Here is a 127,774-nt window from a genome sequence, read left to right on the forward strand (position 1 = left end):
ACTGTGTATCCTGTGCTTGAATGGCTGCCCCCATGGCTACACAGCAGCTTGTTTATATAAACTATAGTAGTACTTATCTGTTATCTACTGTGTATCCGGTGCTTGAATGGCTGCCCCCATGGCTACACAGCAGCTTTGTTTATATAAACTATAGTAGTACTTATCTGTTATCTACTGTGTATCCTGTGCTTGAATGACTGCCCCCATGACTACACAGCAGCTTGTTTATATAAACTATAGTAGTACTTATCTGTTATCTACTGTGTATCCTGTGCTTGAATGGCTGCTCTCATGGCTACACAGCAGCTTGTTTATATAAACTATAGTAGTACTTATCTGTTATCTACTGTGTATCTGTGCTTGAATGTCTGCCCCATGGCTACACAGCAGCTTGTTTATATAAACTATAGCAGTACTTATCTGTTATCTACTGTGTATCCTGTGCTTGAATGGCTGCCCCCATGGCTACACAGCAGCTTTTTTATATAAACTATAGTAGTACTTATCTGTTATCTACTGTGTATCCTGTGCTTGAATGACTGCCCCCATGACTACACAGCAGCTTGTTTATATAAACTATAGTAGTACTTATCTGTTATCTACTGTGTATCCTGTGCTTGAATGGCTGCTCTCATGGCTACACAGCAGCTTGTTTATATAAACTATAGTAGTACTTATCTGTTATCTACTGTGTATCCTGTGCTTGAATGGCTGCTCTCATGGCTACACAGCAGCTTGTTTATATAAACTATAGTAGTACTTATCTGTTATCTACTGTGTATCCTGTGCTTGAATGGCTGCTCTCATGGCTACACAGCAGCTTTTTTATATAAACTATAGTAGTACTTATCTGTTATCTACTGTGTATCCTGTGCTTGAATGACTGCCCCCATGACTACACAGCAGCTTGTTTATATAAACTATAGTAGTACTTATCTGTTATCTACTGTGTATCCTGTGCTTGAATGGCTGCTCTCATGGCTACACAGCAGCTTGTTTATATAAACTATAGTAGTACTTATCTGTTATCTACTGTGTATCCTGTGCTTGAATGGCTGCACTCATGGCTACACAGCAGCTTGTTAATATAAAATATAGTTGTATTTCTGAAGCAAACACACCAGTTATATTTTTACAAATATTCATTTATTTTTTTAGACTTTTTTTACTCCACATATTGTGCTATTTTTGGGCTACGTTTGAAGTGCCTCTTGGCTAGTTTTGGGCTGATTTTGTAGCCAACTTAGAAATTTAGATCTAGCAACCCTGGGTCAGTGGTAGTAAAAATGATGGTTGATCCCAATGTTATTAATAGGGAAAAAAGATATATTGGAAGGCCAGTATTTATTTCCAGAAAAGGTGGCAACCCTAGGGGCAAGAGAATGGATCCCATGAGTTTATAGGGCCCAGTGTACTTCAAAGCATATACAAGAATCTTGAATTTAAGAGCCCCAGTAACTTCTTGACACTTGAAGCAAAGGCCCTGGTTAATGACACTCAGGTATCAGCTACTGAGACTAGTGCGTCTGCTGAAGAGAATGCGTCGCTGAGGAAGCACAAAACTGCAGCTACAAATAACAACTGTGTCACCACATAGAATAAGCTCAAACCACTTTTTTTTCCCTTTGTCTGTTGTTTTTCAGCTGAAGGGGGCGGGAGCATTTGCCGCTCTCCTCCCTCTGTACTCATGATTGGTCGGTACTTTTTTTTTCTCTTTTTTGCCTCGTGATTGGCTCTATGGAGAAGTTGCCGGGGGGCGCGTCTTCTCAGAACTATGTCCCAATCAGTGAAGAGTAGAATGGAAAATAGGCGGAACATAAGGTACCTCACGCCTCCAAAGGCTTCTCTGGGAAGGGACTGGGCGTGGCGAGCAGCTCATGGTATATAGGCGCTCTGAGGGCGGGGCTCTTGGTGCTAGTGGGGGCGTGGCCCGGGAGTCATGTTGCTGGAGAGCGGACATGTCGGTCCTCCCCTCATCGTTCTGTCGGTGTTGGGTCTACCCGCAGTCAGGCTGCGCTCCCCTCTTTTCTGAAGCCGCAGCCGGAGAGGGAACCGGTAAGGGGTTAAAGAACCATCTGAGACAAAATGAACCGGCGCAACAGCCAGACCCTGTGTGACAGCAGCGACTTTCTCATCTGTGGGAACTGCCAGAGAGCGCTGAGGAAGGTGAGTGGTGTCTCTCTTCTGTCTGATACACTGATACTGTCACATATGTGCCCTATGGACTGGAGTCTCTCACTCTCCAGCTCTTGTTGCACTACAACTCCCAGCATGCTTAGCTTTTCCTTCAGGGAAGTTGAATAAGTAAAGCTACAGGCTGAGACACTTACAGCCGCATTAATGTCCCTTTTCATTTTAAATAGGACCAGTTAGAAATAAAAAGGGGCCCCTTGCAAGGCAGGAGGAATCCAGGGCCCCCCAGATTTTTAGTGAATGATGATAACAGTCCTCCCTACAGCCCTGCAGTTGTTTTGCTGATTGCAACTCCCAACACCCCAGCCGTATAACTCCCAACATCCCAGCCCTACAACTCCCAACATCCCAGCCCTACAACTCCCAACATCCCAGCCGTACAACTCCCAACATCCCAGCCGTACAACTCCAACATCCCAGCCGTACAACTCCCAACATCCCAGCCGTACAACTCCCAACATCCCAGCCGTACAACTCCCAACATCCCAGCCGTACAACTCCCAACATCCCAGCCCTACAACTCCCAACATCCCAGCCCTACAACTCCCAAACATCCCAGCCCTACAACTCCCAACATCCCAGCCCTACAACTCCCAACATCCCAGCCCTACAACTCCCAACATCCCAGCCCTACAACTCCCAACATCCCAGCCCTACAACTCCCAACATCCCAGCCCTACAACTCCCAACATCCCAGCCCTACAACTCCCAACATCCCAGCCGTACAACTCCCAACATCCCAGCCGTACAACTCCCAACATCCCAGCCGTACAACTCCCAACATCCCAGCCGTACAACTCCCAACATCCCAGCTGTACAACTCCCAACATCCCAGCTGTACAACTCCCAACATCCCAGCTGTACAACTCCCAACATCCCAGCTGTACAACTCCCAACATCCCAGCCGTACAACTCCCAACATCCCAGCCGTACAACTCCCAACAATCCTTGTTGCCATACAACTCCCAACAATCCCAGCCGTACAACTCCCAACAATCCCAACATCCCAGCCCTACAACTCCCAACATCCCAGCCCTACAACTCCCAACATCCCAGCCCTACAACTCCCAACATCCCAGCCCTACAACTCCCAACATCCCAGCCGTACAACTCCCAACATCCCAGCTGTACAACTCCCAACATCCCAGCCGTACAACTCCCAACAATCCTTGTTGCCATACAACAGCCATACAACTCCCAACAATCCCAGCCATACAACTCCCAACAATCCCAGCCATCCAGCCGTACAACTCCCAACAATCCCAACATCCCATCCGTACAACTCCCAACATCCCATCCGTACAACTCCCAACATCCCAGCTGTACAACTCCCAACAATCCCAACATCCCAGCCGTACAACTCCCAACAATCCTTGTTGCCATACAACAGCCATACAACTCCCAACATTCCAGCCATACAACTAAAAACTCTTACACAATATCCCTTGTACTTTTATTTCAATTAGATTCCTGCAGATATTGTTGGTGGCTTAGCCCTTTAAGAGCTCCTATTGATATTGCTAGATGTAATGCTCGCTGCCGACTGCAACGTGACAGACATGTCCTGTGATATGATTGGTCTGTTCTGGAGAAAACCTTTTAAAAGTCTCTAAAAATTATTTTTTGTTTTCTTAAGCCATTGATGGGGTTTCTGGTTGAATCAGTCTGAAACTTTTAAATGCTCTCACCCCAAATGTCCCTTTGAAAAGTAAAAAATAAGACGTATAAGTGTTGGTTTATCTCTATACACCAGCACTGTGCCAAGGAGTTAATTCTTTATTCACATTGAGCTTTCTGATCTCTGTCGCTCTGCCAGTAATTCCTGTTGAGGTGAATGGCTCGCAGGGTATCCTGATTGTGATTTCATCAGGTGGAAAATGGCGATGGTCTGAACGCCCCTCTTTGCCTGTCGCCCCTCTCTGGTTCAGAAATGCCCTGCTCGCTTTTATTCTGACAACTGGGAATCTTTCTGTAATCTATCCTTCAGACAGGATTCCTGACCAATGTGCTCTGCATGCTCGGTTATAAAGATAGGTAGAATGTCAGCCGTAAAGCGGGGCAGGACTGCTGCAATGTAAATGAAAGGAAGGAGGCTTTTTGATAGCACTCCCCTGACCATGAATGTAAACGAAATCTTAAAGGGCACCTGTTTTCCTTCTTCTTCTGACTCTTTACAACTTTCAAATGGGGGTCACTGACCCCATCTAAAAAAAACAAATGCTCTGTAATGCTACAAATGTGTTGCTATTGCTGTTTTGTTTGTATTACTCACCTTTCTATCCTATTTATGTGCCAGTCTCTTATTCAAATCAACGCATGGTTGCTAGGGGGAATTTTGATCCTAGAAACCAAATTGCTGAAATTGCAAACTGGAGAGCTGCTGAATACAAAGCTAAATAACTCAAAAACCTTTAATAAATGGGCCCTGCTGTCTCTTGCAGCTTTGCACGAAGGGTTGAATTCATTCTCATAGACCCTGCTCACACACGGCTTGCCTTATTATTTGGAGCCCTTCCCAAGCCAAATATCTCTGTTACATGATTGGTACAAGAACCTCCAATGGGAGAGGCTGTTTGTGTGCAAGTTGTTTATCTTGCATAAGGAGCAGCAGTATAATGTATTACAGGCATGTCAGCTTTTAACACCCATTTGTTATACCTGTATTTGTACTCACCTACCTGACTCACACATGCCATGTTAGGAGAAGAAAAGGCTAAAATTAAGTAAGTTTTATCAAAAAAGGTCTATATAAATACACCAGTAAATGCTCACAGTAATGCTGCTCTGAGTCCTCTGTCAAAATAAACACACCATTTATTTCCTTCTATTGTGTACTCATGGGCTTCTGTATCAGACTTCCTGTTTTCAGCTTAAAGCTCCAGGGCTTTGGCTTGAGCATGCTCAGTTTGCTCCTCTCTCCCACACCCCCTTCATTTTCCCCTCTTCCCCTCAATGCTGTAATCTGAGCCCAGAGCTGTGTGTGAACAGGGAGAGACTCAGGCAGGAAGTGATGTCATACTAAGATAATATGGCAGCTGCTATCCTTCCCCTTTAATGCCAGCTGTTATTTCATGCTGATTTTAGAGTGTAAGCTCTTTTGAGCAGAACCTTCTAACCGTACTCTTTTTCTTTTACCAACCCTTGCTTTTTCATTAATTGTTCCATAAATAATAATGTTGATGAATATGTATGTGTTTGCCAGGCAGTACTTACCATGGAATGTCCCCCTCCTCAAGTTTTTTTGCTTTTGGCACTATTATACTGGAAAACAAACATTATTACAAGTTTCTTTCTTTTTTTAAAAGACAAGGAAAGCTTATATCACTGGGAATGCCAATTTTGTTTGGGACCAGTGACCAACACTGCCCTGGGTTAGTCTACCTCTTCTATAAAAAATACTCTGGCACAGGAACACTGGGGCTCATTTATCAACACTGGGCAAATTTGCCCATGGGCAGTTACCTATAGCAACCTATCAGTATTTAGCATTTTAAAGCCAGCTGCAAGTAAAACAATGAATGCGGCAATTTGATTGGTTGCCATGGGTTACTGCCCAAATTTGCCCAGTGTTGATAAATGAGCCCCAGTGCCACCATTTCTCTCTTAATTTTCCAGTATTCTCTACCCCATTATTATGATAGACAAATGCCCACTATACAGGGGCGTAACTACAGAGGAACGAAGACCCTGGAGCAATTTCAATATATATAAGTAAAACAGGACAATCTTTGGATCTGATGGGGCCTTAAAATTAATTTGCTGTGTCGTCCAGTAGCATCTAGTTACACCTCTGCCAGTATAGCAATTTTACATAGTTCAGTGCCAACTCCACAATCCTGTGCAAGGGATAGTGTGCACATATGATATTATCCGTAATTATTGAATGGCATATAAGTGGGAGCTGCCATATCGTTTGGCGGTCAACACAGAGCTTAGTTACACATGACTGTACCTGCAGTGTTAATGACGTGACAGGAGAATCGTATACTTACATTGGATATAGGAGTATTTTATTGATAATTTAGTGAACATTGTTCTCATTTGGATAAATTGAGCCTCATACTCCCCCTCCTGAGTGTAAATACAAAAGAATGTGCTTAGCAGAAAAGCAGCTTTGCCCTCATACGTTACCCTTAATCCAAAGGAAAATAAACAACACAAAGCTAAGTATAGAGTCTCAACTTACCCTTTTTGCCAGAGCCACACAGGCAGCTAGTCCCCATCGTTGCCTTTTCTAAGGTTAGGACTACACGGAGGTTTTTGGAGCGATCCGACGTGCTGCGATGAATGGAAATAAGGTAAGAGATAGAAATGTCGGATGAAGTCGGAGCGTTGATCCGCCGTAACACGACTGCATCTGACAGTCGTGTCACGTCGGATCAATGCTGCAGCTTCATCAGATATTTCTATCTCTTACCTTATTTCCGTCGCATGCGTTTTGTCGCGGCTCTTCGGATCGCGCCAAAAACGTCTGTGTAGACCTACCCTAATGCACCTGGTTTTGGCTGCTGCTGCCAGTATGGGATTTGAAGTTCGGCAACATCTGGGTGGTGGGTGGGGAGCAGGTTGCCAGTTGCTGATCTAAATCGTAATAACATTTTTTGCCAAGATGTAATTGCATCTACAATATGGAAAGCAACTAGGAAACTACAACTCATGGGCAGCCATGTGACGTTAGCCTCCACTGTGATAGAAGGCTGCTTGTTTTAAGCTTGTGTCGCCTTAATGCATTCATGTCAAACTCCAGCTGCTGTGAAGTACAACTCCCAGCCCCCCCAACAGCCTTAGTCTGCTTCTTAACCAAGGAAATAGTAACTCAAAACAGCTGCAAGCTCCATATCCCTGTTCCATCCTGTGAGTGCTCTTATTTCGAGACTTGACTCACTTCTGGTCAGACGGCCAATCAGAATGAGCCTACTCAGATTCCCTTAGAGATGCCCCCAGGGATTGTTTCTCAGCACCAACTTCTCATGTTGACGTCACAATACCAGTATTGCCCATTGTGGCATTATCTATAGCATACCTCCCAACTGTCCCTTTTTCGGAGGAACAGTCCCTCTTTTGACAGCTCAACCCACAGTCCCTCATTTATACTGGAAAGTCCCTCTTTTCTCTGCACTGAACAGCCAGAAAAAGAAACAAAGTTTCTCACTTAATTGGCTTTTAGCAGAGAGCCCAGAACAGGTAACAGGTGCAAATAAGATACTTTGTAACAATTTTGAGACACAAAAACACAGTTTAGATAAGGAGAAATATTTTCAAATTTTGGAAAACAAACATGGTAATTAGGGGGTGTGGCCACAGAAAGGGTCAAAAAATTGCTGCGCTACATGCGGAAAAATTTTTTTTGTTCCTCTATTTACTTCCAAAATGTTGGGAGGTATGCTATAGGATATGTATCAGAATTACCTGAATTGTTTGGATTCTGTCAATCAACTGATCCCCTGTAATTTGTAGTTGCGAGAGACGAGGCTGCAGCTTACAGTTGCAAATAAGGTGACAAGTCATTCAAACTTGTTTCTCCGGAATTCACAATAATAAAGCTGTGCAGTGCTGATGCCGCGAGTCCAGTGATAGGGTCAATGCACTGATTGTCTTTTAGTTAGCATTAGTTACAGTGGAGCCAGTTCATAACATGCAGTTAAAGTTCTGTCATGATTTTTATGATGTTGATTTATTTATAAATTATACTGTTTACACAGCAAATAATTCACTCTACAACGTAAAATGTAATTCCTGAACCAACAAGTACATTTTTTTAGTTGCAATATTGGTGTGTAGGTCATTTTGCCTGGTCATGTGCTTTCAGAAAGAGCCAGCACTTTAGGATGGAACTGCTTTATGGCAGGCTGTTGTTTCTCCTACTCAATGTAACTGAATGTGTCACAGTGGGACCTGGATTTTTCTATTGAGTGCTGTTCTTGGATCTACCAGGCAGCTTTTATCTTGTGTTGGGGAGCTGCTATCTGGCTACCTTCCCATTATTCTGTTGTTTGGCTGCTGGAGTGGAAGGGAAGGGGTGATATCACTCCAACTTGCAGTACAGCAGTAAACAGTGACTGACGTTTATCAGAGCACAAGTCACATGACTGGGGGCAGCTGGGAAACTGACAATATGTCTAGCCCCATGTCAGAATCAAAATTAAAAATAAAAAAAATCTGTTTGCTCTTTTGAGAAATGGATTTTATTGCAGAATTCTGCAGGAGCAGCACTATTAACTGTAGCGTTTTGAAAAAAAACATTTTCCCATGACAGTATCTCTAACTTTTTAATTAAACACAGCCAAAAATTCACACCCTACACACACGCTAATCTTCTGCTAATCACATTCCGTCCCCAGGCTCAGTGGGGCCCTCGCCTCATTGTATGTGGCCACGGTGGGGGGGGGGGCAGTATCACAGGAGCTGCTTCAGGGCTGCTTAGGGGCCCAAATCGCCCCGTATGTAAAAGTATATTCAATTTGCCCTTAGTGGAGAACTCATTGACCAATAGTAACTATGTTTGCTAAAGCTTTGCCTGCAAGTACTGTTCACCAGATAAAGCTTTATGCTCTAAATTCTACAGCTTGGTTATTCTGTTTGAATCCCCTTATCGTGCCCCGAGGGCCCCTGACCCATTTTTGAAAGATTCAGGTGAATTTTCAATGGTGACAAGTATACGGGAGCTGGAGATTCAGAGTACAGCGATTACAGGAAGACTAATGACACGTATTATTTCTGTGAGATTTTCAAATGGAAATATACTGTATCCAGCAGAGGTTTTTTGGAGTACAGGTATGGGATCCGTTATCCGGAAACCAGTTATCCAGAAAGTTCCGAATTATGGAGTAAACATCTCCCATAGGGGGAAATTCACTAAAGGGCGTAGTGAGTAACGTTAGCGATAATTTGTCAGCGTGACGTCATTTTGGCACTTTGCTGATTTGCTAAGGGACGCAGGCGTAAATTCGCTAGCGAAGGAGACTTTAGCGCTACTTCACACTCTAACACCAGGCGAATTTTCGTTCTGTCCAATGGACGTAACTACACAAATTCACTAAGATGCGGGTTTTATTGAACATTCCCTCTTGCGCCAGACTTGCCTTTGCCACCTCAGACCAGGCGAAGTGCAATAGAGTAGATAGGAGTTCCTCAAAAAATAGTTCAAAAATTTTCTAAGTCCCAAAAAACTCTAGCGTCTTTTCCATTTCAGGGTGATAGGCTGCAAAAGATCATAATTTTCTTTAGGGTACCCGGCTTCCCCCCTACATTTCCTAACTGGGCTCATGTGTAGGGCAATATAACAACTTTATTTTCTTTTATTAAGGTTCCCTGGGCTTGTGTAGTGTAATGTATTTGCTGCAACATATACTTCCATTGAAATAGAACTTCCAGCGGTATGCAAATTAGCCTACGCTAGCGCAACTTCGCTTTGCTTGCCGAATTAACACTAGCGAAACTTCGCCCTGGACGCAACTTTGCATTTTAGTGAATTAGCGTTATCCCGGCAAATTTTCGCCTGGCGAAGTGTGGTGATGTGAGCAAAGCCGTCGCTGGCAAATATCCGCAGGTTAGTGAATTTGCCCCATAAACTCCATTATAATCAAATAATCTAAATTTTAAAAATGATTCCCTTTTTCTCTGTAATAATAAAACAGTATCTTGTACTTGATCCCAACTGAGATATAATTAATCCTTATTGGAAGCAAAACCAGCCTATTGGGTTTATTTAATGTTTACATGATTTTCTAGTAGGCTTAAGGTATGAAGATCCAAATTATGGAAAGGTTCGTTTATTGGGAAAATCACAGGTTGTGAGCATTCTGGATAACAGGTCCCATACCTGTAACAGCATTTTTGCTTATGTGAATGTTTGGAGCACAGGTTATAAAGCAAGAGCACAAGACCAGCTGCAGGTCACCAATGACATTTTTCAGCTCTCACGTTATACCACATTAGGCGGGGAGAAAGAAACGCAGGGCTAAATTGTTGCTTTAACCTCTATTAACATTACTTTTCATGGGGGGGTGGGAGTTTTGCAATAAAAGTGTGCCGAGAGCACTGAAATATTATGAGAATTTTTCTATTCGCCGTCACATTCTACATTGTATTTAGTATAATAATGTGGCCATCAGGACCGCCATCAGAAATTGCAGGGCCCCATACGACAAAATTTCCTGGGCCCCCTGGGCTGCGCCCACCGCAAGCCCCACCTACAGGTCCGCTCTCCCCACCACACAGTAAAAAAACAAAAAAAATATTGGTGGCTAGGGTTCCCACATGTTAATAAAAAATAAAAAGATATTGGTGGTCAGGGTCCCCCATAAAAAAACATTTGTGTCCAGGGCCCCCCCATTAAAAAAATATTGGTGGCTAGGACCCCACATGAGAAAAAAAATTGGTGGCCAAAATTGGTGGTCAGGCCCCCCCCCCCATATTATAAGAAAATTGGATCTACAAGAGACAAGCAGATAAGGTACAAGAGGCTGAGTATAAATTAGGGATGAATTAATGGAGTGTAGTATCAAAGGAATTCCATATGATCTCTTAGTCCATATCCAGACATGTTGGTATTTCTGACCTGACCAGTTTTTTATTGGTAATAAAATCGAATCGGTGGTGTGTATTTCTCTTTCTCAGGCTTTGCCTAGTCTCCTCCTATATACAGTCCCCCTGTTATGCATTTAGTGCATTGTTTTAAATACAAAAACTATTGCATAACTGAAAATGTAATATAAGCTGAAATAAGAAACTTTCTAAATCAATCAACTAAAAACTCTGCATAGTTTCCGAAATAATGATGTTTATTTTCACTATCCCTCTCTCGGCATCCCTCTTTCTCTTCGTTCTGTCTTCATGCAGCAGTTGGGTGTCAGATAGTCATTGACAGTTAGATCCAATATATCTTATAGGGGGGCTCTTTTCCTAGCAGATGAATTAGAGCTCACTCATAACAGATTCCAGTACAAACAAAATCTAACAAAATAACTGCCTTTTGCACAAATCCTGCATGTAGAGAGACATAATGGCTGGTGATTTTAATAGAGTGAGCTCTAATACATCTTCTAGGCAAAAGGAGCCCCCCTATAAGATATATTGGATCTAACTGCTGCATGAATATCTGACACCCAACTGCTGCATGAAGACAGAATGAAGAGAAACAGATGCTGATAGAGGGATAGTGAAGATAAACGTGATTATTTCAGAAACAGTACAGAATTTTTGATTGATTGTATTTAGAAAGTTTCGTATTTCAGTATAATGAAGCTTAAATTAAATTTTCATTTTCACGGTAGTTCCCCTTTAATTGTTTGGCTCTAGGGCCAAGCGGGTGGATTAGCCTGATATCAGCAAGCTTAGGTTGGCATATTGGGGGAAAGATCCGCTTGTCTGTCAACCTTGCCATTTCGGGAAAGAAATAAGGAGGTGGCTCAGCAAGAAGAGAAGTGAGTCAGTACAAAATCTTCCTATCACAATGTGTGTCATTGGTTGTGTACTAATACAGAGGTAGCTACAGTCAATCTAGCTTTGGTTTGCACCATCCATTCCTTGAAACATTGATGACTACAGAGAATGGGGGTGGCAGTGCTTCAGTTGTTAGGTTACTGGACTTAAAGGGGTTGTTCACCTTTGAGCTAACTTTTAGTATGATGTAGAGAGTGATATTCTGAGATAATTTGCAGTTGGTTTTCATTTTTTATTATTTGTGGTTTTTGAGATAATTAGCTTTTTATTCAGCAGCACTCCAGATTGCAATTTCCACAATCTGGTTGCTAGGGTCCAACTTACCCTAGCGACTATGCATTGATCTGAATAAGAGACTGGAATATGAATAAGAGAGGGACTGAACATAAAGTTGAGTGATAAAAAGTAGATAAATGTGGATCCTTACAGAGTATTTGTTTTTTAGTTGGGGTCAGCGGCCCCTATTTGAAAGCCAGAAAGAGCAAGAAGGAGAAGGCATATAATTCAAAAAACTGTAAGAAATAAATAATGAAGACCACTTGAAAAAGTTGCTTAGATTTGTCCATTCTATAACATACTAAACGTTAACTGAAAGGATTTCTGTCCTGTATATGAATTTTCTGGCTGCTTGCCACACACGATCGTACATGTTTTGCCCAGTCAGGCAGGTTTTTATCTAAACCAGCAGCTTACTGTACCAGTAGCAGTGCCAAAATAATGTGCAAGCAAGGGGACTGTTTGTGAGCAGATAAAGTTGGACTGTTTACAAACTGTACTGGTGCAACCCGTGTTTTAGACTTTTTGAGAGTAGAAGAAAACTTTAAAATACAGGTATGGGACCTGTTATCCAGAAGGCTTGGGACCTGGGGTTTTCTGGATAATGGATCTTTCTGTAATTTGGATCTTCGTACCTTAAGTCTACTAGAAAATCATGTAAACATTAAATAAACCCAATAGGCTGGTTTTGCTTCCAATAAGGATTAATAATATCTTGGTTTGGATCAAGTACAAGGTACTGTTTTATTATCACAGAGAAAAAGGAAATTGATTTTAAAAATGTGTCAACGGAAGACAGCCTTTCCGTAATTCAGAACTTTCTTGATAACGGGTTTCCGGATAATGGATCCCATACCTGTATAGATATGATTGTGTAATATGTTGAAGGCTCTGATGTGTGTTTGTTGTTGTAAGGGGAATTTCTTGTACTTATTGCACCATGTTTATCAGCTCTGCTGCGTTCAGCCATATTTTATCTGTTTTCTGAAAAGCCCGCCCCAGTCAACTAGTTAATGTGGATAATATTTCCTGGTGTTACAGGGTCTTTGGCCTAGGATATTTTCAGAACTACAGCCAAGTAACTTCTATAACAATAATCTGACATGTGTTTTAACCTTACCATGATTTAAGGGGTTCTGAGCAAAATGGCAGATTGCATAGAGGGAGGCTTGAATCCCAAAAAAGTAATTTATAATAGCCCTGCTTTTACTGAAATCATGACATAAAACCGATCTCTTTGCCCAAGGCCTTCATTGAATTTCTGGGCTGATCCGATCGTGAGCCCTAGGGCCCAACGATCGGATCCTAACGATGCCTAACGGGCAGTCGGATCGCGGGACCGCATCACCGAATAGATGCGGCCGCAATCCGACGGGATTTTTTGTCCCATCCAATCGAGATCTGGCCGACTTTCGGCCAGATCTCGATCGGTGAAGCCCGTCGGGGAGCCCCATACACAATTCAGTTAGAAGGGAAAGCTAGGAGAAAGTTGGAATCAACGCAGGGTGCAGGCTGGTTCCCTAGTATCCATGTATGCACTTCCCTGAGACAAAAGTTGCTAGGAGTATCTGTGAGTGAAATTAGTTTTTGTGCAGAGTTGGACTGGGCCCATGGGACACTGTAGAAAAAACCCAGTGGGCTCACTGATGCATGCCTGCTTGGATGTGGGTAGCGGAGCCGCTGGGTTCATTTAGGCCCCAGACACCCAATGGAGCCAGAATTAGGGGTAGAGAGAAGAGGCATGTGCCTAAGGTGCAACAGAGTGGGGGTGCCAAACATGTACCTCTTCTGTCTGCCTACCCTTACTCCAGACCCTTATCCCCCCACTGCCCGCACATCACTGGTACCTGCCCCTCACCATATCACCAAGAGATGGCCAACTGGTGTGCCTAGGGCACCTGGCAGGCTAGACCCAGCACTGCACCCCAATCCGACGCTATTTTTGTGAATAGTATCAATGTACACTCAGTTTTTGCACATTGCGCAAATGTGCATTATTGTATCAATCTGCCCCTTGTCAGTGTCTCTGCTCATCTTTTACGATAGTTTGATTGGCAGTGATTCCCATTCACTTTCGAAAATTTGAAGGTTTCCACCCCCTCCCATGGAGCAACAAAATGCTCGAAATTGCCCTATGTGCCATTACCCTTAAAGATCAGTGTAAAAATAAAAACTGGCTAAATAGATAGGCTGTGCGAAATAAAACATGTTTCTAATATAGTTAGTTAGGCAAAAATGTAATGTATAAAGGCTGGAGTGACTGGATGTGTAACATAATAGCCAGAACACTACTTCCTCCTTTTCAGCTCTCTTGGTTTCCACTGACTAGTTACCAGGCAGTAACCAATCAGTGACTTGAGGGGGGACCACATGGGTCATAACTATTTGCTTTTGAATCTGAGCTGAATGCTGAGGATCAATTACAAACTCACTGAACAGTTATGTCCCATGTGGCCCCCTTATAGTCACAGACTAACTCAGAGTTAGAGAGCTGAAAAGCAGGAAGTAGTGTTCTGGCTATTATGTTACACATCCAGTCACTCCAGCCTTTATACATTACATTTTTGGCTAACTAACTATATTAGAAACATTGTTTATTTTGCACAGCCTATCTATTTACCCAGTTTTTATTTTTACACTGAACAAGCTAGCTTGGAATTGTTACTTCTTGCTATGTGAAAACAAGGAGCAATGTATTTGAACGAGGGAAGCGCAGCAGGCAATGCACGTTTGTTCGGATTCTGCAGCCTCTGTGGACCCTGCCTGCAAATGAATTCAAATTGCTGAGCCGTGTGGAATGAAAGTGCATTAAAATCACTGTGACTTGCCCGGCCCCTTGCTCTCATTCCGTGCCTCGCGCAGGTGACAGTCAGCAGCAAGCTAAACAAAATACTCTCAAACTGTATCCTTTTGCACTTCCCTTTGTTAAGGCAGAAAAAAAAATTGTTTTTCTCTTGCCGGCTTGGCCGGTTGCCAGGCGAGGTTGTTTTTCAGGCCTCTGTCTCTACATTTGGCAGCTGGATCCCATGTAAATGGATCTTCTTGTTAAAGTGAAGGCTTGAGGATAGAATGCTGTGCAGGCGGGTGTGGATTGGTTGCAAAACAAAATTGGACTAAAAAAAAAAATTGCAAATAACGCAAAAAAAAAAAAAGTTGGTGTGCAGTTATTTTTCTCTACAGCTTCTGGAATCAGATTACACAGTGTGCATTCAGCTACCCCATTGGACTCTGGAGAAATGCACTGAAGCCAGAAAGGGGAATGTACAGCTGGGTTAACCCTTCTGTAACTGGCAGCTGACAGCCTATACATTATTATTAACATCTATTTATATAATGGCGAACATATTCTGCAGCGTTGTACAGTAAGTAGACATTAAACACACAAAAACTACCATGAAAATCCCACATCCTGTGCATCCTGGATAACAGGTCTAGGGTTGCAACTGGCCGGTATTTTTCCGGCCTGGCTGGTAAAAATGATGGTTGATCCCAATGTTATTAATAGCGGAAAGAGATAAATATATAGGAAGGCTGTTTTTTGTCCAGAAAAACCCTAAACAGGTCCCATACCTGTATATTCACCAAATACAGGATTGGGTTAGAAATTCAGCTGAATTTGAGCCTTTTTCAACTGGATTTAGATTTGGCCACATCCAAGCCCCTTGCCGAACTGAATTGGAACCCTAAGGGTCAGGGCACACAGGCGGATTCGGGGGGATTAGTCGCCCGACGACAAATCTCCTCTTCTTCGGGGCGACTAATCTCCCCGAACTGCCTTCCTCTGCCTTCTGCTGGCTATAATGAAAATCCCTGGCGGGAAGGCATTCGGAGCATTTGTTTTCCGAAGTTGCCTCACAAAGAAACTTGGGTTACTTCGGAAAACAAATCGCTCCAAGTGCCTTCCCGTCTGCGATTTTCATTATAGCCGGCGGAAGGCAGTTTGGGGAGATAAGTCGACCTGAAGAAGAGGAGATTTGTTGCCGGGCGACTAATCTCCCCGAATCTGCCTGTGTGCCCTGATCCTAAATATCACTTAAATTTAAAACACTTCAAAAATATTTTCCCTTTTGTTTTGTACACTGATTTGCATATACACATGTGGGTTTGGATTTGATTCTGGATTTGGCTGAATCTTGATTCGGGATTTGGTCTAAAGGCACATTGCATAAATAAATCTTATGTGTAAGTGACAGTGCCCACTAATGATGGGTTTGGGTTGACTGCCAAACTATTTTCGCGGGCAGGTGTGGTGCTGAACTTTACATAAGTATATATAGCCCTGAGTAACATACTACTGAGCGCTTACCTAGTTTCCTTTTCTCTTGAAAATATAATTTTATTCAAAGGTGGGGGGATTTCGATGTTGTCAGTTAGTCAACTGCAACAGTCGACTGTCATGAACTTTTTTTTTTGTTTGAGATCATAAACAAGGACTGCTACGCCCCAGGGTTGTTTGAAAACGTGACCTCGGGAATAATAGTTTGTATTTTTGTAATCCCTTGCATTGAGCTTGAAAAGCGAATTACAGAAGTACCGACTCAGCAGGTTTTACAGCTATTACTTACTAGGCATCTTATGCAAATATGCAAGCGCTCATTCCCACACTTCACTCTGCGCCGGCTCTAACAGCTTAACAGGGGCACATACCATTAATTCCCACCTCCACCCCCAGCTTTAAGCAAATGGCCAACACAGAGAGGAATGGGTATGTCTAAATATTATCACTGGACTGAGCTATTCATGGTGACCTTTAACCCGACTTTCCTGCGACCCGTTCACAATGCAAGTAAACAAAGGGGGATTTGGGCAACAGTGACTTTAGCCAATCAGGCAAGTGCTATTGATGCAAAATGAAGTTACACAGAACCCACATTCTGCAGATGAGTAGTGCACCAAATAATATGTCAGTCACTGCTGAGTTCCAAAATATATCCAAATATCAGCAGAAGAGCTGCTTGTAGGGAGAGTGGGTGTTTATGGGTGATCAAAGGCAAACAAACCTAACATCACCATATGCAATACTAAATATCAGCTGGAGTGGTGTAAAACTTATTTGGTATAAAGCTCATTGGACTCATTGAGTAATAAATGGCATTTAACCAATGCTGAGGTGGAGGAGGAATTATGGTCTTGGGTTGTTTCCATGATTTGGGCTAGGACCCCTCACCCTGGTTCCAGTAAAAGCCAACCAAAAAGCCAAAGAGTTCAATGATGTCCTTGACAATAATGACCTTTCTACTTTTGCGGCAGCACAAAGGAATGTTCTTTCCTGTTTTAGCACAATAATGCCTCCATGGACAAAGCAAGAATACGTTTGGTAGATGGCAGTGAATGAACTACCAGTGTTGCAAAATAGAATGGAAACCAGAAGAGCAGCTATGGGAGGGGGGACTTCGTATTAATACCTTTGGTTTGGGAATGAGATGTTGGACAAGCCAGTGTTAAAGTAGAAGGAAATCCTAAAAATGAATAGGACTAAAAATGCCATATTTTATATAGTGAACTTATTGCACGAGGCAAAGTTTGAGCTTGTCAATAGCAGCAATGATCCAGGACTTCAAACTTGTCACAGGGGGTCACCATCTTGGAAAGTGTCTGTGACACTCACATGCTCAGTGGGCTCTGATTGGCTGTTGAGAAGCTAAGCTTAGGGCTCGTCACTAATTATCCAGCAGAAAATGAGCTTCCCTGGCTGATGCTAATTGCACTGGTTTCTGTGCTGCCATGTAGTAATTATCTGTATTAATTACTAATCAGCCTTATATTGTGACATTTCTATTCTATGTGTACTGTATATTGTGAGTGGGTCCCTAAGCTCAGTAAGTGACAGCAGCACAGAGCATGTGCAGTGAATCAGCAGAAAAGAAGATGGGGAGCTACTGGGGCATCTTTGGAGACACCGATCTTTACTGCTAAAGGGCTGTGGTTGCCTTGGGCTGGTACAGAAGTCCAAAACATAATGTACAACATTTCTAGCTACTTCTTCAGTTTAACTTTCCTTAAGGCAATTCAAGAATGTATCAACTGTCCAACTGGATGCCTACAGGCTGGATGTGATCCTCCAATAGATTTTTTTATGACCCATAGACTGCTCACTTTATTGATCTCTTTGGATCATGATTTTAATATAATTTGGCCCCTAAACATGTTGAATAATAAATAAAGTGCCCACTTTATACACAGTAGAACCTGTGTGCTGGTCACATGTGGGGTTTGTAAACTGTTTGGTGTATATCAGTTTATTAAAATAAAAGCTTTCTTAATAGAACAATACCAGATTAAGCATTTTAGTCCTTAAATCCTTCTATGTGGTCCCTTGGGCATTGTCCTCCAGCCCAGAACGCTTCATTAAGGGTAAACATTAGACAAGTCCAACAATAAGGGCTTTGTTAAGTGCACTAGATAATCTCGTAAATGGAGGTAGAAGGCAGACTATTTCTCCCTAGGAGGCAATGACTACCTAGACAAAGGTGGCCAAAGATGTAACAATTATGATCTTTTCGAATTTATCTCATTGCTTTCTAAAAACTACTCCTGACCAAATCCGCAGCAGGTTTTTTTTCACGAATTTTACTGACTTTCTGCACGAAAACTCCATCTTTTTTGGATTTTGCCCGGACACCACAAAATCTTTCGATCATTGCACAAAACCCAGTGCAGATCAAGATATCTTCGGGACTTCTTCCATTGACTTATATGCAACCTTGGCAGTTCTGAGATTGCGGATTTTCAGATTCTGACTTTGTCCATCCTCTGGGTATAATAAGTCCCACAAAATTCAAGGTTTTTTTTCCCACCAAAAATTCAGATTTTATAGTAAAAAAGCACAAATTTTTCAGGTTTTTGGCATTTGGACTTTATTAAATAACCCCCTTATGGGCAGATTTATTAAGGTTGAAATTGTAAATTCCAAATTTTGAGTTAACTTTTTTGTCAAAACTCACAAATTTGAGTTGGAAATATTCCAAACTGGAATCCGAGATTTATCATACCTTGACCCTGGGAACAACTTGAATTCGATAGTACGCCAACTTAAACCTGCCGAGTTCATGTTGAAGTCAATGGCAGAGGTCCAGTGACCCATTTGAAGATGTTAATAGCCTTCCTGACATTCAACTCTTTTTGAGATTAATCGAATCCGATTCGAGTTTTCGATTTCGTTCAAGTTTTAGACGTTCGAGTTTTTTCTTAAATAAGATACTCTTCCAGTTTCGAGATCATTCGAGGTAAAAAAAAACTCCAACATTCAACCTTTGATAAATCAGCCCCTTTGAGCTGAATCGTCAGATATAGAAATAGAATTCTACCTTAATTTAACGATTCAACAGTGACTGATGTTCGGTCGCCATGAAAATTTTCCGACCCGGAGCTGCAATCTACTAGAGTCTCCCACAGACTCCATTTTATCCAAATAAAGGAGAATTCAACCCGTAGTTAAAAAAAACCTCCCCCTCTACCCTGGGTAGACCCCCAGCCTACCTGCCCCCCCAGGCAAATGCCCCTAATTTTTTACTCACCCCAGGAGTTCACGTCAGCCATTTTCTTCTTCTCCGGTAATCTTCGTGTATTGACGGCATTTTCGGGCACATGTGCAGTTGGAGTAAATTTCCGGTCCTGAACAACTGCGAAATTTCTGAAATTTATTTGGAAATTTTTGTGACTTTCGGCGCATGCGCAGTGGTTCGGGACCAGAAATTTACTCCAACTTCACATGCGTCAAAACCTCCGAAAAAGACAGAAGAAAGAAGATGGCTGCCATGAACTCCAAGGCCAGAATCTGCACGGAGGGGTGAGTAAAAATTTAGGGGCATTTGCCGGGGGGGGGCAGGTGGGGGGGTCTACCCAGGGTAGGGGAGGAGGGTTTTTTTTATTACGGGTTGATTTCTCCTTTAAAAATTATTTCCTTTTTCTCTGTGTATTTGACCCAAACAAAGATATAATTAAACCTTATTGGAGACAAAACTACCCTATGTGTTTTTTAATATTCACATGATTTTCTAGTAGACTTAAGGTATGAAGATCCAAATTACGGAAAGATCTGTTATCTGGTAAACCCCAGGTTTTGGATGACCGGTCCCATACCTGTATATTCACTGGTTAAGATGGATTCTTAAAGCTTTCAGTTTGAACGCATTTTTTTTGGCGAAAGTTGCAAATTAACTTTCAGAGCATCATTAACTCCTTAGCTCTGGTTTCCCTTTAAAATGTTTCAATTTCCTCCAACATTTAACAGTACTCAAATAAGGTCACAGCAGAAGGTGGGTTCTGTCCTGTGGTTAATGGGGCTGAGAACCAGACATTAAATCGCCAGAGCCATGTGCGGATGCTCTGCTGTGTGATATATAGTGTGTCTGTAGCTAAACTGTTCAGTCGGTTGGAACGGTTGGAAAAGGTATGAATGTTGTTTGCAACCTGTAGAGGGCCGATATCATTAAAAAAAGTAAAAACCATGTGTAATTGTGTATTAAAGGAGAACTAAAACATAACAATTATAATGACTAGAAATACAAGTATGTTATCCAGAAAGCTTGCAGCCTTGGTCTTTCCGAATAGGGGGGTCTTTCCATAATTGGATCTCCATAATTTGTCTAGAAAAAAAATATTTTAAACCTTAAACAATCCTGATTTGATTGTTTTATGTTCAATAAGGATTAATTAAATTTTAGCTGGGATCAAGTAGAAGGTACAGGTATGGGACCTGTTATAAAGAATGCTCGGGACCTGGGGTTTTCCGTAATTTGGACCTTCATGCCTTAAACCGACTAATCAAAATCATGTAAACATTAAATAAACCCAATAGGCTGGTTCTGCTTCCTATAAAGATTAATTATATCTTGGTTTGGATCAAGTACAAGTTATTGTTTTATTATTACAGAGAAAAGGAAATCATTTTTAAAAATTTGGATTATTTGGATAAAATGGAGTCTATGGGAGACAAACTTTCCGTAAGTCACAGCTTTCTGGACAACGGGTTTCCTGATAACCGATCCTTTATTTGTACTGTTTTATTATTACAGAGAAAAAATAAATCATTTTTAATATTTTGAATTATTTGATTAAAATGAGTGTATGGGAGATGGCCTTCCCGTAGTTCAGAGCTTTCTGGATAATGGATCCTATACCTGTACTGTATTTGATATACTGAACTTATTGTACCAGCCCAAATGTTCAGCAGCCCTATAACAGTAATGATGCAATCCTTTAAATTGTCCGCGTAAGCTCCCAATATTGTATCTTGTGATATCGTCTTTTGGGCGATTGACAGTAATAATCACAATTTCAAGCAACTTTGCAATATACATCAATTGAAAAATATGCAGACTTTTCAGGATTTGTAATGGTTTGGAACAAGTCCCTAAGCCCTAGCCCCTTGCTCTACTTCTGATCTGTCTGACTACTTTGCTGAGCTGTCTGACTACTGTTACTTTGTATCAACAGCCATCTGTCCTCAGCCTGCATCCTCCAACCCCCACAATTCCCTGCACACATGATTTCAATAAGGAAAGGGTCATCACAGTGCAATGCATTGTGGGTTATGTAGTTCCTGCATGCTGTCTGTAAGCTGTGGAGAAGTTGTTACAATTTGTAACATCAGTGTTTTGTCCCTCCTTCCCTGCCAGGATTTCAAATGATGCAGAAAGAGAAGAACTGTTAAACAGCTGGATATCAGCATAGAAAATTACATTTATTCATACTTTTTGAAGAAACAGATAACTGTGTTGGGTATATTAGGGGTTTATGTGTTAATTCGGCCTCTTTATCAAATTTTGGTTTGGAAACTGGAATTAGATCTATAGAGCAATCTGTGGGTCAGAAGGTTGCCCTTACATGCTTTTCATACACCTGGAACCTGTAAAACGAGGAGGTTATTGGTTAAGTTAAATATGAACTACTTGCACGTTGGACCTTGTATCTCCCAGCAGGTTTGTGCACTAAGCCCAAAGGTCTTGTGCGCTGCAAACTGCTTAATTAAAGGACCACTAAACTTCAAATGCAATAAGTTTGTTTCCAGAATTAAAGGATTTCTGTCACAATTTTTATGGTGTAATTTTCATGTCTAATTTAACTGTTTACACTGCAAATAATTCACTCTACAATATAAAATGTTATTCCTGAACCCGCATGTGTATTTTTTTTTTACATTTATAATATTGGTGTGTAGGCAGCCATCTCAGGTCATTTTGCCTGGCAGTTTGGGATGGAACTGCTTTCTGGCAGGCTGTTGTTTCTCCTACTCAATGTAACTGAATATGTCGCAGTGGGACCTGGATTTTTACTATTGAGTGCTGTTCTTATATCTACCAGGCAGCTGTTATCGTGCGTTAGAGAGCTGTTATGGTTACCTTCCAATTGTTCTGCTGCTGGAGGGGGGTGATATCTCTCCAACTTGTAGTGCAGCAGTAAAGCGTTAAGCCCCCATACACGGGCAGATTAATGCTGCCGATATCGGTCCTTGAGACCGATTCGGCAGTTTATCTGCCCATGCATGGGGGCTCCTGATGGGTCCTCCCGATCGATATCAGGCCAAAAATCTGGCAGATATCGATCGCTCAAGTTTGATTTTTTGTACGATCCAGGACCGCATCGGCTAGAGACCCATCTGAGCTCCTTCGTACTATTGTAATTCGATCATTTGGCCCCAGGGCCGAACGTTCGGATTCATCAGAAAAGATCCGATATCAGATATTCATTCACGGATCTTATAGTGCAGGCATGTACAAAGTCATGCCCTGGGGCCAATTGCGACCCGTTTTCAAATTTGCACTGGCCCTCAGTCTCCATCATAAAATTAATAATAATGTGGCCCCCCAGCACTGTGCAATCAGGAATCAGCCTTAGCACTGCAGGTCTGGACTGAGAATTAAAATAGGCCCTGGCATTTCAGGTACAAAGAGGCCCAATCAGCCCCCACCAGCCCACTAATTACTGACTTTCTATGGCACTTTATAGCAGCCCCTCTGGCATTTGCCAGAACCCACAGATTGCCAGTCCAGGCCTGCATAGCAGTAATATTTGGGCACATTAGTGAAATGATCTGCCATTTAGTCTATACTGCTGCCTGTGTGCTGAAGGTGTTAGTAATAGACACGTACTGGCACATAGTGACGCGCTACTCTCACATACTTCTTTAGGGCTGAAGGTGCAATAGACATAATGACGTGCCAGTACTGTAAACTAAAGAAGTATTCGAGAGCGGTGCATCTCTACGTGCCAGTACGTGTCTATTACTAACACCTTCAGCACACAGGCAGCAGTATAGACCAAGTGGCAGGTCATTTCACTAATGTGCCCAAATATTACTGCTACAGCAAAGCAATTCTTGTTGAGGCGACAAAGAATAAGTCCAAACAGACTCTACTTCTTAAACGGCGTGAACGCGTCCATCTCCAGGAGTGAATGATCCTGATCACAAGCTAGCTATATCGGAATGGATGTCAGGCTGAATGGTCGGCCCTCGCACATTTTCACCTCACAAAATGTGGCCCTCATTGCAAAAAGTTTGGACACCCCTGTTATAGTGTATGGCGACTTTAACTGAAGTTTATCAGAGCACAAGTCACATGCCTGGGGGCAGCTGGGAAACTGACAAAATGTCTAGCGCCATGTCAAATTTCAAAATGAAATATAAAAAAATCAGTTTGCTCTTTTGAGAAACTGAGTTCAGTGCAGAATTCTGCTGGAGCAGCACTATTAACAGATGTGTTTTGGAAAAAAAACATGTTTTCCCATGACAGTATCCCTTTAAAGTTTTGAACCTTTGCACCGACACATGTGTCACTGATAAAACTTTTTGTAGTGCAGAACTGTCTTTTTGTTTTGGGTTGTGTTGGATTTAACTTTAGTGTCCCTTTAAGCTTTCTTCTCCCCCATTGAATCAGAATTCTGCCCTCGGGCTGGAAGTCGGAAAAGGGATGGGGCGGGAAGTCCTCTCCCTTTTTGTGTCGGCTTCCCTTGGATAACAAACAAATGAAAGGGAAATGCAATTGATTGGAACACTGCAGCTTTGACAGTTGTTCGAAAATTGTTCACGTCAGCGTTTGCTCACATGCTGACATACTGTATGGATTTTGCCCAAATTTAAGGGGAAATACACCTCCAGAAAGACACGACCTACAGAGGTAGACCCATCTTAATGGCAGGCTCCTTCAGTTCTAGAACTTGTGGTTTGCTGCCAACCGGACAAAATTTATCTTTAAAGTGGCTGTTCATCTTTGAATTAACTTTTAGTATGATGTAGAGATTAATAATCCAAGACAATCTGAAATTGTCCGCTATTTTGGATTCAGCCGAACCCCCGATTCCTTCGCGAAAGATTTAGCCGAATCCCGAACCGAATCGGAATCCTAATTTGCATATGCAAATTAGGGGTGGAAAGGAGAAAACATTTTTACGTCCTTGTTTTTGTGACAAAAAGTTACGCGATTTTCCTCCCCACCTCTAATTTGTATATACAAATTAGGATTCGGGTTCGGCCAGGCTGAAGGATTTGGCCGAATACGAATCCTGCTGAAAAAGGCTGAATCCCGAATCCTGGATTCGGTACATCTCTATTTTTTATTTGGGGTTTTTAAGTTGTTTAGCTTTTTATTCAGCAGCTCCCCAGTTTGCAATTTCAGCCATCTGGTTTCTAGTGTCCAAATTCCCCTAGCAACCATGCTTGATATGAATAAGGGACTGGAATATGAATAGAAGAGGCCTGAATAGAAAGATTAGTCATAAAAAGTATCAAATAACAATAAATGTGTAGTCTTATAGAGCATTTATTTTTAGATGGGGTCACTGACCCCCATTTGAAAGCCGGAAAGAATCAGAAGAAAAAGGCAAATAATTTAAAAAAATTATTAAAAAAATAATAATACAGAATTGGCCATTCTGTAACATACTAAAAGTTAATTTAAAGGTGAACCAACCCTTTAATTGTTTATATAAAGTGCCAAAATATTCTGCATTACTTTGCAGTAGAAATGACAATGTTTGTATAAGGACAAGCAGTGAATACAAGATTACCCCCTTTTTTATCAAGGATTTTTATTATCCCTAGGGCAGATTTTCAATTGCACATGTAATAATATTCCCAGCGGCACTTGACTGTGGAAAGGAAATTGCAACGGAAACAAGACCCTCTCCCCCCGCTGAGCACGGTATAGTCGTGTTATTTGTGCACTTTAATGCTTGAAATCTGTACCGATAAAAGCTCAGATTAAAGAATTTGACTTTGGCAGAGTTTATTGTTCTTTTACAGGGCACATAAAGCCCCAGGTTGACTTGTTTTAATTGTAATATAGGGCCCATGTGTTGCTTCCCACAGCTGGAATTCTTATGAATAATAATCACCTATTTGCCTTCTGGGTCCCTCATATGTGGCCTTCCATCTTACTCCAGAATGAAGGTCATACCCTGTTTTCCCCTCAACTGGTCACCCACCATAACTGCTTGGTCCTCCCTTTCTATCATTGGTCCTGGAATTATTGTCAACCCCATCCATTGAAAAGCACTGAAAAGAATACATCCCTTTATACTTATATGGTGTTGGTTAGGGAAGAATAGTGCAATGCCAAGACTCATCCAAAAAAAAGTATTGGGTAGGTATCTCTATCTGAGGTGTAGATTTGTTGAACTCTGCACCGAAGGTGAAGAGCATGTGGTGTGCCACATATAAAGACACATAGAGGGATACAACCACATAGAGGGACCCCCTTCCTAACGCCCATTACCAAACTGGGAGCTTGCATCCCCAATGAGTGCCTGGACTGCTTGAAGGCCATTTAGCATGATTTTTAAAGGAGATATTCTATTTGTTTGCCTGGACAACTGTGAACATCCAACTTGAAGGCCCATTAAAGGAATAGTAAAATCAAAAAATTAAAGTGACCTAAATTAATGAAAATATAGTGTAGTATTGTGCTGCATTGGTAAAACTGGAGTGTTTACTTCAGAGACTCTAGTATAGTTTATATAAACAAGCTGCTGTGTAGCCATGGGGGCAGCCATTCAAGCACAGGATACACAGTAGATAACAGATAAGTACTACTATAGTTTATATAAACAAGCTGCTGTGTAGCCATGGGGGCAGCCATTCAAGCACAGGATACACAGTAGATAACAGATAAGTACTACTATAGTTTATATAAACAAGCTGCTGTGTAGCCATGGGGGCAGCCATTCAAGCACAGGATACACAGTAGATAACAGATAAGTACTACTATAGTTTATATAAACAAGCTCCTGTGTAGCCATGGGGGCAGCCATTCAAGCACAGGATACACAGTAGATAACAGATTAGTACTACTATAGTTTATATAAACAAGCTGCTGTGTAGACATGGGGGCAGCCATTCAAGCACAGGATACACAGTAGATAACAGATAAGTACTACTATAGTTTGTATAAACAAACTGCTGTGTAGCCATGGGGGCAGCCATTCAAGCACAGGATACACAGTAGATAACAGATAAGTACTACTATAGTTTATATAAACAAACTGCTGTGTAGCCATGGGGGCAGCCATTCAATGCTGAAAAATTAGAAAAGGCACAGGGTACCCAACAGATAACTGACTCTATTGTATACAATGGGATTCATCAGAACTTATCCGAACAACTAGAGCTCCCAGGGTAAATTGGGTTTAAACAGCTTGGCTTTTATGAAGTTTTCTTTCTCTTGCATTTAAAGGGACACTTACACAGATTTGGATAACGTGCATGTTTTATGCTGCTAGTCTTCCTGACTAAAACAAAGGCACAAAGGTGTAAGGCCAATCCTTTGTTAATATGTTATTGCTTGGTAAAGCAAACATTCCGCCCCTTTAAATGGATATTTGCTGTTGATGAGGTTACCTTGACTATTTCAACTCAAATCTGTGATAAATAAGGCTTTATTTGTTGAATATCCATTGGCAAACATTTATCTGGACATAGTGTAATCTCTATTAATAAACAGGCTGTATGCCCCTTTAAGGGTGGTGGCAGACATGGCTACTGGGGGAGATTAGCCCAGCGACAAATCGGCTCTTCTTCGGGCGACTAATCTCCCTTAAATGCCTTCCCGCCGGCTAGAATGTAAATCGCTGACGGGATGGCACTCGGATCACTTTGGCTTTGTAACATTGATGAGGGGGCTATTCTAAGAACTTTTGCAGTTTACATTCATTATTTATTTTCTTTTTATTACAAGATATTAAGGGATACATGTACTGTTAATATGAATGAATTTTGTTCCAACAGCGCTGGTTGGTTTCCCACCAAGTAGTCGAGGAAGTTGTCAGGAGAAAGAAAGAGGCTGCTCTGATGTTCTTCTGCTTAGGGAAATATTAGAAACCTTTCTCACATCTTTCCTAAGCAGAAGAACATCAGAGCAGCCTCTTTCTTTCTCCTGACAACTTCCTTGACTACTTGGTGGTCAGACTGGTGGGAAACTGACCAGCAGGTGGCGTTGTAACAAAATGTATTTAAATTAACAGTACATGTATGCCTTAATATCTTGGGAAACAAAGAAAATAAATGAAGAATGTAAATTACAAAAGTGCTTAGAATAGCACTCTCATCAATTTTACATTTACTTATTTTAGAGGTTCACTTATCCTTTAAGCAGGGGAATGTTTCATGCCCTGACATTTTACGACCTGCCTCGCCTTGAGTGACAGCCCCTATAAGAATATGTTTATCAGAAAGCTGACTACAAAGTTTCAGTCATTGGAGGAAGCGTGACTGCAAAAGACCAATAGGAGCGCAGGATTGCCGTGCCTCCTTGTGTCCGTACACTCGGCTTGTTATTCGTACAGTTTATAATTTATGAGGCAAAAAAGTGCAGCACTTTCAGGGCTGTGTCCTAAGTAACAAAGGCAGTATGTTTTCTATGAATTCTGCACTCCCCCCTGCATAGGAACTTGTGCGTTAAAGCAAACAAAACACAACCCAGTGCTCTTTGCCTTATTCAAGGATCTAGAGCTGTGCAGAGGAATTCACAGCAGCAGATACAGACAGCATACATGCAGCTCTAGGTTTTAACCTGCTCCTTCTCTTTTAAAAGAACAGTACCACCAAAAAAAGTGGTTTAAAATAATGAAAACATCATGCACTGTTGCCCTGCACTGGTAAAACTGATGTGTTTGCTTCAGAAACACTACTGTAGTTCATATAAACAAGCTGCTGTGTAGCAATGGTGGAAATTGAAAACAGTCTATATGGCACAGGTTAAATAGTGGATAACAGATAACACCATTATTTTTTACAGAGCTTATCTGCTATCTGCTGTGTCGGAGGGCCCCACACACAGGCCAATAAGCTTTATAATTTTATCGGCCCGTGTATAGCCAGCTTTAGTATCAGGAGATCTGTGTGGCTCCCATTGACACCCATTGACCCAAAGTGACATCATCCAAGGGTGAACAGCAGGTGGAAAAGGGTGAGAAGCCTATTTTGAGAATGGCTTACACAATACTTCTGTGTACAATTTACCTTGCACAACTTATACCTATACAGTATTTACATAGTAACAGACTAGATGTGGTGGAAAAAGACACACGTCAATCAAGTTCAGTCTTTTATGTCTAAATGAAACCTGCCTAAGTGGGTCCCCAATCTTTTTTTTGCCTGTAAGCCACATTCAAATGTAAAAAGAGTTGGGGAGCAACACAAGCATGAACAAATCCATGGGGATGCTAAATAAGGGCTGTGATTGGCTATTTGGTAGCCCCTATGTGAACTAGCAGTCTACAGGAACCTTTACTTGGAAGTACCCCTGGTTTTTATGCAATTGCAACTTCGTTCAATCCTGGAATTCAAAAAGAAGAACCTGCTTTGAGGCCACTGAAAGCAACATGGTTGGTGAGCAATAGTGATGTGCAGGTTGAGAATTTCTCGACCTGCACCCGACCCTAACCCGTCCCCTCCCGAACCACACCCAGCCCAGGCCTGCTCCTGCCCTCTTTTTATAGACCCACCCCCACCCCTCAGTGACATCACAAAAAGTGCAGAGGCAGTCGGAAGTCTATAAATTCCGGCGCTGGAAGCCGGCAGTACTAGGTTGCTACCCGCCCGCGACCCGAAGATTTTGTGCAGAAGTCGGTCTGAATGATTTCCTTTTTCTCTGTAATAATAAAACAGTATCTTGTACTTGATCCCAACTAAGATATATTTAATCCTTATTGGAGGCAAAACCAGCCTATTGTGTTTATTTAATGTTTACGTGATTTTTGAGTAGACTGTAGGTATGAAGATCCAAATTATGTAAAGATCCATTATCTGGAAAACCCCAGGTCCCAGAATTCTGGCTAATGGGTCCCATACCTGTATTTAGCTTCTCTCTCATTTGTTATTGTTCCTGTAAAGGCAGATATTGCTCATTCCCACGGTCATCCACAGATTCCTAAAAATGATAACTTGATTCTGTGCTTTTCATTGTGTCCCCACTCAAAAATGTTTCCACTGCCATGTAATGCATTGTGCATGAGTGTGTTTTGTATGCACATATCCTCAGCTGTTTGCTGCCTCGCTCTTCGCACGATCATACGACCTTTCTCTGTATTGTATATTTTTACTGCTTAAAGGAGAGCTAAACACTAAAAACAAATATGGTGAAAAATTCCATATTTTATATACTGAACTTATTGCACGAGGCTAAAGTTTCAGCTTGTCAATAGCAGCAATGATCCAGGACTTCAAACTTGTCACAGGGGGTCACCATCTTGGAAAGTGTCTGTGACACTCACATGCTCAGTGGGCTCTGATTGGCTGTTGAGAAGCTAAGCTTAGGGGTCGTCACTAATTATCCAGCAGAAAATGAGCTTCCCCTGTAATATAAGCTGATGCTACAGGTTTGCTGATTATTAAATTCTGATGCTAATTGCACTGGTTTCTGTGCTGCCATGTAGTAATTATCTGTATTAATTACTAATCAGCCTTATAGTGTGACATTTCTATTCTATGTGTACTGTATATTGTGAGTGGGTCCCTAAGCTCAGTAAGTGACAGCAGCACAGAGCATGTGCAGTGAATCAGCAGAAAAGAAGATGGGGAGCTACTGGGGCATCTGTAGAGACACATATCTTAACTGCTAAAGGGCTGCAGTTGCCTTGGGCTGGTACAGAAGCACAAAACATAGTTTACAACATTTCTAGCTACTTCTTTAGTTAGGCTTTAGTTCTCCTTTAATGACTCTGTGACCTGAAGCGCATACTTTGCCTTTGTGCACACACTATGTAATTGCGGCTTACGGCTTCAGAACATTTAAACATACAGTTTTAAGTCTCAGAGACAATTTTTAAATTAGCATGTGTTTCCAAGGAAAACAAATCTCTTCAGTAGTTTGTTGTGGCAAGGAAAAATGTGCCAAAAACCCTAAACGTTGATTCAGATGTAAACTTCCCCTTTATGTCCGTTTAGACAAGCATAAAAGAAAACCGCTACTTATAAACCGGGTATGGACAGCTTGTTTATTTTGCTAAACAGAAGTTGAAAAAATTGATTCCCCCCCACACCCCTTTCCTTTGTTTAATGCACATTGCCAAAACCAAGTGACAGGGCCAAACCCGAGGCCTCCCTGATGGATTGGTTGTGACAATTCCTGTTGTTATTGCTTATTGAGTCTTTACTAGACAGCTTTGCACTACACAGGCCATGGGATTCCTGCCCAATGTAGATTCGGATCAGTGCTGTAATCAGCAGTTTTCAAAATCAGCACAGACTCCCTAACAGGTTAGCCTGACAGTGCTGGGTTCAGATAGCATAATATAGAATCCTCCCTAATATTTACAGCCATCCTTAAAGGGATTCTGTCATGATTTTTATGATGTTTTTATTTCTAAATTACACTGTTTACACTGCAAATAATTCACTCTACCATATAAAATTTAAATTCCTGAACCAATTTGTGTATTATTTTTTAGTTGTAATATTGGTGTGTCTCAGGTCATTGTACCTGGTCATGTGCTTTCAGAAAGAGCCAGCACTTTAGGATGGAAATGCTTTCTGGCAGGCTGTTGTTTCTCCTACTCAATGTAACTGAATGTGTCGCAGTGGGACCTGGATTTTACTACTGAGTGGTGTTCTTAGATCTACCAGGCAGCTGATATCTTGTGTTAGTAAGCTGCTATCTGGTTACCTTCCCATTGTTCACATGGCAGGGGGCACCTGGGAAACTGATAATATGTCTAGCCCCATGTTTGATTTGACAATTAAATATAAAAAAATCTGTTTGCTCTTTTGAGAAATGGATTTCAGTGCAGAATTCTAATGGAGCAGCACTATTAACTGATGCGTTTTGAAAACAAAAAACATATTTCCCATTAATGTTGGCCAGTTTTTTTTTTTAAAGGACTTTTAAAGCTTGCGCTCCTCTTCAGAAAAGGTGTCAGGGCAACGATCCATCGTACAGCGCTCGATTTCTCCTCCCTGGCTATCTCCTATAAGGAAGACAGGGAGGAGAAATCAAGCGCCGCACGATGGATCGGCTTTTCTGAAGCGGAATTTCGGTAAGTTATTTCTTAATAAAGACTTAGCGATTTCAAAGTTTCATTTGTCTGTGTGTTTTTTTTTTTTTCGTTGTATACTAAAGACATTTTTAAAAATAAATTTGATGTTACTGGTCCGTTAAGCAAAGACGTTTCATTTAAGGCTATCCTTGGGGATGTGGATCTGGCTGTAACTGAGGAGATGTTGAGTTCTGAGTAATTTCACTGTCTAAACAGGTTTTATTCCTCTCATTCTTTGTAGTCATAGAGGTGAACTGCTGCTGTGACCCAGAAGCAGAAATTCTAGTGCTTTTAGGCAGAGTTGGATGTTTTTCACAGAAAACTCCGTGTTGCAAATTGATTGCAGATGGACTTGATTTTACTGCAGATTTTCTCTGACTGCTTCTCTATTCCAGCTTCTTTTATTTCAATAGCTTTTATACAATTTTGATGAAAACAGAAATAAACTTTTATTCTATAGAGATATTTCTTTTGGGTTTTATCTTTGCTGCATTTGGCTCCAGCATATTCCCTTGTGATCAGTGACTGGGTAGTAGCAACCGGTGAGTCCTGGTTTGGTAGCTGGGGCACAGTACTAAATATGTGCAACTAGCTAGAACTTGGTATTCCCTGCATCTGTGCAACTAGTTGAGTGAAATAGAACTTGGTATTCCCTGCATCTGTGCAACTAGCTAGAATACCAAGTTCTAGCTAGTTGCACAGATGCAGGGAATACCCAGTTCTAGCTAGTTGCACAGATGCAGGGAATATCAAGTTCTAGCTAGTTGCACAGATGCACGGAATACCAAGTTCTAGCTAGTTGCACAGATGCAGGGAATACCAAGTTCTAGCTAGTTGCACAGATGCAGGGAATACCAAGTTCTAGCTAGTTGCACAGATGCAGGGAATACCAAGTTCTATCTGACTCAGATAGTTGCACAGATGCAGGGAATACCAAGTTCTAGCTAGTTGCACAGATGCAGGGAATACCAAGTTCTAGTTAGTTGCACAGATGCAGGGGAACACCAAGTTCTAGCTAGTTGCACAGATGCAGGGAATACCAAGTTCTATCTGACTCAGCTAGTTGCACAGATGCAGGGAATACCAAGTTCTAGCTAGTTGCACAGATGCAGGGAACACCAAGTTCTATCTGACTCAGCTAGTTGCACAGATGCAGGGAATACCAAGTTCTAGCTAGTTGCACAGATGCAGGGAATACCAAGTTCTAGCTAGTTGCACAGATGCAGGGAATACCAAGTTCTAGCTAGTTGCACAGATGCAGGGAATAGCAAGTTCTATCTGACTCAGCTAGTTGCACAGATGCAGGGAATAGCAAGTTCTAGCTAGTTGCACAGATGCAGGGAATAGCAAGTTCTAGCTAGTTGCACAGATGCAGGGAATAGCAAGTTCTAGCTAGTTGCACAGATGCAGGGAATACCCAGTTCTAGCTAGTTGCACAGATGCAGGGAATACCCAGTTCTAGCTAGTTGCACAGATGCAGGGAATACCAAGTTCTAGCTAGTTGCACAGATGCAGGGAATACCAAGTTCTAGCTAGTTGCACAGATGCAGGGAATACCAAGTTCTAGCTAGTTGCGCAGATGCAGGGAATACCCAGTTCTAGCTAGTTGCACAGATGCAGGGAATACCTAGTTCTAACTAGTTGCACAGATGCAGGGAATACCAAGTTCTAGCTAGTTGCACAGATGCAGGGAATACCAAGTTCTAGCTAGTTGCACAGATGCAGGGAATATCAAGTTCTAGCTAGTTGCACAGATGCACGGAATACCAAGTTCTAGCTAGTTGCACAGATGCAGGGAATACCACGTTCTAGCTAGTTGCACAGATGCAGGTAATACCCAGTTCTAGCTAGTTGCACAGATGCAGGGAATACCAAGTTCTAGCTAATTGCACAGATGCAGGGAATACCAAGTTCTAGCTAGTTGCACAGATGCAGGGAATACCAAGTTCTAGCTAGTTGCACAGAAGCAGGGAATACCAAGTTCTAGCTAGTTGCACAGATGCAGGGAATACCAAGTTCTAGCTAGTTGCGCAGATGCAGGGAATACCTAGTTCTAGCTAGTTGCACAGATGCAGGGAATACCAAGTTCTAGCTAGTTGCACAGATGCAGGGAATACCAAGTTCTAGCTAGTTGCACAGATGCAGGGAATACCAAGTTATAGCTAGTTGCACAGATGCAGGGAATACCCAGTTCTAGCTAGTTGCACAGATGCAGGGAATATCAAGTTCTAGCTAGTTGCACAGATGCAGGGAATACCAAGTTCTAGCTAGTTGCACAGATGCAGGGAATACCAAGTTCTAGCTAGTTGCACAGATGCAGGGAATACCAAGTTCTAGCTAGTTGCACAGATGCAGGGAATACCAAGTTCCCTGCATCTGTGCAACTAGCTGAGTCAGATAGAACTTGGTATTCCCTGTATCTGCGCAACTAGCTACAACTTAGTATTCCCTGCAATTGTGCAACTAGCTGAGTCCGATAGAACTTGGTATTCCCTGCATCTGTACAACTAGCTGAGTCACAGCATGGTATTCCCTGTTATTGCTAATTATTATTACTTATCGTTTTACTAGGGTCCTCTCCTATTCATATTCCAGTCTCCTTTTCAAGTCAGTGCATGGTTGCTAGCGTAATTTGGACCCTAGCAACCAAATTGCTGGAATTACAAACTGGAGAGCTGCTGAATAAAAAGCTAAACAGAAAGCAAAATAATATAAAATGTAGAAAAATTCAAATTGTCTCAGATTATCACTCTCTACATCATACTAAAATTTAATTTTAAGGTGAACAACCCCTTTAAAGGACTTCTATTCAAGAATATCCCCCCATTTATTTACGAAAATCGTGTACCCTAAATAACCCCCCACCCGGGCTCTCTAGAGCTTTAGGGCCCCAGTGCCAGTACAGTGATTGCTCTGTCGATCAGTGAACTCGTGACTTTGCTGTGATGTAGGTTGTTTTTCCATAATCTGCAATCTTTTCAGTATCACGGGGATTTTCTCTCAGCAACATTTCTCATAAAGATATGCTGTGCTTGCTTAGTAGCATGGAAACCATCAGCCTTTTGCTCTGTGTGTGTGTGTGAGCACAAGAACAAGATGTCTATGCTTAACCTCTTGCTGTAAGGAATAGTACACTGGGTCAAGAAACTAGCACTCTATTCTGGGATGGGGCTACAATTCTGGTATAGTGTATTCAGTGAGTCGTGATGCACCAATTACATTTGTCCAAAAACTGAATTCTCCAGAAAAGATACAGCCAAAATACGTTTTATAAAATGTATGTTAATAAAGTAAAATCTCACTTTAGAGGAAGGTGCATCATATCTCCATGTTCAGTATTGAGTTCCATTGGCGCTTGTATAGCCATCTTTGACTTCTTGATTTTTTTGTGATGTAGTTAATCAGATTCCCAGTGCACAGATAATGGACTTCTGCTTATCTGTAAGCCAAAACAGTCACAACAAAGGGGTGAATGGAAGTAAGCATTTAAACAGAGCTCCAAGCATAGGGATTCTGTCTTGCTTTTTATGGTGTAATTTTTATTTCTAAATTACACAGTCTACACTGAAAATAAGTCACTCTTAAATATAATATTTCATTCCTGAACCAAGTGTGTTGTTTTTAGTTGTAATATTGGTGTGTAGGTGCATCTCAGGTCATTTTGCCTGGTCATGTGCTTTCAGAAAGAGCCAGCACTTTAGGATGGAACTGCTTTCTGCTGTTATTTCTCCTATTCAATGTAACTGAATGTGTTTCAGCGGGACCTGGATTTTACTATTGAGTGCTGTTCTTAGATCTACCAGGGAGCTGTTATCTGGTTACCTTCCCATTGTTCTATCACTCCAACTTGCAGTAAAGAGTGACCGAAGTTGATCAGAGCACAAGTCACATGACTGGGGGCAGCTGGAAAACTCACAAATATGCCTAGCCCCATTTCAGATTTCAGAATTGAATATAAAAAAATCTGTTTGCTCTTTTGAGAAATGGATTTCAGTGCAGAAGTCTGCTGGAGCAGCACTATTAACTGATGTGTTTTGGAAAAAAACATTTTTTCCCATGACAGTATCCCTTCAAACTGGATTCCACTATTAAGGTTAAAAGCAATGCAGTTCTCCACTCTACTGCTTTATAGTATACGTCATAAAAAATATGAATTTGGAAATTGTATTTTCAGCATTTGTTCTGTTTGTTTTGTTCATGTTGATAAAGATGGTCTTGGACCTGCATATAGGGTTGCCTCCTTTTTTGGAAAAAAAAATACCGGCCTTCCTGTATATTTAGATTTTTTCCCTGTTAATAACATTGGGGTCAAGCATCATTTTTACTGGTCAGGCCAGTAAAATACTGGCCAGTTTGCAACCCTACCTGCATAGGGTGGAAGCACTGATATGTAATAAACATGCATGAAATAAATACAGATACTTCTTGCCCTTAAGATTCTGCAAGACAAGTGACTCTATTATGTATGGGCTTACTTCCCCTTTGGAGGTTGCACATCTCCTTTTACACTTATTTGTGGCTGCAATTTTTAGCATCTCAGATGTTTGTTGGTGACCGTGGCCACAGCCCTGGAATAACAACTGTGCCCTTGCCAAAATCCAATGACAACAACACTTTCCAAGTAACATCTATGTTTGTAGCCTCTAGAAATAAGTCTTGTATGTGGTTTTTATGTTGCACAGCCAGTGGCCTGTATCACCCAAACCCATCTGTAATGGGGGAAACCACTTTTTATTATACTGGGTCAAAATAGCTAAAAGGTCTAATTTTAAGAATTCGACTTGTTTCATTGGGCAGAGAGCTTTTACGTCCTAGGAAAACACTATGAGGCTTCGTGTTTTTATATGATCGAGAGCAACTGCACCCATTAAAGGGGTTGTTCATCTTCAAACAACTAGTTGTTTTCAGATAGATCACCAGAAATAACGACTTTTTCCAATGACTTTACATTTTCTATGTGTGACCCTTTTTCTAATATTGAAGTGTTTACTTTCTAAAGCAGCTCTGGGGGGGGTTGCGGACCCTGTAAACCAGGGGTCCCCAACCACCGGGCCACGGACAGTCCTGAACGTGGCACGCTGAATTGGACGCCGGCACGCCCAAATTGGATGCCGGCACGCCCAAATTGGATGCTGACCACTCCAACAACCTCCCCGACCCCCCCATCCCCGACCCCCTCCGACCCCTGGCTCTTTTTTGGTCCCCAGGCCAAAAAAGGTTGGGGACTTCTGCTGTAAACTGTTCTAAATGGATACATTTAGTTGATACATTTCTTATGTTTGTTTCTGCTGAGCAGAATCTCTGGGTTTCATTACAGGCAGCTGTTAGAATTGATACAATAGTTGTTCATACTCCAGAGATGCTAATGAGAAATGTATCAACTAAATGTTGCAAAATGGTAACAGTTCAGAGTCTGCACCTGAATTACTGAGCTGCTAGATTGACACCAGAAACAGGGACATTACACTTTAAACTTAGATTTTGGAAAACAGTAAAAAATAAATAATGGAAAGTCTTTATTTCTGGGGAACAATCTAAAAACAACTTAATTGAAAAAAGTGTTTGGAAGGTGAACAACCCCTTTAATGGGAAATATTTCTCATTCCATGTATTTTGGAGTAAAATTAGAGGGAAAAGATTGTTGTGTGCCGTAAACATTAATTTATTATAATGTATATATGTACATAAAGGTGGGCATATTCACATACCTATCAAACATTTAATAAATGATTTGAAAAAAAAGATTTTTTGACCACACACATTTTATGGCCACACTCCCTAAATAACATGTTTGTTTTACAAAATTTTGCAGTTTATAGAAGGTTTAAACACATTTCTGGGAGTTTTAGGGTCATGCTTTATGTGTTATTACAGTTTTGCTAATGAGGGTGAAATTGCCCTTTAAACGGCAAGTGTCGATTCCACCTTATTGGTCACAATTATATCTCATGGAATGTGCGGAGTATTCTGAGCTCTGCCAAAAACCTCTTATTTAATTAAGTTTCAGAAACTTTGTGTCATTTTAGTAATAAACCGGGACTGTGGGCTGGGCTGTGAAAATCGGGAGTGTCCCGCAAAAAACGAGATAGTTGGGAGGTTTGTACTTAGGTGAGTATACCATGCTACCTGATCGATTGATTCAAAAGCAGCCTACATACATGTCCATACAGTCAGGCGGTATGGTTGAAATCGGCCAAACTGCCTGACCAAATCTAGGAATATTTATGACTAGTTCACACTGCATAATAGTCATGTGTGGACCAGCGTGGGACCTGCGGGTTTAACCACTGGTTGGATGGGTTTGGGCCGACTTCTGCACCTCGTGGGTGGGTTCGGGCTGAACTTCCCCATGCCCCTACCCCACCCATGACCATACTGTGCCTCACCTGTGCCTCCAAACATGGCTTTTTATCATTTTGTGCTCACCTAGCCCCTTCTGTGACATCAGAGAGGGGCAGGTGTGGGCCTATAAATACCTGAACTTGCTGGGTTAGGGTCGGGTGCAGGTACAGAATTGCTGGGTTAGGGTCGGGTGCAGGTACAGAATTGCTGGGTTAGGGTCAGGTGCAGAATTGCTGGGTTAGGGTCGGGTGCAGGTACAGAATTGCTGGGTTAGGGTCGGGTGCAGGTACAGAATTGCTGGGTTAGGGTCGGGTGCAGGTACAGAATTGCTGGGTTAGGGTCGGGTGCAGGTACAGAATTGCTGGGTTAGGGTCGGGTGCAGGTACAGAATTGCTGGGTTAGGGTCGGGTGCAGGTACAGAATTGCTGGGTTAGGGTCGGGTGCAGGTACAGAATTGCTGGGTTGGGGTCGGTTGCAGGAACAGAATTGCTGGGTTGGGGTCGGTTGCAGGTACAGAATTGCTGGGTTGGGGTCAGGTGCAGGTACAGAATTGCTGGGTTAGGGTCAGGTGCAGGTATAGAATTTCTGGGTTGGGGTCAGGTGCAGGTACAGAATTGCTGGGTTGGGGTCAGGTGCAGGTATAGAATTGCTGGGTTGGGGTCAGGTGCAGGTACAGAATTGCTGGGTTGGGGTCGGTTGCAGGTACAGAATTGCTGGGTTAGGGTCAGGTGCAGGTACAGAATTGCTGGGTTGGGGTCAGGTGCAGGTATAGAATTGCTGGGTTGGGGTCAGGTGCAGGTACAGAATTTCTGGGTTGGGGTCAGGCAGGGTTCTGTTGATCCACACATCACTAATGCATAAGTGCTTGCCTTGGAAGCGGTAAAATACAGTAGTGGTGCTGTGTGTTGTCTATGATGCTGAGAAAAGTATATGGACAGCACTGATTCACTTATATGGACCTGAACTTTGCATCTATGAAGACCTCATACTATAAAGTAATGGAAAGTAAACAAATAATACAATCTCATGGTATATTTGGACATTATACCTTTGAATCTTTCCTGGTATCATTGTGTAGTTCCTCTCTCTGTACAGCTTGGAAGTTTCCAAGTGATATCTATGGATATAGGTCTGTTTGTGAAACGGCTGTGTTTGAAAAGCTAATCAACGGATGCTCCATATCTGCCAGTGTATAGTCTGTTGGCAGATTAGGAAGTAAAGCTGCGGCTTTTTATTTTTACTTTCTGGTTTTGCAGTCATTTGGACTGAATGGACAAACAGATCAATTGAAAGGGGGACTTTGTAGGTCCCCTTTTTCCGTATGTGATTGTCAGAACATAATGAAAGTGCTTCATTCTCTTATTTGTCTCATCTATAGCATGCTGTCACTCATGTCATGTCAGTTGATCTGCTGAAGGCAGTTACAATGAGTCAGAGCTGACTCATACAGCCTGTTAATTCATATATTAAAGGGGAACTATCGCAAAAATGAAAATGTAATATAAGCTTCATCATGAAATAAGAAACTTTGTAAATATAATCAATTAAATATTCTGCATCGTTTCCGAAATAATCAAGTTTATGTTCACTATTCCTCTCTCAGCATCTGTTTCTTTTCATTCTGTATGCAGCTGTATGCAGCATTTGGGTGTCAGATAATCATCATTGACAGTTATATCCAATATATCTTATAGGGGACTCCTTTCCTATCAGATATATTAGAGCCCACTCAAATAACTGATTCCAGTGCAACAAAATCTAACAAAAGAACTGCCTTTTGCACGAATCCTGCATGTAGAGAGACACAATGTCTGTTGATTTTAATAGAATGAGCTCTAATACATCTTCTAGGCAAAAAATAGTGAACATAAACTTGATTATTTCAGAAATGGTACAGAATTTTTAATTGATTATATTTAAAAAGTTTCTTATTTCAGTATGCTGAAGCTTATATTAATTTTTTTTTACATTTTCACGATAATTTGACAGCTAACTAATGGAATTAAATCATGTGCACATTAGCGTTTTTCCTAAATTTTTTCCCGCAGGTCCAGACGCAGGCGTCCTCATGATGACGCATGTAAGCGCAGAACACAAGTAGAACATAACATGCTGTGTTCCACTTTCGTTCGGTGCTTACATGCGTCATAGAGAACTCGCTAAGGTGTATGAGCCCTAAAGGGAATCCACTTGTTAGGGCTACGGCACATGTTTTATCATGGTTTTATTTCTGCTGTCTGATCAGAATTTAAAACTACCCCTGCCCTTTTGTCGGACTGAAGGTGGGGGACAGGCTCACACTGTGGATTCTGATAAATGACAGAGGGGCTGCTATAAGATGTCATAGACTATTTAGTGCAGGGGTCCCCAACCTTTTTTGGCCCGGGGACCAAAGAAGAGCCAAAGAGCCAGAGGGTCGGTGAGGGGGTTGTAGGGGTTGGCGTCCTATTCGGCGCTCCGCGTTGATTGTTCGGTGGCCCACTTCAGGACTGTCCGCGGCCCGGCGGTTGGGGACCCCAATTTAGCGGGCTGGCGGTACCTCTATGCTTGAAATTCCAAGGCCTGTTTTGATTTCTAACCCCGGCCTGTTGCTGTAAGATGTTGATGGAAAAAACACTTTGCTATAGCACTAAGCAATGCAAAATGATGCCTTTTAAAACAGGCATATCAATCTCTGCTGTGATAGCAGCATGAGGCAGTTGTTCGCAGCAGGAAATTATAAGACTAATTAGTAAAACAGATTTATATCACAGCTGACGCATATTATTGAATTATGTATTTTGACAAGAGTTCTCCTATAAAGGACCAGTAACATAAAAAAAATGTTGGTTAGTGTACCATGGAAAAAAAACACCAACACATATTAAACTTTAAAATCGCAAAGTCTTTATTTAGAAATAGCTTACCGAAACTCCGCTTCCGCTCCTCTTCATAAAAGGTGACAGGGCGACGATCCATCATGCGGCGCTCGATTTCTCCTCTCCTATAGGGAAGGCAGGGAGGAGAAATCGAGCGCCACATGATGGATCACCCGATCGCCTTTTCTGAAGAGGAGCGCAAGTGGAGATTCAGTAAGTTATTTCTATTTAAAGACTTTGCGATTTTAAAGTTTAATATATGTTGGTGTTTTTTTTCCATGGTATATGAACAAATTGTTTTTTAATTTTTTTGTTTTTTTGTGTGTTACTGGTCTTTTAAGTAACTGCATAGAATAGTCTCTGTGCAAGCTGCTTCTTCTTGGCTGATTTCAGCAGTTTTACAAGGTGTAAACAGGTCCATGAACAGCTGCGTCTCCAGCTGCATTATTCTATTTGCATAAATCATTGTGAAACAGTCCCGTTATTTCCATCAGTTCCCCAGTGAGCACCCACTCTTCAGTGCTGAGACTTTTCACTTTCAATTTTGGCTTCACATTGTGGCACGCCATCATGAAGGGGTATCCTCTGGCATTGTTTAATTAAACAATTAAGTGGAGAAATTTCAGAATGGGGGTAATATAATAATGGGCACTAAGTATGTTCCAGGTCTAGTAACCCTTAGAAACCAATCAGCATTGTAGCATTTACTGGCCTGCTGTTATCTAATATCTAATAGGCTGCTATTGGTTACTAGACCTGGAGCACATTTTGCTCCTGTTGTTACATTACCTCTTACCTTAAAGGCAGTGATTCCCAACCAGTAGCTCATGAGCAACATTTTGCTCCCCAACCCCTTGGATGTTGCTCTCAGTGGCCTCAAAGCAGGTGCTTATTTTTGAATTCCAGGATAGTAGGCAAGTTTTGGTTTCATAAAAACCAGTTGACTGCCAGATAGACCCTCCTGTAGGCTGCCAGTCCACATAGGGGCTATCATTAGCCAATCACAGCCCTTATTTGGCACCACCCAGGAACATTTTTAATGCTTGTGTTGCTCCCCAACTCTTTTTACATCTGAGTGTTGCTCATGGATGAAAAAGGTTGGGGACCCCTGCCTTAAAGGGGTTGTTCACCTTTGAGTTAATTTTTAGTATAATACAGAGAGTGATATTCAATTTGCAGTTTTTCATTATTTGTGGTTTTTGAGCTTTTGATTCAGCATTTCTCCAGTTTGCAATTTCAGAAATGTGGTCCAAATGACCCTAGCAACCATGCATTGATTTGAATAAGAAACTGGAATATGAATAGGAGAGGGACTGAATAGAAAGATGAGTAATAAAAAGTAGCAATACAAAGTTGTAGCCTTACAGAGCATTTGTTTTTTAGATGGGGTCAGTGACCCCCATTTGAAAGCTGGAAAGAGTCAGGAAAAAAAAGGCAAATAATTAAAAAACTATAAAAAATAAATAATGAAGACCAGTTGAAAAGTTGTTTAGAATTAGCCATTCTATGGCATACTAAAAGTTAACTTAAAGGTAAACCACCCCTTTAATGTCCTGTTGCTTTGCCAGGCACTGTTAGATATCGGAGCACTGTGCCAGTCCTCTATCCAGCTCTAGAACTAGAGTAAAGAAGTGGCTTTTAGCTTTCTTGAGTATCAATGGGAATTGGAGTATAATAAGGAATTTATTTTTTCTAGGAATGCTTTAATGTTCAAAACATGTGCAAGAGTGTTCTATGCAGAGACATTTGTGTACAGTTCAGAATATATAAAGAAACATGACCTGTATATATGATGGAACATAATCCCTGGCCTAATTTCGTTCTCACCCTTCATCACTAATGGTGCTGTTTATGCATGTTAAAGGAAAACTATACCCCTCAAACAATGTAGTTCTCTTCTCTATAAAAAGATATTGCATAAAACAGCTCATATGTAAAACCCTGATTCGTGTAAATAAACCATTTTCATAATAATATTATACGTTTTTAGTAGTATGTGCCATTTAATCATAAATAGAAAATTGCCATTTTAAAAACTAAGTGCAGCCCCCTGGGATTGTACGATTCACTGTGCACACAAACAAACCAAACAAACCATACTTGTTAGGTCACATGAGACAATTAACAGACAGAGTGAGATCACTGGAGGGAAAGTTAAAGGGATTCTGTCATGATTTTTATGATGTTGTTTTTATTTCTAAATTGCACTGCAGATAATTCACTCTACAATATACAATTTCATTCCTTAACCAGCCATTGTATTTTTTTATTTGTAATATTGGTGTGTAGGTGCATCTCAGGTCATTTTGCCTGGTCATGTGCTTTCAGAAAGAGCCAGCACTTTAGGGTGGAACTGCTTTCTGGCAGGCTGTTGTTTCTCCAACTCAGTGTAACTGAATGTGTCGCAGTTGGACCTGGCAGGGCCGGAACTAGGGGTAGCCATAGTAGGCACGTGCCTAGGGCGCAAAGCTGGAGGGGCGTCAGGCACGTACCTTCCATGCTGCCTGCCTACCCCTAATCCGGTCCCCTCTCTTCAGCAGAGTCGGCTTGCGCGTCCATTTGCGCATGCGCGCCAGCATCCGTTGGCGCATGCACGCCAGCGTCCGTTAGGGCATACACGCTAGCGTCCATTTGCACATGCGCGCCTGCGTCCATTCATGTTTGCACACGTCAGTTCGCGCATGCGCAAACCATGTCGGCGCTGCGGCCAGCCAGGTTGCCTTGGGCGGCTGGCTGGCTGGGCCCGGCTCTTGGACCTGGATTTTACTATTGAGTGCTGTTCTTAGATCTACCATGCAGCTGTTATCTGGTTACCTTCCCATTGTTCTGGGGGGGAAAGGGAGGGGATAATATCACTCCAACTTGCAGTACCGCTGTAAAGAGTGACTGAAGTTTAGTCACATGACTGGGGCAGCTGGGAAACTGACAATATGTCTAGTCCCATGTCAGATTTCAAAATCAAATATAAAAAAATCTGTTTGCTCTTTTGAGAAACGGATTTCAGTCCGGAAGTCTGCTGGAGCAGCACTAATAACTGATGCGTTTTTGATAAAACACATTTTTTTTCCCATGACGGTATCCCTTTAAGATCATGGTTTATTTTTGAAGCCATCATGCCCCTACAAGCACTGGTGTGTGTGCCAAATGAGGCCAATGCTTCAATCAGATGGTATAGCAGCACAGAGCTTTCCTTTATTCTGCTGCCCTTTCTATGGTGTTCTGTATTGGGATGCACAGAAGAGTTCTATGCTTGGCCACTAAAGGGCGCTGTTTCTTTTGACAGTGAGTGTGGAATTAGTTCACTTTGGCAAGATGCTGAGATTAGAAAAGGTGCAAGTCCTTGATAGCAATGTATAAACGCACAGAATGTTCTCTGCCCTTATGCCCTCATGTTTTACTGTGTATTTAGAGGAATGCATCAAAACACAACAGTCTTGTTTGTACCTGCAAACCACATTTATTGTTGCTTTAACAGCGTTGTCTTGGGGAAATCAGTATTTGCTTTCTTTTTTCATTCGCATGAAGTACATTTCCTGGAATGATTGCCAAAATGTTGCTTTAGGCTATTGCTTTTAGAGAAAATTGGAATTACAGGGACTTATGTGTTAGTGTCACCTGAAGAAGCATATGGACAAGTTCCAGCAGAACGGAACTTCTATAATACAGTACAATGCAGCCTGAGATTGCTTTAAAAACTATATTTACTGGGTGGGAAGAAATACTGCTGGTTTATGTATATAATGGTATGATGAATTCTTCATCGCAGTGTTGGGTTTATAGAGTGTGAGGGGGCTGAGTATTTCTTCTGCACTTCCCGTGGCCTTACAGATACAACGATGTTTCACAGCTGCCAGAACTGAGCACCACTAACAGGCCGTATACAAGAGGGGATTGGGCCCATTCACCCTCTGGAGAACACAGAAAAGGAAAACTGCAGGCAAAAATGTAATGGGCGTAATTTAAGGGGCAGATTTATCAAGGGTTAAACTGAAATTTCTGTATGGTCAAAACTGTCAAATTCGACTAGGGAATTATTCAAATTCGATTCAAGTTTTTAAAAAAAATGTAATTCGATTTTCAAGTTTCAGCATACTCTGGCCCTTTCTTTAAAGGACCATTAATATAAAAAAAATTTTAAAAAAATTTGTTAGTATACCACGAAAAAAAACCCACCAAGACCAATTAAATGTTAAAATCACACAGCCTTTATTAAGAAATAACTTACCGAAACTCTGCTTGCGCTCCTCTTCAGAAAAGGCGACACACCGACGATCTATCGTGCGGTGCTCGATTTCTCCTCCCTGGCTATCTCCTATAAGGAAGGCAGGGAGGAGAAATCAAACGCCGCACAATGGCTCGCCGGACTATTCACCACCTAAAATCTGCCGAATTGCTGTTTAAGTCAATGGAAGACGTCCAGGGATCAATTTGGAGTTGTTTGCAGCCTTCCTGGCATTTGAGTTTTTCTCGGAGAAGAAACTCAAATCAAGTTTTTTTAAATTTGATTGAATTCGATTCGAGTTTTCAGGTCAATTCCATTCATCCTAGTTTTAAAAATTAGATTTTTTTTTTAAATACATTTCGGTTGAATATCGAATTTTGGGCAGTTTTAAAAAACTCACATGAATTCGAAATTTGACCTTTGATAAATGGGCCTCTAAGGGGCAGATTTATCCAGGGTCGAATTTCGAATTTGAAAAACGTTGAAATTAGAATTCAAAAAGGCCAGCCGAAATTAAATCAAAGGGTTTTTTTGGCCAAATAGGTCCATTTTCGATCGAATATGAATTAAAGTAATAGCACATTTGATCTGTACGATTAGAAGTTTTTCCCAAAAAAATCCACCAATCCACCAATTGACTCCAAATAGGTTCTAGGAGGTCCCCCATAGGCTCAAACAGCCGGCAGATTTTAGATGGCAAATCGTCAGTCTAAATTTTTAAAGAGACAGCACATGATAAATTTCGAAATGTGAATTTTTGATTTTTTTTCAAATTCAAATCGAATATGGACTATTCCCTAGTTGAAGTACACAAAAATTAGCTTGAAATTTTTAATTTTTTAATTAGAATTTTCACTTCGACCTTTGCTAAATTTGCCACTTAGTGTCATTTTCACTTAAAACCCACCCTGCTTCCAGCCTTCCAGAATCTGCTGATGCCATACTCTGCCCCACTAATGTACCACACTCTAGGAACCATTACTATGTGCACTTCCCGTAGCCTTACAGATACAACGATGTTTCACAGCTGCCAGAACTGAGCACCACTAACAGGCCGTATACAAGAGGGGATTGGGCCCATTCACCCTCTGGAGAACACAGAAAAGGAAAACTGCAGGCAAAAATGTAATGGGCGTAATTTAAGGGGCAGATTTATCAAGGGTTAAACTGAAATTTCTGTATGGTCAAAACTGTCAAATTCGACTAGGGAATTATTCAAATTCGATTCAAGTTTTTAAAAAAAATGTAATTCGATTTTCAAGTTTCAGCATACTCTGGCCCTTTCTTTAAAGGACCATTAATATAAAAAAAATTTAAAAAAAATTTGTTAGTATACCACGAAAAAAAACCCACCAAGACCAATTAAATGTTAAAATCACACAGCCTTTATTAAGAAATAACTTACCGAAACTCTGCTTGCGCTCCTCTTCAGAAAAGGCGACACACCGACGATCTATCGTGCGGTGCTCGATTTCTCCTCCCTGGCTATCTCCTATAAGGAAGGCAGGGAGGAGAAATCAAACGCCGCACAATGGCTCGCCGGACTATTCACCACCTAAAATCTGCCGAATTGCTGTTTAAGTCAATGGAAGACGTCCAGGGATCAATTTGGAGTTGTTTGCAGCCTTCCTGGCATTTGAGTTTTTCTCGGAGAAGAAACTCAAATCAAGTTTTTTTAAATTTGATTGAATTCGATTCGAGTTTTCAGGTCAATTCCATTCATCCTAGTTTTAAAAATTAGATTTTTTTTTTTAAATACATTTCGGTTGAATATCGAATTTTGGGCAGTTTTAAAAAACTCACATGAATTCGAAATTTGACCTTTGATAAATGGGCCTCTAAGGGGCAGATTTATCCAGGGTCGAATTTCGAATTTGAAAAACGTTGAAATTAGAATTCAAAAAGGCCAGCCGAAATTAAATCAAAGGGTTTTTTTGGCCAAATAGGTCAATTTTCGATCGAATATGAATTAAAGTAATAGCACATTTGATCTGTACGATTAGAAGTTTTTCCCAAAAAAATCCACCAATCCACCAATTGACTCCAAATAGGTTCTAGGAGGTCCCCCATAGGCTCAAACAGCCGGCAGATTTTAGATGGCAAATCGTCAGTCTAAATTTTTAAAGAGACAGCACATGATAAATTTCGAAATGTGAATTTTTGATTTTTTTTCAAATTCAAATCGAATATGGACTATTCCCTAGTTGAAGTACACAAAAATTAGCTTGAAATTTTTAATTTTTTAATTAGAATTTTCACTTCGACCTTTGCTAAATTTGCCACTTAGTGTCATTTTCACTTAAAACCCACCCTGCTTCCAGCCTTCCAGAATCTGCTGATGCCATACTCTGCCCCACTAATGTACCACACTCTAGGAACCATTACTATGGGCAGGGTGCTGGTACTCCAGCTTGTCTGCTCCCTTCACCGGCTGCCTGGCACAAATACATGCTTCCACAGTCACCATCACTTTACATTTCCCAATAGCTATGACAATTTTGAACTAAATATTTTGTCGTAAAACAGGGGTCCCCAACTTTTTTTGGCCCTTGGACCAAAAAAGAGCTAATTTTTTCCCAAGGACCTGGGGGGGTTGGGAGGGGCCGGGGAGGGCTGTTGGTCAGACAGGGTCGGCGTCCAATTTGGGTGCGCCTGCGGCAAATTTGGCGCACCGCATTCATTGTTCGGCAGCCCAGTTCAGGACTGTCCGCGGCCGGAGGGAGTTTGGGAGGTTGTTGGAGGGGTCGGCGTCCACTTTGGGTGCGCCTGTGTCAAATTCAGCGCACCGCATTCATTGTTCGGCGGCCCAGGTTCTGGACCGCGGCCCGGTGGTTGGGGACCCCTGTTGTAAAATACTTTTTTTCCTTGTATGCAAGTACACCCATGTTTGCTTCAAGTCAGTAACAATGGAGTTAAATTGTTGCTACTGATATATAGATCCCAGAAGCACTGCATTATCTGCACTCTATGACACGGCCAAGGCCACTGATCCGTTGCTTTAATGACTACCATTTGTCTATTCATATCATTCTGTAAACTGGCAGTCTAGCTCAGTAACAATACAGGATTTATGTTATTAGATCAATGAAGTGTAATGTCTTCAGATGTTGTTAAACTACTAATCTCACATTATAGAGAGAAAGGGAGAGCCAGCAAGAGAGTCAATGACTACATTTTTTTTGCTGCCATGAGATAGTGACATGGCAGCTCTGTCCAGGGCTTTCCCTATTTATCTATAATTTTAAAAAAGCGCAACAACAGGACTTTTTTTCTAAGTGTAGTAGTTTAGTTTTGTTTTTGTACAATCCCCACATAAAAAGTTACACTCACAAGATCAATAAAAACATTTGCTTATATAAAACCCTTATCCGTGTCGCTTGTCCACCACTCCTACTTCCAACTCCTTTCTGTGTGTTTATGGCTCCGATTTATCCCACTCTCACTTCGTCATTACTCAGTTCCTTGAAGGACCAGTAACATAATTTTTTTTTTAAAAAAAAAAATTTGTTAGTATACCTTGAAAAAAAAAACCACGAAGACAAATTAAACTTTCAAATCGTGAAGGCGTTACTAAGAAATAACTTACCGAAATTCTGCTTCCGCTCCTCTTCAGAAAAGGCAACACGGCGACGATCCATCGTGCGGCACTCGATTTCTCCTCCCTGGCTATCTCCTATAAGGAATGTTACTGGTCCTTTAAATGATCCGGAATCTGGACCTCAAATCCACACAAATCCAGGACGGGTTATAGTTCTTAGGGCTCTTACACACGGGCGTTTTTTCCTGCGCTCCCCTGCGTTGCGCTTTCTTCCGTTCAGCCGCAGGGGAGTGCAGGAGTAGATGCACTCAATTATTGTGAAAGGGGCTGTACTCACACAGACGTCTGAATGTAAGCGCCTAACGCAGGTGAAATTCAACAAGCTGCGTCCCACCTGCGTTTTGCGCTTACATGTGTCTGTGTGAGTACAGCCCCCTTTTTATATGATAAAATCTTATTAAAAGGTGGCAAGCCTACCGATATGCCCACCGTGAGGGCCTAGGGCCCAGGTATTGAATCACAACGAGGGGAATACCATCCTTCTATTTCAGTCGGACTCCCTCAAATCCTCATTTATTATAATAACATCAGTAAAAGGCTTCATCTTATACTCCATGTATGCAGGTATAGGACCTATTATCTGTAATGTTTTGGGTCCTAATGTTTTAGGGATAAGAGGAGTGTAATTTAGACAGGGTCGGACTTGGGGGCTTGGGGCCCACGGGGCTACTGCCCCAGGGCCCCCTCCGGCCCCGCTGCTGCTCTAGTGCACCGAGTCTCTGCGTGTGCGCATGGCACCACGTCTGTACGAGCGCCGGCCCAGCATATGTGCGCACGTGAAAAATGTTTATTTTGCCGCGACCCCTGACAAAGAGGGGTCGCACAACACCAAGAAGCAGATCTGGATTGACAGGGCCCACAAGAGCCCCGGGCCCACCAGGTTTTTTCCCGGTGTCCCACCGGCCCAGTCCAACACTGAATTTATAACTTAAAGGGGTGGTCCACTTTTAAGTTAAATGTCAGTAATCTGGTTTCTAGGGTCCAAATTAACTAGCAGGACATTGGTTCTAAATCAGCCGTTTTTGGGGGGGAGGGTAAATTAACTAATATCCAACCATTTATCATGTACAGGAATCCTGTAAATTCCATTGGGTAAATACTGGGCGTTCTGTAATCCAATATTTGGCACCAGGGGTGACTGCTTATGGCGTCATTAAGTTTTAATTGTGCCTATTTTTGCAATCGTTTTGCCTTCACTCAATGCCTCACTCCTTTATAGCTAAAATCCAATTGCCCTGTGAATCCTCTTGCTTATCCGGCAGTTGCTGAAGACATTTAAAGCTGCAGGTGCTGGGAGTTGAAGTTTTGCAGGAGGTGCCAGCAGGACATTATTCCTTGACTTTATCATTTATCATAACCACATTTATTTTTAATCACCTTCCTTTCACACATTCTTGTTTATTTATATGTCATCTTTTCCATTTTATTGTAGGATAAGAAAATGCTAATTCCTCCGCCTTCAAGAGGACCAAGTGCCTTTATCCCACAGAAAGAGGTAAATAAATGTGCGCCCGTCCTTCTATTTCAGTGGGACTCCCTCAAATCCTCATTTATCATAATTAGTTAAAGGCTTCCTCTTATACTTATATATATGGGACCTATTATCTGGAATGTTTTGGGGATAAGAGGAGTGTAATTTGGATCACCATATCTTAAAAGGGTGGTCCTCCTTTATGTTAACTTTTAGTATATTATAGAATGGCTAATTCTAAGTAGGAATGCACCGAATTCACTATTTCGGATTCTGCGGAACCCCTGAATCCTTTGCGAAAGATCCGGCCAAATACCTAACCGAACCCTAATTTGCATATGCAAATTAGGGGTGGGAAGGGGAAAACATTTTTTACTTCCTTGTTTTATGACAAAAAGTCACACGATTTCCCTTGCGCCCCTAATTTGCATATGCAAATTAAGATTCCGATTCGGGTTCGGCCGAATCCTTCTGAAAAAGGCAGAATCGCAAACCGAATCCTGGATTAGGCGCATCCCTAATTCTAAGCAGCTTTTCAGTTGGTCTTTATTAATTTTTTTATAGTTTTTTTTTTCTTCTGATACTTTCCAGCTTTCAAAATGCATTCAAATGCTCTGTAAAGCTACAAATGTATTGTTATTGCTACTTTTTATTACTAGTCTTTCTATTAGGTCCTCGCCTATTCATATGCCAGTCTCTTATTCAGATCAATGCAAGGTTGCTAGGGCAATTTGGACCATGGCAACCAGATTGCTGAAATGGCAAACTGAACAGCTGCTGAATAAAAAGCTAAATAACTGAAAAAAACACAAGTAATAAACAATATAAACCAATAGCAGAATATAATTTCCTACTATCATACTCAAAGTTAACTCAACACTTTTTTCAGTTCAGTTGGTTTCAGATAGTTCACCAGAAATAAAGACCTTTTCCAATTACTTTCTATTTTCCGACTGTTTTTTTAATATTGGAGTGCAAAGTGCCATTTTTCACCTTCTAAAGCAGCTCAGGGGGGGTCACCGACCCTGTAAACTATTCTAAATTTAAACAGTTAGTTGATACATTTGTTATTGTTGTCCCTGGTGAGCAGAATCCCTGAGTTTCATTACAGGCAGCTGTTAGAATTAAATACTCCGCAGATGTGGCTGAAAATGTATCAATAAATTGTTACAAAATTGTAACAGTTTAGAGTCTGTGCCCGAATTATTGAGCTGCCAGATTGAAACGCCAGAGACAGGAACATTACATTTTAAACTTAGATTTTGGAAAAACGGTAAAAAATAAAAAAGGGGATGGAAAGCAATTGCAAAAAGTCTTTGTTTCAGGGGAACAATCTGAAAACAACTGAACTGAAAAAAGTGTTTGGAAGGTGAACGACCCCTTTAAAGGGCAAGTCAACCCTAAAATAAAAAAAAAGCCTAATACAAGAGAACATAATTCTAGGCTACTTTCCAATATACATTAATTAAACATTTTCAGTGGTTTTAAAGTTATTTGTAAATACGATTGCTATTGAAAGCAGCATTTGCCTAATTCCTGGTTGTTACTTTTTAAATAATGTTGCAAAAGTCTTAGTTCCCCAGCAGAACAAACAGGTCTGTTAATTAGCTGCTTGTCTTACATTGTATCAACACTCTTAGGGCTCTTACACACGGCCGTTTTTGCCTGCGCTCCCCTGTGTTGCACTTTCTTCCATTCAACCGCAGTGGAGCGCAGGAGTGGACGCAGTCAATTATTTTGAAGGGGACTGTACTAGCACAGACGCAGGTAAGCACGTTGCATTACACCTGCGTTCGGCGCATACATGCGTCTGTGTGAGTACAGCCCCCTTCAAAATAATTGACTGTGTCTACTCCTGCGGCTGAACGGAAGAAAGCGTAACACAGGGGAGCGCAGGCAAAAACGGGCGCGTGCAAGAGCCCTTAGAAAGGGACAGACGAGCACTGCTTTCAGTAGCATTACATATACAAATAACTTAAAAACCATAAAAAAAATTGTAATTAATGTAGATAAATTAAGTTTTTAGAATTGTGTTTTCTTTTATTTGGCAATGTTTTATTTTGGGGTTGACTTGCCCTTTAAAGGACCAGTAACATCAATTTTTTTTTTTTTTTAAAAAAAAAATACATTAGTATACATAGAAAAAGAAAAAACATCAAGACAAATGAAACTTTAAAATCGCAAAGCCTTTATTGAGAAATAACTTACCGAAACTCTTCTTGCGCTCCTCTTCAGAAAGAGATCCATCATGCGGCGCTTGATTTCTCCTCCCTGCCTTTCTTATAGGAGATAGCCAGGGAGGAGAAATCGAGCGTCGGACGATGGATGGTGTTTTTTTTTCGATTTTACTGGCAATGTTCTGATCTTGGCTGCTATTTTACTGCTAGGCTGGTGAAAACTTTAGCTCTTGCTCCATAGTATTTCTGTATTATGCCAAAAATGCTACTGTAATCTGCTGTCAGGTGACTTCCATTAAATCAACTGACCCCTCTGTGGCCCATCAACTTCCTCCTGGACTGAACCATCTTTTTCCCTACGCCTCACTTCCTGTTCTTTGGAGCAGGAATCTTTAGCCTCTTTTGGCAGCACAAACCAGCAGAGCTGTGGGGCCCACACTTACATAGCTGGTAATAACAGATAAGGTTATACTATTGGAGATAAACCGAGGTCAGGGTAATTTATGGCTGCTGAAAGCCTGGAAGATTAAACTTTTGTCATACAATCGGGCTGTGGCTGCCAAGAAATATCTTATTTACAAGTAAAGGAAAGCAATTGGCCTCCTATTGCACACCTACTGAATCCCATTACTATGAGTGGAACAAAAAAATCAACTGTTTTGCTACATTCTTCCTTAGCAACTAAATGATTAAATCACCAAGAAAGTCTCTTTGAGCTATGGAGCTGACAGAAGTTGGGATAATCGTAGAGAAGAGTGCATTGCTTTATTTTATTACTTTGGTATTGTTTTTAAATAATCTGCCTTCTTCTGATCGTTTCCAGCTTTCAAATGGGGGTCACTGACCCCATATGCAAAAACAAATGCTCTGTAAAGCGACACATTTATTATTATTATTGCTACTTTTTATTCTAAATCTTTCTATTCAGGCCTCTCTTATTCATATTCCAGTCTCTTATTCTAATCTGTGCATGGTGTCTAGGGTAATTTGGACCAGTTTGCAGTTTCAGCAATCTGGTTGCTAGGGTCCAAATTACTCTAGCAACCAGATTGCCGAAACTGCAAACTGGAGAGCTGCTGAACAAAAAGCTAAACTGAAACCCAATTACAAATTGTCTCCGAATATCACTCTCTACATCATTCTAAAAGCTGATTTAAAGGTCGAAAACCCCCTTTAACACAAATGCAAACAAAAATGTTAAAAAAATAAAAGGTTGTGTGAGTGGGATAAATGGCTCACCATGGTATAAGAACAATATAAATGAGTGTTTATTCAATATTGCATCCTCTATCAAATAAGAGTTTGCAGAAGCTTACTGGGAGTTGCAGTGAAACAACACATGGGTATGCAAGGTTAAGAAACACCAATGTAGACATACAAGCAAAAGCATGCAAAAAATGCTGGATTGTAGGATAGCTAGATTTTAGCAGTATTAGTGTTAACCCAGCAAAAAAAAAAAAAAAGGGCAGCTACAGCAAAACCTCCATTTTAAGTCCCCCGATTTTAAGTTTTCCTGCATTTTACATTTTGTATTTGTGGTCCCACCAATTTATAATACATTTCAATGGGTGCATTTTCCTGATTTTAAGTAATGTTTTACTGGATTTTTTACGCAAAAACTGCTTTTTTCCCTATATGAATATTATTATTAGTGAAATAAAGAGATAAAATATTAACCAGACGTATATTTTGTATACATGTAGCTGCCGGTAAATTTGTAATACTCCTAACAAAAACCCTCTGCCCGCCCCCAACCCCCTCAAAATTTACAGTTTTTGCTGTCTTCTGGCCAATTGCGCATTCCGGCCTGTCCCTTTACATCATGGCACGCCCCTTTCTACGTCACGGCCCGCCCCCACCACCAGCCGGTGAGTATTTTATTAAAAGGTGGAAACCCTAATCTCAGGTCATTTTGCCTGGTCATGTGCTTTCAGAAAGAGCCAGCACTTTAGGATGGAACTGATTTCTGACAGGCTGTTGTTTCTCCTACTCAATGTAACTGAATGTGTCACAGTGGGACCTGGATTTTACTATTGAGTGTTGTTTTTAGATCTATCAGGCAGCTGTTATCTTGTGTTAGGGAGCTGCTATCTGGTTACCTTCCCATTGTTCTGTTGTTATGCTACTGGTGGGGAACGTTAGGGGGTGATATCACTGCAACTTGCAGTAAAGAGTGACTGAAGTTTATCAGAGCACAAGTCACATGACTGAGAGCAGCTGGGAAACTGGCAATTTGTCTAGCCCCATGTCAGATTTCAAAATTAAAAATAAAAATATCTGTTTGCTCTATTGGGAAACGGATTTCAGTGCAGAATTATTAACTTATGCATTTGAATTTTTTTTTTTCCAATGACAGTATCCCTTTAACCCTTGTTATTAACACAGTAAATATTGTATCTCAAAGTAAAATGGACTCCTGTGCTTATATCCTTTCATTCCTTGAAGAAAAAGTTAATTTAACGCTTTTTCCCTGATTTTACATTTTCCCCGATTTTACACCATTTTTTCCTGGTCCCCTGAAAAACATAAAATGGGAGTTCTGCTGTATGGTTTAACTTATTAAAGGGGTTGTTCACCTTTAAGTTAACTTTTAGTATGATGTAGAGTGTAATTTTTTTAAACAATTTGCAGTTGGTTTTCATTTTTTAAATTTTAATGTTTTTGAGTTATTTAGCTTTTTATTCAGCAGCTCTCCAATTTGCATTATAAACAATCTGGTTGCTAGGGTACAAATGACCCTAGTAACCATGCATTGCTTTGAATAAGAGGCTGGAATATGAATAGGGGAGGACCTTACTAGATGAGAAATAAAAAGTAGCAATAACAATACATTTGTAGCCTTACAGAGCATTTGCTTTTTAGATGGGGTCAGCAACGCCCATTTGAAAGCTGGAACGAGTCAAAGGGAAAAGGCAAATAATTATAAAACTATAAAAAATAAATAATGAAAACCAATGGAAAAGTTGCCTAGAATTGGCCGTTCTATTACATGCTAAAAGTTTACTTAAAGGTGAACCACCCCTTTACCACAGCTCCAGACTTGCAGAAGGAAAGAGCAATAGACTGACAGTCTTATTTGTTTACAAGTGAACTGTATATGTAACTGTCTATAGGGGGTGATTCTTCATTGTCTGTATTGGCCGTCTGGTTTAGTGCAAGGCTTTCACCCGCCCCGGCTCCCTGGCTCTGCTTATGTTTCTGTGAGAGCGGGGTCACTGGGTTTGCCTTGTAAAATGAGCCGGCTGCTGACTGTGCAAGTCTGGCATGTAATGTCAGCTCTCCCTGTATTCCCACACATCTCTCTGGGAACATGGATTGTCCTCTGCAAACTCAATACAATCCTAGTACAATTGTAGCATGCAGCCATGGGGGCAAATTCACTTACCTGCGGAAATTCGCCATCGCTCACATCGCAGCACTTCACCAGGCGTAGATTCACCAGGACAACGCTAATTCACTAAAATCCAAAGTTGCGTCTAGGGCGCCGAACTCTGGCGAAGTTGCGCTAGCGTTACTGCGCCAAGCGAAGTTGCGCTAGCGTTGGCTAATTTGCATACGGAGGGAAGTTAAAGTTGAATGGACATATATGTTACATTACACTACACAAGCCCAGGGAACCTTAATAAAATAAAATAAAGTTGCCCTACACATGAGCCCAGTGTATAGTTTATGTGCCATATGTAAGGAAATGTAGGGGGGAAGCCGGCTACCCAAAAAAAAAATTTACGGACTTTTGCAGGATATCTTCCTGAAAAAGGAAAAGACTGCAGCGTTTTTTGGGACTTTTTCAACTAAATATTGAACCCCTATACATTCCATTGCACTTGGCCTGGTCTGAGCTGGCGAAGGCAAGTCTTCAGAACAGGTAACGTTGAGTAAAAGGCGCATCTTAGGGAATTTGCGAAGTAACGCTCTTTCGCAGAGCGAAACTTTGCCTGGCATAAGAGTGCGAAGTAGCGCTAGAGTCTATCTCCTTTGCTAGCGAAGTTACGCCTGCGTCCGTAAAACGGCGAAGTGCCAAAATGACTTCACGCTGGCGAATTTTCGCTAACGTTAGTCACTTCGCCCTTTAGTGAATTTGCCCCATGGGTTCTTATTTAAAGGGAAACTATGATGAAAATGAAAATTTAATATAAGCTTCCTCATACTGAAATAGGAAACTTTCTAAATAAATCAATTAAATATTCTGCATTGTTTCTGAAATAATCAAGTTTATGTTCACTATTCCTCTCTCCGCATCTGTTTCTATTCATTGTGTCTTCATGCAGCAGTTGGGTGTCAGATATTCATTGACAGTTAGATCCAATATATCTTATAGGGGGGCTCCTTTCCTAGCAGATATATTAGAGCTCACTCATATAACTGATTACAGTACAAACAAAATCGAACAAAATAACTGCCTTTTGCACAAATCCTGCATGTAGAGAGACATGATGTCTGGGCATTTTAATAGAATGAGCTTTAACAAATATTCTAGGCAAAAGAAGCTCCCCTATAAGATATATTGGATCTAAAGCTGGCCATAGACGCAAAGATCTGATCGGATTCGTACGATTTTCGGACCGTGTGTGGAGAGTCCTGACATTTTTTTTCGTCCCACCGAGATCGGTCGTTCAGTCGATCGGGCAGGTTAAAAGATTTCTGTCGGCTGCTGATAATTTTTCGGCATTTATTGCCGATCGGACGATTTTCATACGATTGCTGTTAGGGGCAGAACATCGGCTGATCTGTTCTATTACTACTTTATTTAAACTGAAGGTTAGTGGCAGGTCGGGGAAGTCCGATCGTTCAAGGATTGGAACGATCAGATCTTTGCGTCTATGGCCAGCTCAACTGTCAATGAATATCTGACACCCAACTGCTGCATGAAGACAGAATGAAGAGAAACAGATGCTGAGAGAGGAATAGTGAACATAAACTTGATTATTTCAGAAACAATGCAGAATATTTAATTGATTGTATTTAGTTTCTTATTTCAGTATGCTGAAGCTTATATAATAAAGTTACATTTTCGCAATAGTTCCCCTTTAAGTAGAGTCCTGCAGCAGGTCGGGTACCCGCCGATTACCTGCAAAAACCTGCGGGCGGTTCTGCAGGTCGAGCTGCGAGCAGGGGTGGCATCGCCAGCTAGGTTTCCAGGGGCGGCAAAATGCCGCTCCTGGTGCCTTTAAGAGCCGAATTTCCGTTTTTTAAACCGGAAATACGGCTTTACTAGGACGAGAGAGCACAATTGCGCACTCCGCACTAGTGACCATGACCACGTAAAGGCACAGAGCCACAGGGCAAGTCATGGAGCCTCATATCCTCATAGTTTTAAAGTAGGGGGGTTGGTGACAGTGAGTTGCACATCAGTAAGACCCCTTTGTGACTTATGCTTAGAAAGCAGATTATTCTAGAATGCCCTGAACGGGTATCTTGCTTTCTATTTGAAGTAGAAGCTTTATATGTGGAAAAGTTGTGTAAACATCTGGTTGACGATGTCTAAGTATTGATTTTTCTCCATTAGTTTGGCCAAGCAAATGATGTGAATAAGCTCACCAACAGGCTGGCGGAAGAGTACAGCACATCCGGGCGTTTGGATAATATCACCCAAGTTATGAGTTTCCACCCGCAGTATCTGGAATCCTTTCTGCGCACACAGTTTTACTTGCTCCGCGTGGATGGGCCCCTACCGTACCATTACAGACACTACATAGCTATTATGGTAAGTGCTTTCATTTAAGTGCTTTTTATTTAATTAGTGGACCCCCATCATCAAAATTCAGCACAAGTTGCAGCACTATCGGATATACCGTGTTCAGGGCTGTATTTATATATAGGCCCCCGAGGGCCTGTGCATAGGATGGCGCGGTTTTGGGGGTGCCTATTTTTTTCGTTGTTTTTGTTTTTTTTTTTAAAAAAAACCTTCCCCACCCTCTGCCACAGATTTCCATAGGAAATCCGGCGATGGAACTGAGGGGGTGAGGGGTGCGAGGAACATTGTGGAAGTGACGTTACGCGTCGGCACGCTGACGTCACTTCCGCCGAACAAGACGTGTGACTTCAGCGCATGACGTCAGCACGCACAATGTAGGGGCATGTTTAGGTCCGATACAGCCCTGGTCCAGGGAACACTGCGAAAGTGACATCACGTGCACATCAGCACTCCCAATGTGCAGTGTCAATCATAGGAAATCCTGCCCAGTTTTCCTAATTTGAAAAACTGGGCAGGCAGTTTTGACCCGGGCAGCCCTTCAAAAAACCGGACTGTCCAGGTCAAAACCGGGCAGGTGGCAACCCTAATCGGATGCTAGGTTGCCCTTTACATCAGGTAGTAAGTACAGGGCTCCCCAATGCCTTGTCTGCTTTCACTCTCTAGCTTATATATGATTCACCCACAAGCTAGGGGGCATTGCATGGATGCCCTCATACCACTGTGCCCTTATTTATGAATACATTTTCCCGAAATTTTATGTGCAGGAAAAAACACCAAAAAATCTTTAAAAAAAAGGAATCGTACAAATTTGGATTTTCCAGTTTTCTGATTTTTCCCCAAAAATCCCAAAATATTCGGATTATTGCATGAAACCCAGAGCAGATCAAGATATCTTCGGGATTTATCCCATTGACTTATATGTAACCTCAGCAGCACTTTAGGATGGAACTGCTTTCTGGCAGGCTGTTGTTTCTCCTACTCAATGTAACTGAATGTGTCTCAGTGGGACCTAGATTTTACTATTGAGTGGATGCACTGAATCCACTATTTTGGATCAGGCCGAAGCCCCAAATCCTACTGGAAAGATTCGGCCAAATACTGAACTGAATCCAAATCCTAATTTGCATATGCAAATTATGGGTGGGAAGGGGAAAACATTTTCTACTTCCTTGTTTTGTGACAAAAAGTCACATGATTTCCCTCACTGCCCTTAATTTGCATATGTATATGGTCAGGCAGAAGGATTCGGCCGAATCCTGCTGAAATAGGTTGAATCCTTGATTCTGTGCTTCCCTACTATTGGTGCTGTTCTTAGATCTACCAGGGAGCTGTTATCTTGTGTTAGGGAGCTGTTATCTGGTTACCTTCCCATTGTTCTGTTGTTTGGCTGCTGGGAGGGAAAGGGAGGAGGATGATATCACTCCAACTTGCAGTACAGCAGTAAAGAGTGATTGAAGTTTATCAGAGCACAAGTCACATAACTGGGGGCACCTGGGAAACTGGCAATATGTCTAACCCCATGTCAGATTTCAAAATTAAATATAAAAAAATCATTTTGCTCTTTTGAGAAACAGATTTCAGTGCAGAATTCTGCTGGAACAGCCCTATTAACTGATGTGTTTTTTTTTCAAGCTTTGCCCTCAGTACTCTGCTCATGCCCATCTTTTCCCGTACAAGTGTTCCTCATACTAGTGATACATTTGCACCCCATAGGCAGCAGCCAGACACCAGTGTGTGTATCTGATAAACATGCACGTGGAAGAGTTTTTGAGCACTGGAGGTTCAGCGGAATGGCTTAGCGGCTTGGAATACATACCTCAAAAGCTGAAGAATCTCAATGAAATCAATAAACTGCTGGCACACAGACCCTGGCTTATAAAAAAGGAGCACATACAGGTACCACATCCTCATTCTGGTGCAATAACACTTCCCCATACTACTTTTTATACCTACCGTGTGCTCTTGAGTCTCTTCTTTTTCTTACAGAAACTGGTTAGAACAGGAGAGAATAACTGGTCTCTGGCTGAGCTGGTACACGCTGTAGTATTGCTGGCTCATTACCACGCTCTTGCAAGTTTTGTATTCGGCAGCGGTATAAACCCAGAAAGAGATCCAGATACCCAAAATGGCATCCAGACAGCAGTGAGAAACAAGTTTTGTGTGTGCGATCTCGCCAACGACAACAACATAGAAAACATTTCTCAGACAAGTAATGATGCTGAGGTTAGTAAATGATCATTTTTGCTTCCGCCTAACCATTGTTTGTCATTGTGACCAGGTATGGTATCCGGAAACCCATTATCCAGAAAGATCAGAATTATGGAAATGCAGTCTCCCATAGATTCCATTATAATCAAATAATCCAACTTTTTCTGTGTAATAATAAAACAGTACCTTGTACTTGATCCCAACAAAGATATAATTAATCCTTATTGGAAATAAACCCATCCTATTGGGTTTATTTATTGTTTACATGATTTTCTAGTAGACTTAATGTATAAAGATCAAAATTACAGAAAGATTTGTTATCCGGAAAACCCCAGGTCCCAAGCATTCTGGATAGCAGGTCCAATACCTGTGCTACTGTTCACTTGTTCGTATAAGGTTGCTGTGTATCGCTTAAATTGTGCTGCAATGCTTCACAGTGACTGCAACTATGCTACAGCAAGAGTAGTTGTGTAGTAGTTGAGTAGTTGTGTAATGTTGTGTGTAGGAGTTTTGCAGAATTAAAGTTGGATTTTACTGGAAAATGGAAGGTTTGGAATTCTGTAGGAGTGTGGATAGAGTCCAACAGGGTATAGAACAACATGAATATGGGATGTAACTATAATCTCCTACCATTTAGAGTATAGTGGGGGTGGGTAATGCTTTTCACTACTAACAAATTAAATTCTGTTTAGAAACATCAGGTTTTTTTTTATTTTTTAACAGCAAAATGGGGATTATGAAAGTGAATTAGAAGCTCTGATGGAAAGAATGAAGAAACTCCAAGAGGAAAGAGAGGACGAAGAAGCTTCTCAAGAAGAAATGGCGACACGTTTTGAAAAAGAAAAGAAAGAAAGTCTTCTTGTAGTTTCTGGAGGTAATGCCTGGTTTTAATTATTACCATCTCTAGTAACCTGCATGGGACTTAGTATAGCTTCAGTTACTATCAGGGGCGTAACTGCAGAGGAAGCAAACCCTGCAACTGCAGGGGGCCCCAGGAGGTATAGATGGCCCCATGATGTCCTAATTAATGAGCAATTTCAACATATATTGGTAAAACAGGACAACCTCTGGATATGTTGGGGGCCCTAAAATGAATTTGCTGTGGGGCCCAGTATCTTCTAGTTACACAACTGGTTACTATTAGGAGTTGTCAGCAGTCAGTCCCACACCGCCTCAGGTATGGCTGCTTCTATGCTGCACTGCAAGGTTAGGTCCACACGGGAACCAAATCAGCTAGATGAAATCTGCCGACTAGTGATGTGGGGGCCAGCCCCATACCGGAGGGACCCGCGGGTCGGGCGGGTTCGGGCCAACCTCACACTCTTTTCTGTGGGTGGCGGGTGGGTGCGGGTTGAGCTATTCCCCTGCTCCTGCCATGCTTCAGACTTCCGGGTTCTTCTTTTATAGATGCTGCACCTGCTCGCCATGCCTCTTTTGTGAAGTCATGGGTGGACAGGTAGTGGGAGGTCGGTTGCCGGGCGGTTGCGGGTCAGGGAAATTGTGGGTCTATAAAAGGAACCCGGAAGTCTGGGGGGCGGTTGTGGGTCGGGAACATTGCGGGTCTATAAAAGGAACCCGGAAGTCGGGCTCAGTCAGGTGGTGGGAGGTCGGGTGGCGGGTGGTTGCAGGTCAGGGAAATCGCGGGTCTATAAATGGAACCCGGAAGTCGGGCTCAGGCGGGTGGTGGGAGGTCAGGTGGCGGGCAGTTGCGGGTTAGGGAAATCGCGGGTCTATAAAAGGAACCTGGAAGTCGTGCTTGGGCAGGTGGTGGGAGGTCGGGTGGCGGGCGGTTGCGGGTTGTGGAAATCGCAGGTCGATATAAGGAACCTGGATATCGGGCTCGGACGGGAGGTCCGGTGGCGGGTGGGTGCCGGGGAAATCCTGACCCACACATCACTACTGCTGACTGATTTCAGCCTTACCTCGGGCAGTAGCCTCCTTAAACTGAAATCCACTGAAGTGTGTTCGGGATGGAGCCAATTCAGTGTGGAAGATAGGGGAAGCTACTGCCTGCAGTAGGGCTAAAATCAGCCAGCAGTTTTTGGCTAACTGATTTTGACCCGCCTGTGGCTCTAGGCTAAAGGTTTGAACCTGGAAAAAAAAAACACTGCACAAGGGCCAGCCTAAAATAGAGTATAGAATAGAATTTCCTAGGAAGGGTATGAGCTGGGCATGTCCTTTTACATAGTGTAACACAACACATTTTTCCTCAAGGGCTTTGGTTTCCCTTCAGTTTTTGCAGCCTTTGTGGAGAGGTGATCTTTTTATGCAGATACAGGAATTAAGGCATGTCCTAGCATGGGTGTATCCAGAATCCAGAAGTACAGATCACATCACAGTATCTTGCTCTATCGAGAGAGAACTGGTTATTTCTGAACCAGTTAGCTAACACCCTAGTTAAGAGCTCTGTTTACTGATCACACTGCTGATATGCATTAAATAGCAACATTTCACAAAATATAGACCAATATCCAGGGCAGGAGAGACAACATTTTTATACTTCTTTTATATACAGTTGGGGGGTAACTGAGAGCATCTGCAGGCTGATAAGTGAACAGGAAATATTCATAGGGCAATATCGATACAGATGCAAAGTTTGCTCTGGGTCTAGTATACTGAAGAACCCAGTCACATATTTCTTTTTTTAAAGAGCAAACTAGTGTTTGCTTAATGGTTGCTATGGGTTACTAGATAAAAAAAATATTTAGGGTATTATTTTAAGGAGTTCGGTATTTATCTTGGGAGTTCAAAATATAAAATTCTGTGACTTCATCTGTGTTGATTTGTTTTTGCACACAGTAGCAGAATAAGGGCAAAGTCACACTACAGGGCCAGTGGTGTAACTAGATATTACTGGGCTCCACAGCAAACTATTTCTCAGGCCCCCAAAATTTCTACAGGTTGACCTGTTTTACCAGTATTTATTGAAATTATATATTAATTAGGGCCTCGTGGGGCCCCTATACCTCCTGCCCCCCACCCCCGCAAAGTCTGCTTCCTCTATCGTTACCTACAGGGCTAACCTAAGGTTGAAACAAAAACATAGAATTACTTTTGCATAACATTCTTATTGTCTCTAGTTTTTATGATGTTAGCAGTTTTAGGTTGCTAATATTATTTTCAACACAAGTACTACACTTCTGTGCTAGCCACCTCAGGGCAAGTGACTGAAGTAGGAAGAGTCTCCTAAGATCTTAGTTGTATAAATTCAATTGGGCCTTGCATCCAAGGGATGTGTGAATGGTAACCCTCCAACTACTTCACTATAACTCCCAGTGTAATCAACAACAGGAGGGCATTTTTATTGAACACCTTAAAGGGGAACTATCGTGAAAAATAAATATAATGTAATATAAGCTCCATCATACTGAAATAAGAAACTTTCTAAATACAATCCATGAAATATTCTGCATCTTTTCCGAAATAATCAAGTTTATGTTCACTATCCCTCTATCAAACAAGGGAAAGTTGTGCTCACCACTAATTTTTTAAAACCATTAGGCGGGGGTGGAATGAGGCTGTGACTGCAAACTGTGACTGCACTCAACCCATTATCAATATATTTAAGACATTGAGACATTTTGTGCATTCAGCTACTAAAAAATGCCTTACCCTTTAAACAAAACAGGGATTGTTTGTCCATATATTGCAATATATTTAAGATGGTCAACTACGTCAAAGTCATCCCATATCTGGCCAGTCCTATGCTCAATTTTCATCTGATTCATTAAGAATTCTATTGATTCCTAATACATTTTACACTGGGACTTAGTTTTACCTGCAACTTACTAGCTGCTTTCAAAGTAAAACTCCCAAACTTGGTTGCCCTTTTATTAGACACCAGTGGGATCACCTGACTATAGCTGGGAAGGGTGGGAGCTACAACATGGAGCTGGTCACTGCTCCTGTATAACTATAACAAACTACTTAGTGGTGAGCACAACTTTCCCTTGTTTGTTATAGTTCATACAGGAACAGCGACCAGCTCCATGTTGTAGCTCCCACCCTTCCCAGCTATAGTCAGGTGATCCCACTGGTGGCTAATAAAAGGGCAACCACGTTTGGGATTTTTACTTTGAAGTTGCAGGTAAAACTTAGTCCCTGTGTAAAATGTATAATGAAGCAATAGAATTCTTAATGAATCAGATGAAAATTGAGCATAGGACTGGCCAGATATGGGATGACTTTGACGTAGTTGGCCAGCTTAAATATATTGCAATATATGGACAAACAATCCCTGTTTTGTTTAAAGGGTAAGGCATTTTTTAGTAGCAGTATGCACAAAATGTCTCAATGTCTTAAAGGGGTTGTTCACTTTTAGTATGATGTAGAGAGCGATAGGGTCCACATTACCCTAGCAACCATGCACTGATTTGAATAAGAGACTGGAATATGAATAGGAGAAGGCTAAAATAGAAAGATAAGTAATAAAAAGTAGCGATAACTATAAATTTGTATTTAAGATGGGGTCAGTTACCCCCATTTGAAAGCTGGAAAGAGCCAGAAGAAGAAGATAAATAATTAAAAACTATAAATAAGAAATAATGAAGACCAATTGAAAGTTGCTTAGAATTGGCTATTCTATAATATACTAAAAGTTAACTTAAAGGTGAACCACTCCTTTAAATACATTGATTATGGGTTGAGTGCAGAGGACCTCTTGTATTTGTCACTATTCCTCTCTCAGCATCTGTTTTTCTTCATTATGTCTTCATGCAGCAGTTGTTGGGTGTCAGATAGTCATTGACAGTTAGATCCAATATATCTTATAGGGGGGCTCCTTTCCTAGCAGATGAATTAGAGCTCACTCAAATAACTGATTCCAGTACAAACAAAATCTTACAAAATAACTGCCTCTTGCACAAATCCTGCATGTAGAGAGACACGATGTCTGGTGATTTTAATAGAATGAGCTCTAATACATCTTCTAGGCATGAGGATCACCTGACTATAGCTGGGAAGGGTGGGAGCTACAACATGGAGCTGGTCACTGCTCCTGTATAACTATAACAAACTACTTAGTGGTGAGCACAACTTTCCCTTGTTTGTTATAGTTCATACAGGAACAGCGACCAGCTCCATGTTGTAGCTCCCACCCTTCCCAGCTATAGTCAGGTGATCCCACTGGTGGCTAATAAAAGGGCAACCACGTTTGGGATTTTTACTTTGAAGTTGCAGGTAAAACTTAGTCCCTGTGTAAAATGTATAATGAAGCAATAGAATTCTTAATGAATCAGATGAAAATTGAGCATAGGACTGGCCAGATATGGGATGACTTTGACGTAGTTGGCCAGCTTAAATATATTGCAATATATGGACAAACAATCCCTGTTTTGTTTAAAGGGTAAGGCATTTTTTAGTAGCAGTATGCACAAAATGTCTCAATGTCTTAAAGGGGTTGTTCACTTTTAGTATGATGTAGAGAGCGATAGGGTCCACATTACCCTAGCAACCATGCACTGATTTGAATAAGAGACTGGAATATGAATAGGAGAAGGCTAAAATAGAAAGATAAGTAATAAAAAGTAGCGATAACTATAAATTTGTATTTAAGATGGGGTCAGTTACCCCCATTTGAAAGCTGGAAAGAGCCAGAAGAAGAAGATAAATAATTAAAAAACTATAAATAAGAAATAATGAAGACCAATTGAAAGTTGCTTAGAATTGGCTATTCTATAATATACTAAAAGTTAACTTAAAGGTGAACCACTCCTTTAAATACATTGATTATGGGTTGAGTGCAGAGGACCTCTTGTATTTGTCACTATTCCTCTCTCAGCATCTGTTTTTCTTCATTATGTCTTCATGCAGCAGTTGTTGGGTGTCAGATAGTCATTGACAGTTAGATCCAATATATCTTATAGGGGGGCTCCTTTCCTAGCAGATGAATTAGAGCTCACTCAAATAACTGATTCCAGTACAAACAAAATCTTACAAAATAACTGCCTCTTGCACAAATCCTGCATGTAGAGAGACACGATGTCTGGTGATTTTAATAGAATGAGCTCTAATACATCTTCTAGGCATGAGGAACCCCCCTATAAGATATATTGGATGTAAAGGTCCTCATAGACGCAAAGATTTTTCTTGCCGACCAATCCTTTGAAATTATCATGCGTTTAGTGGGATTCGAACGATCGTACATCTTACGATTTTTCGGCCGACATCTGTCAGAAAATTGATCGGCCAGGTTAAAAAATCTTTATCGGTCCCAGTGCAATCTATCTATGTTGGCAGGGCCAAGCAGGCAGCTCCCCTTTGTTTTCCTGGCAAATTGGTATTTTTAGTTGATGGACAAATCGTACGATCATTTCGAGATAATCGTGGTCTCACGATGACGATCGGATCTTTTAAAAAATCTTTACATCTATGGCCAGCTTAACTGTCAATGAATTAGGGATGCACCGAATCCAGGATTCGGTTCGGGATCGGCCTTTTTCAGCAGGATTCGGATTCGGCCGAATCCTTCTGCCTGGCCGAACCGAATCCTAATTTGCATATGCAAATTAGGGGCGGGAAGGAAATTGTGTGAATTTTTGTCAGAAAACAAGGAAGTAGAAAATGTGTTTCCCTTCCCACCCCTAATTTGCATATGCAAATTAGGGTTCGGATTCGGTTCAGTATTCGGCCGAATCTTTCGCGAGGGATTCGGGGGTTCGGCCGAATCCAAAAAAGTGGATTCGGTGCATCCCTACAATGAATATCTGACACCCAACTGCTGCATGAAGACAGAATGAAGAGAAACAGATGCTGATATATAATATAAAATTGTTACCCCTTGGTCCTTTCCTACTGCAGAAAATAAAATGACATTAGACAGGGGCAGATGTCGCAGCACACGCTTCTTTGTTTGCAAAATGATGTTAATGACGCAGAGAATGAATCAAGTGCCGCTCGTGATCGGTTTATTAACATGGACAGTTAGCAGTGAGCGGAGGCCATATGGCTTCTCCTCTGTCCCCACCTGCGTGGAGCTGTCTGAGAACCAGCACCAAGGTCAGATGCAGCGAGTTGAACTGTAATCCCCTCTAGAGCAGGTATTCACCCAGCGTAACCACCTGCTTCTTCAGGAATAAACCGCACTCTATGTAGATAAAGGAACGTTATTTGCTTAGTAACACATTGTTAGAGCCCTATAGAACTGCTTAGCAACAGCAAATACTAACTTTGCTGCTTCCTAGATTTGCCCCAGGCTTAACCAGACACTTATCTGCAAAACTGACATTTGTTGCATCTTAAAATAAGTAGATAACTTATTGCACAAGTATGACTGGGTAAGGGTTACAAAGCACCATGCTAAATGTCGTCCTGGCTAGACTCGGCAGGGGCAATTTAAAGGAACTGTAACACCAACAAATTAGAGTGTTTTAATGGAAAGACAATATACAGTAATGTACCGGTGGCCTGCATTGAAAAAACTGTTGGGTTTGCTTCAGAAACACAAAAATATTTTATATAAACAAGCTGCTGTGTAGCCATGGGGGCAGCCATTCAAGCACAGGATACACAGTAGATAACAGATAAGTACTACTATAGTTTATATAAACAAGCTGCTGTGTAGCCATGGGGGCAGCCATTCAAGTACAGGATACACAGGAGATAACAGATAAGTACTACTATAGTTTATATAAACAAGCTGCTGTGTAGCCATGAGGGCAGCCATTCAAGCACAGGCTACGCAGTAGATAACAGATACGTATTACTATAGTTTATATAAACAAGCTGCTGTGTAGCCATGGGGGCAGACATTCAAGCACAGGCTACACAGTAGATAAAAGATACGTACTACTATAATTTATATAAAAAAGCTGCTGTGTAGCCATGGGGGCAGCCATTCAAGCACAGGATACACAGTAGATAACAGATAAGTACTACTATAGTTTGTATAAACAAGCTGCTGTGTAGCCATGGGGACAGCCATTCAAGCACAGGATACACAGTAGATAACAGATAAGTACTACTATAGTTTATATAAACAAGCTGCTGTGTAGCCATGGGGGCAGCCATTCAAGAACAGGATACACAGTAGATAACAGATAAGTACTACTATAGTTTATATAAACAAGCTGCTGTGTAGCCATGGGGGCAGCCATTCAAGAACAGGATACACAGTAGATAACAAATATGTTCCGAAGAATCCTATTGTATACTACAGATCGTATCTATTATCTGCTGTTTATCCTGTGCCTTTTCTCCTTTTTCAAGCCCCCATGGCTACACATCAGCTTGTTTATATAAACTATAGTAGTGTTTCTGAAGCAAACACACCAGTTTTACTAGTGCAGCACAACACTACATTTTATTTTCATTACTTTAAAACACATTTTGCTGTAATACTTTTGTATAGTATACCAGATACTTGGAATCACCTGTGGGTGCATGTTACTCTTACATGAAACAGGGGGGGTCATTCCTGCTTGTTTTGTTGCATTTGCCCTGAGCAGGGAGAAAATACAACCAAAACGCTTGGCACACTCCATTTGCCCTTAGAGAGAAATTTACATTAAAGTGTTATTTTTACACCATGATGAATCCTGTTTGCTCTCCTCAGCCTTTGATGAAGAGGTAATCTCCACGTCAAATGTCTCTCGTTATATCGAAGACCCCGGCTTTGGTTATAAGGACTTTGCCAGACGAGGAGAGGAGCACTTGCCTACATTCCGAGCTCATGTACGTTCAGTACTAGTTATCCTTTTAATATGCTTAGAATTAGGTGAATTTATTAGATAGTGGTCAGTTCCCCTTAATAAGTATCTGTATAGATTCAAATCATTAACACTTTGTTTTTCTTTTGTTTAACGTTTTCTTGTGGTACCTAGCCTGTTATATTTCCTTAGTTCGGGTATGGGACCTGTTCAGAATGTTCTATATAAACTATCATGATTGTTTTGTCTCCAATAAGGATTAATCATATCTCCGAATCAAGTACAAGGTACTGTTTCATTATTAAGAAAATATTTTTAAATATTGAATTATTTGATTAAAATTGAGTCTATGAGGCAAATTCACTATGCGCCGAAAATGTGCTATCGACGGCTTCGCCACACTTCGCCAAGCGTAGTTTCACCAGGGCTGCGCAAATTCACGAAGATCCGAAGTTGTGCACTGGTTACTGAACGGTTGCGGAATTGCGTTACCGATAATACGATAAGCAGTTCGAAGCCGGGCCGGACTGGGAGTAAAAAGCAGCCCGGGCAAAATAATCAAAGCAGCCCACATGTAAAAACACTATGTTTTGTACTCATCCACTCATACAGTATATTGGGGTAAAACTGCAAAAATGGTTATAGGTGATGTGCATAAAAGGCTGCCTTTCTCGCTTAACTGTAATTAATGTCAAATATTACCGTAATTAATTATTATTACATTATAGTACAGTAAAACATTATTTAACGGCACCACATAAATCTAGTGTGTCTATATTAACCACTTTGTTGATTTGCCATTTATTATAAGCCTTAAACATTTTATTTAAAAATTACAAGGATTCAATAGTTCACCATTATAGTATGGGGTATATTACTTCTTATAATATGCAAGTGATACGTGATATGCAAGTGATACAATCTGGACTGTTGAGGGGGGGGGGTTTGGGGAGTTCTAGTTCAACAAGTGCTTTGTTTTTCAGTTTAACTGTTTATTGCTAATAATGTTTCGTGCAGCACAGGTACCAGCCACAATCTGGACTGTTGAGGGGGGGGGGGGGGTTCGGGAGTTCTAGTTCAACGAGTGCTTTGTTTTTTGGTTTAATGATTATTAAACCAAAAAAGAAAGCACTCGCTGAACTAGAACTCACCAAGTTCCCCCCCCCCCCAACAGTCCAGATTGTGGCTGGTACCTGCGCTGCACGAAACATTATTAGCAATAAACAGTTAAACTGAAAAACAAAGCACTTGTTGAACTAGAGCTCCTCAAACCCCCCCCCCCTCAACAGTCAAGATTGTATCAGATTGTGGCTAGTACCTGCGCAGCACAAAATATTTTTAGCAATAAAGTCAGTGATCCCTCTCCCAGGCTCCCTTCCCATGTCTATAGCTTTAACCTCCCCTACTGAACAGTACCTCTTCCCAGGAGCTCACTTGCCGACGGATTACAATGCAGAGAGGCGACGAGTCACATGACGAGCTGTGACGCTCCTATTCAAGCACACAGTCCAGCCAAGCACACAGTCCAGGGGGAGGGGGGCGTGCTGTCACAGAGAAGAGCAGCAGAGTCTCTCTCTCCTAATTATACAGGCAACCGAGCGGTTCAAGCTGGGCCGCATTTAACTCTATCCTGCCCTATTGGTCTGCCGTTTTTTTTACTCTTGCCTTCATTCAAGGCAACGGAGGGGGAAAAACACAATTTATCTCTCTGTTCAAGAGCGGCCCACTTGAACAGGAAATAGAGCGGCCCCACGGGCAATTGCCCGAGTTCACAGGTTGCCAGTCCGGGCCTGGTTCGAAGTTACGCTAGCGATGCCTAATTAGAATACGGCGTGCAGTTAAAGTACAATGGACGTATATGCTGCAGCAACTACATTACACTACACAAGCCCAGGGAACCTTAATAAACTTTAACAGAGGTCTTATATTGCCCTACACATGTGCCCACTGTATATTTTAGGTGCCAAATGTAAGAGGGAAGGAGGGTACCCCAAAAAAAATTTTTCAGCCAGTAAAAAGTAAAACACGCCAGCATTTTTTGGGACTTTGAACATTTTTCAACTATTTTTTGAGGAATTCCTATCTACTCTATTGCACTTCGTCTGGTCTGAGCTGGCGAAGTCAAGTCTGGCGCAAGAGGTAACGTTCAGTAAAATCCGTAAGTTAGTGAATTTGCGTAGTTACGTTCCTTCGCCAGAGCACAACTTCGCCTGGCGAAGTAGCGCTAGAGTGTCTACTTTGCCATCGAATTTACGTCAGGGACCGTTCGTAAATCGGCGAAGTACCGTTAGTAAATTTGCCCCTATGGGAGATGGCCTACCATATCTGGCCATATAGCAATATGCCTCACAATAGTGATGTGCAGTTCAGGGTTTTCCTGGCCCGCACCCGACCCTAACCCGCCCTGCTGCACCCCGCTTGCCCGCCCGCACCCGCGCTTCCGGGGTCCTTTTATAGACCCCCGCCGATGGTGTCACAATGACGTCACTAAAGGGGCGGGGCGAGCAGACGCGAGACTGTAAAACCGGAAGACGATGCCGGCATTTGAAGGTGGCGAGGAGCAGTGTGAGGTCGACCCGAACGCCCAACCCGTGGGTCCCGCAGGTATCGGGTCGGCTCGCATATCACTACATCACAACCCCCCACTTTCCATTTTTGTCCATGTCACGACATATATGAATAGTCTTTCATATGATATATTGGATTAAAAGTAACACTGTTGGGGCTTTGTTCCCCTTTAAACCTGGTATAGATTTCAAAGCATGCTTTTTTATATATAATATGATTATAGGGAATCATGAAACACACAATACAAGTCCTTAATATAGAGAAATAAGAAGGGGAGTATGTATCTAAATCTGGGGTTATCCAGCCTGCTTTGTTCTTGATCAATATGATAGTTACTGGGAGTTGCAGATCAACAAAAGCAGCCACAGGCTGTATATTTGCTATTGACAGGAGTTACAGTATCTAGGAAATATGATTTTGAAGATTTTCATTCATCCAGGTCATGGTATATCTAGTACAGGTATGGGAGTCGTTATCCAGAAAGCTCGAATTATGGAAGGCCGTCTTCCATAGACTCCATTAAATAATCCACATTTTAAAAAATGATGAAACAGTGCCGTGTACTTGATCCCAACTAAGATATTATTAATCAGCCTATTGGGTTTATTTAATGTTTACATGATTTTCTACTATACTTATGGTATGAAGTTCCAAATTACAAAAAGATGCCTTATCCGTTAAAGCTCAGGTCCCAAGCATTCTGGATGGCAGGTCCCATACCTGTTTAGGTAGTTCTAAAACAACTGGACTTGCTGAGTAATTAAGGCGTTTCACTACTCATCCGAGCAGCTTCTCCAGTTCAAATTCAGTTGAGTTGAAGTGAAGAAGCTGCTCAGATGAGTAGGGAAACGCATTCAACGATTACTCAGCAAGTCCAGTAGTTTTAGAATTACTTATACTAGTTATCTAGGAAATGTTGCACTGCTTAGGATGTGAATGTATTTACACTTTCTCACCTTGTGTTTATTTACTTTATGGAACAGGACTACTCTTGGGAAGATCATGGCTTTTCCCTGGTGAACAGGCTGTACTCTGACATTGGCCATCTTCTAGATGACAAGTTTCGGATGGTGTATAACCTCACGTACAATACCATGGCCACACACGAAGACGTAGATACCACCATGTTAAGAAGAGCCTTATTTAATTACGTGCACTGTATGTTTGGCATCAGGTAGGTGGTGCAGCAGTATTGGTCTACTGGCACCTTGTTAAAGGGATCCTGTCATCGGAAAACATGTTTTTTTCAGTTAAAATCAGTTAATAGTGCTACTCCAGCAGAATTCTGCACTGAAATCCATTTCTCAAAAGAGCAAATAGATTTTTTTATATTCAATTTTGAAATCTGACATGGGGCTAGACATTTTGTCAATTTCCCAGCTGCCCCTGGTCATGTGACTTGTGCCTGCACTTTAGGAGAGAAATGCTTTCTGACAGGCTGCTGTTTTTCCTTCTCAATGTAACTGAATGTGTCTCAGTGGGACATGGGTTTTTACTATTGTGTATTGTTCTTAGATCTACCAGACAGCTGTTATCTTATGTTAGGGAGCTGATATCTGGTTACCTTCCCATTGTTCTTTTGTTTGGCTGCTGGGGGAAAAAGGCAGGGGGGGGTGATATCACTCCAACTTGCAGTACAGCAGTAAAGAGTGATTGAAGTTTATCAGAGCACAAGTCACATGACTTGGGGCAGCTGGGAAATTAACAATATGTCTAGCCCCATGTCAGATTTCAAAATTGAATATAAAAAAATCTGTTTGCTCTTTTGAGAAATGGATTTCGGTGCAGCACTATTAACTGATTCATTTTGAAAAATATTTTTTTTCCCAGGACAGTATCCCTTTAAGGGACCCTGTACTCTCAACTTTTCCCAGCAGAATTGAGCATACAACAGGGAAATACAGTAATCCTTGGACAGAGACAATTTTTTCCTGATTTTGGTTCTGTACATTACCACAATGAATTTTAAATGAAACAACTCAGATGCAGTTGAACTGCAGACTTTCAGCTTTAATTCAGCGGGTTGAACAAAAAGGTTGCATAAAAATGATACGAACTAGAGTCTTTTTTAATACAATCACTTCATTTCAGGGGCTCAAAAGAAATTGGACCATTGACCCAAAGGCTATTTCGTGGGCAGGTGTGGGCAATACCTTTGTTATGTCATTATCAATGAAGCAGATAAAAGCCCTGGAGCTGATTTAAGGGGGGGGGGGTGCTTGTATGTGGAAGATTTTGCTGTGAACAAACAACATGTGGTCAAAGGAGCTCTCCGTGCAGGTGAAACAAGCCATCCTTAAGATGCAAAAACAGAAAAAACCCATCCGAGAAATTGCTAAAATATTAGGAGTGGCAAAATCCACAGTTTGGTACATCCGGAGAAAGAATGAAAGCACTGGTGAACTCAGCAACACAAAAAGACCTGAGAGTCCATGGAAGACAACAGTGGTGGATGATCACAGAATCATTTCCATGGTGAAGAGAAACCCCTTCACAACAGCCAAACAAGTGAACAACACTCTCCAGGAGCTAGAGTATCCATATCAAAGTCTACCATAAAGAGAAGACCGTATGAAAGTAAATACAGAGGGTGCACTGCAAGGTACAAGCCACTCATAAGCATCAAGAATAGAACGACTAGATTGGACTTTGCTAAAAAAACATCTAAAAAAGCCAGCACAGTTCTGGAAAAACATTCTTTGGACAGATGAAACCAAGATCAGCTTCTACCAGAATGATGGCAAGAAAAAAGTATGGAGAAGGCGTGGAACAGCTCATGATCCAAATCATAGCACATGATGTATAAAACATGGCAGAGGCAGTGTGATGGTTTGGGCGTGTATGGCTGCCAGTGGCACTGGGACACTAGTGTTTATCCATCATGTGACACAGGACAGAAGCAGCCAAATTAATTCTCAGGTGTTCAGAGACACTGTCTGCTCAAATCCAGCCAAATGCAGTCAAATTGATTGGGAGTCGTTTCATAATACAGATGGACAATGACCCAAAACATACAGCCAAAGCAACCCAAGAATTTATTAAAGCAAAGAAGTGAAATATTCTTGAATAGCCAAGTCAGTCACCTGATCTGAACCCAACTGAGCTTCATGTCACTTGTTGAAGACTAAACTTTGGCCACGAGTATTAGAAATGAACATTTTATTTTCAGTTTTTTAATTTGTCCAATTACTATTGAGCCCCTGAAATGAAGTGATTGTGTTAAAAAAAGGCTTTAGTTGCTCACATTTTTATGCAATCTTTTTGTTCAACCCATCGAATTAAAGCTGAAAGTCTGCAGTTCAACTGCATTTGAGTTGTTTTATTTAAAATTCATTGTGGTAATGTACAGATCCAAAATTAGAAAAAAAGTTGTTGTCTCTGTCCAAAGATTTATGGGCCTAATACTTTACCTTTAAGACTTTGTAAAGACTTACCTGCTATAAATTTACAACTCTGTTCAGCTGTCCACACGCCACTGATGTCAAGTAATACCCTTAAAGAGACTTGGGCAAATAAAGCAAACGGAAAATGCAATTTAGAGAGTAAATATTACAATATTCTGCCATCTAGTGCTTCATCATGTCTATTACTGGCTTATGGCCATTGAATAACTGGCCTTCTGCAGTATTAGGCAATTAATCATTCTCCAGCTCCAGGTCATTCTTTACAAAGCAGAGTTCTCTGCATTCCCATCCACTCTCTCTTGTCACTGGCAGTCACAATCATATTGACGAGTGACTCACAGCTGACACACAAGAAATTTCTACAACTTTGCTGCTGCTGTTAAATGGCAATTGCAAAAGAAGCAGAACAGACATAGGTCATAAAGAAAACATTCAGCCTAAATTAGTAATGTAATCACTTTACTGGGGCAGAACAGTTTGATGCCCTCTAGTGGTCATATTTCTGACAGATTCAATATTAGGATCATACACTGTTCAATAAATATTGATCTGTATGTTGTGTCACCAATCTGGGCAGGCTCACGTACAGCTAGGGTTGCCACCTTCTCTGGAAAAAATACCGGCCTTTCTATATTTTTTTTCCCTATAAATAACATTGGCATCAAGCAACATTTTTACCGGCCAGACGGCAACCCTACTTACAGCTCTGTTTAAGTGGCCAACTGAGATCACTGTTTACGGCTGCATTCATAGTTTACATTCTTTCTAGACTGTCATTGGCTGGAAGCTGTGAGTTGCTCTCACATCATTAAAGGAACTATACTCCCCGAACAATGTAGATCTCTATAAAAAAGATATTGCATAAAACAGTTCATGTGTAAAACCCTGCTTCATGTAAATAAACCATTTTCATAATATTATATTTTTTTAGTAGTATGTGCCATTGGGTAATAAATAGAAAACTGACATTTTAAAAAATAAGGGATCGTAGGATTCACGGTGCACACAAACAAACCATACACGTTAGGTCACATGAGACAATTAACACACAGAGTTGTGTCTTTTGCTTCCCCACTTCTTCCTGTTGCAGTTAGAGCTGCAGTATTTCTGGTCAGCTGATCTCTGAGGCAGCACACAGACCATCACTAAATGGTGGTTCAAGGCAAGAGATGTAAAAGGTCAATATTTACTTAAATAATTTACCAGTTTAAGATTCGTTAATATGTCACTTATTATGAAAATAAACTATCTGTTGCTTAAATTTTCACTCTCCCCCTGAGAGTCTATGGGGCAAATTCACTAAGCGCCGAAGCGCCGAACGCTAGCGTTAATTCGCTAGCGTTTGGCATTTTTGTTACTTCGCAAATTCACTAACGAACGCTGGCGTAGATTCGCTAGTGTTACTTCGCACCCTTACGCCTGGCGAATTTTCGCTACGGACGTAACTACGCAAATTCACTAACGCGCGCAGTGTACTGAACGCTACCTTTTACGCTAGACGCTGGCGTGTTTTCTACATTATGGGTGATAGGCTGAAAAAGATCGAAAATTTTTTTGGGGCTCCCCTCCTTCCCCCCTACATTTCCTGACTCATGGCAACTTACCTATACAGTGGGCACATGTGTAGGGCAAAATAAAATTTTTATTTGCTGATTTGAAGGTTTTCTAGCCATTTGTAGTGCTGATACATATTCCTCCATTGAAATTTGAATTTGGCGCCGTATGCAAATAAGCCTTCGCTAGCATAACTTCGCTTTACTTAGCGAATCAACGCTAGCGCAACTTCGCAATCTTACGCTACCCCTGTGCGCAACTTCGGATTTTAGTGAATTTGCGGAGCACTGGCGAAACTACGCCTGGCGAAGTTGCGCCTGGCGCAACTACGAATGTTAGTGAATTTGCCCCTATATGTGAATAAGCCATGAATATTGCAACCAATGAATGAAGCTTGAAATACCAGGCTGGCCCATTGGCAAAAATGTGCTTCTGTTTCTTAGTATTATCCGATTAACCCTGGCCCTTGCTATAGGAAAGCTAGAGATTGAATCGCGTGGCCCTTCATGTGACCTTGGGCAGGTGACTGTACCTCCCTGTGCTGCAAGCGCAGAATCAGAATTGCTGGAGGGTGAGAAATCAACATGCATGGAAAATTCTGTGCACACTGTAGTGTAAAATGAGATGTGGGATATAGGGATTAATACAGTTTAGCCTGTCGCTGGGGAAACACTAAGTGCTCTCTCTCTCTATTGCCGGACATTGGCCAGTCAGCGCAGCAAACTGCCAGATGTCACCTACAGCCTTCAGCAGCCACATCTTATCTGCTAGTCTGTGACATGTCCTCTCTAGTCTGTGATGGATACTCTGGTGTCCTTTGGGGTCCTATACCATGAGATATAAGGAAGCATGCTGGGAGTACTACCAGCACTATCTGGGAACCTAAGCTTGACACACCAGAGTTACACCAATTACATTGGGGAAGAAGAGTAATGGTGGCCATACACTTTTAGAGACGCTTGTTTGGCGAGGTCACCAAATGAGCGGATCTTAACCCCATATGCCCACTAACAGCAGGGTGATATCGGGTTAATCTGACCGATGCGAATGGGTGCCGATGGGTCCAATATATATGGACCGATTGGCCTAATATAGATCGGGGGGGCCCATCGGAAGCCCCCACACGGGCAGATAAGCTGCCAAATTGGTTTTAAGGACCTATATCGGCAGCTTTAATCTGCCCGTGTGTGGCCACCTTAAAGGGGAACTATTGTGAAAATGAACATTTAATATAAGCTTCAGCATACTGAAATAACAATCTTTCTAAATACAATCAATTAAATATTCTGTACCGTTTCTGAAATAATCAAGTTTATCTTCACTATCCCTCTCTCAGCATCTGTTTCTCCTCATTCTGTCTTCATTCAGGAGTTGGGTGTCCGATGAATGCTCCAATATATCTTATAGGGGGGCTTCTTTTACCTAGACGATGTATTAGAGCTCACTGTATTAAAATCACCAGAAATCCTGTCTCTCTACATGCAGAATTTGTGCAAAAGGCAGTTATTTTGTTAGATTTTGTCTGTACTGGAATCAGTTATTTGAGTGAGCTCCAATTCATCTGCTAGGAAAGGAAGCCCCCTATAAGATATATTGGATCATTCATCTGACACCCAACTGCTGAATGAAGACAGAATGAAGAGAAACAGATGCTGAGAGAGGAATAGTGAAGATAAGCTTGATTATTTCAGAAACAATGCAGAATATTTAATTGATTGTATTTAGAAAGTTTCTTCAGTATGAGGAAGCTTATATTAGATTTTCATTTTCGCCATAGTTCCCCTTGAACAGTAGCCCTTCAAGTGGCCACAGTATGGAATGGTGCACAGCAGTGACCTTAGTATGACTCTTCACAACATATAGCAGCTCTGTAGGAGAACAAAGGATAAAAGTGAATACGCCCTGAAGGCAGACACGCTAGCTATTCATCATTCATGGTCCCAGAATGTAGTCTCTGCAGGAAATTCCAGTGAAAAATGTTGTGCAGTCACATGGGCAGGATTTGTCACAGTCCAGTAACCCCTAGCAACCAGATACGTCAGAAAACGTTTTTTTCAAAACGCATAAGTTAATAGTGCTGCTCCAGCAGAATTCTGCACTGTAATCTGTTTCTCAAGAGAGCAAGCAGGTTTTTTTTCATATTTAATTTTGAAATCTGACACGAGGCTAGACATATTGTCAGTTTCCCAGGTGTCACGGTCATGTGACTTGTTCTCTTATAAACTTCAGTCACTCTTTACTGCTGAACTGCAACTATGAGTGATATCACCCCTCCCTTGGTTCAGGAATGACATTTTATATTGTAGAGTGAATTATTTGCAGTGTAAACAGTGTAATTTAGAAATAAAAACTACACCATAAAATCATGACAGAATCCCTTAAATTTGTACAACTTTGGGTCAAGTGTTGACCCAACATCCGCCCCTCACATGTGAGGATTTATATCGATTTTAGGAGGGACATAATTACATTTCGGATACCTATCAAATATACAGAATACAAATCCGTTATGGGTGGTTCCTTTGGCTGAAGTTTCCACATGCAAAGAGAAGTGAAGGAGAAATAACTGTAGCAGGAAAGGTGCCATATAGATTTTGCATGTCTGACCTGATTTTTCCCTGTAGGTATGATGACTACGATTATGGGGAAGTGAATCAGTTACTGGAGCGCACTCTGAAGGTTTACATTAAAACAGTCACCTGCTACCCCGAGCGAGCCACCAAGCGCATGTATGATAGCTACTGGCGTCAGTTCAAGCACTCGGAGAAGGTAAGTACATACAGCAGCACTAGAATTATAAATAGAGGCACAGCTTCCTATGTTGTGATTGGCCCAACAGCCTCATTGCTTTGTCTGGCCTTGGACTGCAGTCATGATTTTTTCCTATGCAAAGAACCTAACCTGGTTTGGGTGAGACGGGCTAAAAGAGCCAAAAAGCCCTTTATGTGCAAAACATGCAGCATAAAGCCTTCTGAAAACAGAAAGCATTTACTTGCCTCATGCCATATACTGTACATAGCACTGCCTTGCAGATGTTACATCTCATCAGTGCAATATATGCCCATAATGCCTCATGTGAGAGTTAATCCCTCATTTTTGGTATGAAGGCAGTGCTATGTATATGACACGAGGCAAGTAAATACCTTCTGTTTTCAGAAGGCTTTGTGCTGCATGTTTTACACTTGAAGGTAGACCCCCCCACCCCCCAGGCTAACTACCCCCCCGGAAACTGCTCCATGCTTACCCCTTGGCGCAGATTTTTCCAGCGAAGTTCCACGCGTCCATCTTCCGTGTCCTCTTTAAGCTGACTGCGAGATCTGTATTTCTGTGCATGCGCAGTTGGAGCAGTTTGCCGGTTTGCGCATCTGTGCATGCGCGGCATTACACAGAAATTGCCAAACTCGCAGTCAGCTTACAGAGGACGCAGAAGATGGACGCGTAGAACTTCGCTTGAAGAATCTGCGCTGAGGGGTAAGTATGGAGTATGGGGCATTTCCCTGGGGGGATAGTTAGCCAGGAGGGAGGGGGGTCTACCTGGGGTTGGGGGTAGGGGTTTTTTTCCCCACAGGTTTATTTCTCCTTTAAGGGGGCCACATGGGACATAACTGTTCAGTGAGTTTGCAATTGATCCTCAGCATTCAGCTCCGATTCCAAAGCAACAGTTATGACCCATGTGGTCCCCAATCAAGTCTCTGGTTAGTTGCTGCCTGGTAACCAATCAGTTTAAACCAAGAGAGCTGAAAAGCAGGAAGTAGTGTTCTGGCTATTATGTTAGACATCCAGTCACTCCAGCCTTTATACATTACATTTTTGGCTAACTAATTATATTAGAAACGTTTTTTATTTAGCACAGCCTATTTATTTACCCAGTTTGTATTTTTATACAATTCCTTTAAACCTTGATCTCCCTTTTATGGCAGTAGCGTGATGCATTTTGCACCTCATAGGAAAAAGTAATGGTTTTTTTTTTTACCATGCAGTGCATATTGCCGCCAGTTCTAGTAACCAATAGCAACTTTGTGTTCCTTGGTCTCTTGAGCCCCTAGTATTCACAGCTCCTGCCTCTGTAGCACCAGCATGTGTTCCATTGTTTCCTATGTGCCAGGAATCTGTATATTAACATGTGTTTTTGTTCCCCCTTTCAGGTGCACGTGAATATACTTCTGATGGAAGCCCGTATGCAAGCCGAGCTTCTCTACGCTCTCCGTGCAATAACCCAGCACCTGACCTGAGGGGTCTCTCAGCCCTTACAGAGCACCTGAGACAGTCTGTGATGTAGCACCCAACATATATGCATACCTAGTATCAGAGTTTGCCCATATTCTGTGGGGTAATGTGCAATGATTTCCTATTTGTTTCCCCATCGTATTACTAACGTTAGCAGACATAGCACTACTATTTCCTTTTATTCTCTTTTTCTTTTGTTTTTTTTACTGTTCAGCAGTACCTGGTATACTGACAGCATTTCCATTGCATTTTCCATTAGACTGAGATTTTTTTTTTTAAAGCCTATATGGACTGGCTTGTATTGGTATTTTCTACAACAGAAAAGAATATCCCATCAAACCCGAAAAATAAGCTGTACTGTTTGCACTCAAAGCCTGCAATATGGCTGAAAGGACTGATTTAGTGCCATAAACATCAATGGAATCCCTTGTTCTGCGTATGTTTCGCTAGCAATATGAAGCTGCTTCAGTGCCCGCGGGACTCACTAAAGCGGCCAAAAAATAACTTTTTTTACTAAAGTCTTTACTGATAAATCAAATGTGAAATGGAGCCCTGCATTATAGTTTTGCAGCAGTGCTACTGAATCGCTCCTGTGTTAACCCTTTGACAGCCTGCAACGCCAGGAGGTTTAAACTGAAGATAACAGTGGAATGTTTAAAATCTGTGTATTCCAAGTTTCTGAGATGTGCACTTATTCTAATGAGTGTGGTAAGTTACCCTTGGTAATGGGGTAGGATAGGGCTGTGTTCCTTGGAAGAAAGAAGGGCTCATTTATAAACAGTGGGCAAATTTGCACCGGGGCAAATGACAACCAATCAGATGATTGCTTTCAGTGCTGAACCTGCAGCTGTTCGAAAAAAGCTAATCACTGATTGGTTGCAATGGGTCACTGCCCTGGTGCAAATTTGCCCACTGTTTATAAGGGCTCTTACAGACGGGCGTTTTTACCTGTGTTCCGGTTTCATGCGTTCAGCTGCAGGGGAGCGCAGGAGTAGACGCAATTAATTCTTTTCAATGTGGCTGTACTCACACAGATCCGCACACACCGATTAGTGCAGTCGGGGATTATCCCCTTTTATTCAGCCACCAAACATCATGATGTTTGGTGGCTGAATAAAAGGGGATAATCCCCGACTGCACTAATCGGTGTGTGTGCGGATCCGTTTCTTTTACACATTGGTTGCTAAGGGACCCGGCCGGGTCAACGGAAGGAACGCACCACCAGCTTGCAGGATTGGTGAACTGCAGGTGTGCGGTAGGATAATTACATTGTACTCACACAGAAGCATGTAAGCGCCGAACACAGGTAAAATGCAACATGTTGCGTCCCAACCTATGTTCTGCGCTTACATACGTCTGTGTGAGTACAGCAACATTGAAAAGAATTCAGTGCGTCTACTCCTGCGCTCCCCTGCGGCTGAATGCATGAAATCAGAACGCAGGGGAGCGCAGGTAAAAACGCTCCTCTGTAAGAGTCCTAGGGGTACAACTACAAGATGGATGCGACTGAAAACAAGGTAAACAATATCAATGTAGGATGGTGTCGCAATGTTCATCCGACACGACTGATGGATGCAGACGCTGCATTCTGCAAGAAGATGCGACATTTGTATTTCTTTCCTTATTTTCCATCGCATCCGATTTGGCGCCTGCGTTTTGGATCCGCCAAAAACGTTTTGAAATCGGCCGTGTAGTTCTACCCTTATGAGCCACACAATCTTTTCTCACCACCGATTATTATCTAATAGGAGGTTGAAAGGATATTCAGGATGGAATTTGTGTTGGATTATTATGGCTGGTTTATAAATAACCTGCAGCCAGATGTGTGTGTGTGTGTGCATGTGCGGATGCTGTAAAATCCTACAGTTTCCTTTTGGGTCTCTCTTAGAAAAACTGCATCAGTGCAATAACCCATAGCAACCAATCAGATGTTTGCTTTCGATAGTCAGCCTGCAGCAGGACTGGTCAAAGAGAATTGGTGACTGCAGGTTAATCGCAGTGGCATAAGCAGAAGTTAATGGGCCCCATATCAAATTTATCTTGAACTTTGGGGATACGTTTCTCATACATATACTGAAATTGCTTATTAGTCAGTGCCCCACTGGGCCCCCAAGCAGTTGAAGGGCTCTGCTTCCTCCGTGGGTTACCTCAATGAGGCAGTATTGCCCAGTGCTGGTAAATGAGATGCAATTCTGTCTTACAGATGGCGGGTCCAGTTGCCCGTCAGACCAGAGTCTATTTAGTGGGGAAGAGACCCCAGTAATAAGTAATGTGTGATGGTTGAACTAGTACAGATAAGATTGTTAACGGGGTGGTTCACCTTAAAGTTAACTCTTAGTATGTTTTAGAATAGCCAATTCTGAGCAACTTTTCAATTGGTCCTCATTTTTTATAGTTTTTTTAATTATCAGCCTTTTACTTCTGACTCTTTGCAGCTTTCAAATTGGGGTCACTGACCCCATCTAGAAATCAAATGCTCTGTAAGGCTACACATTTATTGTTATTGCTTTTATTACTCGTCTTTCTATCCAGACCATCTCCTATTCATATTCCAGTCTCTTATTCAAATCAATGCCTGGTTGCTAGGGTAATTTGGACCCTAGCGACGAGATTGCTGAAATTGCAAACTGGAAAGCTGCTGAATAAAAAGCTAAATAACTCAAAAAACACAAATAATAAAAAATGAAAGCCAGTTGCAAATTGTCTCAGAATATCACTCTCTACGTCATACTAAAAGTTAATTTGAAAGTGAACAACCCCTTTAAGGATAGAATAGGTGGCACCCAATGCGCTTAAAGGGGAAGGGTATGGTTGAGAATAAAGAACTTTTATTTTTAGTTGCAGGTTCTCGTTGTCCTTTGGCAGGACTTCTCTTGCTTCAACTGCATACATACAATATTTTACTCAATGATTCCATATTAGTTCCCTCTGAGGCATTGTTGGTGAAAAAATGATTCAGATGAGGCAATTAGTATGGCAGCACCCTCTCATCCAACAGGATTGTTCTATGAAATTATTAGGGAGGTCCTTATGATTAAAGGGTGCTAGTGGGGGAATCTATGCCAGAGTAGCCCCCTGTACTAAGCACAACTCCCCTTGAAAATAGAAGGGCAGTGACCCTTACTGACTAGTCGCTTTCTATGCACTTCCTGTATTCAGTTTTAACCCTTGGGTTGCTGTCTCCCAGCTGAGCCAAAAGCCTGGTATTAACCGCCTAAAAACGCAAATATCTCAGCACCCGCTAAAAATAGAAATGTATATAAATGACGTCAACTAATTGTTTGCCCTTTGATGCCCTTTAATATCAATGTTAAGTGTATGATGAATTTACATGTTGTTTGTGCCATTCTCAATATTTCTAACTGCTACATGGTTGTTAGGGCTTAATTGCCCTAGCAATGTGGAAGCAGTTTGTATGTCAAAATGGAAGTTCATTGGTAGAGAGCCTGAAATGAAAGACAAGCTGTTTATAATAACTTTTCACAGCCCCATACATCATAAATAAATAAGACCAGCTGAAAAGTTGTTCAGACTAAGTGCAGCCATAACATAATAATAGTAAATGTAAATGTGAACTTCCCCTTTAGGGCTGATTGTGCCTGAAACACCTCCCTGGCGCCACCTATTGATTTCATTGGGAAATGCCTGGCAGTACCAGTTCTGTTCTGCATTTGAATGTACATTAAAAGCATTTTGGGAGTAGAAAAGTGATTGTTTCACATTCCCACCAGTAGGAGTGTAGGGCCCATTTCAGCAATCAGTCTATTTCAACAATCATCCTATTTCTTAATAAAAGGGTCACAAAAGTCCTAGTTTTAATATTTCCTCCTTTATTACACAACCTGCCTGATTTAATCTGTTAATCTATTTGCCCTTGTGCCACACGGAGCATTCCTATTGGTCCTTGGGAACCAGAGGAGCATTTGTTTAAGGCCCTTATATTTGTCCTGCACCATCGCAGGAGACCCAATCACAAATCAGCTTTTGCACATTATTTTTATTTTGGGTTCCTCAAAAGAACAGGCTGCCTTTATTTTACACAACCTCTATATAAATATATATATTTTTTTTTATTGAAAACACTTGTATACTCTGAATTGGGGGGGGGCAGCACTCCCAGCATCAGTCAAAAGCCTTGAGTTGCTGGGAGTTGTAGTTCACAAGAGATGCAATTTGTATCTCTGCTCTTAATCTTTTTAACTTCAACCTCCAAACTGTGATGACAAGTCTGCCTTGTTAGTGAGCAAAGGTAAAGTGCAATATATATCCATATACCTATATCCTTTAGCTTAGATTTTTATAGAGGGAATATGGACTCTCTCACTACTCAAATCTTTTTTTTTTAAAGACGTGTTTCGATTCAATTCTACCCAAGGCACAGCATAAATGTTGAATATAATATCAAATATACTTTATTTTTATTTGGGAACGCACCTGAATCCTTTGTGAAAGATTTGGCTGAATCCCAATTTCCATATTCAAATTAGCCCCTAATTTGAATATGGAAATTGGGATTCGGATTCCGGTAAAGGAAAAACATTTTTTTACTTCCTTGTTTCATGACAAAAAGTCACATGATTTCCCTTCCCACTATGCAAATTAGGATTTGGATTCGGTTCGGCCAGGCATAAGGATTCCGGCTGAATCCAAATCCTGCTGAAAAATGCAGATTCCCGAACCTGTGCATCCCTTATTTTTATGCTTGCCCTTTAAATAAGCCTTCTATAAATATAAATACATAGGAAATGGGCAGGACAATGTCCAATAAAACCTTTGAATGATTGGGCTTAACCCTATCTTATCCAGTAACCCACAGATGCAGTACATTGCCATATTATATTGTCATTTTAAATTCCGGCGGCTGAAACCCTGAAACGCTAGTGTCACACAGGCAGCTGGGAAACTGACAATATGTCTAGCCCCATGTCAGATTTCAAAATTAAATATAAAAAAATCTGTTTGCTCTTTTGAGAAATGGATTTCAGTGCAGAATTCTGCTGGAGCAGCACTATTAACTGATGTGTTTTGAAAAAAAATGTTTTCCCATGACAGTATGCCTTTAATAATAGCTTTATTTGGATCAGTGCAGTCAATAGGGGGCGCTGTTCTGTGTAGGAACCCCCGGAGAGCCGAAGGCTTAATATAGAGTTGCCGCCCGAGTCCAGCCATCAATAAGGACTGGCCTGATTCTGATCAGCATTAGTACAAGAAACCAATGACCTATAGATAGAAAGTCTTATACTGTTTGGTACTGTTAGATATAAGCTGTACAGACATGCGTGTCCCGTGTTCCTGCACATATCTGTCAATGTGAAGCACATGCAATTGGTAGAATTTCTGCCCGGTGATGCGCCTCTCCGACTGTAGGTAGTTACAGTCATTTAATCGGATTTAATTCTTGTTTTTTATTTGTTTACTTTTTATATTCACACAGTCACTTTAATGTAGCCGTCTCATCTACTCATTCGTTCCTAAGCAAGCCTGACTGCCAGCTTTTTACTGTGACTGTCAGTGTGTGGGCAGCTGTGATAATGGGCAGGGCAGGAAGCTGAATGTTGTTGGTAACCAATATGTACCTTAAAGTGGTTGTTCACCTTTAAATTAACATCTAGGGTAGAACTACACGAGCGTTTTACCTGGTAATAGCATATGTTCCGATGCGCTGAGTTAAATCGCAGGCGTCACGTCGGATGCGCAGAATCTAAGGTAAGCAATAGGAATGTCAGACGTTGTCGCTGCCTGCATCCAGCACGACACGACTGTCAGATTCGAACGCTGCATGTTGTGTCTTCATCCGACAGTCATGTAGTATCGGATGCACGTAGCGACAACGTCTGGCATTAGTGATGGGTGAATTTATTTGGCAGGCGTTTATTCACACCAAATTTCTGCGTTTTGCCGCCGGCAAATAAATTCGCGAATTTGGAGCGAAAATTCACCGGCACCAAAATGTTTTTTAACGCCAGCGACAGTTCCGACGCCCATTGACTTTTTAACCTGAGTCAAATCTCACTGGCAGCAAAATTTTCGCCAGTGAATTGTCGCCGGCATCAAAATTTTCGTTTCGCAAATGTTTTGTCCGTTTTGCGAATTTCGTGAAAAACGGGAAATTCCTTTTACTTACCTTAGATTTGCAGCATCCAACTTGATGCCTGCAATTCATCTCGGAACGGGTGCTATCGCAGGTAAAAGCACTCGTGTGGTTCTACCCTTAGTGTAGCATAGATATTGGGGTTGCCACCTTTCCCCACTGTGAGCTCCGGGCGGGGGGCGGCCAATGATGTCACGGGGACGAGAGGATGATGATGTGGGCAGGACAGTGACATTGCACAGGCAGGTCAGTGGGCGGAGCTATGACATGGCGATTGGCCGATCGAGCGTCAATGTTAGGGAATCCTGCCCGTTTTTCCAAATTAGGAAAACGGGGCAGGCAGTTTTGACCCGGACAGCCCTTTAGGAAAACCGGGTTAACCGGGTCAAATCCGGACAGGTGGCAACCCCAATAGATATTGATATTCTGAGACAATTTGCAATTAGTTTCATTTTTTTTTTTTTTGTGTTTGGAATTTCAGCAGTTATCTGGTTGCTAGGGTCTTGTTTGCCTTAGCAAATAGGCAGTATTTGAATAAGAGAAGGCCTGAATAGAAAGATAAGGATTAAACAGTAACAATCACAATAAAATTGTAGCCTCGCAGAGCAATTGTTTGTTTTTTTGGCTGCTAGCATCAGTGACCACCATTTGAAAATGTTGAAAAAAGAAGGCAAACCATCCCAAAACTATTGAAAATAAAAACAATAAAGACCAATTGCAAGGTTGCTAAAAATAGGACATTTTATAAGACACTGAAAGGTAATTTAAAGCTCATCCTCCCCTGTAATGGCACAATGACCAGGCCCGGACTTAGGGAAAGGCCGCCTAGGCCCGGGCCTAGGGCGGCAAGATGTTAGGGGCGGCCGCGGCTGCCACTCCTGGCTCCGGCTGCAGAGTCCTGCTGTGTGCGCAGCGGCAGCCGGCAGCGCCTGTCGGCATTCAGCTCTCTACTCTCTCTGGCCGCAGATGATCGCTTCCGGGCAGTCAGACAGTCAGACTCAGTATGCGCACGGCACGCAGCGCACGCTGTGCGCGGTGACGTCATCACGTCACATGACTGCGCATGCGTCACTCGGCGCCAGCGGCCAGCCCAGCCAGCCTCACTCAGCCTGAGCTGAAGGTACTTGAACATCACATAGTCTTTTCAGAAGTTGCAGCCAGCCTCACTCAGCTGAGCTGAGGGTACTAGAACATCACATGGTGCTAGTCTTTTCAGAAGTTGGCCCATCAAGTAAGTTAAAAGGAAAATAAAGACAGAAAAATAATTTGCTGTTCTTTTATTTGATAACCCTGCAGCCTAAAGTTTAGTCCACTAAAATTGGCCAGATATTTATTGAGTAAGGATTGCATTGTGCTGTTAATGTGGTCCTACCCCAATTGGTCTGTTTAGGCTTCCAATGTAAACCTATTTGTTGGCCCAGGCCAAAGCATTGTATCAGCCCAATATAATGTGAATTTGGCTGGCTGCCCGCGGCCTGCCCCTTGCTGCAAGCCTGCAACTGAAATCATTCAGCAGTGGCTGTGGCAGAAGTTATTCCAGAAAATGCGGGGGGGGGGGGGGCGGCGGCGGCACAGTAGCTGGGCCTAGGGGGGCAAGAAGGGTAAATCCGGCCCTGACAATGACTCTATCCATGATAAAGGCAGAGAGTTCTTAATCCGTTTTCAACCCCGCCCCTTTCCCTATAAGCCCCGCCCTGTTTCAGACCTGTCAATCTGGATTGGCCCAGAAGAGCAAGACTGGGCGGGAGCAAGAGGAGTAGATGGCCTGGATGCTTTAAACTTAATTTACATGGAAATATAAGCTTTTTTTCTTGCCTTTAGAGATATCTCCTTTATTTGAGTAACGTTTGTGTTTTTCTTTTTTGTACAGTCTAAAGCGGGGTTTGAACCTGGGGCCCTTTGACAGTCGCTGAACTGTAAACTCCCAGCACCCTTCTTTGGCTGCTTGCTGGCAGTTTAAGGGCCCCTGTTTCCAGTCCTTGTTCTAGAGCAGATAGGAAACTGTTTATCCTTTAGTTTAACATAATGATGGCCTTAAAGGTCTAGTAACCCGTAGCAACAGTCAGAAGTCTGATTTCAGACACGTGACCGGTAACCCCTGCCCGCTGATTGGTTGCTGTGGGTTACAAGACCGTGTTGGCGAGTTTGCGAATTTTATGATGTGACCTGAATGTATAAATGCCTTATTGGTAAGGGTTCTGCGCTAAAGGGGCCATAAGCTTCAAGTAGCCCCTGGCTATGAATCCCTTCCTGTATAGACCCCATACACCAGCATGGTGTGTCTGAAAGGGTCTCTATATATCAACATTTCTTCTGCATTTGCTTATTAGAGGGAAACATGGTGCTTTGGTTAAGGAATGAAAACCTGAGGTCTCACCAGCTGAGGATGCTGGGTATAGTAGTCCATCAGATGTATCTACGTTTGGGGGTGGGGAATATAATCTGCTTCATGAGCAGGTTTTATCTTCCACTGGTTTTTAATTAGGCAGTAAATGGCAATGGGCACAGCACTGCTTCTTTGCATTTATACCTGCGTGGGAGCTTTCCCTATAAATGCAGAAATGCAACAGCGCCCCCTAGTGGCAATAAATACATTGCTGTAGCTTTCCACTATAAATGCAAGTACAGGTCGCTGTGTAGTCCCTGAGCCCAAGCTGAAGTTTAATTATAATGACTTTATACTTTCCCTTTAGCTGAGAGTCATAATTAACTGCTGAGAGTCGTAATTAACCGCTTCATCATGGCTCATGGTTTCCTTCCGCACCGTCTGTTCCCAATCAGTACATCTTTGTACATTGACGTGTAACTACTTTTGAAGGGGTTTTTTTTTTGGCAATAAACTGAAGATTTTGCCTATAAATGTTTTCTTTTTAATAGCAATGTGCAGTAGCAGAACTACAACTCCCAGCACCCTTCTGCCAGCGCTGCTGGGAATTGTAGTTCCCCTTATTTTGTTCTTTAATGAGAATTCAGTGCTCTGAATTGTTTTTCTTCCCTCCCCTGGATTGGGTGGGAGCAGCTGCACGGGATTCAGCAAGTCGCCTCCCATTCACTGGAGGGGGTTAAAGTGTGGTGCCAATTACCCATGAGCCTCAGTGGTGTTTAGCTAGAGAGCTGCAGTGAGAGGTGCCTGGGGTGTGAGTGTATCGCCATTGGCAAATCTGCACTTTTTTGTGAAAGAATATAATTATACTGTAGGTAGCGAGCGTGAGAGCCGCGTCACACTTCTACTTACAGCTTGTTACCATTAGACATCTCTGTTCAATAAAATTGGAATAAATCTAAATTGCTGTGTGACCTGTTTCTTGGGGCTCAAATCATCTTTATGAGTAAATTCTGCCACTAGGTGGAGCTCACACTGCAAATCAGCAGCAGTCAAAACTGTTCCTAAAATCCTTGGAATATGGCATTGCTGTAAAGTCATCTAACCTTTCACTGACTCATGAACAATGGCACCCGGTGCTACTACCTAAAAACAGGCAGTAAAGTCTAAAATAGAATAAGGCTAGAAATGCTGTGTTTTGTATACTAAACATAAACATGAACTTAATGCACCACAAGCCTAATCAAACAAATAATTTATGCTTTCAAAGTTGGCCACAGGGGGTCACCATCTTGTAACTTTGTTATACATCTTTGCAAGACTAAGACTATGCACATGCTCAGTGTGGTCTGAGCTGCTTAGGGATCGTCATAAATTATCAAAACAGCACAAGTCAAATAATATCTGCCAGAAGCCGATACAGCAAGACTGATTAATAATCAGAATATACAGACTGCACTGGGTCCTGTGTTATCATGTAATCTAATGTGGATTTTATAGTTTTGTATTGTTTAATACAAACTTTCTCCAACTCTGCAGAACCAGTGGCTGCAGCAAAATAATCCTCCAAATAGAATCCCAGTTTATGTGTTTAAATCTGGCTCCATGATCTTTGTCCCTGCAGCTGGAGTTGGAAACAGTAAAGGGGATGTAAAGGCAAAAATAAAATCCAATACAAATCTCTATACAGTCGCCGACTGCTCTACAGGGAAACAAACAAAGCTGCTTGAGTTCTGCATGGCTGGGAAGTAAGGTGAGGGCTCCCCCTGCTGTACATAAGTATGATTGTTTCCCTGCAGAGCAGTTAGGGACTGTCTAACAATTCCTATCCACAGCAGTACATGAAGGGAGAATTTCACTGCATACAGTCCGGTTTCTTATAAAAACAGTATACATTTTTTAATTAAAGTATATTGGGGTTTGCAACTGGGGAGGGGGGCCCTTGTGTGGCATTCCTGGTGTGCCCTGACCCCACCCCATATGGCTGCCGATCAGCCGACACGGGATACAACAGACAGACTGGCACAGCTATGTATATACAGTATGTGTATTGTACAGATATTTTACTGATCAGCTTGTGGGCTGATTGGTTGGATAGTGTGTGTCAGGCTATGGCTTTGTCAACATGAGAAAATAGGAAGCAAAAGGAGGGGACAGTAAATGTTGTTAACTTTTAGTATGATGTAGAGAGTGATAGTATGAGACTTATTGCAATTGTTTTTTATTTTTTTTATTCAGCAGCTCTCCAGTTTGCAATTTCAGCATTCTGGTTGCTAGTGACCAAATGACCCTAGCAACCATGCATTGATTTCAATAAGAGACTGGAATATGAATAGGAGAGGCCTGAATATAAAGAGGAGTAATACAATGTATCAATAACAATACATTATTGTCCTTACAGAGCATTTGGGGTTTTTTTTTTAGATGGGTCAGTGACCCCTCTGTGAAAACTGGAAAGAGTCCGAATATGACGGCAGATAATTTAAAAACTATAAATAATGAAAAGCAATTAAAAAAGTCACTTGGAATTAGTCATTCTATAACATACTAAAAGTTAACTCAAAGGTGAACCAACACTTTAATGCTTTACGGCAAAAAAGTGAAGTGGGAAATTGACTGTGAGTAATTCCATAGTAATGCCACTGAGTGATAGAACTGAGCAGAGAAGCATCCGGAGACCCTTCATTTATCAGACATTTAAAGGGGACCTATCACCTTTAAATTCTGTACCATTTCTGAAATAATCAAGTTTATCTTCACTATTCCTCTCTCAGCATCTGTTTCTCTTCATTCTGTCTTCATGCAGCAGTTGGGTGTGAGATATTCATTGACAGTTAGATCAAAATATATATTATAGGGGCTCCTTTTGCCTAGAAGATATATTAGAGCTCACTCGAATAACCGACTCCAGCACAAACGAAATCTAACAAAATAACTGACTTTAGCACAAATCCTGCATGTAGAGAGACAAGATTCCTAAATATTTCAATGGAGTGAGTAAGTGACATTCTAATACAGCAGGGAATGGAAAATGTACAGTATTAACAGTGTCTTTGGCGCCATCTAGTGGCATTTCCTTTAAAATGGAACATTTTTGCTGTCCAAGAGAAAAAGAGGAATAATTAGGTTTTATTCTAGTTCCTGAACTCACTCAGACATATGGCCCAGGACTAACCTCTCCTCCCAATATAGTGTCACTTGATGGCCTGTATGGGGGTTCATGTGTGCGGAAAGTCCAATGTGCCGTATTGCTGGCTGAACTGGGAGTATAAAACTGGCCCTGTCTGCAGGGGGTTCACGGAGCTCATTATTGGCCTATGGATAAATTGTAGTGATGAGCGAAATTCTCTCAAAGTTTCAGCAAAAAATACTACGCCCATAGATTCTAAACGGTGAAAAAAGATTTTGCACGTCAAAAAAAAATGTTGTCGCCCATGGCGAATTTTCTTTGTTTCACGAATATTCGGCGAAACGGATCAGATTCACCCATCTATGGTAAATTGTGTTGCATTGTTACGCTATATTGCTGCATCGGACAGTCGTGTCACGTCGGATCAACGCTGCAACACCATCCGACAATGCCATCACTTACCTTGATTTCCGACGCATGAGATTCGACGCCGGTGTTTTGTTGCAGTGCGTTGGATCGCTCCGACAACATCCATGTAGTCCTACCCTAAGACCCGGACGCGACCTGAACCCGCAACCTGCATATTTACCTACTTTGATCCGCTACCCGACCTGGACCCGCAACTGCCTTATCCTCAGCCCTTCGACCACCATCAAACAGGAAGTGATGGAGCTGTAAAGTGATTTAATCAAAAGTGGACGGGGGCAGAAACAAGTTTTGTAAAACTTTAAAAGGAGTAAAATATTGACAATATTACATAAGAAAAGAAATTTAGATGAGACCCGCAAAATCCTGTCCTTATTCCGCAGGGTGACCGTTTTATTTGCAGGTAACCCACGTGTACCCGACCCGCTGCAGGACTCTAAGCTGCAGTATGATATCTGAGCCCTCCCTGAAACTTACCTGAATAATATTGTATCTTATTGGGACTATTATGAATGCCTTGTGCTAAACTGCCACATACAGTGTTGTGGGGAAAACAAGAGCCCTCTAGTGGCCATTTAATATCTCATGTCGGCATAAGTGGATTTATATCCTGGGAATTGTTGAAAAGTTAAAATCAGGGATTCTAGGTGCAGCCTTGCTAAAAGCACCGTTTTAGTTACCCTTTAAACTCTTCTCAGCCTGTTGTCACTCCCTCCATGTTCTGTTATTATGGCAGAGATAAGAAGTTATATACACAAACATCCTGTTGAATTCCTGTGCCGGACAAACTCCTGAACCCGACTTCCTATGTCTGACAGTGACAGATTCCTAAATCTTGTTGGGGGGACGTCCCCATTCCTTGCCCAAACAGACACAATCAGAAGCGTCAGAGAGCAGCGAGGTTGTGGAATTCACCATGACGTTACTTTGATGGCAGATACACTGGTTCATTTCAAGAAAGGGTCGGATGCCTTTTAAGCAAAGAATTCAGGATCCGTCCAATGGGAATCGCTGGGCCGATGGCATGGCTCGGGGAATTGTGGGAGACAGTTAAAGGCACAGGAACCAGTTATGCTGTATACAGAGTAAAAGTGTTTGTATATGAGGTTGTCATGCTGAATGGATGTGAAATTATGTTTATAGAGAGACTGGATCAGTTCCAGCCTCATACACAAGATGATATGTACCAATGCCTTGGGCTGAGTTACGCCGGCTGGTCATGGGAACTGGTAACAAAATTGGAGCTCAAGTCTGTAGAACAGGAATCCTAATGTTTCTATAGCACTGCCTGCAAGTCAATCCTTATTATAGAAGAGCTGGCAATCCAATAGCACCCCCTTGTGGTGGAACAACACATAAGGCAGAGGCACAACAGACACCAGGGCTGCTTTACAATGAATCCAGCCTAAATGTTAATGTACTAAATGGTTCCAATCTGTGCTCATTCCAGAAGCATTTGCACCCTCAGTGCAGCCGTTTGCACCTGGTTCTTGCACTTTATAAATGAGGCAGTTACAGTGCAGCACAGTCGCCAGTCAGCAATTCCTTTACATTAGTGCAGCACTTGCAGGGTTAAGTCGCTTGTTCAACTGAAGGTCGTTCAGGACCCCCTTATAAGTTCAAAAGAAACAATGGGGCCCCAGAGAATATTTTTAAAAAAAACATTGGTGACAGGGGCCTATAGAGTGTTAAAATAATACATTGGTGGCCAGGGGTTTAATAAAATTTAAAAAAAAAACAGATTAGTGTTCAGTAGAACTGGGCTCCTGGATTCAGGACTTCAACTTCAGCTCCTTTTGTGGCTTCAGGGCTTCAACTTTGGCCCCTTTCGTGGCTTCAGGACTTCAACTTCTGCTCCTTTTGTGGGATCAGGACTTCAACTTTGGCTTCTTTTGTGGCTTCAGGATTTCAACTTCTGCTGCTTTTGTGGCTTCAGGGCTTCAACTTTGGCTCCTTTCGTGGCTTCAGGACTTCAACTTCTGCTCCTTTTGTGGGATCAGGACTTCAACTTTGGCTTCTTTTGTGGCTTCAGGATTTCAACTTCTGCTGCTTTTGTGGCTTCAGGACTTCAACTTTGGCTCCTTTTGTGACTTCAACTTTGGCTCCTTTTGCGGCTTCAGGACTTCAACTTTGGCTCCTTTTGTGATTTCAGCTTTGGCTTCTTTTGTGCCTTCAGGACTTCAACTTTGGCTTCTTTTGTGCCTTCAGGACTTCAACTTTGGCTCCTTTTGCGGCTTCAGGACTTCAACTTTGGCTCCTTTTGTGATTTCAGCTTTGGCTTCTTTTGTGCCTTCAGGACTTCAACTTTGGCTTCTTTTGTGCCTTCAGGACTTCAACTTTGGCTCCTTTTGTGGCTTTGGGTCTTTTCTTGGTTTCGGGACTTTGGCTCTTTGGGACTTGATGGTTTAGGCACAGCTTTGGAGTTGTCAAGAGGGGCCTGACTATTTTGAAAAGTGCAGCACAGCCAGAGTCCCTTTAGGCCCAGGCCTAGTACAACCGTCTCCCCTGTGTCCCCCTGATGGTGGCCCTGGGCCTCAGCAACAGAGACAAATTCTGCCTTTTTAGTACCAATAACTGGGGTGCTGTACCCTCATCAGTAGGGGACCCAATCACCTTCTCTTTATACAGGGGCCACACTCTCCATGCATTCCCAGGGGCCCCTCTTGGTTTCTAGGGTTATGCCCTTATCTAAAAAAAAATCTTACAAAAGGCACTGGTGAAAAAGAAAAAAAATATTTCACTTCTGAATAATTAAAGAAAGGGGAGCACAAAAAGGTGTAACAAAGAAAGTAAAAAATGACTGCAGTGTATATATTTATATATATATGATATTTCTTGCTGTCTTTTCCTGAGCTTATTAGCAATCGCTGTTTCATTATATTGTGGATTACTCATCATTTATTCCGTTTGGAGAACATAAAGAAACGGAGGATCGAACTTCGGGAACTTCTTGAAAAAAACATTTCGTGATTCCCTTATCTTCAACTCAAGATCCATTCCATTTGCCCCAGACTGTGAGTGAGAACATTCAGTTAGGGGCCCCGTTTATAAGGCAGGAGGGGCCCCTGTGTGTATAGTGTGAATATATTAATTGCACCAGCCCAACAATTCTAAATATGGGTCTGTATCAGCAGGAGAGAGTCCAACCCAAACACAATGAAGTGCTCCGAGGAGGGGTGAGTGAGTGTTTGAGGAATATTCTGCATTCCAGTCATTCCCTGACCCCCCAGTATGGGTCACAATCCAATCTCCCCCCCCCCCATACACACAGGGATTAACATCAGTCACTACTAAAGGGGAAGTGCAGCCAAACTAGGGTCGCCATCTGTTTGACTTTGACCTGAACACTTCGGTTTTTGTAAGGCCTGTTTGGTGCTCAACTTTCTGTTCGGTTTTCAGCCTTATAAAACCCCAACAATAATCTGGCCGATACATGAAAAGCATTTAAATAATAAGATATTCAACTCAACATGGCTTAGTTACTATGCAGTACATGTCTTATTGCAGATACAAAAAAAAAGCAAATTAATCAAAAATAAGATTTTTTTTTCTCTAAATTAGCGTTTCTGTATTTCAGAGCTTTTTGAATAACTGATTTCTGTATAATAGAGCTCTTACCTGTAATTAAAGGTTTGGGCTTACTCATTAAGCAGAATATAGCTAGAGATAGGGTTGCCACCTGTGTGATTTTGAACTGGGCATCAACACTTTATCAAGGGTCGAAATGCAAATTTGAATTAAAAAATTAAATGTAAAAAAAAATTTGAAAATTCGAATATCGAAATTTATCATGTACTGTCTCTTTAAAACGTTGACTTCGACCATTCGGCATCTGAAACCTGCCGAATTGCTGTTTTAGCCTATGGGGGACCTCCTAGAACCTATTTGGAGTCAATTGGTGGACTTTGAAAAATCTAAGTTTTTTTTAGAAAAAAATGTTGAATCGAATTTGTTCGAATACAATGTTACTTCAATTCATACAATTCTTATCCGAATGAAAACGGCTTATTCACCCGAAATAAAATCTTTGATTTTTTTAAATTTCAGTTGGTCTTTTTTTATTTGAATTTTGAAGTTTATTTTATTGGAAATTCGACCCTTGATAATTCTGCCCCTAAAACATTGCGAAAACTGGATAGAAATCCAACCAGTTGCATCTAAGTGATGCAATAGCCTCGCCTTGGTGCCCTCCTCTGATGTCATCATACCTGTTCCTACATCACTGCCCCACCCCCAATGCCATCTGCCCCGCCCCCCGTGTTCCAGTTTAGCCATCAGCAAAGGTAGCAACCCTAAGCCAAACTCTCCAAAACATAATTTTGCAAATATCATTCCAAACAACTTTCCAACATACATAATATATAATTTTCAGGGAATTTAAAGTTATGTGTAAATGTCATTTTCCATAGAAAGCAGCATCTGTGTGTCCCCTGCACTGCTGGTCCAGACTTCGAAGCTCAATTACTATGTGCAAGGCAGGATGCAAAGGGCTAACAACAAACGCAATCTGCCAAGTTTTCCACTTTACACCTGTACAAGGAACTTGTATTTAGTGGTGCATTTTGTGCCCCAAAGCATTCTTGCACTTGCAGCAGGGGCAGTTGTTAAAGGGGTTGTTCACCTTTAAATTAACTTTTAGTATGATGTAGTTTGAGTACAGTGATAGTCTGAGAAAATTTGCAATTGGTTTTCATTTTGTATTATTTGTGGTTTTTGAGTTATTTAGCTTTTTATTCAGCAGCTCTCCGGTTTGCCATTTCCGCCGTCTGGTTGCTAGGGTCCACATGACCCTAGCAACCATTCATTGATCTGAATAAGAGACTGGAATAGGAATAGGAGAGGCCTGAATAGAAATAGGAGGAATAAAAAGTAGCAATAACAATACATTTGTAGCCTTATAGAGCATTTGTTTTTTAGATGGGGTCAAAAAGTGGGAAGAGTAAATAATTAAAAAATTATAAAAATAAATAAATAATGAAGACCAATTGAAAAGTTGATTGGAATTGGCCAGTCCATAACATACTAAAAGTTATCTTAAAGGTATAGCTCACTGTTCAGTTAACTTTTAGTACTTTATAGAACGGCCAGTTCTGAGCAACTTTTCAATTGGTCTTCATTATTTCTTTCTTTTATAATTTAATAATAAATAATAGTTTTTTTAATTATTTGCCTTTGTCGTCTGACTCTTTCCAGCTTTCATGGGGGTCACTGACCCCATCTAAAAAACAAGTCCTCTGTAAGGCTACAAATGTATTGTTATTGCTACTTTTTATTACTTATCTTTCTATTCAGTCCTCTCCTATTCATATTCCAGTCTCTTATTCATATTAATGCTTGGTTGTTAGGGTAATTTGGACCCTAGCAACCAGATGGCTGAAATTGCAAGCTGCTAAATAAAAAGCTAAATAACTCAAAAACCATAAATAATAAAAAATGAAAACCAATTACAAATTATCTCAGAATATTCCTCTCTATGTCATACTAAGGGCTCTTACACACGGCCGTTCCGACCTGCGCTCCCCTGCGTTCCGTTTTTTGGCGTTCAGCCGCAGGGGAGCGCAGGAATAGACGCAAGTCATTATTTGAAATGGGGCTGTACTCACTCAGGCGCGTGTAGGCGCCGAATGCAGGAAAAATGCAGCATGTTGCGTCTGAACCTGCGTTCGGCGCCTACACGCGCCTGAGTGAGTACAGCCCCATTTCAAATCATGACTTGCGTCTATTCCTGCGCTCCCCTGCGGCTGAACGCCAAAAAACGGAACGCAGGGGAGCGCAGGTCGGAACGGCCGTGTGTAAGAGCCCTAAAAGTGAACTCAAAGGTCAACACCCCATTTAAAGGCAAACCACTACTTTAATGAGCTCTTCTATGTATCAGTAGAACAATGATTGGGTAATGGGCCTCACTTGCTTCTATGCTGCTTCACAGGTCTGTTATTAATGACTGAACACACAAGGCACCATGGGAAATGGAGTCCTAGCTAGAAGGATTGCGACTCATGCTACATAGTTGTAATGGCATATGTATTCAGAACCAGCAGTGCAGGGACAGGCAGACACGACTTCCAACAAAACATTTACAAATAACTGTATGTAACTGTGTATGACTTCCCCTGATCTCCCCAGGCTGTCAGGTTGTAAAGCAATAATTAGGAATAAGGATAAGAAATCCATTTAGCTGAACTTACACTTGGCATTGGTACAGCCACAAAAATCATCCTCCCCATCTCATCCTGTTTACAAAATATTTTCATGGCTGAATCATTGGCCCGGGCACTGCCCTGAAGCTTTTGGAAGGCAAATATATAAAAGAATGTTCCAGGGATACAGCAGAATTGTGCCAGAATCCCCTGAACTGATAAATCTGCCTAATGTTCAGCAATACTAACAGAAAGTTACGGCTGTATTATAAATAGTGATGGGCGAATTTATTCGCCAGGCGCGAATTCGCGGCGAATTCGCGATTTTTAGAAAAAACGGACGCCGGCGTCAAAAACGGGCGCCGGCGTTGAAAAAACGGGCGTCGGCGTCAAAAACGAGACGCCGGCGCCGTTTCGCGAATTTTTCGCCGTTTCGCGAATTTCGCGCGAAATTCGCGAATTTTTCGGCGAAGCGAAACGGCACAAATTCGCCCATCACTAATTATAAACAAGATCATCGTTAGGGTTAATGAATGACTGCTGGATTGAGCCAGATCATTCCGCTGCCTGTGTGGCTTGCTCCATAGGCTGCACTGTGTTCTGTTTAGAGCAAGAGACAATTAGAGCCAATGTCGGTTTTATAGATGAACAAACTGATCCAGTGCCAACGCCAGTTATATAGCCATGTATAGGGACATGTATATAGTCATGTATAGGGACATGTATAGGGACATGTATAGGGACATGTATAGGGACATGTATAGGGACATGTATAGGGACATGTTTATAGCCATATATAGGGACATGTATAGGGACATGTATATAGTCATGTATAGGGACATATATAGCATACCTCCCAACTGTCCCTTTTTCGGAGGGACAGTCCCTCTTTTGACAGCTCAACCCGCAGTCCCTCATTTGTACTGGAAAGTCCCTCTTTTCTCTGCACTGAACAGCCAGAAAAAGAAACAATGTTTCTCACTTAATTGGCTTTTAGCAGAGAGCCCAGAACACCTAACAGGTGCAAATAAGGTACTTTGTAGCAATTTTGAGACAGTTTAGATAAGGAGAAATATTTTCAAACTTTCATAACGTTCCAAATTTTGTAAAACAAACATGGTAATTAGGGGGTGTGGCCACAGAAAGGGGTGTGGTCAAAAAATTGCTGCGCTACGTGCGGGAAAAAATTTTTTGTCCCTCTTTTTACTTCCAAAAAGTTGGGAGGTATGATATAAGGACATGTATAGGGACATGTTTATAGCCATATATAGGGACATCTATATAGCCATGTATAGGGACGTGTATAGGGACATGTTTATAACCGTATATAGGGACATCTATATAGCCATGTAAAGGGACGTGTATAGGACATGTTTATAGCCATGTATAGGGACATGTATAGAGACATGTTTATAGCCGTATATAGGAACATCTATATAGCCATGTATAGGGACACGTATAGGGACATGGTCTGGATTCAGTTACTCCTTGGCAGGAACATATTGCTATATTTAAAGGGGTAGTTCACTAGTATAATATAGTGTAATGCTGCTGAAATGCCAAACTGGAGAGCTGCTCAACAAAAACACAAAAGGGGTGATTCACCTTTTTTTAACTTTTACTATGTTATAAAATGACTAATTCTTAGCAACCTTTCAATTGGCCTTCATTCTTTTTTTTATAGTTTTTGAATTATGTGCCTTTTTCCTCAGACAGCTTTTAAATGGTGGGGTCACTAACCCCATCTAAAAAACAAATGCTCTATAAGGCTACAAATGTATTGTTACTGCCTCTCAGGCCTCTCCTATTCATATTCCAGTCTCTCATTCAAATCAATGCATGGTTGCTAGGGTAATTTGCACTCTGGCAACCAGATTGCTGAAGCTGCAAACTGGAGAGCTGCTGAATAAAAAGCTAAAACAATGGCAAGTTGTCTCTGAATATCACTCTCTACATCATACTAAATGTTAACTCAAAGGTTGAATGACCCCTTTAGAAACCATAAAAATGAAGACCAATTGCAAATTGTCTCAGACTATCTAAAATTAAATAGGTACCCCTTTAATTTGGGCATTTGTAGGAAATGTCATTCCATCAAACCGTTCCTTATGGGATAATTCCCAGTTACTTGCAGCGCTGGACACACACACAAAGAAAACTTCTGGTTTATAACGTAATTAGACCCATGTCTTTGTACAACGGGACAGGAGCAGCTGCTCTTTATTCCAAGACATCAGTGCTGAGTATGTTCCTTGGGATGAGCCATGGGCAGAGCGTTACATTAACAGGATTATCTGGGCTGCGGCACTCGCTGGTAAGTGACTGGAAATCTATAATGTGAGTGCGATGCAATGGGGCGCAGACGGCATGAGGTCAGACTCCATTATCAGAGCACTCAGACAGCAGGATCCATAAAGCAGCACAGACCTGAGTCCAGTTGCAGGTTATTCTACTGACTTCAGCCACAATAATGGCCTTGTCTCAGGGGACAGGCAGTAATTGCAGAGCTACAGCTCCCACAATCCCTCATTTTTTTTTGGGGGGGGGGGAAGCTGGCCACAGATTGGACACCTCTCTAGGCTGTGACCTATGCTCAGCTTTGATGGGCAGGTGCATCTTCCTATCTGTTAAAATATAAGTAAACCTTTAAAATAAGTGAATGTAAAATTGATGAGAGTGCTTTTGTAATTTACATTCATTATTTCTTCTCTTTTTATTCCAAGATATTAAGGGATACATGTCCTGTTAATATGAATGAGTTTTGTTACAACAGCGCCACCTGCTGGTCAGTTTCCCACCAGTCTGACCAGCAAGTAGTCAAGGAAGTTGTCAGGAGAAAGAAAGAGGCTGCTCTGATGTTCTACTGCTTAGGAAAGATTTGAGAAAGGTTTCTAATATTTTTCCAAATCAGAAGCAGCCTCTTTCTTTCTCCTGACAACTTCCTTGACTACTTGGTGGTCAGACTGGTGGGAAACTGACCAGCAGGTGGCGCTGTTGTAACAAAATTCATTTATATTAACAGTACATGTATCCCTTAATAGCTTGGAATTAAAAATAAATAATGAATGTAAATTACAAAAGAGCTTAGAATAGCACCCTCATCACTTTTACATTCACTAATTTTAAAGGTTTACTTATCCTTTAGTGCAGAGACAAACGCAAAGATTCCGGGAGATTTAGTCACCCGGTGACTAATCGACTCTTCTTCGGCGACTAATCTCCCCGAAAAGCCTTCCTGCCGGCTAGAATCTAAATTGCCAGCGGGATGGCACGCGGAGCACTTTATTTTCTGAAGTTGCATCATGAGGAAACTTCAGAAAACAAAATGCTCTGAGTGCAATCCCACTGGCGATTTAGATTCTAGCTGACGGGAAGGCTTTTCGGTGGAGATTAGTTGCGTGAAAAAGAGGCGATTAGTCGCCAGGCGACTAAATCTTCCCGAATATTCGCATCAATCTCTGCCCTTAAAGTTGACAGCCTGATAAATCCCACCCGCTGGCAAACTGCAGAGCCGAAAGCTCAATCTGCAGGGAGAGGGGTCATGTGGCTTAGACCAAAAATCTTCCTGGATAACCAGGCAGTGTTTGAGCACCAGAATCAGCCAAAACATCTGTAGGGTTGATACTGCCTGATGCACATACGGACACAGCAACTTTTTGGGGGGATATTGATCATTATTTGCCCCCTGCACTAACAACCCAGTCTCAGGTTTCCTGTAATTTGCACCTGAATTTACGTAAATCCCCACAATTGAAACACCTGAAAATCTTATAATGAGGCGGGGTCAGAATGTAGCTGGGGTGTGGCTAAAATGCACCCAATGTCTGGATTAAGGTCTCTGTGCACAACTTCCTTATTGTATTGGGTGTTAATCTCTAGCACCCACTCCCCCCTCCAAAAAAACCTGCCATCAATGTGCTGTACATGCCCAGCAATTATATTATTATATTTATCAGCGCCCCCCGCAGGGCACAGTAATTGCTGCAGGAACATAATCCTGTCAATAAGCCGGAGGCCCCTGGGGAGCAAACAGGATACTTTGCCTCATAAAAGGTTCATTTTGCTTTTTTGGTTTCATACATTTCATTGCCATTAATATTTAATAAGTGAGACAGGAATAATCTTATTTCCTCCCAGTGATGGAGCTGCCAAGGTCCCTCAGACAAGAGCTCACAAGCTGCTCGGTGTTATTTGTGTTTTCATGTCACAGACAGGAGAATGGAACAGAGATCAAATCTGTTGAGCTGCAATGTTCACGTCTTTACTGGTGAAGGGGCCAAGGAAAAACGGACTTGCAGAGAGAAGTGTAAGGTGTCCGACCGGTAAGCCAACCTGGGGCACATCGTTTTGGCACCCAAGCATAGGTGTTATTTACATTGCTCCCAAAAATGGGCCCCTCTGGAAGAGTTTAAGGACAGAAACACACTCGAGGCGCTTCGTTTTCTAAAGTCGCCCGAAGTTGCCTCACGAGGAAACTAGGGTGACTTCTGAAAACAAAGTGCTCTTAGTGCCATCCCGCCGGCGATTTCGATTCTAGCCAGCTGGAAGGCTTTTTGGGGAGATTAGTCGCCCAAAGAAGAGGCGATTTGTGGCCGGGCGACTAAATCTTCCTGAATTTCAGCGTGTCTCTGCCCTAAGGGAAAGCGCACATGCTAAGATTTGGGGAGATTTAGTCGCCTGGCAACAATTCGCCTCTTCTTTGGGCGACTAATCTTCCTGAAAAGCCTTCCCGCCGGTTAGAATTGAAATCCCTGGTGGAATGGCACTTGGAGCGTTTCGTTTTCCAAAGTCGCCCAAAGTTTCCTCGTGAGGCAACTACGGAAAACGAAGCACTCCAAGTGCCTTTGGATTCTAGGGCAGGCTTTTCAGGGAGATTAGTCGCCCAAAGAAGAGGCGATTTGTTGCCGGGTGACTAAATCTCCCTGAATCTTAGCGTGTGCCCTTACCCTAAAGGTCATATCAACCGCAAGTAAAGTGTGCAAAGTGCAATTTCATATGCAAACCACCTTTTTTTTAACCAATAATGCATTTGACCCCCATAAATCCAGACTAATTGCAGCTGCGGGGAGTTTCTCTTGCTGTAATTGTGGTTGTGCTGATAAATTACCCTTTAGCATTTAGAAGGGCACATAACAGCTGATACAGGAACAAGGAGCTGATCAGATAAAAAACATACAGGTACGGGACCTGTTATCCGGAATGCTTGAGACCTGGGGCTTTCTGGATAAGAAATCTTTCCATAATTTGGATTTCCATACCTTAAAAAAATAAATAATAATTTAAACATTGAATAATCCCAATAGGCTGGTTTTGCTTCCAATAAGGATTAATTATATCTTAGTTGGGATCAAGTACAAGCTACTGTTTTATTATTACACAGAAAAAGGAAATAATTTTTATTTAAATTTTGATAAAATGAAGTCTATGGGAGATGACCTTCCTGTAATTTGGAGCTCTCTGGATAACTGGTGTCCGGACAACAGATCCCATGCTTGTACAGGTATGGGATCCGTTATCTGGAAACCCATTATCCAGAAAGCTTCAAATAACAGGCCGTCTCCCATAGATTTCATTTTTTCCAAATAAACAAAATTTTTAAAAAAATATTTCCTTTTTCTCTGTAATAATAAAACAGAGAATGGAATGGATGTCTCCCATAGACTCCATTTTATCCAAATAATCCAAATTTTTTAAAAATAATTTCCTTTTTCTCTGTAATAATAAAACAATAGCTTGTACTTGATCCCAACTAAGATATAATTAATCCTTATTGGAAGCAAAACCAGCCTATTGGGATTATTTAACGTTTACATGATTTTCTAGTAGACTTAAGGTAGGAAAATCTAAATTACGGAAATATCCCTTATCTGGGAAACCCCAGGTTCCGAAGCATTCTGGATAAAAGGTCCCATACCTGTAGTGTGCTGCTGTGCCTCTGCTGTCTACCCCTTACTCCAGGCATGGGTGCTGGGTCTCTGCAAGTTCTTTGAAATACAATAAGGAAGGATACAGTGGCCCATGACACCAAATCTAATGAATAAATAGGAACATTTACCCTTAAAGTCCATTTATCCAGAGTCCACTGTTTGAAGCTATTGCTAGTGTGTCGGCACATCAATCATTCCCTCTGGATGAAGAACCTGCAGCTCTTATATGTGAAGTGTCCCCATTCCCGACAGTCCATAAACATACAGGCTTCTCGGAAGGACCCGGTGCTCATAATTAATGGACCCCATGGAAAAGCAGCACACGTGTAGGTCGTAACGAAGGTTCGCAAATTCTAATTTATTGTCTGAGAAAATGTGCACAAGCTAAAAGCTTTCATTTGGATCATTAAGAAGTGAGTTGAGTAAACAAAGCAATACTGACAGTTTGTACATGTACAGTCCGGCCGCACGCCAGGAACCGCACAACGTCCAATCAAAATACATATGTGATACAAAAAAAGGGGCCTATGGAAAAACAGGTGTAAAGTTGTATTAACCCACAGCAGAGCAGATACTGTTCCCCTTTGGTTTCTCGCTGGACCTGCACCACGTGTCACATATTACTTTACCCCCCAACTTTATTTTGTATTGGCAACCCATTGCAATTCCTGTAGGATAGAGAGAAGCTTTGGACTCCCAGTGACCCCCGGTAACAGAAAATCAGGGTGCCGGTAGAATTTGATACATAAGTTGCTAGTGTTTCTCAGAGGCAGCTCAGGCAAACCAGCAACTTATATATCACATTTCAGAGAGGAGGCTCAGTAGAGGCCAAAGCCGTGAGTCATGACAGCAACTCATTTACAAGATTGAGATCGGGTAATATGGATTAATGACTAATGATTAATAACTGGCTTACCAGTAATCAGGGTCAGACTGGGCCGGCAGACACTGAGAAAAAAAACCTGGTGGGCCCCGGCCCAAACCCCTCTCGTGATCTGCTGGCCCAACAAAAGAAAACAATTTGCGGCACCGCGCTGCACCGTCCGCACATGCGCCCCCGTTCATGCAAGCGCGCCTCCGTTTGTGCAAGCGTGCTGGGGCCCCGGGGGTTGTAACCCAGTGGGAGGCACATGACCCACAGTAGGGGGGCCCTGGACAGCAATCCCAGTGGGCCCAGGCCCCCCAGTCCGACCCTGCCAGTAACACTTTTAATAGAGTAACTAATGCAGGGAGTGTTTCCTTATTATTCAGATTTTTGCATTCCAAGAAAGTGTTACTGTAGCAGTTTGTAGTTTTAAGCCTTGTCTATGCTGCTCATTTCTCAGGCTGGCCGGCCAGAACCTTCCCATAATCCTTTTATTGTGTCTATAATAGGCCGTAGTATAGTAGAGTATAGTATAGTACAGGGATCCCCAACCTTTTGAACCCGTGAGCAACATTCAGAAGTAAAAGGATTTGGGGAGCAACGCTAGCATGAAAAATGTTCTTGGGGTGCCAAATATGTGCTGTGATTGGTCATTTAGTAGCCCCTATGTGGATTGTCAACATACATTGAGGCTCTGTTTGGCAGTACACCTGGTTTTTATACAACCAAAACTTGCCTCTTATCCTGGAATTCAAAAAATAATCACCTGCTTTGAGGCCACTGGGAGCAACATCCAAGGGGTTGGAGAGCAACATGTTGCTCACGAGCTACTGGTTGGGGACCACTGGTATAGTATAATAGGCAAGATCATTGGCTGTACAAATACCCTACAATCATTATAGGCCACACAAATATCATTTGGTGAGACGGCCAGCCTGTTCCAATGCTTGGGGTAGGGGAGGCCAGAATAGAAAACTACAGGTAAGTGGGGCATTTCTTTCTAGGGCAAACCATAAGGCGTGCAGAAAGCAGACTACTGTACTTTATGAAATATAACTGCAAGAGACCAGTCGCAGGGCTGTATAAAATGAAAGTAAATAAATAGGGAAACCTGGCCCAATGCATCAATTTACACACACACATCGAGCACTTTGCAAATCAGATTCACCCCCCTCCCCCATTTTCAATACAGTGTCAGCAAATCCGGTAAAAAGTCCTCTTGTTCTCGTCTCGTCATCAGTGCAATACAGAACATAAGTACATATTATACCCAGAAAACAAAAAAAAAACAATCAACGACAGCAAAAATATATCGAATAAAACGGAGAAGTCCATAAGTGGAGAAGCGGTGATCCAAAGCAAGAATGTATCGGTTCCGTGACTCTGTGCCGCCATATTCTCTGCACATGGAAGATGGAGATACAGTTTTAGAGCTGAAATAAAGTTACCTACCACTCATTAACAACAATGTGACCAGGACACACATAATACAAAGTTAGGAAGCGCCGAGCGTCTCCTGAGTCGGACATACTGTATGTTGCTCTAGGAGACACAAGGAGGACACTTGGGTAACAACATAGAAAACATTCGCTGAAAATTCGGCTCACCGGCCCCTGGGATTGGTGGAACACTCTCTGTGTGATCACATGACTATGATCCAAAAGCCTTAGAGCAGCTCACACGGCACAATGGGATCTAAACCATGTTACAATAATTCATCATTTTCCCCACTTTTTTGGTTAAAAAATGAACAATACAAAAAAGTAACCCAATTTGCCTTCTTCTCCCACCCAAAAATGCAAGTGTAATTGGCATCACCACCACTGCCCTTTTTTAAAATGTTCCCATTAGCTTTTATGAAGATGTTACTGGTTCCTTGTGACATTCAGCCTTCCCTAAATTGACGTTGTCTCAGGCCAGAACCTTCTCCATCACCTCCATTTGATAAAATGCCCTAAAAAAAGGATCCATAGAGGGGTGTAGTTGTTCAGCCCAAATAAGCCAGGTGTGATGTCAACAGTATGACAGCCCCAAGAGCAACCACTACCGTATATACTCGAGTATAAGCTGAGTTTTTCAGCCCCCAAAATATGCTGAAAAACTCTACCTCGGCTTATACTCGGGTCAAGCGCAAAAACAGTTGCCGAATAGTCGCCGGCGCCCAAGAATAGTCGCCGGCTTCCAAGAATAGTCACCGGCGTCCAAGAATAGTCTCCAAGAATATTCGCCAGCGTCCAAGAATGGTCGCCGGCATCCAAAAACGAGAAGCCAGCACCTCCAATGGGAGCAGAAACCCTCAATTTTTTGATTGAAACTTACCAGAAGCTGCTGCATTTCTCACCCTAGGCTTATACTCGAGTCAATAAGCTTTCCCAGTTTTTGGAGGTAAAATTAGGTACCTCGGCTTATACTCAGGACGGCTTATACTCGAGTATATACGGTATGTACTATACAATTTCTACAGGAATGCTCAATGGAATAGGGGTTCTAACTTCAATGGATAATAACTCAGGCAGAATGAATCCCAAACCCTTATTATACAATAGGCTGGGTCTACCAGATAGAAAAAAGGGACACATCCAGAGCTGGTGTCTATATCTGCTTTGCCCTCCGTGTGCCATGGGCTCTATGACTTTGCGGGGGCCTGTGGATTAGCCAGCACTATGGCACAGCTTTATTCTGGATAACCATTTCTCTTGTGAGATATGTGATCCAATCCCTGGCATCAACAAGGAACCTAGAAAGTCATTGATTTCTTATATTTAGACTTGAACGCTCTCTAAACTGAATCCATTCAATAAGCTCTAATGGGCGCACAATTCAATATTTTGCTTTTCTGCTAATAAGCTGCTGATGTGGAAGGTCTGGAGACATCTGTGTCTGGGTTGTTCTGCATTGGGACATTTACTGACGAGTTCATGAAAAGGAAAAAAAATACCCGCTTTGCCCTTAAACACAACCTCACCAAATGTAGAGTTTATTGTTTCTAGTGGTTTAGCCAAAGTGCCCCAATAAACACCTCCAAAACAAGAATTCCCAAATCACCATAACCCAGATGGATAAGAGCCAAAGCAGCTGCCCATACGCAAAGCCAGCGTCCCATTTAAAGAGATTTTCGTGGATACAAAAGGTAAGATCTATATGACAAAAACAAAAGGTATGGATCCCACGGGAAATACAAACGACTCAGTAAAGTGCCAGTCAACGTTATTGGCTGAATTCTGATCCCTATCCCAGATCAGGCTTCGTATCCCTCAGACTGTCCTACAAACCTCTGGAAAAAGCTGCTGCCTGCAAATGATGCAACTGAGAATGATCCACCAAAAGCCCCAAACACTGCCGTGAAGCCTAATGCGAAGACACCCCAGATGCCACCCAAGATGTCTAAGCCAACATTGGGAATGGCACAGAGAGTATAGTACGGGAAGCTGGCCATGTCACTAAGGAACCTCATTGGTATCCTCAATATGAGACACACCACGGAACAGATATTGTTAAGGATCTGCACCAAGCCACAGATAACATTGCCAAACACCCGGAGAACATCACATGGAATGTTGAAGAGAACTTTGCATAATGCAAACATATAGGTGGTGACTGCGGTCCAGATCCAGTAAACTCTTCCAAACACCAGGTTACAGATCTGTTTGACAAGGAACCACACCAGACACAACAGACTTTTCACTATTTCATACACAATGCACACAAGGAACTGAATAAATCTAAAAAAGGGTCCAGAGGCTTTAGCTTGGGGTTCTGCATCTGTGAGGGCTTCCGAGTCCTCTTTCTGCTTGGGATGGCCAGCTCCACCTCCACACTGGCTGGAGAACAATTTTGCTCCTCCGAGAAGTTTCTTCTCCAGTTCTTCCACACTCACATCCTCGATGTTGTCTGCATCTGCAGTTCTCTTGATGATCCCCATTGACCAAGCCTCGGGGTCGCTGCAGCAAGCGGCAAGCCACACGGCCCCTGGAACTGACACTTTGTAATTTATTTTCACATCAGAAGGTACAGCTCCCACAATGAGATGTAAGAACGCTCCGTTGCCGCAGTGAGGGAGCAAACGTTCATTAACAAGCTGATCAACGTCCGCTGCCCATTTATCCAGAAAGGTCTTGGTCAGAGGAACACTATTAGTGAGGGCATTCGGAGCTTGATGAAATAGTGGTCCAGGCTGGTAATCTGAAGTGGCATAATCTCCTTCCAAGGCCTGGTTTGTACCAAGGTTTTCAATTGGGTTGGAGGTGTCAGCGGTGCTGGTACCTTCATCCCGACTGCTCCCTGTATCATCCAGCTGAAAGATTCAAGAGAAGAATGTAAGTAATTGGACCAGTACTGGACTAGAACCAACGTATTTGCAGCGCTGTACAACAAATGGTTGTATATATACAGATTAAATAGAAAAATACAATTGATATAAAAGGTAAAGAAGGTCATGCACATAGGAGCTTACATTCTAAAGGACTCTGGAGGGGGGATACCAATGCTTGGGTTGTTCTTTAGTATCTCTCTGTATACAGCTCAATTATCAAAATAAGCTTGAGCACTACAGTAATGTTACGGCCCCTCGGTTGCCAGTCCATGCCCACAGCGTTCATAAAGGTATTATAATATATATATATATATATATATATATATATATATATATATATATATATATATATATATATATTATAATATAAATGTAATAGGATCAACTTTATGAAACATGGCGCAGCATGCAAAAAACAAAGTACCACTTTTCTTTGCCCACTGGTTGTTACCTAGGATTAAGGGCAAAAAGTTGCACTTTAAGGTGGCCATACACGGGCCGATAAAAGCTGGTGACAGACCGTGTTCGGCAGCTTATTGGCCCGTGTATGGGGCCCCCCGACGGGCTTCACCGATCGAGATCTGGCCGAAAGTCGGCCAAATCTTGATCGGACGGGACGAAAAATCCCGTCGGATCGCATCTATTCGTTGATCCGTTGATCCGACCACCCATGACTATTCGTTAGGATCCGATTGTTGGGCCCTAGGGCCCACGATCAGATCGGGGAGAGATCCGCTCGTTTGGCGCACACCTGCATTTGGCAGTGCTGCATTTTGAGGAGACAGGTGGTGGGCAGTTTATGGGCATCCCCTGGAATGTCCCCAGCCTCATGTGCATAGATTTGGGAGGGCAAGAGGCAGCAAGGCACAAGAGGGGCCTGTATATACCACCTGCCTATTGTAGGCTTTAAATACAGGGATGTCTTGCAACAGTACGTTGCTCTGCACTGCTGGGCCAGACTACAGCTCTGCTTAATTCAATAAGGAAATAATTGAAAATGTTTAATTAATGTACATTAGTAAATCAAGGGAAATTTGGAGGTTGGAAGCCGCCTAGTCATTGTGGAACTGGGGCAACCGACCTGCGATTTATCCAGCAGATCCTTCTGACCCTCGAAACTGTCAGATCTCCTCCAGGTTTATTAAAGCGGTTGTTCATCTTCCAAGTAACACTTTGGGGCAGATTTATCAAGGGTCGAATTTCGAGTTAATGGGAGTCTCTATAAACTCCCATCAACTCTCATAAACTCAAAATTCGAAAAAAATGAAGTTTATTTTAAAAAAATCTATTTTTTTAAAAAAACCAGTGCATACGATCGAGCTGCAAATTTGAATTGTATTCAGTCGAATTTGATTCGAGGCTTTTCACCCAAAAAAATAGTTTTTTTTTTTAAAAAGTCCACCAAATGACTCCAAATTGATTGTAGGATGTCCCCCATAGGCTAAAACACCAATTCGGCAGGTTTTAGATGGCGAATAGTCGAATTCAAATTCTTAAAGGGACAGTACAATTCTATTTCCCGCCCACCCCTAATTTGCATATGCAAATTAGTGCACAATTAAATTCATTAATTACCATTTATGAACGCACTCTTTCCTTTGGGAAATGATCCCACTTTCATTTTTTGGTGTTACTGTTCCTTTAAATGGCAATTCCCACCCTAGCTGACCTTCTAACTGGCCTTTCAGGAATGTCTAGAAGAATAAACAGGCACCCAAATACTCCTTTAGGCTCAGGCTCCCCCAGACAGGCCGGTCCCACAGTCCAGGGGCTTCTCCAGTACAAGGAACCTTCCCCTTTGCTATTCATAGAGCCCTAAAGTCATTGCACAATTGCTTTCATTTGCTGCTTCCAGAACCCGAATAACCTGAAGCTCTTGTTTTATTTTATTGCCTGTGGTTGTGGGCGTGTGCTCGGCAGGATTAGGCCCTTCTGCTGAACTGAATCTGGAATTTTTATTTTATTTTTTATTTTAAGTATATATTTTTAGTAAATGTTTACCATATATAACTGCCAGTTATCAGTTATATATAGGGATGCACCGAATACAGGATTCGGTTCGGGATTCAGCCTTTTTCAGCAGGATTCGGATTCAGCCGAATCCTTCTGCCTGGCCAAACCCAATCCAAATTTGATTATGCAAATTAGGGACAGGGAGGGCAATTGCGTGACTTTTTGTCACAAAACAAGGAAGTAAAAAATGTTTTTCCATTGCCACCCCTAATTTGCATATGCAAAGTAGGATTCGGATTCAGCCCGGTATCACTATTTTGGATTCGGCCAAACCCTTCACGAAAGATTCGGCCGAATCCAAAATAGTGGATTCGGTGCATCCCTAGTAATAAATAGCAAGTAAAGAAAACATGGTTCTGATCAATCAGCTGCAGTTTGACTACTCCAAATAATCAGGAATAAATTCGTACAGGAGGGGGAAAGAGAAACTCTGTGGTTCGTATTCTACTGGAAATAACCAGACTGGTGGCTGTATCAGCACCTTTATTTATTATTGGCTTCTCTTTCTCTGGCCTGTGTGTGTCATCTACCAAACTGGTCTCCCTAACAGTGATGGGTGGTCCCAACCTGAATATAAAGACATGAAGCATGAATGTATATTAACTGCACTATGGAGGAAGGGTTCCTGTTTAAAGGCCAAGTAAGGTGACGCTGGGGCAATTGCATGTTTCCATAATGCAATCAGCTAAGAGCCCTAAACATATTATGAACTGCACAGGTTGCTTGACCCAAAGGCCCATGGCAACGCATATGCAAATGCTTCAGGAGGCGGCCCACGCATGCCTATAAATTAAATAAAGGCAATTGTTGCACAGCTGCACTGCAGGGGATATGTTAAGACATTGCTACTGTCCCTCCCTTCTGTCAGCTGTGGGATTCCAGGCATGGGTGGGTGAGGCCGGGTGCTGCCAGACAGGGAGTGGGATCACTAGGCAGAAAGATCTCATGGAATGCTTGGCTTGTAAACAAGAGTCGATAACTGGTATCCAAGGCCCACTCCCATTAGCAACGGCACAGAGTGAATTCCAGTAACTGTTATTAAAGGAGAGCTAAACCCTAAATATGAATAGGGTTAAAAATGGCATATTTTATACACCGAACTTATTGCACGAGGCTAAAGTTTGAGCTTGTCAATAGCAGCAATGATCCAGGACTTCAAACTTGTCACAGGGGGTCACCATCTTGGAAAGTGTCTGTGACACTCACATGCTCAGTGGGCTCTGATTGGCTGTTGAGAAGCTAAGCTTAGGGCTCGTCACTAATTATCCAGCAGAAAATGAGCTTCCCCTGTAATATAAGCTGATGCTACAGGTTTGCTGATTATTAAATTCTGATGCTAATTGCACTGTTTTCTGTGCTGCCATGTAGTAATTATCTGTATTAATTACTAATCAGCCTTATATTGTGACATTTCTATTCTATGTGTACTGTATATTGTGAGTGGGTCCCTAAGCTCAGTAAGTGACAGCAGCACAGAGCATGTGCAGTGAATCAGCAGAAAAGAAGATGGGGAGCTACTGGGGCATCTTTGGAGACACAGATCTTTACTGCTAAAGGGCTGCGGTTGCCTTGGGCTGGTACAGAAGCACAAAACACAATGTACTTTAGTTAGGCTTTAGTTTTCCTTTAAAGAAGGAGCAGGACAAGGAGGGGGTAACAATACAGGGCTCACGGCAGGGAAAATTGTTCACATTGCTAAGGTTGATCCAACTGGATTGTATGTACGTGCCCCAACATGACATGTGATATTCAGCTTTCCATAATGGTGCAGAGGAATGAGAAAAAGGTTCTGCATTGTATTGGCCCATACCAAGCTCATCTGCACATAGGGAGATGCCAGTCCCAGTCTTGTCTGCCCAATATATGTCTATTAATGGAGCAGGTTAGCATTCACCCCTCTCATCTGCAATGATTTGCCCCAGGGGGATTAACTGCACAAATGTCACTCCCCGTGGGCACAATGAGGTCCTTGTTCATCGCCGGCTGAATACGGAAATCTATTTACAATAAAAAATGTCATTTCCAGGCACCGAGCTGCAATAATGATAATAATTATTATGTCTTTCATCCATGGGCTTTGCTGATTGGAGGCTGCAGCGTGGGTCACATGACAGGCACTGGTCTTTAACTGGAAGCAATGCAGCACCCCTAGCCCAGCATGAGCTCATCCCCCATAATGGATTTAACCCTTTGTCTCCCACCAGCTGAATGAACAATGTGCAGACGGGTTCAATAAAGGAGCATAATTGGCAGAACACTGAATTATTAATAGAGACATGGGGTCTGCATTTTATTTCTGTCTCTGAGCTGATGCTGTGTGTAGGCCGGAGACTGATTCCTTATATTAAACTACGCCTGCCAGTGTCCCTCTTAATCTGCATCTGATGTGGAGCCAGTACCCCCCCTATGGATTTTGGAAGCTGCGATGTTAACAGGGTCACAGATTAATCATTGTTAAACTTCTAAATGAAATGCTCCCCATCATTAACATTCAGGCTCTTACACCAGAGAACTACATCTTTCCTAGTCGGGCACTGCCATACTGATTATACTGCCTGGCACAATGAAAGAGCCTGCAATAAAAAGCAATGAGCCCCAGATGATTAGCTCAGTGGGATTCTTTCACTTTTGTGGCACATGAAGCCGCCAATGATGAAATGCCAAACTTACTGCCCATAATCTGTATATTCTCCATATATTTCCCCCCTGCAACAACCAAAGACAAGGACTCAGAGCAGCTCCCCTGTACCAGATCCACAAATAGGCAGATTCCTGGGCCTCCCCTGCACTCACATCAGCAGCCTCCCTATAGGGCAACCCCTTATACACCCCTGCCCTATGCAAAGCCAATAAGTTGCCTCTCAGCTCCCCCATGTTTGAATAGAATATCCTCATGTTGCCGACCCCCATAGAAAAGCAGTAAGACACCTACCTAGAACTCAGCCGCCCCATGTTTGAATAGAATATCCTCATGTTGCCGACCCCATAGAGAAGCAGTAAAACACCTACCTAGAGATCAACTCAACACATAATTAAATAGAATATGCTCATTTTGCCGACCCCCATAGAGAAGCACTAAGACAAATACCTAGAGCTCAGCTCCCCCAAGTTGGAATAGAATATGCTCATGTTGATGTAGCCGACTCCTATAGAGACTGAGTAAGGGAAATACCTAGAGCTCAGCTCAACACATGATTGAATAGAATGCTGCTCATGTTGCCGACCCCTATAAAGAATGAGTAAGAGAAATACCTGGGGCTCAATGAGCCAGTCCCCCCCAGCACTGGCAGCAGCAGCCTCTCTATAGGCGAATGCGGAATAGACGGGGATCTTGTCCTTGGTGCTGTACAGAGTCGCGAAGTGCTTGTCCCCATTGTGTTTCTGGCAGATCTTGGCGTTGGAAGGGTCGCCGAATCCCTGGGGTGGGCTTCCCTGGTAGAAGAACTCGTTGCACTCGGCAAAACCTTCCTCAGCCGCGGGCACCACCCGACCCTCCAGCAGACAGGGCAGAGTCGCCAGCAGCAGACACAGCAACGCAGCCGACCCCATCCTCTCGCTGTCCCTGTACGGAGATCACTACCTGCTGCCGAGAGAGGGAGGGGCAAGTGAGGAGTGGGAGGGGCAAGCGATGCGCCGAGAGACACGGGGCGGGGCGAGAGACGGGAGCTAATGCTGCAGTGTCAGTGTCTGACTGCGGGGCCGCGATGGATGCTGGGAAATTCCTCCCATGCTCTGGGCCCTACAATAACCCAGTTCAATCCCTCCCTCTCATTGGCTCCTGCCATTCTGCTCCCTCCTCTCACATGGGCTTGTTATTATTGTCTTGGCTCTGTAATAACCTAATGGGACAATCACCCCTGTCTGTGGGCAAGTGGGAGCTAAATGTTAGTGGCCCCTGGGAGACCAGCACCCATTGCCTTGAAATGTTGGGCCAATTCTTCATCTGCTTTTAATCCCTTTTCCAGTATTATTTAAGTGATCAGGAGCTGCTAAAGGCTAAAGCAGGAGGCCACTGGGTGGCACGGGGCACGCAGGGCCGGATTTACATAGTGGGCACCCCTAGTCCTACTGCCGTTTGTCGCCCGGGTCCCCTCCCCTTTATTCGTGCAAATTTTCATCATCGAGACCGGAGCAAAGGGGAAATTTAAAAAACGATTGTATCTCCCGCGCATCCCCAGTGCTTTTTAGTGTTGCCACCTGGCTGGTATTTTACCGGCCTAGCCAGTAAAACACCAGCCAAGGCCGGGGCCGGTATTACAAATTTACTGGTAAATTTGTAATACACCTAAAAAAAGCCCCTGGCCTGCCCCCAGCCTGCTCAAAACTAACCTTTTTTCCTGGGCTTCTTGCCAAACGTGCGCATTGGCTCTGCCCCCTTTGATGTCAAGACCCGCCCAGCCAATAGCCCATCATGGCTGCCTCCTTTAGCGTCACAACCCACCCTTTTAACCCCGCCCCCTCCACCTGCCGGTGAAGATTTTTTTAAAAGGTGGCAACCCTAGTGCTTTTGAACCAATGTGGGTGTGGCTGAGCAGCATGCCGCCCCCCAAAATCCTGCCGCCCTAAGCCCAGGCCTTGGTGGCCTCTCCACAAATCCAGACCTGAAGGCACAACTTGATGGGAATCATAGGCAGGTAAAGCTGGAAACAAGCTACACGGGGATTGGCAACGATTGATCAGCAGGTAAAGTCACACCAGTGTCTAAGCACCAGATGAAAAGTCTAGATTGGGGTCCCCAAACTTCAGTGGTGTAACTTATGGTGGTGTGACTGCACCGGGGCTTGCACCCCCTCTGGAGCCAAGTGTTGGACTGGCCCACCTGGATACCAGGAAAACTCCCGGTGGGCCCAGATGTCAGTGGCCTCTTGCTTCTAATCATTTGGCCTATTTCATGGTTATTTCCTTTTTCTTTAAGAACTTAATAATGGAAGAATAGTGTATAGTATGTTGAGATAAAGACTAGGAGAATAAAGAGGTTGAGTGAAGAGAGGAGGAATAATAGTTTGGAAAGTGGACCCACGGTCTAAGGTTTTCTGGTGGGCCCCTGGTATCCCAGTCTGACACTGCTGGGGCCCCAGTACAAGGCTACACCTGGACCCAGTCTGTGCTAGTTACGTTACTGCCAACCTTTTATACCTGTGAGCCATATTCAAATATAATAAGAGTTGGGGAGCAATGTTCCCTCTATGATGTGCGCTCATGTACAAATTTTAAGGCCAGAGCACACCCTACAAATTTTGTGTGAAAATACAAACTTTTGTATTAATTCTGACACAGTTATAAAATTCTGCGCACACAAGTTTAAAATGTGCGTACAAAATATTTTTTTTGTGCACGGAGGCGAGAAGGAGTTAGGAACATTGTTGGGGAGCGACACAAGCATGAAAAAATTTCCTGGTGGTGCAAAATAAGTGCTGTGATTAGTCATTTCGTAGCCCCTATCAGTGTCGGACTGGTCCACCGGTATACCAGGAAAAGTCATGGTGGGCCCAGGTGTCAGTAGGCCCTCATTTGGCCTATTTCATGGCCATTCCCTATTTCTATGAGAACACAGAGGCTAAATAGATGGAATAATAGATTATAAAATGGAAAGAAAAGAGACTTAGAGAATAGAGGTTGAGTAATGAGAGGGAGAACCAGTGGCGTAACTAGATATTACTGGGCCCCACAGCAAATTATTTTTCAGGCCCCCAAAATGTTTAGAGGTTGACTTGTTCTCCAATATTTATTGAAATTGTATATGAATTAGGGCCTCATGGGGCCCCTATACCTCCTGGGCCCCCCTGCAGCCGCAGGGTCTGCTTCCTCTATAGTTACGCCCCTGGGGAGAACAATATTACTAAGAGTGGGCCCCTGGTCTAAGATTAATTGGAGGGCCCCTGGTCTAAGATTAATTGGAGGGCCCCTGGTCTAAGATTAATTGGCGGGCCCCTGGTCTTAGATTAATTGGTGGGCCCCTGGTCAAAGGTTTTTGGGTGGGCCCCTGGTGTCCCAGTCCGACACTGGCCCCTATGGGGCTAGCAGACTACAAGAGACTCTGTTTGGCAGTGCACCTGGTTTTTATACAACCAAAACTTGCCTCCAAGTCAGGAATTCAAAAATAATCACCTGCTTTGAGGTCACCGGGAGCAACATCCAAGGGGTTGGGGAGTAACATTTTACTCACCTGAACCTGGATAACAATTGAACTAGGAACTGGCAATGTAACATACTGTAACCTCCAAATTGTGTCTGTAAGTTACCCTCCCATTTAGACTGTAAGCCCTACGGGGCAGGGACCTCCTGTAAGGGCCCGAGGGCTCAGTAGTAGTGCGGACCAAGGAGGAGGCAGGTAGTCGCCGAGTTCGTAGTACAGAAGGATCAGGCAAGAGAATAGTCGTGGTTCAGGCAAAAGGTTCAGTCCAGGCAGCAAAGGGTCAATCCGAATAACAGGCAAGGTTGGTACACAGGAAATCAGGCAATAATATCACACCCAGGAATTCACGAAGATAAACCTATACTTGGGCAAGGTCTGTAATGTCCAAGGGGTTTAAATAGGCAGGATTGGCGACCAATCGGCGGGCAAGGAGAAGCTGACGTCATCATGCTGCGACCGGCAGGATCCACATGGGGAAGCAAGGAGTCGCCATCTTGGACGCCGCCATCTTGGACGCCGTGGCCATCTTGGAGGTGAGTAACTTCAGTTTCCATTACACCTCCATCCTTTTGTCTCCTTGACACTGAGCACTTAATCTGTAATGTAATTATATTTTCTATTTATGTATTTAATTGTATTTCTAATAATGCACTTATTGGTACTTTTAATAATTGCAATGACCCCTTGTTTGTTACTATTAATTTATTGTTTTTCTGTACAGTGCTTCTCCCTCAAGGAGCGCTATACAAAGAAAAACATACATACTCACAAGCCACTGGTTGCAGATCACTGTTCTAGACTGACCCCTAGTGGTAGGCCTGTAGTGGTGCAGTCTGGAAATGATACTTGCAGATTGCTAAAACAAGCGTGTGCTGAAAAATGTATAGTCTCTGGTTACACAGCCAGTGAGTCCCTTGCTCCAATGCAACAAAACCTATTGTGCCAAATAAACTAACAGAAGGAAAAAAGACATTTGCATACAGGTGAGGGAACTATTCAAAACTTATTAGGTGTAAGTCATTGTGTATGAAGCAAGATGAGGGGCTAACCCATCACTAGTTGAAATGGAGTGGCCAGGATTAAACAAGAACCCTAAAAATAGTAAGGAGATGAACAATAATAATATAAAAGACACACCAGCTGCTCCATCAGGGATTCGAACCCTGGTCACTGTCCCAGAGGGGCAGCAGTACTAACCACTATACTAATGAAGCTCCGCTTGCTAAGTCTTGTTAGGAAACAGCCTTGTACCTGAGTGAAGTGATGACATCACAAGGTGAGAAACAGGTTTAGCTTGGCTTCCGCAGCACATTTGCATGGGAATGAGAGGAGAATTATATACAAAGAATTACATGCATTTTAGGTCAATGGCTGCCAGAAAGGAGGGAAATCACCCAAACTCACCCCTTTCACTTGATGCCTGGGGGGAAAATTCCACAACTTCACAGCTCTTCACTTTTTGAATATTTCAACAGAACCTCTTTTCTTCTAATCAGAATGGGTGACCTTGTGTCAGCTGGAAAGACCTACTGGTAAATAAATCATTAGAGAGATTATTATATGATCCCCTTATATATTTATACATAGTTATCATATCACCCCTTAAGCGCCTCTTCTCCAGTGTACACAACCCCAATTTGCCCTGCCTCTGGACCCATTAGGGCTTAGTTCAATGGGGTAAGTTATTCAAAGCGTGAGTGGCTCAGCAGGGTACTAAGATAACTCCCAGTGGGACCGAGTATCAGTGTGCCCAATTATTTGGCTCTATATTTTATATGACATGAAAGACCAGAAATTGAGAGAAAGATAGATAAGTGTATATATAGTAGGGATGCACCGAATCCACTATTTTGGATTTGGCCGAACCTCCGAATCCTTCGCGAAAGATTCGGCCGAATACCAAACTGGTGGGAAGGGGAAAAATTTTTTTACTTCCTTGTTTTGTGACAAAAAGTCATGTGATTTCCCTCCCACCAATAATTTGCATATGCAAATTTGGAGTCGGATTTGGTTCCTGGCCGAATCCCAAACCGAATACTGGATTCAGTGCATCCTTAAAGGGATATCCTATGATTAAGTGTCCTTGTGACACGAAACGCGTCAGGCGTTACTCTTCTTTTATAGATGGGATGTAAAATAAAGTATTATATTTTATATATAATTTTTTGGCTCTTGGAATCTACTTTCGTTGGATGCTCAGGATTGGTGCCTGCCTAATGTGATGTGTTTGAGTTAATAGTGGTACTCCAGCAGAATTCTGCACTGAAATACATTTCTCAAAAGAGAAAACAGATTTCTTAATATTCAATTTTGAAATCTGACATGGGGCTAGACATTTTGTCAATTTCCCAGCTGCCCCCAGTCATGTGACTTGTGCCTGCACTTTAGGAGAGAAATGCTTTCTGGCAGGCTGCTGTTTTTCCTTCTCAATGTAACTGAATGTGTCTCAGTGGGACATGGGTTTTTACTATTGAGTGTTGTTCTTAGATCTACCAGGCAGTTGTTATCTTGTGTTAGGGAGCTGCTATCTGGTTACCTTTCCATTGTTCTTTTGTTTGGCTGCTGGGGGGGAAAAGGGAGGGGGGTGATATCACTCCAACTTGCAGTACAGCAGTAAAGAGTGATTGAAGTTTATCAGAGCACAAGTCACATGACTTGGGGCAGCTGGGCATTTGACAATATGTGTAGCCCCATGTCAGATTTCAAAATTGAATATAAAAAATCAGTTTGCTCTTTTGAGAAATGGATTTCAGTGCAGAAGTCTGCTGTAGCAGCACTATTAACTGATTCATTTTGAAAAATGTTTTTTCCCCATGACAGTATCCCTTTAATATATAGCAAGAAGAGACTTGAAGGAGAACTAAACCCCCTCCCTGAAATTGAAAGCCTCCATCCTCTACCCAGGGCCAGATTTCCCTCTATCCGCCTTCAGACACATCCCCCTGAGAGTGAACGCATGCGACGAAGCATTGACCAGCTTTGTGTCCCCAGTGATCCATAGGGATGCGGCTGGGTGGGATGATTTTGCCGCCCTAGGCCTGAGCCTCTGTGAATGGTTTTGGCCTCCCATCTTGTAAGGAAAAAAGAAAGGTTATGTGATTATTGTGTTTTAGTGTGGTTACTAAGTTAGGGGCTGATTTATCAAGGGTCGAATTGAAAATTTTAATTTTTGAATTCGGATATCAAACTAATTTTAGGGTACTTTGACCAGGGAATATTCCAAATTCGATTAGAATTTGAAAAAAAAAAAAATAGAAATTTCGAATATCATGTACTGTCTCTTTAAAAATTCAACGTTGACTATTCGCCATCTATAACCTGCCGAATTGCTGTTTTAGCCTCCTAGAACCTATTTGGAGTCATTTGGTGGAATCAAAGTTTGTTTTTTTTAAATACTTCTAATCAAATTTAATCGAATACAGCCTATTCACTCGAAGTTACAAAATTTGTAATAGTAAGGAGATGAGCAATAATAATATAAAAGACACACCAGCTGCTCCATCAGGGATTCGAACCCTGGTCACTGTCCCAGAGGGGCAGCAGTACTAACCACTATACTAATGAAGCTTCGCTTGCTAAGTCTTGTTAGGAAACTGCCTTGTACCTGAGTGAAGTGATGACATCACAAGGTGAGAAACAGGTTTAGCTTGGATTCCGCAGCACATTTACATGGGAATGAGAGGAGAATTATATACAAAGAATTACATGCATTTTAGGTCAATGGCTGCCAGAAAGGAGGGAAATCACCCAAACCCACCCCTTTCACTTGATGCCTGGGGGGAGAATTTCACAACTTCACAGCTCTTCACTTTTTGAATATTTCAACAGAACCTCTTTTCTTCTAATCGGAATGGGTGACCTTGTGTCAGCTGGAAGGACCTACTGGTAAATAAATCATTAGAGAGATTATTATATGATCCCCTTATATATTTATACATATTTATCATCACCCCTTAAGCGCCTCTTCTCCAGTGTACACAACCCCAATTTGCCCTGCCTCTGGACCCATTAGGGCTTAGTTCAATGGGGTAAGTTGAATTATTCAGAGCTTGAGTGGCTCAGTAGGGTACTAAGATAACTCCCAGTGGGACCAGGTATTGGTGTGCCCAGTTATTTGGTTCTGTATGCCTACACCAAGGCGGGGGTGTAGGCATACAGGTGGGGCCTCTTCTCCAGTGTACACAACCCCAATATGCCCTGCCTCTGGACCCATTAGGGCTTAGTTCAATGGGGTAAGTTGAATTATTCAGAGCTTGAGTGGCTCAGTAGGGTACTAAGATAACTCCCAGTGGGACCAGGTATTGGTGTGCCCAGTTATTTGGTTCTGTATGCCTACACCAAGGCATTTCTCATTTTTATATGACACGGATATTGCAGCAAGCAGTAAAAAGAATCCAAAATTATTTTTTAAATATTTTAATAGTAAAAGAAATGAAGCAGGAAGGGGTGGGACCTTTAGTATCAGAGGGGGGTCAGCTGGTTGATGAAAACAAAATAAAAGCGCAGATTCTGAACTCATATTGCTCTGTGATTGCCAAACATCTCTGCTTAATTGTTCAGGATTCATTGAGGTCTGGCTTAGTGCCGAGAGACTGGCAAATTGCTAATGTGGTGCCTCTATTCAAAAAAGGATCCCGTTCTCTGCCTCAAAACTATAGGCCAGTTAGTCTGACGTCAGTGGTAGGAAAGCTTTTCGAAGGGTTAATAAAGGATAAGATACTGGACTTTATAGCAAATCATAATACTATGAGTTTGTGCCAGCAGGGTTTTATGTGTAATAGATCTTGCCAGACTAACTTAATTTCTTTTTATGAGAAGGTAAGCAGGGACCTTGATTCTGGGATGGCAGTGGATGTGATTTACTTAGACTTTGCTAAAGCATTTGATACAGTGCCACACAGAAGGTTACTGATTAAATTAAGGAATGTTGGCCTGGAACATAGTATTTGTACCTGGATAGAGAACTGGCTAAAAGATAGACTACAAAGAGTGCTGGTAAATGGAACATTTTCTAATTGGACCCGTGTTGTTAGTGGAGTACCACAGGGCTCTGTACTAGGTCCCTTGCTTTTCAACTTGTTTATTAATGACCTGGAGGTGGGCATTGAAAGTACTGTTTCTATTTTTGCAGATGATACTAAATTGTGCAGAACTATAGGTTCCATGCAGGGTGCTGCCACTTTGCAGAGGGATTTGTCTAAATTGGAAAACTGGGCAGCAAACTGGAAAATGAGGTTTAATGTTGATAAATGCAGGTTATGCACTTTGGCAAAAATAATATAAATGCAAGTTATTCTCTAAATGGCAATGTGTTGGGAGTTTCCTTAAATGAGAAGGATCTTGGGGTTTTTGTAGATAACAAGTTGTCTAATTCTGGGCAGTGTCATTCAGTGGTTACTAAAGCAAATAAAGTTCTGTCTTGTATAAAAAAGGGCATTAACCCAAGGGATGAAACATAATTATGTCTCTTTATAGGTCCCTGGTGAGGCCTCATCTGGAGTATGGGGGCAGTTTTGGGCTCCAGTCCTTAAGAGGGATATAAATGAGCTGGAGAGAGTGCAGAGACTAGGGGCAAATTCACTAAGCGCCGAAGCGCCGAACGCTAGCGTTAATTCGATAGTGTTTGGTATTTTCGTTACTGCGCAAATTCACTAACGAACGCTGGCATAGTTTCGCTAGTGTTACTTCGCACCCTTACGCCAGGCGAATTTTCGCTAGCGACGTAACTACGCAAATTCACTAACTTGCACAGTGTACTGAACGCTACCTTTTACGCTAGACTTCCTTCGCCACCTCAGACCTGGTGAAACGCAATAGATAAGGATTCTTTCAAAAAAAGTCAAATTTTTTCTAAGTCCCAAAAAACGCTGGCGTGTTTTCTACATGATGGGTGATAGGCTGAAAAAGATCGAAATTTTTTTGGGGCTCCCCTTCCTCCCCCCTACATTTCCTGACTCATGGCAACTTACCTAGACAGTGGGCACATGTGTAGGGCAAAATAAAAATTTTATTTGCTGATTTGAAGGTTTTCTAGGCATTTGTAGTGCAGATACGTGTTCCTCCATTGAAATTTGAATTTCGCACCGTATGCAAATTAGCCTTCGCTAGCGTAACTTCGCTTTACATAGCGAATCAACGCTAGCACAACTTCGCAACCTTACGCTACCCCTGAGCGCAACTTCGGATTTTAGTGAATTTGCGGAGCGCTGGCGAAACTAGGCCTGGCGAAGTGCGGTGAGTACGCCTGGCGCAACTTCGCATCTTAGTGAATTTGCCCCCCAGTGCAACTAAATTGGTTAGAGGGAGGGAAGACTTAAATTATGAGGGGAGACTGTCAAGGTTGGGGTTGTTTTCTCTGGAAAAAAGGCGCTTGCGAGGGGACATGATTAGACTTTACAAGTACATTAGAGGACATTATAGACAAATAGCAGGGGACCCTTTTTACCCATAAAGTGGATCACGTACCAGAGGCCTCCCCTTCAGACTAGAAGAAAAGAACTTTGATTTGAAACAACGTAGGGGGTTCTTCACAGTGAGGACAGTGAGGTTGTGGAATACACTGATTGAGTTGGTTGCCTCACGAGGAAACTTCGGGCGACTTCGGAAAACGGATTGCCGCATGTGCTTAGCGCCGGTGATTTTTCATTTTAGCCAGTGCAAGAGTGAGGGAAGGCATTCGAGGAGATTAGTCACCAGGCGACTAAATCTCCCCAAAATGCCCAGTGTGACCTTACCCTTAGGGTGGTGGCACATACAGAAATCAGTCGCCAAGAGATAAATATTTGCTACTGCGGAAGACTAATCTCCCCGAAATGCCTTCCCACCAGCAAGAATGTGAATTGCAGGTGGGATAGCATGAGCATTGCTTCGGTTTTCCAAAGTTGCCTCACAAGGAAACTTAGGGCGATTTCAGAAAACGAAGCAAAGCGCATGCCATCCAAACGGCGATTCACATTCTTTTTGGTGGGGAGGCATTTGGTTGAGATTAGTCACCCGCAGTAGCAAAGATTTATCACTTTGTGACTAAACTCCCCTTGTGCCACCACCTCTATAAAAATTTGACATATTTCTTGTGGAACGGAAAAAAATGCAAAGATATTGTTGTCTTGATTGACTTTTTCTGCTCTATCTAGAGTAGACATTTAATGGAATGGTTGGAAAGAAGGCCTGGACTGGCAAATGCCAGAGGGGCTGCTATAAAGTGCCATAGAAAGTCAGTATTTAGTGGGCTGGTGGGAGATGTTTGGGCCTCTTTGTACCTGAAATGGCAGGGCCTATTTAAATTCTCAGTCCGGACCTGGTTGGATGGTCAATGCAAATGTTATAATCCCAATACTGAGATTAGACTAGAATCTGGGGACAATATTATCTTGTGTTTATACAAAACCTGGAAAGATATACCAATTAAAGTTAAAGGTAATCCTTTATACAGAGAAATGCTGTTAAGTTGGAAACACTTATTATAACAACATAAATGTCACTTCAAGTTGTCTCCTTTTTTCTCAGTCTCTAGCGTATTGGATTTATGGTAGAGACACACAATGCTATTTGGGTGAGATTAGTCGCCCATCGACAAATCGCCATTTCTTCGGCGACTAATCTCCACGCAAAGCCTTCCCACTGGCTAGAATGTAAGTCGCCGGCGGGATGTCACTCGGAGCGCTTAGTTTCCCTGAAATCGCCCCGAGGTGGCCTCACGAGGAAATTTAGGGCGACTTTGGAAAACAAATCGCTCCAAGTGCCATCCCGTCGGCAATTTAGATTCTAGCTGGGGGGAAGGCATTGCGGGGAGATTTGTTGTCCGAAGAAGAGGCGATTTGTCGCTGGGCAACTAATCTCCCCAAATAGCATAGTGTGCCTAAAAGATTTAACCTTTGCAATTTTTAGCTATGGATAAAACTATTTTCATGAGATATGTTTTCTGGAAAATTCAAACTTGAAGGCTTTCATAAACCAATTTATGATTATGCAGATAGAAAGCTTCAATTCACTTCTAACAGGGAGACTCTTTTTTTGCAAATAATCATGCTTTATACCAAGTTCTCTCAAATATAACATCTAAGAGAATTGGTTTTATATCTCAGATTTTGTGGAGGGCTTCACAAGGGGAGAGTGATGTTAAGACTTATAACAAATGGTCATCATTCTGCAGAAAATTCGGAAAATTCGGATTTTTCGGACCTTAAAAAAAATAATACAAATTTTTCCGATGGTATGAAAACTCTGAAACCGAAAACCCGGCATCTGAATGCTCACGGAGTCCTGTATTAGTCAACAGGGAAGGTCCCAGTGTCTGTGCTGCTGTCAGTTAATTTTTGGCTTAAAAGTCCAAATACCACGAAAAATTTTTGGTTTTTGCGGAACTTCTGACTTTTCGGACAAAGGTCCGAAGTTTGCCTGAACCTATTTTTTTTTTAAGGTCTATTCGGGAATTCGGAGTTCGTATATCATGTACTGTCTCTTTAAAAATTCAACGTCGACTATTCGCCATCTATAACCTGCCGAATTGCTGTTTTAGCCTCCTAGAACCTATTTGGAGTCATTTGGTGGAATCAAAGTTTTTTTTTCTAAATACTTCTAATCGAATTTAATCGAATACAGCCTATTCACTCGAAGTTAAAAAAAAAATTGTAATAGTAAGGAGATGAACAATAATAATATAAAAGACACACCAGCTGCTCCATCAGGGATTCGAACCCTGTTAACTGTCCCAGAGGGGCAGCAGTACTAACCACTATACTAATGAAGCTTCGCTTGCTAAATCTTGTTAGGAAACAGCCTTGTACCTGAGTCAAGTGATGACATCACAAGGTGAGAAACAGGTTTAGCTTGGCTTCCGCAGCACATTTACATGGGAATGAGAGGAGAATTATATACAAAGAATTACATTACATTACATTTTAGGTCAATGGCTGCCAGAAAGGAGGGAAATCACCAAAACCCACCCCTTTCACTTGATGCCTGGGGGGAGAATTTCACAACTTCACAGATTCACTTTTTGAATATTTCAACAGAACCTCCTTTCTTCTAATCGGAATGGGTGACCTTGTGTCAGATGGAAAGACCTACTGGTAAATAAATCATTAGAGAGATTATTATATGATCCCCTTATATATTTATACATAGTTATCATATCACCCCTTAAGCGCCTCTTCTCCAGTGTACACAACCCCAATTTGCCCTGCCTCTGGACCCATTAGGGCTAAGTTCAATGGGGTAAGTTAAATTATTCAGAGCTTGAGTGGCTCAGCAGGGTACTAATATAACTCCCAGTGGGACCGGGTATCAGTGTGCCCAATTATTTGGCTCTACACCAGGGCATTTCTCATTTCTATATGACATGAAAGACCAGAAATTGAGAGAAAGATAGATAAGTGTATATATATATAGTAGGGATGCACCGAATCCACTATTTTTGATTTGGCCGAACCCCCAAATCCTTCGCGAAAGATTCGGCCGGATACCGAACTGGTGGGAAGGGGAAAACAATTTTTACTTACTTGTTTTGTGACAAAAAGTCATGTGATTTCCCTACCACCAATAATTTGCATATGCAAATTTGGAGTCGGATTTGGTTCTCCCAGGCAGAAGGATTTGGCCGAATCCAGAACCAAATACTGGATATGGTGCATCCTTCATATATAGCAAGAAGAGACTTGAAGGAGAACTAAACCCCCCCCTGAAATCGAAAGCCTCCATCATCTACCCAGGGCCAGATTTTCCTCTATCCGCCTTCAGACACATCCCCCTGAGAGTGAACGCATGCGCCGAAGCATTGACCAGCTTTGTGTCCCCAGTGATCTATAGGGATGCGGCTGGGTGGGATGCCACCACCTAAAATTTTGCCGCCTTAGGCCTGAGCCTCTGTGAATGGTTTTGGCCTCCTATCTTGTAAGGAAATAAGAAAGGGCATATTTATCAAGGGTCGAATTGAAAATTTTAATTTTTAAATTCGAATTTCAAGCTAATTTTAGTGTAGATTAACCAGTGAAAATTCGAATATCATGTACTGTCTCTTCAACTTCGACTATTCGCCATCTATAACCTGCCGAATTGCTGTTT

The 127,774-nt window shown here is 42.1% G+C and overlaps 2 protein-coding genes across 2 annotated transcripts; one reads left to right on the forward strand and one right to left on the reverse strand.

The window, feature by feature from the left end:
• The first annotated feature begins 1,911 nt into the window (after window positions 1-1,911).
• On the forward strand, window positions 1,912-81,129 carry sesn3.S (sestrin 3 S homeolog). Its single transcript, XM_018250349.2, has 10 exons — window positions 1,912-2,166; window positions 49,836-49,898; window positions 57,558-57,755; window positions 59,460-59,642; window positions 59,733-59,969; window positions 60,678-60,828; window positions 68,506-68,624; window positions 72,151-72,341; window positions 78,750-78,894; window positions 80,271-81,129. Exons 1-10 carry the CDS (start codon window positions 2,086-2,088, stop codon window positions 80,355-80,357), a joined length of 1,455 nt encoding a protein of 484 aa, XP_018105838.1. The 5' UTR covers window positions 1,912-2,085; the 3' UTR covers window positions 80,358-81,129.
• A 26,442-nt stretch (window positions 81,130-107,571) lies between these two features.
• Window positions 107,572-115,241, reverse strand: endod1.S (endonuclease domain containing 1 S homeolog). The gene is made up of 2 exons (XM_018250350.2): window positions 114,829-115,241; window positions 107,572-109,545 (listed from the first exon to the last, which is right to left on the reverse strand). The coding sequence occupies exons 1-2, from the start codon at window positions 115,123-115,125 to the stop codon at window positions 108,490-108,492; spliced, it is 1,353 nt and encodes a 450-aa protein (XP_018105839.1). The 5' UTR covers window positions 115,126-115,241; the 3' UTR covers window positions 107,572-108,489.
• Window positions 115,242-127,774: the final 12,533 nt, after the last annotated feature.

This window comes from Xenopus laevis, chromosome 2S (assembly GCF_017654675.1).
Source record: "Xenopus laevis strain J_2021 chromosome 2S, Xenopus_laevis_v10.1, whole genome shotgun sequence".
Classification (NCBI taxonomy): domain Eukaryota; kingdom Metazoa; phylum Chordata; class Amphibia; order Anura; family Pipidae; genus Xenopus; species Xenopus laevis.

Excerpts from the sequence above, each read along its gene's own strand:
- sesn3.S (XM_018250349.2), top strand. The coding sequence starts at position 2,086 with ATGAACCGGCGCAACAGCCAGACCCTGTGTGACAGCAGCGACTTTCTC. Across the intron at positions 59,970-60,677 it reads AGACAAGTAATGATGCTGAG|CAAAATGGGGATTATGAAAG; the intron begins GTTAGTAAATGA and ends ATTTTTTAACAG. Across the intron at positions 78,895-80,270 it reads AGTTCAAGCACTCGGAGAAG|GTGCACGTGAATATACTTCT; the intron begins GTAAGTACATAC and ends TCCCCCTTTCAG.
- endod1.S (XM_018250350.2), bottom strand. The coding sequence starts at position 115,125 with ATGGGGTCGGCTGCGTTGCTGTGTCTGCTGCTGGCGACTCTGCCCTGT. Across the intron at positions 109,546-114,828 it reads ACTGGCTCATTGAGCCCCAG|CTGGATGATACAGGGAGCAG; the intron begins GTATTTCTCTTA and ends TGAATCTTTCAG.